This window comes from Enoplosus armatus, chromosome 9 (assembly GCF_043641665.1).
Source record: "Enoplosus armatus isolate fEnoArm2 chromosome 9, fEnoArm2.hap1, whole genome shotgun sequence".
In the NCBI taxonomy this organism is placed as follows: Eukaryota; Metazoa; Chordata; class Actinopteri; order Centrarchiformes; family Enoplosidae; genus Enoplosus; species Enoplosus armatus.
This window is the reverse complement of record NC_092188.1, coordinates 11,350,311-11,470,997: the sequence shown is the minus strand read 5'-3', so window position 1 is coordinate 11,470,997 and position 120,687 is coordinate 11,350,311. Positions and strand designations below refer to the sequence as shown.

Below are 120,687 nucleotides of genomic sequence, written 5' to 3'. Positions count from 1 at the left end.
TCAGTCTGGACCGACCAACAGATTGACATCATCTTACCTAAAGCCATGCTGCTAACATGGCTGGCACTTAAAGGCAAATCTTCAACATTTAGGAAGAAATCCTCAAATGATTGTTTCTGAAATTCCTTCCTTTTTCGTCTTTGTAACCTTTGAATCTTTTTTTATTTTTTGTTTATGTTATGAATTAAAGTGTAGTTGGGGCATTACCATGCAACAGGTGTTCTGGGGTCACCTAGAAATGACGGGCAGGTAGACAGTAGCTTGTTAGTGGGCTCAAACAGTGAGCACACTGCAACTGGGAGTCCTCTGTGACCCTGCAGCAAGAAGCTCACAAGAAATTCAGGCCTGGGTCAAAGGTCAGGTCAGGGAGCAAGAAGTAAATAATGAATATAGAGTATTTTTATGTGTCTTAAAACTAAAGGGGATCTTTAAATTTGTTCCTGACCATAAAAACACAAGCATCCACATTCATTTGAATATATGCATAAACACAAATTATCTTTAAAGAAATACATTGTGATGGAGGACCCTGGTTGGGGCGCAGACCATGAACAACAACATCCTCAGTTCGAGTCCAGCCTGGGCTCTTGGTTGCATTTTATTCCCCATCTCATCTCTCTCCAACCCCTCATTTTCTGTTGTCTCTCTACTATCAATTTTCAAAAAAGGCATAATATCCCCAAAAATAAATAAAAAAAAGAATAAAATTGTGATTACAATAGCTTTACATCAGCTTTATAGCTTTATATAACTGATACCTCAGTTGAACAACTCACATTTTATTGAAAAAAAAAAGTGAAAGAATGAAAAAAGTTGTCTTTTTACGTCAGGAAAAGTTTCATCTCTACAAGTTAATCTTTCATTTATATAATTTTTATTCCATACTGAAATTAAGTGAATACTGAAACCCACAGCTGCACAGGTAGCTAGTCAATGTAAATAACATAAGTTGATATATTATGAGATAATGGGATAAACCTGTGAAGCCAGTAAATATTTTAAATACATTATTGCAATCATTTGCACTGTGCGTGTGGTATTATTTCGCTTCCTGCTATGTTTATGTATACGAATGCCAAAAGCAAGAACTGGCATGGACCACCCTCAACCAAACTTATCCCTCATTATTCCCTCCATCCCTGTGGTGTCATGAACGGAGAGGGAGAGGCAGACGACAACAGAGACAGGCTGATCTGCTCCTCAGTTAGAGCAGGGAATGAGGGATGAGCCAGAGGAGGACAGTGAAGCGATAAAGAGGACAACAGTAGTGTTCAGAGCCTGTGTGTAAAAAAAAAAAAGAGAGAGAGAAGAGGGGAGAAAGCAAGATAAGAAGAGGTAAGTGGTTTACAGTGCTGTGTATACTGTATGTAGGAGGAGTGGAGCAGGAGCAGCAAGACTAGAGGAGGCATTGACTGGCTTGGAGAGACAATAAAAATAGTGCTGACATGGTACAGTTAATGTGTGTGTGTGTTTGTCAGCACGTAAGAGGGAAGTGGGAGAGGGAGAGTGGAGATGAAACCCTTCCCGGAGCAGTGATAAAAAAACAAGGAATGATGGGACAACACAGAACAGAAATCAAAGTGAAGGAAGGGGAGAGCACAGGTTGCTTCGATTACGATTCCAGATGTTAAATCGCACCTATTTAGTTAACTGCTGATGGGATCGATGGGGGGAAAATTGAGGGAAGGGAAGATGGAGGGAGGAAAGAATGGGATGAAAAGTGGCAGAGGAGGACTGGAGACGGTGGGGGCAGTGGGGAGAATGGTGAGAGGAAATATGGTTGCCATGCAAAAGCAAGAGCGGTGCAGAGCAGAGGTAAAGAAGGAGGGAGAAAAGAGGGATGGAGGGTTGCGATGATGGATGTGCTGCTCTCGTTTCGTGCCCCCTAACGAAGACTCTAATTAGTGTTTGTGTAATTCCACACTGTCTCCTCCGCCTGCTCATCTTAATTAACTACATTCATCTTCCCCTCCCTCCATCCATCCCTTTCTCTCGCCCTCCCTCCCTCTGCCCTCCTAAAATAACATACTGACTGTCTGAACCCCACCTGGACCAGACCTGCTTTTACTTACTCACTATCTCTCCTTCCCTCCCTTCTGCCCTGACACCCACTTTTATTCCCCCTTCCTCTCCATCCTTTTACCATATGCATTCTTCTGCCACCTGACATCCCTTTCTTTCCCTATGTTTTATTCCCGCCTCACCTTGAAAAAACTTTCTTCTTTTTTCTTTTTTTGCTCTGTCTCTCTTGCAGCTGACTGCGTTAGTGCTTGGCCGGCTTAAAAGCCTGCCCACCCCTGTGAGTCTCCAGAGCCGTGTATTGTGACGGCCCATTTAGTCATTCCAGTCATTAATTTCATCAATATGCTCAAGAAGTAGCAGAAACCACCAGAAATACATGGCTACTCCAAGTTAGTCATACATTAAAGTCAAGTGACCCCCCCCCCACCACCACCACCCACCCACCAAAACAACAAGCCAATAAATTCAGCAGTAACTCTAAAACAAATTGAGGATGACACGAGGCAAACAAAACAAGGAATCAGGGGAAAAGGAGCCACACAAATGATTTCACTGAATCTGGCTGTACTTCAGCTATATGAGGGCCAATTGGGTTTAGGGGACAGTTACACAAGTGTTTGAATGGCAGTGGAGGAGGAGGAGAGACGGAGGGGGCTGCGTGAAGTGCATTTACAGATGGAGATGACAGGGCTGTTGATGACTGGTCTGTATTGTGTTATTGCAGCGAGCGGCGGATGGATCGGAGTACCTGCCATCATTTAGCCCCACAGTCTGAAATGGCTTTCCTGCTTTCAGCCTTTCAGCAGTCAGTCAGTGTGACAAAGGACTGCTGGGAGTCAGAGCCCCCCATCTTAACACATACACGAACACACACACACACATGCGCTCGCAACACATGCATACGCAGTCGTAAATATTCTGCACACATGGGTACCCATGCACACAAACTCAATCAGACGAGCTGCAGAAGAGGGCCCTTAGCACTCACTGTTGCACAAATCAGGTGCCATTCAAAGTCAGTACAAGAGGAAAAAAACATTTCATTTGTATTTATGTCTTGTGTTCTATATACTGTGTGTGTGTGTGTGTGTGTGTGTGTGTGTGTGTGTGTGTGTGTGTGTGTGTTAACATGTTTGTGTGTACGGATGCTCTGGACACAGCAGTAAGCTCCTGTTTGCTGAGAGCAGCAGAAATGGTTTTTCATCCTCTTTGGTATGGACACCAAAGACCCACTTACACCCATAACGCACCATCACAACCCAGAATGCATTTCACCCTTTTAATTTGCTGGCTGCCTGTGCTGGCCCAGATAGCCATCATACTGCCCATATGGAGAAAAGACACACACACACACAAATGCTCAACCAACACCCACACACTATATTGATAGCAATTACAAGCCAATCAGTCCCACCTCCTGCTGGGGGTCAGAGGTTAATCTACCAGGGTTTCACCTGACAGCACTTCCTCACAGCAGCAAAGCAGAGGGAAGAGAGGGAGGCCGAGAGCAACGGGCAAGTAGAGATAGAGCGAGGAAGGAGGAAGCCAGGAGCAATAGGGCGACAGAGATAGCAGTGGAGACAGAAATAAGGGAATTGAGATAGAATGACAAAGAGGAAGCTACAGGGGAAAGAGAAGGAAATGGAGAGAGAGGGAAAGAAAGAAGAGAGACAGTGATCAACAGAGATACAGTTGAAGAGGACAGCGACTGTCTACCAATCATGATGGTCCAAATGGGCAAAAATCTCCCCTCTGTCCTTTCAACTTCCTGCACAGATATGATGTCACCATCAGGAGCTCCAAGGAGCCGTCCTTGAGGGTGGAAGGTGCCTTTAGGCATTGATCTCAGATCAGCTTAGCCACCGGAATACCTAACCTTTAACAATAAAAGGAAAATGCAAATCTGACCTTAGATGATAGTGTAAGTTAAACCTCTTCCCACTCTCCTAATCTCGGTGCCCACTGGGCTCGGCGTCACCTGTGCTGCTGCTGCTGCTGCTGCTGCTGTGGCTGATGAAATGTAGATGTTGGGAAAGGCGGGTGGCAGCTGGCTTTCTCAACCTGCACCTGTTCCTTTTCCATGTGTGTGCATGTGTGTCTGTCTGTGTATCCGAAGGGGAGGGGGTGTTCTCGTGTATCTGCGTACCTGCTGTCTTCGGTGTTTCTGTGCTGTCTGCAGAAGTACACTCACGGGGGCTAATACAGTACCGAGACTTGTGATATATGAGGCGTCAGGAACATTTGTCTAAGTAGCCCCAAAGCCCAACCACTCTTATACACAGGCTTGCAGCAGCGCACATACACGCAATTTCTTGTAAGACACAGACGCACTGCATTGCTCTAACTATTTACTTAAGTGGCCTAAACTTTTTATATTCTTGCCAGGTGTGTAATTTCTACAAAATAAAACCCCCCTGAATAAACGAGTATAGAAACATAACAAAGACAATACAGGTGTATTGAAAGATCGAATTTACTTTCCTTTATGTCTACCCTGATGGGAATGGTCTCTTCTAGGGTGACAATGCCGACATCCACAGGGCATACGGGGTCACTGAATTTTTTTAGAGTATAAAAATGATGTGAAGGAAATGTAACGGCCGGCACAATCATCACATTTCAACCCAGTTGAACACCTAAGGGAGATTTTGGACCGACTTCGTGATGGCAGCACCCACAGACACATCATCGTAATCTCATGTCCGCTTAGTCTCACATCTTCAGTTTAATTGTCACTCATTTAGGTTATGTTTAGTTACAGGATTGAGTTGATAAGAATTTTTGACATACTGTAGACCCCCCACCCCCTCGTTGGCCAACCAGTATAGTAACCAGTGTTTGAGTCAGTTGTTTCTCTCTTTTTTCACTATTCCAAGTAGCATTTCTGTACCTCTGGTGGCTCATGGTTGCCCAACACCAAACTAAGACACTTCATGTGTACATATGTATTGCATATGGCGTGATTTATGACATTTCTCTTTTATAAATACAAGATGGAGAGGACTCTTTTCTTCTGTGAAACAATAACAAAAATGTTATTACTGTAGTGTTAAATTAAAAGCATGACCTATGAACTATGAAATTATGTCATAATTAGTAGGTGAATAATCACCTCAGTAAACAAATTAACTGTATGTGCTACTCATTAATTTAGTCATTAATTTCTTTTAGAAAATGCTGTCATGGAACTTATGTCCAATATTTTTAATTATGTGCTAAAATATAAAGATCTCAATTACTTTTAAAAGGATGTATAAACCAATTTTTGTCATTTTTATTATTGCAGCCCTCCTTCTTTCTCATTTTCTTTCCTCTTCAGCCACTGTAAACTCATCTCTCCCTTCACTGATGCGCTCTATCTGATTTATGTCAAGATCTTTGGTTAAAAAATGCAGAGTAAGTGAATACAGATCTTTGTGTGTGAGTGTGATAGTGGGGGGGGGGGGGGGGGGGGCAAGATTTGCAGTTGTGAGTCGTTCTCTGTGTGTGATGTGAGTCAGATATTTCTATCAATGCTATTGTTAAAATGATACACCTTTCAGGCTTAGCTGGAGATTACGATTCCCTGCAGGGCGGCACAGCCTGAATTAATTAAAAAAATACATTCATTTATCCAAAAAGAGACATAAAACATCGTCTCGACACTTTAATAGCAAATGACGGCGGCAGAGAGATAGTGTTGACTCATCACCTTGAGTGTGGATTTGTGTGTGTGAATGTCACAAAGCGTCTCCTTTAACCATCTAAACTTTTCCATACTTTTTTCATTACCTTTTCTAAACAAATCGCTCGTCATTTCCTCAGAAAATCTATCAACAGAGATTCCCTGCATTAAAAATAATGTCTGAAATGGGAAACTCAGCAGATTCCAGTTTTTTGGATCAGTGCCTGTCTCCTCTCTTTTAAATTTGGGATCATCCTCTCGCAGCTACCGACACTGAATTCTGATGTGGAAGTTAAATAAATAAAATCATTTCTCCATGGTAATTTTCGTCAAACCTGCCAAATGCAGCCTAAATATTTGACATGGAAGGAGAGAAGATCAGTGAGAAGTGAGATCAAAGGAGGGTGGGGGGGGGGTATGCATACGTGCAAGAGTGTGCGCGCGTGGGTGTGTGTGTGTGAGCGTGTGTTGGGATGGTGCAAGTAGTGATGAAACGTATTCTGCAGTGTGATATTTTCAACACCACCAAATTCCGCTCCATCTCCTCCACACATGGGAGTAATCTAAACTCAAAGCAACGTTGGTGTGTGTGTGTGTGTGTGTTAGTCTCCAGCCACTAGCAACTATTCTTCATATTCCTGTCACCTACTCTTCTTCTCTCTCATCTTCCTCTGTCTCCAAAACAACACACACACAAACACACACATACACACACACAAAACGATTGTATTTGTCTTTATCAGTCCCTCCATTTTCCTCGCCCCTCCTTGTGTTCGGTCTCCTTCGTTCAATATTTCATGCTGTTGAAAGCGTATCTATTCTGAGCTCTCTCTCTCTTTCTCTCTCTTTCTCTCTGTCTACACACGCCCTCTCCTTCCTCTCTTCCTCCATCCCTGCCGTCTTCTCAAAAAAAAAACCCTCTCTCTACACATCACTCTTGCTGTCCTCTCCCTCTTTCTGTACCTCTATAAATCTCCCTCTCCCCCTTACTCTCTATATCTCATTGCACTCCTAATGTTCTGTGCCCCATCTAACTCTTTCTCCAACTCTGACTTACATTCTCTTCCACCCTTTCATTTCCTTTTCCTCCCCCTCCCCTCTCCCCTCTCCTCCGTCCCCTCTGCTGGCTCAGTTTGCGTGACTGTTCAAAAGTATCAGCTCCTCTTCTCCTTCCCTTAACCCCTCACTCCTTCTCTCTCCTCATTCCCCCTTGGATTCCTCTCCAACCAAAACACAGAGAAAGCCCTGTTCTCTCTTTTTGCACCTCTTTCGCTTTTTTTGCATCCCCTCCCCGCCTCCCCCTCCCCTCGCTGTTCTCCTTCTCCCATCCAATCTTAGTGGCACCTCTCCTCCTCATCCTCCTCCCTCTCTTTTTTTCCCTCCTCCGACGCTCTGTCGTACTCAGCTCCATCTCCACCGCCCCCCCCAGTCTCCTCCTTGCTCTTAGCCTGTTCCAGTGTTGTTTTAGGCACAGCAGTGAAAGGTAAACAGAGAGATTGAAAATTCGTGTCAGTCAGTCGGGTGAGAGAGGGACAGAGAGGGAGGGAGAGCAGCAGAGGTGGTGAGGGAGCGAGAGGAGGCGGGGGGAGTGTCAGTACAATTTACTAACACAACAGTGAACAGCGAAGCAGGCCAAGACACAGTGCGAGCGGGAGGTGGAGTGAGAAAGAGACTCCCAGCTCAAGAATGCCATTGAAATGCAGCACACATACAAGTGTACAGAAAATATAAAGTGTTTACTGTATATTCACATGATGTTCATGTACATACAAGGGTCCTGCCGGATTCATATGTGCATTGTTTGCTTCCAGGTGGCCCCAGAGAGGGATGTGATATTAGGGGCCTAATATCCAATTATCAGTGCTATAAGAAAGCTCCGATTAGATTTCGAGGTTACAGAAAGGAGCACTTGACAGATGTGTTGCTGGCCGGCTCTGGGTTGGAAATGTCATAAGAGCCCCGGTGTCACCGCATGCAGTCAGCCCCGAGGTCGTTTCTCATAATAACCCCAATAGAAAAGTAATCCAATAGCACTGCAACCCACGCCTGGAAAATCCAACCTGGATGATTAGAATTGACAGGGGCGTTTGCTGAAACAGAACATGTCAGCATCTGTTTGAAAGAAACCAAATGTAAAAGCGAGCAAAATGGCATTTTTGTTATTCAAAAAAGAATGAAATCCCTGCTTCCGTCTGTGTTCGATTTCCAACTTTGTCTTCTTGCACCTGATTTACAGTTTCCCTTCAAATGTAGCCATATGGTATATTTACAACCAAACCCCTGCAGCCTCCATACAGTCATACAGAGATTTAAAGGGTCAGTTCACTTTGAAGGCAAAAACACAACAATCCTCACTTAATTCTAGGGGTTTCTAGCCATGCAGATAGTTTTGGATTTATATATACAGGTTTTGTCTGTCAATAATAATAATAAAGACATTTTTAAAAATCAACAGAAACATTTCCTAAAACAGTGTCCCTGTTGTTCTGGACAATCCACAGAACAGTTTTTATATGTGTGATAACATATTTTCACTTTCTAGCTTATTCTGGAGCTTTTAACCATATTCCATGGCCTTCTCCAGCAAATGGAACTTGCTCATGCGTCCTCACATGATCGAAGCACAGAACTTTGGTTGCATAATAACAAGTAGTGTATGGGTAGCGGTCTAGTTTTCATGTGGCAGAAGGTCACATGATGACATCTGAGCAAGATCTGTTCGCTTTAGAAGGCAGTCGAAGATGGGATACAGTTGAAATCCCTATAAAAAGTTACCAAGTGAACCTTGAGTTTCAGAGATATGTGTTCCCAAGGTCAGGAAGGAACCTTCTCGCTCTCTGGTGATTCTGGCAAGGGATTTAGATCAATACGAATCTCATGTTTGTACAGTAGTTATGAACAGTCAGAAGACGTTAGCTTGGCTTAGCTTAAAGACTGGAAGCAGGGGAAACAGCTTGCCTGGCTCTGTCTAATGTAACACAATCCAACTACCAGCAGTGCTAAAGCTCATTAATTAACATGCTATATGTCATTTGTTTGATCTGTACAAAAGCCTAAAGTATAAACAACAAGTTTCAGTTTTACAGTTATGCTTCATGACGTCCTCACAAGGCAACCAGTGGAGCAGGAAGTCACTGTGCCCAGCGAAGAAACAATCTGGTAAATAACCTCCCGTCAAAAAACACCAAGAGAGCCAGGCTAGCTGTTTCCCCCTGTTTCCAGTCTTTATGCTAAGCTAAGCTAACTGGCTGTAGCTTCATATTTAATGGACAAACATGAGAGCGGTATCAATCTTCTCATCTAACTCTCAGCAAGAAAGCTGATGAGAGTAATTTCAGAGATCAGAGATAGAAGGTCTGCGTGGATACCTCAAGAGCTTGATAAAATATGTATTTCTGTAGTTTGGGGGAAACAACCCTTTAAGGGCAGAAAGAGGGAGAGTGAATGTATGTTTGTATGTACATGCATCTATCTGGGCATGTATATTTAATTGGAGCAGGTGTTCGACTCTGCTGCTGTGATACTACACAATGCAGCGTTGTGGTAAACAGAGACACAACATGGAGAGACAGAGGAGAAATGATAGACAGAGGAGCAAGGAGAGGAGGCAAAGGAGGAGAGCTCATTAAAAAGTTGCATGCCTGCTGTAACGGAGAGAGATGGAGAGAGAGGCAGAGGCAGAGGAGACAGGTAGACCACCAGAGACAAAGCTAACAAAAGACAGAGGCAAAATAGCAGAGCCAGGTTTCAGGGATCGCAGAGTGGAGAAAGTTTGCATTGGAAATGGGAGAATAAGGTGAGGATGAGAGGAAGAAGAGTGAGAGAGACAGACAGGGGGGATTAAATGGACAGCTCATGAGAGTGGTGGAAGGACTGGAGAAGACAGAGGGATTCCCCAATGGCACCTCATCTCTCTCTCTTTCTTGCTCTCCTTCTCCCTATTTCCCTCCTTTTTTCTCCCAATAAATCATTCTGACTTCTCCTTAACCAACTCATTCCCAGCAGGCGGCAAGAAAACTGTAACAATCTTTCCCCTATCTGCTATCTCTCTCTTTTTCTCACTCCCTCCTCCTGTCTCTGTCCCTGTCTGGCCTGTTCATATCTCTCTCTCTCTCTCTCACTTTCACAAACACACCTTAGATGCACAGTTTGTGGCAGTGGAGGTGACAGGAGGGGGCAAATTATTGAACATTTTACCATATCTCTGCAGGACAGAGCGACAGGAACACACGAGCCACATCACACATGCATGAACAGAACTCTAAATGTATTATAACTTAATTGCTTTAATACATTTTGGACCTAAAATGTAATGTATGCAAGTCACTTAAAACGTATATAAAGTCAAATCAATATAATATCATTGTAGGCAAGCCTAATATACAGTACAATATACAGTTTGCATATTTTCTTTATGGTGGATAGAGATTACGTGAGAGGACATGCGCGTGTGTGCGCGCGCGCGAGCATGCATGTTAATGTGCTGCAGTTATAAGAGGATTGGACATGATAATAGTGCTGTATTAGACTGACTTACAGTGTCTGGGGATCCAAGCAAGGAGGGGTGGTAGAGGAGAATATATGTGTGTGCGTGAGCCTATGGGTGTTTTTTAGGCTTTGTAATAAAAATGCAAAAGTGTGTGTGTGTGTGTGTGTGGGGGGGGGGGGGGGGGGTGTTACGTTGAAAAATAGACTGCAGATGGTGGCTGCAGACGTATCTGGCAGAGGGGGGACTCAAAGCTTTCTACTTTTACACCGGCGGTGGAGGTCGAATAGTTGACAAAAAAAAAAAAAAAAAAACTTCAAGTCGCAGTGATGCCTGATGTGCTGCGACTCGGCCACAATATTGGAGGAATGCGCTTTTGTCGCTCGCAGGGGGTGGAGTTAGAAAGTGAACGAGTGCTGCCTACCAAACAGAGAGAGGAGAAGGAGGAGAGAAAGAGAAAGGAGAGGGACGGGCGGGCAGGCTGCTCGCCGTAAACGATGGTTGTCGGATAGAGTCTTGAAGAGCTAATGAAACTGGCTGCTTGAATTGTTCGCAGCGATTACAGAGCTCAGCAGCCCCGCGTGCGTTTGCATGTCGCGGAGCCTTGGAAGGAAAGAAAAAGAGAAACTGCAGCAGCACGCAGATAAGAAGAACAGTTTTTTAAAAGAAGAGGACTTGCTCAATATCTATTATTTTACCACCTTTAATTTTCCTTCAGTAAGCCTTTTGACGTCAGCTGCACACAACTCTTTCCCAGCGGACAGGAGCGTTTCATGCCCGGAGGAAGACCGACCTCCCGCTCGGACCCAGTACCGGCCTCCCACACTCCTCTGGCGGGCTCAGAAGCAGCAGTTCCCGGTGAGAAGAGAGGACCAGGCGCAGCTCAGTCATTAAAGGGACCCGCTCATAAGGACTTCCAGAAACCCCCTTGTGTGAAGCCCCAGGATTTGTTGGGCAGGGAGGGAGGGGGGTTCGCAGTGTCTGCTTTATGGGGGACGGCGGGGGGAGGCTCAGTCACTTCACACCACAATAGACTTTTGAGTTTTACAACAGTTATTAACCAGAGCAAGTCTTACAGTCTTTGAACGTATCAGTTTGTATGCATGCATGAAGCTTTTGTTTCCCCCCTCTCCCGTCTGTTAGGCATTTGCTGGGATGTTTGAGTCGCGTTGTTTGGTGGGGTGAAGGGACCGAGAGAGTGGCCGGAGAGACCAAAGGGACGGAGGCCGGGAGAGGAGCCGAGAGCATGGCTCTGGTAGCGCTGTCTCTCTTGGTGCTAACGAGTCTCACCTGGGCGGACCTGCTCCAGGTGTCAGCCAACAGGCATTCCGTTTACTGGAACAGCTCCAATATACAGTAAGACCCCCTCCTTTATCGGTCTGTGTGCTTGTGTGCCATTTCTTTTGATATCTCTGTTCTCCACCTGTTAAAGGGAAGGAAACTGTCCTGATTTGCACTCCCTGGGCTGTCACACCATCACACTTTCACATCAGTGGTTTCTTGCTGCTTCTGAGCTTTGCTTTATTGGGTCTCTCTAAAGCTTTATCAGGGTTGTAGCATCCTTCCTCGTCCATATCTTTCTCTCTTTTTAAGTAGAAGAAATGATTCAGACCCACAAAGGCTATTTACACTGGCCTCTCATGTTTCTCTGTATGGTAAAGCTATTTTTGAGCCTCAAACGGCCCTGTCAGACCCCTGCTGTGAAGTCAAGGTTGCTCCAAACCATCTTTTCAACACCTTTGCTTGCACAACTAGTCGGACATATTTAGCTTCTGTCCCTCAGTCCAGCGTCCGTCTGTGCACATTACTGTTTATTCAATGACTTCCCTCTTTCCCTCCTCTCTCTCCTCTACCTTCAGCCGTGCATGGTCGAGGAGTAAAAAGAAAAGGAAGAGAATCACATGTGATTGCTCTCCTCCTCGCTCCGTCATGTGGCTCTCCTCTCTCAGTCTTTCTATGTCTTCTCCTCTATCTGGTTCAATTAGGAGCACTTCTTCATCCTGACCCCATTGTGTTGTAGCAGTGTCACTATTCAATCTCTCCTTCTCGCTCCCTCTCCAACTTGCTCTCTCCTTCTATCCCTCTCTAACCCCCTTTCTTGTTTACACTCAGTCCGTTGGCCTTTTTGTTGTCCTCCTAATCCCTCACTCCTCACCCCTATCTCAATTCAAGGGAAAAAGATTTTTTTCTCTTTTAGAAAGCTGCCTTTTTTACTACTGTCCTCGTGAGTGCATGGCTCTGCTGCTGGTTAAGGACGTAGCACCAGTCTGCAGCAGCACACTGTAGGCTTATCTCTCTTCCTACAATTCACAGTAACATCTTGTAAGTTTATGTCATATTAGCTGTGTCTCAACAAGTCCTGATCTTTAAATCCGTGTTTTAATTTGTTGAATTCACAGGCACTTTTTCTCCTGCCCAAAATATGTAGATAAAATGTTGTAAATTTGCAACTGAATGCCGGATTTGACATGAAGTATAGGCTGATTTCGTTTTAGTGAGCAATGCATCAAATTGTGTGATTTATTGTATTTTCATTTTCTCAATAACTTCAGAAAATAATGCAACAATCAACCTAAATTTAAGGTCTCAGAGGTGCACAAGAGCGCATGTCGCACACTAACACACACCTTCCTTTTCGCTCTCCATCTTGCAGTGAATCATGTCTATGTGTAAGCTATGGAACATCTCAGTTTGTGGTATTTACCTCTTCAGCAGAATTTACTGGGCCCCTAAGATGAGCAGTCAGATATACAGCGACTCACATTTTATATCTGCGTTTATTAAAGACGTAAACAACATGAAAAGTCAGAAAATACACTGTTGTTTTTGCAGGCGGAGGATCAATGATTCTGTCCGCCGACAATGATTTTAGTTTACAGCGTGAAATAAAGCTATGAGAGGCGAAGTGAATTTATGCCTCGCAACAGAATTACTATACATGAAGTGCTGCGTAAAGTAATAGGAGCGGAAAACACAAGGTTATTGGTTGTGGTACGATACTGTAAACAATATTAGTTTTCCCGAATGTGAGAAAATAATTTCCGCACATTTTAGACAAACTAATATTGCGTGCATTGCTGCTGATGCATTTTAGCTGATATTTTTCTGCAACTCTCAACATGGAGGATGCTCAGTTTTCAATGTCTACACTTTTTTTTGCTCTGTAATAATTTGATAATGCATGCTAATGAAATTCCACCTTCGGTTTCCATATCAGAGACAGAAGTTGATTTAGATAAAAATGTGGAAAAAACGCTTAAAGGCGTAAAAGAAAAGAAGTGAACCCGGGACCCAACATGAGCAGTTTTAACCTTTTGTAAACTGTATACTTAAGTAATTTGTCTCCTGCTTCTTGCTGTATACTCAGACTGTTTGCTGTTAAGTAAAAAAAAAAAGCTGCTGTTGATTTTTCAGACAAAGCAGTGGGAGGACTAACGCAGTCTGGACCAACCTAACCTTTAACCTGACTGTCCAGGACCTGAGCACTGCAGAGCCACGCAGTCGCTCCTCTCTCTCTCTTTCTGCACACGTTCACTGCCAATACAGTTTTCATCCCAGCGGCAGAATATTCTTAGCCCCTGCAGTGTGAGTCTTAGTGTGTGTGTGTCTTTTATAAAAGACTGTGGTTAATTAAAGAACACTGCATCTCAGTGGACCTGCTTCATCCCTGATCTTCACCATCTCTCTCTCTTCCTCTTTCTTAGTGCACATGTACACAATGACAATGTTTGAGCAGTGAGTGTGGATAACTTTTTCAATTCAGCCTACTTATTGAATTAGCAGACAAAGGGCACAAAAGACAGATAAACTGCAGGATAACCTGTCTAATCTACTCTCTCATACACTTCTACACAATTTTCCACAGCACAGATTCCAGTTTGCAGCATTTATTTTAATCCCTGCACTCAACACCTCAACACCAACATTTGTAGGGTTGGCTGGCGTGTCTCAAGCCGTTGGCAATCGGCCTCTCTGGAGTTTCTCTAACTCACAGTGCAATGTGGAGGTTTAGAAGGCCAATAATAAGCTGTAGTATAGCTGTCAGTTTGAGTGGTAAACACATTGTAAAGCCTCAGGACCCTGCAGTTTCTCAGCCAGCTTCTGACCCAGAGCCACTCATCAACCACAAGAGACAGACTGAGACCGTTACCAAGAATTAAGTACTTCACACACACATGCACACACAAACATGTGCATGCACGCTTAGAATTGAACATGTGCACATGCTAGCATGATCACATATATCTGTCTTTATGTGAGTGCACACAAACACAAACACACACACACACACACGTCCCCGCTGTGTACTTTTTTTAAATTTTGAGACGATGGATCATTTCCTGCGTTTGCGTCTTGCACAAAGGCTGTTGCCACTGCCAATCAGTCACTTGTCACTGATATCCCTGGGCATGAATGTGTGTGTAATGGTGTGCATTTTTGTGTGTGTGAGAACTAATGCATGTGTGTGTTTGCCCTGTTACAGATGTCTCTGTTCATTGATGGGTGACCAAAACAAAAACAAATCCATCAGTCCGTTAAATCACACATTATCTTCCACCACCTGGCAATTAACCACCGCTGTGAGTGTGTGTGCACACGAGTGTGTGCGTGCGTATACATGTGTATGTGTGTAATCTAATAACGCAGCAGTTAACTGGTTTGCATAATAGATATCTGGTGATATCTCTTAATTTATCAGTTGTATATTTCGGAAGCGATTAGGTGGCAAATAAACAAACACATCTCTAGATGTGTAGTAGCTTTGTGTGTGTTTTTTCCGTGTGTGTGTGAGTCTATCAATGACACTGTCACCTCAGCGCATGCCACTGGAATGAAGCCAGCTATCGCAAGCAGAATTTGCCCCTCATATAAATGCACATGAGTATGTGTGGTAATCGATGCCGAGGTGGAACTTGTTTTATATTCATCCAGCTCGTCGGAGTGTAGCGCAGACACGTCACGCAGGGCGGGAGAGAAATAATGCAAGAATATGAGAAGAGACAGACAGTGAGAGAGAAATACTATGGGACTGGTTAGAGGAGAGAGGAAGTCCAGAAAAATACAGATGGATTTTGTGTTGAATTATAATACAGCTGGGGGTAGGAGGGTCATCATAATAATGATAATAATGCTTGGCCAGCACACTGATCCACACACTGTGTTCTCACATTAGACACCATAACGCAGGCCTGGTGTATGTGTGTGTGTGCATGAGAGAGAGGGGGAAACGCAGACAAGAGGATTAAGCAGGCCAATCAACCATCCCCTTGACAGCAACACAAACCTATCTGTCTCCCAGCCCCACTTAGGACAACAACATTTACATTTATGAATATGTGCACAAAGAAGAGTATTACTCACTCACTATCACAAGGCGTACGGCCCCGCCTGTGTGTGTGTGTGTGTTTGTGTGTACAGCCCATCCATCATAGACGTTTGCGCTGCCGTTACATGTGTCGGCTACCGCTGTGATGTGTGTTTGCGCACATGCACACACACACACACACACACAAAAAAAAAAACCTCACACACACAAGCTCAGTGATCATCATAACAGTTATATAGACACAGTGATCAGACTGTTCATTAGTAACGAATAATAAGGCCACATAGTGTACAGGTGAATGGATTCTGGTTTGCATAGCGACGTGTGGGTGTGAGAGTGTGTGTGTGGTGTGCAGACACTCGCACAGAGACGTCATTAATTAAAAGCAATAGGGAACACCTGTGTGATGGATGGCTACTGTTTGCATAATAAGATCCAGTGGTCTTCTCTCTCTCTCTCTCTATGTGCCTGCGTAGGAGTAAATACATTTTTCTGATTGGACGGGTATTGTCTGGTAGGTGAGCCGAGCATTAAGGGACATGTACAAGAAAGGAGGAAAAGGAATGAATAATTTTCTTGTCCTCTATCTTTTTTCTTTCTCTTTGGGGATGAGCTAGATTTCAGGAGTGTGTTCCCACCTCTCTGTTCTTCTCTCATCCTCCAATTGCCTGATGGGAAAGCACTCTTGGGGTGGTGGTATTTTGGGAGCTCTGTGGTTTAATGTGAATGTTGTGAGACTCACTTTCTCTGTCAAATTAACTTGGACTAAATCTTTCCAGTGCTAGAAAATATGTTGCCTTTCTTTGAGGTCTGGTTTTCCTTCACCTCACCTCACCCACACTTTCCTTTTCTTTCCTTCTCGCCACTCTTCTCCTCTCCTCTTACGCACTTTGAGATTTTGACCAAAGCCACCTCAAACACACCTCCTTGCAGATCCTGTAAATCTAAACACACACATAAAACATGTGCATTGATCTTGAGAAAAAGACAAGCCTGAAATATCGAGCCCACCCTGTTTTTCTACATCTCTCGATTGGCTCTTTCATTTCCTCAAACGCTGTCTCGCTTACATGATCGACTAATCGGAAGCATTGCTGTGAAAATGAAGTTTTGATGTTCAGCGTTCGTGCTTGCAAACGCTAACTGGTCACTGTAATGGTTCGGATTCAAAGGAAGTAGGTTCATAGGGATTTTAGGGATGGAATTCAGCTAAGACCAAGCTCGTATGTGAGTCAGACCAAGTTGAGCAATTCTGATCCAGGCTGACTGGGTCTTGTAGGTATAAATGCCTGGCTAAGATTGGTATTGATTTAAGTGCCTGCTGATTCTGTGCTGGTGGCTCAGTGGTTAGCACAGGTGCTTTGTAGGCTGTATTTATCAAGCCTTTCACAGTCATTGCTAGAAATCGCACTGAATGGTTGTCTAGAACTAAAGTACGAGTTAGAGGTGGGATTAAGGCGTTTGGTTAGTGGAAACAGGAAGGAAATTACGTTCTTGTTTTATAAAGACGAAAATCACCAGTTTACAATCGTAATCATAATCATCATGGTGATTATTAAGTTAAGCTTCTGAAGTTTCAATGTGGATTTAACACATTCACGTCAATGGCCAGATGATGTAGATACAGTAAGTCCATGCAGGAAAAATAAAATGAAATACAGAAAATAGCATCACTGCTTGCGTTTCCCACAGGTTGAGAATTTATTTTTGGTAGTCAACCTCAAGGGAGGTGGAGGTGTAGCAAGGTGGGCTGCAATGAACTCACAAGCTAAGAACTGCACATGAATGCTGTGTTGTAGCAGACGTTTCAGTCAATGCACACCAACTTTAACAGGAAGCAGCGATTACAGAAATACAAGAACATCTGTTTGGCTAGGTGGAAATCTATTTGGATGGGATACCCAAATAAATGTTATGTATGGGAGGTGTTGACTTGTATGACAACCTACTTATGCACAAGTAAAGGCTAAAACATGTTTTCTTGGATTTCTGATTGTGACACACAAATTATAATGGCCTACGCCATTTAACACTGCACTGCAAAATGCCTTTATGTCTATAAAAACTCCTTTTCAATGTGAATGATGTGCACTGGTTAAAATAATAATGTAGGTGATGTTTTGACACTGCTGTCAGCCTGTGTTTATGGTCTGTGTGTCATTTGGCTGAAACATCAAGGACAATGCATGCAGAACCAATATGTGTTGATAATGTGATATGGATTTACTTGGAATGTGTCCTTATCAATGCGTGGACCAGTGATTTATGTGATTTATGTGATGACACTGACAAATCCCAGAAAGCCACAAATTTATGCAAAATGTTTGTTTTTTCAAAATGCGTGGTATTGGAGCTTTGAGGTTCAGACAGTGCATTCATAGTTGTCATGTCCCATGTAAATTGCTGTATTTCTTTGTTTTCAGTAAAGCATGAATGGCATGTTTGGATGGAGCATTATATCCCAGACAAAATCAGTCACAGTAAATTTGAATAAATGATTCCAGTCAGTATATTTTACATATTTCATAAGTATTTAATATTTCTACATCTACCGAAATGTGCATGCATGTTTATCATTTGCCACCCGTGGGAACTAATAGCTTAGAGCTGCTCTTCAGCTCAACTCAATCCTGGAGCAGACAGGATGACTTTTCTCAGTTAAAAAAGCTGATGAAATGGTTTTATCTCCACCATCTTCCCAAATATGCACCACTCTCAGACTTTTGGGCCAGCTAGGACTGGTTTCCTAATCAGAGATTCTTGATAAATATGTTTCCAGGTTTGACTCTTGTGTTTCCTATGTGCACGGGTGTTTCAGTTCACACCGGCTTCCAACAACATGCCATCAGTTAGATTGGACAGTTTAAATTACCCAAAGGTGTGACTGAGAGTGTGAGTGATTGCTCCCCTTGCTGTTCTTTGTGTTAAGGCCACTATACACTCTCTCAGAAGTGCTGTTTGGAGAGTCTAAAAATGATGAAACGCTCCTTTCAGGTGTTCGGACAAGGCGGGCCCGAGTCACCCAATTACTGTAACTTTCCAAAACCGACGAACTTGACAGCCACACCTGCGTTCTGGCCAGGTGTGCACAGGTGTGAAAATGGGGTGAGCTCTAAATGTGGTGCGAATTCTTTTCTCCACTCCAACCAATGTCCAAGCTCGCTGCTTAACTGCACCAGTCACTTCCATGTTGGCACCAGCAGTTGCAATATTTAATTTTCTGTAGCCTTTTAATCTATTTTTTCACTTACAATCCCCTGTCTCTGTAATCTAGCTTCTCCCTCGCCGCCCTGTACTAAAAATGTCAAACTTTATTTTTTTGACGTGATTTATGAGGTATCACCTTTTTTGAGAGAGTACGTTTTAGGTGTTTGATAAACAGGCTACCTGTCCACCGTACACTCAAAGACTATGACAGAGCAGTTACGAACGATTGCACACTATCAGATGCACATCCCGTTGGAGCATACCATTGTTTCTTGCAGTGGCTAAAGAACAGAGATTCGTTATACATTGCAGTTAATTGACCTGTCATTGCACGAAGACACATGGTTCTAGTCAAAAATGTAAATATTGGCTTCTCCAGTTGGGATTTCAAGATGTTTGGTGGTCTGTGTTCATTGTTCTGCATAGCCTGGAGGTAATGCCGGGACAGTGTCTGTATGAATAATGTGAAGAGAGTGGAAAGGACATGTAGAGCTCACAAATTAGATTAGATAGATAGAAAACAGTGACAGTAAAGTGACACTAAAAAGATCTTTTCAGGGCAGTTTGGATCTTAATGATAAATTCTCTGAAATCACACTGCAATAACAAGAGGGGCTGTGTCAGAGTCACGCAGTGTTTGTGCTGATTTAAGTTAAAACGCTGCCATCTGAGGCGGATGAATTACTTTTTCTTCTTGACAGCCAAATTACTGAATGACCGTCTTCCCTTGTTATCTGTAGATTTTAGGCAAAAATGTGGGGCGAAACAAGAATTTATCTTTCCCGCCCATGTGTTAAATTTGAACAAATTGTCCACAGAGAACGAATCCCACAGCGATGGGCTGGAGGCAGTACACACTCAGACACACACACTCGATGTTGTTGTTGATATTAACATTATTCTCCGAGCTGATGCCTAAGCTCCAGCAGTGTAATCAGGTGCTAATAACAAGGCTGTGATGTTTACAAGCTGTTTCAAAGCGCTTTATGTATCTTTGTGTGTATGTGTGTGTGTGAGTATTCTCTATGTGATGTCTACTCTACTCCTCGCCAGCGCTCTTGGGGCTTTGGGGGGGGGGGGGGGGGGTACTAATAATGTAGACTGTCAGCTCTTGCACACACACACACACACACACCAGATGCTCATATGGTGTGTTTGTGATGTGGCTAATGGTAGCAGCGTAGTAGCAGTCTGAGGCCATATGCTGAGCCTGATCACAACAGAGCAAAGTGGTCCAGCGTTAATAAACTCTACCGACATGACAATTAGGAATCCTCCACATAAAGACAATACAGTCGCATCGTGAAAAAAATGCAGCTGTTTTCATCAAACCCACACGCACCAGGAATCAACCGTCGCCGGCCAGGACAGGACAGAGGAGCAGCAGGACGGAGAGCCACTGCATTGGCAGGAGAAGTGTCTATTGTCACTGCTCGCTGGGCAGAAATGATGCATATTGTTGAGCTTTGATTAGGAATATTGTTATCGGTTCGTCAAGACGTAAACAACTTAATATCTGAATTGTGAGCGTACAGGAAATAACGAGGTTTTGTTCAGTGTTATTCTGAAGGTAGCTTCACTGGAAACAATTATGGCTAGATATGAGAAAGTCTTGATTATAAAGGTTTGATTTAGCCGGGGGGGCAAGAAGGGTCCTCACTTCAACAAACTGCAGAGGACACAGAATTATGCTTATTCCATCCACAGAGAGAGCGCGGCAGAGAGCGAGAGAGTCTTTAATTGAGGTTTTATCCATTTAAGCTGTCACTAAGAGGCCAACTCTGAAACCTTTTAACCACTCTCCTCTCAGTAATGACACAAATCAGAGAGGAAATGTGTTTGCGTCTGAGCGTCGGTGTGAATGTGTGTGGGTGCACGTGTGTGTCCGCGCGTGTAAGCGTTTGTGAAGCAGGAGGGTAATTATGCGGAAATTGGGAAATGGCTAAGTGAATTATGACCTTGTTTCAGCAGAAGGCTTTAATCAGTCCCAGCCAGGCCAGAGAGGGAGGCAAAAAATGTTGGCTACACAAGCACTCTGCTCCTGATGGCAACAGCAACCAGTCAGTAAAACTGTCGACCAGTCTGATGTGTCAGTGGAAACCAGTTAGTCAACCGGTAATTCATACAGGAACATGTTCAAAAACCATTGGTGGAAAGGTCATGTTCGATCACGAGGCTGAAATCGTTTTTTTAGTCTTTGAGTAATTCCAAGTCCTAGTATATTGACTTTAAGTGTAATCGTATTGTAACAAAAAGATTATTAGGTCTGCAACTAACCATTTTTTACATTATCAGTGAATCTACAGATTGTTTTCTTAATCGATTAATTGTGTGATGTATGAAATGTCAGAAAATAGTGAAAATTGCCAACGTCTCAAAAATATTCTTCAGCCTACAATGATATAAAACAGAGAAAAGCAGTGCATGTCTGTTGTTCGAATTAATAATTCCACTCATTCAGTTATTTATTTATATTTTTGTTTTACATATATATGATGTGTAAATCGTACAGTATTTGCACTGAACATCACTTGGATTGTTTTCCATATTGTGACAGAAGATCAGAGTCTGAAAAATATTCGTTTTAATTCTATGATTTTCAGCCATATCGTCCAGTCCTGTTTGCATGAGTTATTCAGTGTGTCTGCATCTGCTGACAGTGGTCCTCAGATTGTCCTGTTTCTAAAGTGCATCTACCCGTACAGTTGAAACAGTAAATAAAACTTAAATTGAATTAAAATTTCTGTCCAAAGTGGCCCTGTAGACTGATGCACGTTTACTCACATGAGGTCTGCCCGATGGGGAGAGGACTCGCAAATCATTGGCTTAGTTATAAGATAGGAGAAGTTTTGTCTTTATAGTCCCTGCTGGGGTTTTTATCCTTGTGCGTTTACATAAGTGCACGCATTTATGTTAATGTTAGTGCACAAATTATCCCGCAACCCCAGTAAGTCTAGTCTTAAACAGCTAAACGGATTCATCTTGGAGTGAGTGGAGGAAAAGTGGAGCGTGAATGGAATGAGGTGAAAACAAAGGTAAAATATGCAGCCCAGTGGACACATGAAAAATGCAACTCATCATGTGATGATGTCGACTGATTGCAGGTGGTTGAATAGGACAAAGCTGAAAATACTGAGTAGTTCGGCCAAACACGTGCACGCTGTTGTGATCGATCCCAGTGCAACATGTCATTTTGGTCTCAAATTGGCAGTGTTGCCTCCCTCTAATGTCCATGTGTTTGTGTGTGTGTACATGACTGCTTATGTGTGGATGAAGAGTGTGTTCGCTTGTTCATGTATGAATAGCTCTTGCTGTTCAGATGTGTGTATGGGCAGCAGCACTGCTGTGGGTCAGTGTGTCTCCAAGTGCCACTGTTGGTTCTGGTCTGGCTGTCTATTTCTGTCAGTGTCGGATCGATGGCGTCCCACAGACACTGTACTCCTCTCCTGGATCATTCAGCCTGTTCCTCCCCTCTCTCTCGCCGAGCTGCTCTGCCCTCCCCTTCCTCGCTCTGCCTCTCCGGCTCTCCCGTTGGCTCGGCTTCACGGCATCACTTCTTCTTCTCCTCCTCATTGTCCTCCTCGGCATCACCGTACTACTCTCAAGGCTCTCTTCAGATCAGACAATGAGCTCTCAGTGTGTGTGTGTGTGTGTGTGTGTGTGTGTGTGGGTACGAGTAGTGTGTATTATTCTTTATGAGGGATTCCTGTTCCTGGATTCATATCTTGGCCAGTTTGTGTGGTGTGCTGAATGCAGCTCTTCTATGTTTTTTTAATGGATTTGTATGTCTTTGTGTAGCCTGTGTGTGCGAGTAAGGTCTGAAACAATTATACATCAGTGTGCAGATAATTAATTCACAATGATTTTAATGATCAATTAATCATTTTAAGCTAAATGCCTAATTGCCATTGGTTAATGCTTCTCTAATGTGAGGACTTGCTGGAGTATGTTGGGGTTTTGAGACGTCATCTTGGGCTGTGGGAAACTGAGAAGGACTTTTTCACCAAACAATTGATTAATTCCTTGAAAGAATAAAAATAGATTAAGACATTATGAAAATATTCATCAGTTGCAGCTGTACTGTGAGTAGAAGTGGAGGATATGGATAAAAGCTTCTATCATGGTATATAAAGTAAGTTGAAACAATAAGTTGATCTATCGATCAGTCATTTGACAAAAAATGAGTCAACAACTAATTGTAAATAAGTGATATATTGTTTATCAAGCAAAAATGCTGAACAAAGGCTTCTCAAATTTGAGAATTTGCTAATATCTGTGTTTAATATAATTCAAAATGGATGACTGGACAGGCTAAATAACTATTTTAAGGCATCGCTCTGGGCTCTAGGAAATTATAACTTGAATTATTGAGAGATTTATTGCTAATGAAAAAGATCATGATTTGCAGCCCTAAAATGTTATTTTGAATTGCATTATCGATATAAATATCAACATAGTACATGTTTTTGGAAATTCTATTGAAAGAAACAAAAATGCCTGCACAAAGTTGATCACTTAAACTCACTTTATTAAAGATGATTCAGTCATCAGACCCTCATGAGGTAAAGTTCAAGTCTAAACACAGTTATATAGTTAATAAAGTTTAAGGGATCAACAGTGTGCAGGATCTTTTGGTTCAACAGGGATGCATCCGTCGATACAATTATCTAGTGTGGAAGAACTTTGTAGTAATTGTTACCTGCTGGAAAGTCTGTTGAGAAATCATTTATAGATGAAATAACCAAATGAGTCTTTTTTTTTTGCCTTATCTACTGAATTAAATACCTGACAAACCCAGACTTCATCACAGCTATGCAAAAATCCAATACTTCCATAAAGCAGTCCAAGCCATTGATTTGCAACATTGCCTGCAATGGCAATTTACAAATGACTATTGACTCTCAGTATATACTGTCTAGTCATCCAACATTATCTGTGAGGTGCAGTATATGTGTGTGTGTGTGTGTGTGTGTGTGTGTGTGTGTGTGTGTGTGTGTGTGTGTGCATGATGTCATGTATATTCACATGATTTTGACCTTTGGTGTGCAATTTAGTTTGATCTTTTCATGTGCACATGCATTTCGATGAGGGACAGCTGCGTCTTTGTACATGTGTGTACGCTGAACAGAGTCTGTGGTTGTCAATGGAGAGAGATAGAATGAGGATGCTGGCTGGCCCCAGTGCTAACACCCACGCCGTCTGTAGGCTCTGCTCTCCGTTCCTACGCTTTGAGGCACAGGAATGTGCTAGCACTGCTGTAGTAAAAACCGCATATGAATGAGTGTTTACTACTCTCAGCCAACTTCTCTCTCCTGCTCGACTATCATGTTTTTAATGAAAGCGTTAAGTCCAGGGCGGCTGCTGGTGGTGGATACGTACACTTTATTTCACTTGTATTATAGGGAGGGAGAAGGAGGATAGAGGGGGGTGGATGATAGAGGGTGTGTGGAGGATGTGGGGGTTGCATGGTTGTTGTAATGAATGTACTGCAGTTAAAAAGAATTCTGTGTCACTTCCCGGGAGAGAGAGAAATAAAGGTGGTGGAGGGGAAGAGGGAGATGTGGGAGGAGATGTTGCGAAATAGGATGTGTTGTGTTGATGGAGCAGAGTTCTTCGCAGCCAGGCAAACTCTCCTCCCATCCTAGTAGGTGCGTTTATGTGTGTGTTTCAGTGTGTGTGTGCGTGTGTGTGTGGGGGGGGCATGTGAATGCCCCACAGCCTACAAGCATACCACCCGGACACATTACCCACATGTATTAGACCCATACATATGCATATTCTTCACTCTCACACCTCCTCTACCTCTCTTTTCATTTTCTCCCTCTGTTTTCCCACTTACATACATGCGCACACACAATCAGGGAAAACTCGTTTCACAGGGACAATCTCTGTCATTACCTCCCGCAGATTCCTCAAGGGAGTACATTGTTATTTTCTTTCAGCCCTGATCAAATAAAGTGGAGCAAAGAAAGAACACGCACACACACTCCTCCACACACAAACATATAGGAAAACACACACCATAAAAACCTATGTTTGCTAAACTGTGATTGAATAAAACAGAATGATGACACCCATCTGCCCACTCACTGTGTGTGTTGTAAATTGTCACTCACACCACACACGCGCGAGTGTTTTTCCCCCTTGAGGTGAATAGTAAATCCCAGCATATGTATTGCATCACGCATTGCAATTTTCTACAGTATCAGTTCAGATAATCAAAGGCTCCCTGACACTCTCCTCTTGGATCGGAGAGGGCTGCAGAGAGGAGTGGATAGGCAGAGAGAACAGTTTAACTCTGCATCAGCCATATCTGTTGGCCTCTGTTGCTGCTGGAGAGAGAAAAAAGCAAGAGAGAGCGAGAGAGAGCACACAAGAAAGACCAGACAGAGAAAAAAAATCATTGATGGGGGCGAAGGGGAAGGAGGGGAGGGCACTGAAGAATAGAGAAAGCCGGGCTCTGCAGAACAGTACTGCCAAAACCGAGGTCAATTGTGATGAAAATGGCCGTTCACATGACCACAATAGCAGCTGAGTGACAGCACTAAAGCAGCATGGACGGGCTTATCCTGATCACTCAGGGCCTTGACTGGGGAAATCACAATGCCCTGGAGATCTGTCCTTTTTGGGCTTGGAGGATCACAGAGCGCCCACGGTCCCAAGCTTTGGCCCTGAAACGTCCCTGACATTACCATATCAATGCTGCCCCGGCTATTCCGCCAAGGAGCAGGGTGGCTAGCGATAGTGCCTCCCGGTTAGCATTGCCCTGCGCCTTCACAAGGCTATTCAGTGGGGAGTCAATGCTAACTCAATGCTAAGTGTGAATGGGAAGAAGTGTAAGCTCACTCCTGTAGTGTGAACCCATGTCTGGCGGTGCATTGAGACTTGTGTTTGTATGTATATGAGTCTCTCTCTGTGTCTCTCTCCTGCTGTATCTCTCTGCCCCACTTTATTTTTCACATTTTAAGTTGTTCTCATGTATATCTGTCCATAGGGCTGGATTGGCATCAAGTGCTTGCTCTTCATTTATTCTTTGATCACAGTTTCTATTTTATTTAAGCCAAGCTCCTCTACAGCTGCTTGACAACATTTAACATTTGAGTTTGTTTGAGATGTTTGGCTTCTTTTATTAGATGAAAAAAGTTTTTTTTACAGAAAAAGAAGAACCCTCAAAATAATTTAGTGAGAAAAGGATATTGATATACAATTCCATGAAAACTGGGCAAACATTTACTGATAAAAATCCAGAATAGCAATTGACCTTTTGGTAAGATTATTTTCTCACCTGCTGTATTTTGAAACTCAACATCAAGTGCTCAGAAAAATGGAAGATCGAACATCTACAATTCCATGACTTGGTAACTGCTAGTAAGTTTCAAATTAGTGATTTAATAAATTGGGTTGCACCAGTAAAATGTTTGCAATGTTGTAGCCAGTTAAGACTCAAGTAATGGGTAAGTTGGGTTTTTGGTAAACTCTGTAGGTTTGTCCAATCAAAAGCAATCAACACTGTAAACAGGAAGTTATTGTAGCATCACGAGTTGTGACATAACTTACATAAATAACAGTTTTAGGAGGCCAAATAATATATTGAACTTAACTAGCAATCCTTTGAAAAATGGAGCCTTTCTTTTATATATAGATGCATGTAGATATGTGTGTTTCAGAGTTAGTAGTATATATACAGTTTAAAATAAGTGGGATGAATCCAATTACGTCATTTATTTTTTGGCAAATGTAATTTAAAATCTTCCCAGTTTAAATATATATTTAACCACATTTTGATCAAATGCCAAGTCAGATATGTTGACCATATTCCATTACCTTTTTGCCCTTCAATTTAAACAGGTCATACTATTAGCGAGCTAATGTTAGCTTTGTCATTTGATTCAGTTAACTATGTAACAGTTACACCTGGCAGATAGAATATGTACATTTTTATATATTTTATATATTTATATATGTGAATATGTACACTCTACATAAGAACTAGTTTATGTGGTACATCCTGTTTGTAATTAGTGATGCGTAAAGTTTGAACTTAGCGTAATCTGCTCCTGCTGATCAAGATGATGTATTTATGAAAGCTACAGAAGTAGCTCCTACTGCTAAGCTACAACAGCTTCTCTCAAATAGAAAACGACTAAAACAGCAGAGTTGAGGGTGTGTAAGAGAAGAGAGTATGGTGTGAGAACAGGTTACAACCTCCCTGTGTTGTGAGGATATTATATCACATGACACTCGCAGTAGATGGCCTTTGATATCATTACAATGCAATTAGAGATATTAGCCAGTAAGAGTACAAGCCACAATGCAGTGTTAACCTCATTATTACGCAATGGGGAGGAAATGGATGATCTGGAGAAGAACGGCTGATTTTTAAATGATGCAGAAGGGACGCAGAATGAGATATATAGAGACAGAGAGGAAGGAAGGAAGAAAGGAAGGAAGTAGAAAATCGATGGCTAAAAGTAAAGGATGGGAAAGTAAAAGGGCAATGAAGAGAGGAAGATGAGGAAGACAGGTGAGATATTAGCTGTGGACTTCTTGCTTTGTCATTGGAAATCAGAGCCGCAGGGCAGGACACTGTTTGATTTTGTTGTTCTTATTTTAATCTGTCAGTCAGCTCACACACACACACACACACACACACACACACACACACACACACACACACACACACACTCGCAGATAGCCTCCAGTCTGTCACTGAGTATCGGCAGAGAGCTGAGAGGTTATCATGCGTCGTCAGGTGCCAGACCGACTCTTGGTAGCAGGTTTGTCATTTGTAATTAGAGAGTAAAAGAGAGCTGGCTTGTTTTTTCTCACCTCTCTCTCTCCTATTCTCTGGCTGAAGGCTGTCTCTGGGTATCGACAGACAAGTGATGGGGCATACACACACACACACAAATACATGCACTGACACACGTTTGATGGGCCAAGTTTGATTCCATTAAGTGGAGTTTGTCAGTTAGTCAGTGAAGTGTTGGGGTGAATGCTGATGGCCAGACAGTCAATCCCACAGAGCTAAACAGGATCTGAAGCAGCCTGTTCAGACACTCACAACACTGAGGGTGACTGAGCAGTGGCAGGCCTAACTATGATTATTGTATGTCAGTCACATACACACACACACACACACACTATCTGGTGTTGTAGGGCTATGTGGTCACGGTCCATGCAGCTCTGAGTTCTGGTCACGGTTAAAAAGGCTTCCTTCTGGAGGGGAGGGGGGAGGGGGGAGTGGAGTCTTAAGACGGAGAAGGAGATGGGGAGGGGTGGAATAAGAGGAACAGGAGATAATAGGAGAGGGCTAACAGTGGGGGTGGAGGGCTGGGATGGACCAAAGAGGGAGTGAAAAGGGGAAGATAGAGGCTGAAGGTGGGTTTTCGGAGTATGAAAGCCTGCGTGCCTCCATTCCTGCGCCATTGATGTATTCTAATGCTAAGTGTGTAAGGCTGGGCCGGGACTGGTCTCTGGGAGAGACGAGCCTTTGATAGGCACAACCAAGCTCTGGGACAGATCCCTCGCATGCCATTCATATGCATATATCTCTCTGTGTGTGTATATGTGTGTGTGTGTGTGTGTGTGTGTGTGTGTGTGTGCATGTACACGCTTGTACACTGCCATTTAAGTAACTGTTTTTTAGCCGTTTACGCCAGTGGTAGATCGGTCTAATTTCCATATCAATGTGAGCATGTTTTAGGCTGTTTTGAGCATCGCACACCCTAATCCTAAATTACCCCCTAGGACCATGCTGGTGGATGTTTTTATGATCTGGCATCGTATGATTCGGTGTGTGTGTGTGTGTGTGTGTGTGTGTGTGAATCTTCCATGGAGGGAGCATTTGAACATGCAGTGTTTCGTGTGTGGCCGTGGTGTAACGGTCCACATCTGATCATGTAATTGGCCATCTGCAGAAGAGGGCAAAGTGCAGAATCTCAAAGAGGACTACATCTCACCAGCCTGTTCAGGAGGTGTGTGTGTGTGTGTGTGTGTGTGTGTGCAACACGATGCATGTGTGCCCTATAAGCTATGCGTGTGTGTGTGTGTGTGTGTGTGTGTGTGTGTGTGTGAGAGATGCCGTGTTGTTGTGTGGATCGCTTTGTTTGCCGTGTGTTCCGGTTCCCCAACCGATTATAGCATGAAATTCCACACACATTGTATAGCAATGGGGAGTCTCACATGTGGACAGACACACACAAACAAGGGCACACACACAATGACACACCAAAGCGAGAAGTCAAAGAGGCCTGTTAATGACTGTCGGGGACAGAAAGGGAGCAGGACTGTGGTGGTGTCAAGGCTTTGTGACAGATGCTGGTTGTAAAATGCCTTGCTCACAGGTTTATTGTTATGAAAAAAAGTAACGATCAGATTCAGCAAGATTGATGCCATTCCTTCTTTCTTCCCCTCTTTTTCACACACACACACACACACACACACACACACACACACACACACACACACTCTCTGGGTCGTAGTCCCCCTCTGAGCCCTGGAGAGTCTCTCCCGTCAGTGACCCTCCTTCCACTCGAGCACTTTGGTCTGTTCCTCCCCTTCCTACTCGGATTTGTTCTTCTACCTCAACCTCCTCTCCTGGTTGTTCATCTTACTTCACCTCCTCTCACCCGCATACTTCACGGACTGCTGTGTATTTATCTGTGTGAGCGTGCCCCGCGTGTGTGAGCATATATATGTGTGTGTGTGTGTGTGAGTGTGTTTTTGCCAGAGATAGAGGAGAGGAGTGTGTCAAAGAGTGCTCGCCTTTATACTTTCATTGCCTCTCTTTCTGCTCAAGAATATGATGGATGTTTTAAAACAGAGCAAAGCCAGAATATCAGTGCCAGCCACTGATGTTGCTTTCACCTCCAAGTGTGTGTGTGTATGTGTGTGTGTGCTTAGAGGCACTGGAGGTTATTTGATCTCATTGTGTTGTTGGAGAGGAGGCTGCTCTCTTGCTTTATGACCGGCGCTGTAGGGAGATATTCAGCTTCACCTGCTTCTCCTCAACAATCCATCATCCCTCTCTCAGCAGACAAACGCACTCCACTCATCTTATTACTTCCCTCTCACACTCTCAGAAACATTTAAGACTTTCTCTCGCTAGCTCGCACTTACGTGCACTGTAATGTATGCACATATTCTCAGGCTCTCTCCGCAGTTCATCTCATAAGCCGAGAGAAACGAGCAAAACTGTCTATGCGTTTGTGTTTCACGGTGTATAAATGAGTGACAAAGCAAAGTGTGTGTGTGCGCGTGTTGTAATTCTGATAGTGTTTCTGCAAGTGATTATAAGCAGTGTGAAAGCAATGCGGCTCCTTCGTTAAGATGTTAAGTGTGTGGTAAACTGAACAGGGCCGAGGACTCCGCTAATGACTGTTTCTGCACACTTCATCAGATTGCTCGCCCGCAATATTGCCTCATATCACTCTCTGGCACCATTGACGCTTAATAGTGTGTGTACGTTTGATGGTGTTTGCGTGCGCGCGTGTGTACGTCTGATCACGACGTATATTACTTTGTAGAGCCATTACAGTTTAATAGGCATAGTGGAATGCACAGCGCGTTAATGCTCCGGGAACATGAAGTAATGACACAATAAAACAATTAAATATGGTGGAGGAGAATTACTTTTTGAACAAGCCGCACCTAGAAGCAATTTGGACTGAGACGGAATAAACAGAAAGTACAGATCAGGCTTATTAAGAGAAGAGGGGGAGTTCTACCTCTCTCTCTCTTCATTGGCTTTCAAATCTCTCGTCAGTGTGACTGTATATCTGCTGATTCATAGACTGACGAACCGAAGAGAAATTCTCCTTGAAATTAGGGAGAGGGGGTTTCTGAGCTATTAGGTGCTTGTTTACGTGAGTGTGTTGTAATAGGAGGTAATGTGTTGCCCTAAAACACATTACAGTTTTCAGATTTAAGGCTCCTTCAATTGTCGAGCGGTCTGTTGATTAGGGATGGGAATTGATTGTATTGATACCAATGCCATTGATTCTGCTTATCGGTCCGATTCTTTATCGATTCCCTCATTGGTTCATGATCAATTTTCTGTGTGGAAAAGAAGTACACCTACACAGGTTTTCAGCATCAACGCAACCGTTTTATTATCTTCGAGTCTGAACACAATGTAGAAAAAAGGCACGCATGTGACTTGCTAAACCTGCCTGCGTGGCACTAATGTTATTATAACAGGGTATTTACCCTTATTAAGGGATGTGCTGCTCGGTGCATAGAGTGTCAAATGCATGGCATTGCTGGAATTTAAGCCCATGTTGCGTAGAAAGGTGGTGTTTTGTTTGTTTCCACCCTGACATGGAATTATCGTTTTACAGACATTACAAGTAGCACTGTCATCTTGCTTTGTGAAATGAAGCCACGCTTTGGACCTTTGGACAATTTTGGAACCGGTTCTCGATTCCAATCCCGTCTGTTGATTATTTTTTAGAAAATTATTTAGTCTATAAGGTGTCTGAGTTCTTTTTTAATCAAAAGTCCAAAACCCAAAGATACAAGTTACAGCGATATTAAGTAGGAAGAAAGCAAATCTTTCTTTTCGGAAGCTGGAAGCAGCACATGTGTGGCATTTTTGCTTGATAAATGACATAAACAATTAATGGATATTTAATTGTAAACAGTTTTCTGTTAATTAATTAATTCACCAATCATTTCAGTTCTATTCAGACACATTTTCTCTTGATAAAAAATTCATAGTAATAGTTCAGCAGTGTTGCATAATATCTGATTTTTCAAAAATAAATCCACTGAACAATTCATTACTTATTTTCAACTGCTGTTTTTTTCTTGGGTCTTTCTCTGACATGGGTTTCCCTTGGGTGCTCTGGTTTCCACCAGCTGTCCAAAATAATGCCTGTTGAGTAAACCAGAAACGCGTAGTTGTGCCTGTAGTTGTGAATGTGGGCGTCCTGTTCAGGGTGTACCCCGGCTCCCAGCCAGTTCATACTGGGACAGACTCCAGCCCCGCCACCTTTCACTGGATAAATGTATTTTAAAAAATGGACAGATAGCTCAATAGTAGTTTTTCAGTGTTTCAGCTCGTTAAGATCATTGCATTGTAATCTACTACAAGAAGCCTTTGTACAAATCTTAACTTACTTATTAAGTTATTTTTCTTATTCTACATAAAGACGTCATAAGGAAACACCACTGTTATGATCTTTTCTCCCATTTTTCAGAACATGACGCCAAGGAGCATTTTAGGGAACAATGAAACTCAAACTGGAGGAAACAGGCGTCTACATGTAGAGATGCTGAACCAAACAAATTCATGTAACATGATTGTGGTGATATTGCTCCCTTATGTGTGTTAGTGTCTTCTGTTTGCTTGGTGGACAACAAAGTATTTTAATGAGTTTCAAAGAAGGAGTAAATTTGTAATTGAACTACTAATTTGGGCAAATGAGTAGCCTAAATAAAGTAAGTTAGTTTGAAGGTGTCTTTGTGTGTGTATCTCATGGAGCTCTAAGCAAGTCTTTATAAGGTGAAGTACCAGTTACCAACAAGGCAGCAGTTAGCAGTAACAAACAGTTGCCTTTTCTATGTCTGTGTATTTTTGAAAAAGCTATGACACACTAATGAGACACATCATTTCCAAGGTCAATCTAAATCACATCAGCTGCGTATGGAGTTAATTTAAAAAATCCACAAATAAGCGTTGTTAAAATCTGGTCAGCGGCGGGCAAACTAACAAACAGAAGGAGCCCAATCAGGATCAGACCTCCAACCGTATTCAGTGTGGGCAACAGCCATATGTGCATATCTGTGTTTAAATGTTGATCTGTTTATGTGTTGGTAAGTGTAGGAGTCAGTGTGACTGTAGATTCTCTGACTCACTGAGCAGCCTGAGAAACCACAGGGAAATTCTGAGGTGATTTGTCAATTTTTATGTAGGTGTTCATCTAAGAGTCTCCCTCTCTTCTTCTACTTCTTCTTCTTCTCTGTCTTTGTCCTCTCTCTCACATGTGTGTCTTTATGTAATCGTTCTGTTGAGAATTAGAGATCGAAAACCCATTTACAGAGGTTACCTACGTAAAGTCAGCCTATTTGTCTGCTGTGAAATCGAAACCTTGCCCTCTGCCACTCTCTCCCTTTTCTCTCTCTCTTTTTCCCCTCTCTCCAACTGTCTCTCCCTCAACCTCTCGCTCTCGGGGGGTCACAACTCCACAATGGAGGAGCGATAAGAGGAGAGATAAGGTGATTGGGAAGAAATGAGGGAATTTGTTAAAGATGGAGGGATGGACAGAGAGGTCGTTAGTGAGGAATAAAGAGGAGACAGAGTGTTGGGGTGAAGCCACATTTGATGAAGGATGAAGAGCAAGGCCATGTCCACATAAAGTATGTTTAAGTTGTTCCACACCAGACAGAAGGTTTCCACCTTAAACACAAAGCTTTTTGAAAATGCTCTCAAAAGGCAATACATTTGGTCTTGAAAAGGAGTGCCACCATTCACAGACACAGTCAAGGACTGGGCAATAATTCAATAAAATAGTTTCACCGTTCTCATATTGAGATATTACAGTTTACAGTTCTGATGTCAGCATGATAACATTTTATTTAATTTGTCAGTGGGAGATATTTATTGAAAATTGTGTCTGAAATCACTCTCTATAGTGCAGTATAATTACTGTCCGCCATTTTATTTGAGTATGCGCTATATAGAATTCAAAGTAGTGTTCATTGCATGTAAACTATTTTCTGCTTTCAATCCCACAGTGCAATGCGTCACATTTTATGCATGTTAAAGAAAAAATGTCTTGTGCGACACAACAGTCGGTGATTACACAAAAGGATGATTCATAATTGTCCAAAATCTAATTTTTACTACTTTACTATTGAGTGACTATTATATAGAGAGTAGTGAATGAATAAACAAGCACACAAGCCTAGATGTAGTTTAAGTAAATCACCCTACTTAGACTCTCAACACAATTAACTTGAGTTAATGGTGTTGTATTAATTGCAGTATTCATTTTATCCATATCACCCACCCCTACATCAGCCAGGCAGCTACATTAAGCAGCCAACTGTCTATTTCTTCTGAGTCTCTGTGATCGATCATTTTGTAAGCAAGCATAGCTGAGGATGCAAAACCGGTTTCGTCATTGACATATCTTTACGTTCCTGTTGTCAGATGATGCACAAATATAAGATAGTGAGATTTGATTGAGGTTCTGAATGAAGCTGCACATAAATCATCCAACACTAACCCATGCCTTGTTTAACAGATACCATTTATGACCCTCGATCAAATCAATGCTTAATATCATTATATTTATATTATCTTGAAAATCATGTGGAGTATAAAGCCATATTTGTCAAAATGGTCTACACTCCTCACCGGATGATGGAGGGGAAGCACAATTTAGGATGAAGGACAGATTAAGCTGTTTTTAAAATTGTTTCAGCTTGGTTGGCAAAGTTTCAGAAAAATAGCCCCAAAAATGTGAATGGAAGCCTGTTTGACACAAACTGTGCTTTCAAATATGTCTGCATTAGTTTGGTCATGGCTTAAGTGAACGAGAGAGAGAGAGAGAGATAGGAAAAGATGGGTTGGAGGGGGGAGAGAGTGTGTTATTAAATGATGCGTGGCAAGGATTTATGGTGAGAAATAGCATGATATGAGTGTGAGAAAAGAGAGGAATGATGGAAAACAGGATTAGATAGACGCCGCCGCGGGGAAGTGGTTTGGGCTGTAGCGAGGAGTCTGTGTGAGTGAGAAAAGTGACAGAGGGACTGTCTATGAAAGTGAGAGAGAGAAGAGGCATAAATGAGTCAAGGTAGGGAGTCAGAGTGGATAAGCTGGGCGAAGGAGGACGAAGGAGATGGTGTTGGGGTGAGGAGGAAGGCAACGAAGGGAGAGAAAAGCAGAGGAGGGAAACAGAAAGTCAGTGTAACTGTAACACAGTCTGACACAAAGCCCCGACCTAAGCTAATAGCCTGTCTATTAATATCTCCTGCTAATGACTGCCACTCCCTGTCACAGAATGGCAGAGAGCGTAATCCTTATTCATCAGTTTTTAACTTTTACTTCCTGAATAATGATCCTAATAAAATCTTTAAATATGGAGGAGAACAGAGCGACCTGCTGTGTGATAATCATTTTAAAATGACGTAGGAGCTGCAGAAGCTTGGGCCCAGTGAGAGGGTTGGATTTAAGGCGGGAAGGTTGCTGGTTTGAACATTGAGCCCAGGAGAGGATAGTGATTAAGTAACCAGCGTTAGACCCAAAACAGCGCTGTGTTAAAGGAATAGTTTGACAATCTGGGATTTTCTTGCTGAGAGTCAGATGAGAGGATTGATACCACTCTCATGTCTGTCAACTAAATATGAAGCTACAGCCAGTAGATGGTTAGCTTAGCTTAGCATAAAGACTGGAAACGGGAAAACCGCTAACCTGCCTGTGTCGGAAGGTAATAATATCTGCCTACCAGCACCTCTAAAGCTCATTAATTAACATGTTATATCTAATTTATTTAATCTGTACAAAAAACATAAGACATAAACGTTGTCACTTTTGGACAGACTCGGGCTACATGTTTCCCAGTTTACAGTCTTGGCACAGGTTCAGATGAGACGATGAAATACCATCAGTTAAAGTAATACAGTTACAATACAGTTCGTAACACTATGAAGAAGAATTTTCCAACTCTGGAAAGTTATCAAGACAACAATCATTTTATCTTTCGTCTCAATGATATAAAGAGTAGAATTACTGCATTCACTCCACAAAGTAATCTACCAAGAATGTGCGCTTGCAGATGATTGGCCAATGCATCTGTTTCCTGACGAAGTTGCACTGGATTGAGGAAAAAGTTCAACTTTTTGCCAGAGCCTTCAGCAGTCGCACCCCTGCATTGTGAAATGAATGGGGGTGGGGGTTGAATTATTTCATACAGTGGTAATGTTGGTGTAAACACAGCCTGATGCTCTCCTCTCATTTAGAAAACTCTTTTTATGCCCTTCAATAAGGCACTTAAAGAGTGATTCAAATGTGACTGGAGTTTTTTACTATTATTTTATATTTTTCATTCCTTCTCTTCTCTAACTTTATTTTAATACGGTTATTTTAACATGGTTAAAGACATTTTTAAGTACTTCTTGCCATACCTCTCAGCCTCATTAATTCCCATTCAATTACAAACAGAAAACCCCAGAGACATCTAATTCAGTCAGTGAAGGTAATCAGTCAGTGTGAATGAGAAGCCAATAATTGTGTTTTAAAGTGTTGCATCAGCACACTGGCACCGGGCTACACAGCTTAGCAAACAACAAGTGCAGGTTGGAGAGGAGCGACTAAATACAGCGCCGCAAAACACTGAAAACTAGTTTGTGTTTCATTATTTGTCTGATTCCCAGTCTTTCCTCTCTTAAAGAGACGTGGACATCAATTGATTTCTGGGTCACAGGCTGGAGGAAAGAAGACAAAGAGAAAGCGAGGTTGCCTAAATTCTGAATTCAGAATAAACAATCTCTTTTTTGTCTCTATAGATGTGTTATAGTCTGCCTTCTGGAAAAGCATGACTCAACACACAGACAACTCGAATGTTAAGACAAACCAAAGCAAGACGCTTCCAGCTCTTAATTAGGTCTAGGTTTTACAGCTTAAAACAGGCATCTCTGTATTGTAATATTTATACAGTGTTTGTTTTCAGAACATTAAAGCTATTCCAACGAAGGAAAGAGAGAATATGTTACATGACATTACATTCATTCATTTGGCAGATGCTTTTGTTCAAAGCGACTCTAATCTTTCCCCACAGACACCCCATATTCCACACAAATGGGAAGGTGCAATGTGTTGCTCAAAAACTTTGACATGTAGACAGAACAAGTGTACGATCAGAATCAGAATTGGTTTATTGCTAAGTAGGTTTTCACATACCGCACAGGGAATTTGCCTTGGTATTTTGTTGCATAACAGTCACAATAAACAGTAAGAAGAAGAGAAAAAGTACTGTAAAAGCCATCATTGCTCAAAACCTGCTGCTTGTCTTTCATTGGGTTCTTTTTAATTCCCAGTTCACGCCTCCTTCCTTACTTCACTTGCATCCTTTCCTTTCTCATTTGTTCTTCCCACTTACAAGGCAAGGAAGAGATGCAAAGCGAGGACAGACGAGGGATGTCTTTGCTCAGCCAAGCGTTGTTGTATACGACACACATTCCAATTAAAGACTTCCGCTTAGGATGCGGTTGTGTATCCTCTCATCAGGCTTCTCTGGAAAGCTTTGCCCTCTGAGAACCAGTTGAAATGTCCTTGAAAATAGAGGGTCTTGATCGATTTTCAGCACACAAGCTGAATGTTCGAGTGTGGTGGAGATGAAAAACCGAAACTCCTTCCTCTATCTTCTCTTGCAGTCCAGACTGCCTGCCTGTCCCCCTCCATTTCTTCAGCATTTCTCTCCCTGAAACATCTCCCAGTTGATCTAACCCTTGACACACACACAATAACAGGGTATGCAAAAGCCAAAACACACACACTGTAATGTTTTGCTGTCTCTCCAGTTGCCTCACTTTGCTCCTTGCACGGTGGTTATATAAAGACAGGACTAGACTGTTCTCACTGCACACTATACACACATGCAAAATACCATACATATAGTCACATTGTCACGTCATTGTTAAATGGTGCATTAAGTCCTCTGTAATATATATATATATATATACATATATATATATATATTAACGACATCATATAGGCACAGTTGCGTGGAAGACATGATGACGTGACATCACTGCTCCCTCTCTGCCTTAACGACCGCTCAGAGAGGGAGGCATGGAGGTAGAAAGGGAGGAGAGACTGAGGTAATGAATAAGTGAGGAGGAAAGTAAACAAGTTGAGAAAGAAGGAGGTGAGAAACAAGGGGGTAATAAAGGGAAGGCAGAGGCATGAAGGCTGACACTGCACATTCATACTCAGTGGGAGGTCCAAAGTGTTCTGTGTTTCTTACACTTCTGAAGTTTCTTTGTCTCATTTAGTCTTTCATAACGCAACACTGATGGGTGTGTACGCGTGTGTCCGTGTGTTTGTGTACGAGACACGTGTCTGGACTGTTACTGGCATATAGAAGACCTTTAGAGGCACCAGGGTGGCATAACACACACACACACACACACACACACACATGCCTGGTACATAATGTAATGAACAGCAAGCTGTTCCTTGATACAACTAGCATGACTCATTGTAATGGAACATTGCCTCAGACAAAGAGTCAGACACTGACACACACAAACAGCAAACAGCGCATTAGCCAAGCTTGAAGGTTTATGCCGCTGTAAACATCAGTACAGTCCTCACCCTCCCCTTCATTTTCTCCCTGACCTCTCTGGCCTCTCTCTCTGCCTCTTTCTCCCCCCCGACCACCCTCACTTCCTCCATCCATCTCTCGCTCCTTTGTTTCACACGTCACTCACTCTTCCTCCTCCTTTTTCGGCACTTTCCAGCATCTTATTCTCCCTGCAACACAGAAAAAATTTTAGCTTAGGGTCTGTTTTTGCAGTCTGCACACAAAAAGATATAACAACAGCGACGCAGTGGCATGTGCACACATCGACACACAACATAAACAAGGATTTAATTTGTGTGTTTATGCAAAGCCAGCATTTGCTATTCAAACCAGCCGACCACAACCAATTACAACCAATCCAATTACCTTCTACATGCAACACTTGATATCAAGAAAAGGTCTGCTTAGACCTCAGTGAACAATGCTGCGATTTAAACAAGCACATGCGGATGATTGTGTGTGCGTGTGTGTGTGAGCGTGTGCATGTCTGTGTGTTAGCTGACCTGCAGGTTATTCCCTGGTTGGCTCATCGTCATGTCTGATTGGCTGCCCGCCGGTTTCATCACATTGCACCAGAGACAGAAACAGACCTTATGGCCTCTCACCCACAGGTCTCTCTCTTTCTCTGTCTCTGTCTCTCTCTGTCTCTCTCTCTGTTTGTGTCTCAGTCCGACTGAGCTGAGCTCAGAGCCCAGTGTTGGCTGACTTTGGTTTTGTCTGGCAGGCCGAGCTGTGGGGAAGCACTTTGATTGAAGAGACAGAACAAAAGCTCACGCTGCCATCTTTGAAGCAGCTGTCCTGCGCATGACACTCTCTCTCACACACACACGTGCCAGACAAATCCACGTGGATACACTAACTGACACACACACACACACACACACTCTCGTAGGAATACAAATGTGAAGACAAGTCAGCCTGCAGGAGCAGCTGTGACACCTGTAAAGTGTGTATGTAACCTGTCTGCTGCTCACACATATTAGCAAACAAACGTCCCTTTCTCTTACCTACCCAACGCACACACACTCATACACGCATCCACACACACACACACACCATCTGCTTCTCATCTCTTTGTTGTTGTGGGCACTAAAGCTTTACCTTCATTTGCTCCCTTTTTAGAACATTGAGCAGTAGCTTTCTCTCCAATCTGCACAATTTTGACTGTACACAGGAATGGGTGATGTGGATAAAATTAGAGCTGCAACTACCGATTATTTTCAATATCGATTAATCTGCCAGTTATTTGCATGATTAATCAATTAATTAATTAAAAAAAAAATTGCCATCACAATATCCAAGAGCTCATGGTGATCCAGTGTCTTGTTTTGTCCCACCAACAGTCCAAAACCCCAAAATATAAAATTTACAGTAAGGTAAGAATTATATTTGAGAGCTAGAACCATCAAAATTTGGGCATTTTGTTTGAGAAATGGCAATTCATTGATCATCAAAATAGTTGCAGATTAGTTTTCTCTGGATTGACTAATCGATTGATCATCGCAGCCCTTAATGAAATAATGGAAAATGGAATTCTATATCAAAATAGCAATACATGTCATGATATATTACATAGATTTGAAAAAATGGGATGGCAGTAGCAATAGCCTAAATTATTATTATTTTTTTAAATAAGTACCTCGATATTAGTATGTAAGGTTATGATGTGGGTATCACAACACTCAAATAACCCGTCACTTAACTGTAATGTAGCCTTAAAGACCAGGAAAAGGTTAATGACTCTTGATTGATTTATTGACCAGCTCTAACTGTACACACATGCCCACCGATCTGCCCCAGTGTTGACCATCATCATTTCCTCTTCTGTTCTCGTCGTGTCTGAGACACGTAGCTGTTCCTCTGACCAAGAAAATAAAAAGAGAAAATGATGGAGCAGAAAAGGTGAGAAAGACTAGTTGACAGGAAAAAGTAGAGGAGAATAGATGGAGGTGGCCGAGGGAGAGAGGGAGAGCTAAATGCAGGTGTGACTCTGCCTCTGAGAGAAAAACCAGCGAGTGCTGGCTGGCTGCCGCTGCTGTTAGCTCAGTGGTAATGATAAACATTACAGCAAACTAATGGATGGACGAGTCGGCGGCCACGGCCTCTGATGTTGCTTTATCTTCTCTCTGAACACCCAATGGCAGATTGCTCACAACCTCCACGGCCTCGGACAGGAATGTGTGCTAAGCAAATCACCAGCCGCACGGACCGACAATAAAGCTCGGGTTTGAATTTCAATCAGCCCGTGACCGGGAGGAGGGATGGAAAGATGGAGGCAGGCAGGCAGAAGGATGGCGCTGATGAGAGGAGGAGAGATAGAAGGATGGAGGGAAGGAGGGGAGAGATGAAGGGGTCAGCTCAGTGAGATAAGGGAGGGCAGGGAATGAGAAATGGAGTATGAAAGTGAAAGCAGATGGAGATATTTTACATAGAGGCAGATAGATGGATGACAGGGGGTGCGACGAGGGGACAGGGCGGAGAGATAATTACTAAGATAGAGAGGGAAGTAAGCGACAGGAGAGAAAGAGGGGAAGGGATTACAACTTTACAGCACGGTGGATAGATTGGCAGTGGCAGACGGAGAGAGAGGGAGGACAGAGAGGTGCAGGAGACGAGAGGAACAGGTGATGTCAAACAGAGACGGAAAAGAATAAAAAAGAAAGTGTGTTTGAAGGGGAGTAAGGACAGTAAGTGAGGGAGAAAGTCCTTGCCAGAGGGGACGAAAACGTCAAACACTGTTGATTCATTTCTCTCATGTGTTTTTTTGTAATGTCAGCTGCACCCGTTTGTGTTCTTTCCACACTTGAACACATCTGTGAAGGCGTACACGCACGCGCTTACCAACTCATACAGCATCAGTGCTTTAGCCAGCTGCACACATACACACCACCATTCATAAAGGCACAACAACGGCCTCCCAAGACACAACAGCATCTTTTCATATTCTGGAAATTGGCTGAATCAAAGTGCTGTTAACTAGGCAGGGAGTCAGTCTGTCAAAAGATCCCCACAGCAGTTGAGGTGAGCAGGTGGCACATCTGGTTTCAAAAGAGATATTTTTAAATCTCAAACCAGAAGGCAGCAGTATACTAATGACAGTCCCTGAGTATTCCTGCGATCACATTTTGGCAGTATCCAGTACACTGGAGCTATACTGGAGCAAGCTGGAGGTGTATTGTATCCACGAGGAAGGAGGAGGGTGGTAAACTCTGAGGAATAGAGTTGTGTTGTGGGAGGAGATATTTTGGGTTTCCAGATTTCCGGAAGTAAAGGCCCTGTTCATTCTGTGCATAGGAAATTATTAGATGACTACAAGTTGGAGCACATTGCACATTGGGTGGGCTTGAAACTCTCCTGGTAGAATCATCAGTGCAGAAGTTGGAAAGTATCTGGTCCTTAAAAACTTGATAAGTCAAGTACGACTACCAATACCAAGTAATCAGGCTTAGGATGTAGCTGTGCGCGTTGCTAACAGGGAGCAGAAGCTAATGATTGTTGCATGTTCGGACAGAAGCAAATTTTAGAAGCAGCACAATTACATACAAAGTCAGTGTGAACACGTGATTAGATGTGAATTCACCTGAGGCTGTTTGAGGCAAATAAACACAAACGTGTATGACAGGATGCTACAATTAGCTTCTCTCTCTGTCCAGACACACCTTACTTTCTATTCAACAGTTTACTTTTAAATGCTGGATTTCAATTTTCGATTAATTTGGCAACTGTGCAGTATTTTGTTGCAACAACAAAGCGTTCCAACCGCACGCCTCCGACTTGCTTCTTCTCCATAGCAACAGCAGTTGAGACTCATGGGTACTGTAGTATTTAGAGCCTTTTGCCAAACCAAATTCATAAAAAAGCATGCTTCTCAGAAATGACCTTGAAATATGTGAAACTGTTGGTCATAATAACTTGGATATACTGCTATTAAATTATCCAGGAACTGACCATGGAGAAAAATGCTTCCGCAACCTGCAGTTCCTCCAACTTTGCACCTCTATACACGAAGAAGTAAATTATTACACCTGCAGGTAGAGCTTGGCAACAAAGATTGAATTTCCCCAACTTTTGCCCTCTACTGTGAAGGTGAAAACAACTACAAAGTACACGCATACATTTTGTCCAACTCTTACTCTTGTCCCATTCCGGTCGCTTTTTAGACCACAGTGTGAACTAACAAGAGAACGGTGCCCATTAGCAGATTGATTTTGGCGTCACCTGTGCTGACAAGCTTTAGGGGAAGTGGGATGGAGGGATGGCGAAGGAAGGGGCTGAAGGAGTAAAGAGATTAGATAAAGACGAAGCCCGTCTTGTAGCTGTCCTGTTTGCGTGTGCTCCTGTCTCTCTCTGCATGGATGATAGAATATGACGCTGACTTAGTGTCAGACTCCTTGCTGACACATACTGTAGTTAGAAAGAGATTAGAAAGATGTGAGAGAAAGGAGGGGGGCAGGAACGAGAGAGAGAGAGGATGAGGGAAGGAGAGGAGGAGATGGAGGAGGACAGATGTATAGATTTAGATACAGTGGTGAGCACCCAGTGGTAGTCTGTGTTTTCAGTAAAATCTCAGTGAATGAGAATTTACTCTCTTCCTGAGCATTCTTCCTCATCTTCACCTTCTTCCTCTTCGTCCATCACTTTCACTTCTTGCCCATCTCTTCTTCCTTTCCTCCTTTGTTCTACTGCTTTGTTAACAGTTTCCTTTATCTCTGCATACGCTGTCACTCTCTGCAAAACCAACTGGCTATAAGTTGGGCCTTTTCTGATTTACTGTCACTGTGACTTTGTCGCTCTCTCTCTCTCTCTCTCTCCCCCTCTCTATCTATCCATCTGTCTGTCTCTCGCTCTTTCTCTCTCTCCTTGTGAGTCTCATATTAAATTTTAATTCCCTGCAGTGGAGGGCCAGAGAGCCAGATAGTGTCAGAGCCTGACAGAGGCGTGGTAAAGAAAATATAGACAGAGTGACAGGTTGGAGTGGTGGCACGTGTGTGTGTGTTCGTGTGTGTGTTCGTGTGTGTGTTCGTGTGTGTGGAGAGAGAGGAACAAAGACATATGTTCAAGTTTCTCTTATGTGTTGACTATTTTCCACTGTTATTATGTGACAGCTGTTTGTAATGTTTTTAGATTAAGACTAGAAATTTGAAGTGAGCAAATTTACACAAATGTTAGATCTCTTCCTTTTCCTAAGTGTGTATTTGCATGTGTGTGTGTGTCTGTTTGAGTGCGCGCATGCCTTTGCCTGTTATTGCGTGTGCACTGTCAGCAAAAAGTTGGCACTGAAACTGATAAACCATTATGCACAACGTGGGAGTGCATGTTTATGTGCCATTTTGTGTGTACGTGTGTGTGCGAGCCAGCCTGTGTGTGTTAGGTTTAATGATCTTTTTTGATGGTCTGGTGTAGCGGATATTGAGATGGATGGTCCATATGCTCTTTATGGGCCATGCATATTTCATATTCCAGCAGCAAAGCAGAGCAGAGCAGGCATTGCTTATATGGCCAGGATGTTGCACTGGGACGTGGGCTGACTTTATGAGAGCTCATATACACATCCCACTGCTTTGTCCCCTTTGAGTAAATGCCCAAGTACGAATAAATACAACACATTTCATAACCCTTCCAGAAAGACACCTACATATCCATAAACCTTAATGTCGCACATGGAATATCAGATCTTAAATGGACCCATGTGGCTACCTGTTGTATGATTCACTGCCTTTGTCACTGGTGCATGTTTGCATGTCACTCAGGACAGTAGTAACAACCCGCAGTATCTTTATATGAATAAATGCTAGCTTTGCTACTTTCCATTCCCATTTATGAAACACAATAGTGATTCAGCCCGATACCTTTTTCATTTCCTGTTCTTTCTTAAGAAACACCCCTAGGCACACAAAAAAGCAATGTCTTTTATGCTTCCGGTAGAAGCAGCAGCAGCAGTTTGTTTTGGAATAAACAGATGAAAAGCTCAATAGTTAGAATGAAAGAAAAGAGCGAAACCTAAAGAAACTCAAACCTCATCAAAGACCGCTTTTCATATTTTGCTGCAATATTTCAGTGAAGGGACTTTTTTGAGGGAAGTGCAGGGCAAAAGTACCCACAGTAAGCAACAATCAGATAGACTGGAAGATATTGCCAATATAATAAAAAAATAAATAAAGTAGGGCTATGTGGATTATCACTTAAATTAAAGCAGTAAGTCACAGTGAGGCTGCAGCGTGAGCACAGACACATGCAGTACACCCACACACAAACACAGATGGAAAAAATTCCCTTTTTTGGCATAATGGAATTTCTTTGCCACCTTCCACTCACTCATTTCACATCCATATGTTCACAGAACTGCTTAGGATGTGGGCATCAAGTTCATGTATTTGGGAGTGGCTTGTGTACAGCTTGGAAATGTGTAAACCAAACATTATTAGAGATACACTATTCCTGATATCTGGGGATCTTGAAGGGCAGGAATGTTTCCTTTCCCTTTGAATAGTAATTGGATGGACAAACTCTACTTTCTGATATTTTATCTGCTATACATGTTCTCAGATCCAGTTGGAAAAGCCCCCACACAAGCACACATACACAAGGTCCACATGAAAGCACATTTTGCTGACTGTCACACGATGATTGACAGGTCGCCACCACATGGAGAGGTGTATTGATTTCACGAGAGAGTGAGAGAGAGAGTGAGAGAGCGAGGGAGAGGGCGGGTACGACAGATTGACAGGCCAGTAGAGGAAGACAGAAAGGGAGGGAGAGGTGTCGGAGGAGGAGGAGTGAGAGGACGTCAAAAAGATTGAACCTGAAATGAAAAATTGAACGAGAGACGGATGGAAGGACACTGATAAGGATGGAGAGACAGAGGAGGAGAGTAGGGCAGAGCGAGTGATAGTGGGGGAGAAAGGGAGGGAGAGGGGAGGGAAATGGGAGAGGGATGTTCCACTGATAGACTGTCGAGTCTGACAGAGTCTGCTCATGTTCAGTGGAGAGAGTCAGCCACATCATGAAATACTGACACCAACACGCCAAACACACACACATACACAAGCTTGTAAAATCAACAGGATTTAAAGCTTAATGTGCGTAAGTGTATGCAAACAGGTTTTCTTTAACTACACCTCAATTTACTTACATTTCTTTTAATCGCCATGCAAGGAACCAGCATGTGTTCTGATGTCGCCTGTCCTCAAGCTAGATGTGTTTCCTTGCAAATTATTCCATTTTCATGTTGTTTTATTGTACGACTCTCACAGGCTTTGCAGAGTTGTACTGACAGGTAATTTACTGGAGTGTGAGGGAGATATCACGCAGCAGGCTGGACTCTGGGCCCGGTGTTGGCTGACTCTGGTCAGGGCTGGTTAGGAGGAATAATTGAAGATAGCGGAGCAACGCTTTATACTGTTGTGTCTGTAAAAGCACTTCCCCAACACACACACGCACACACACACACACACACACACACACACACACACACACACACACACACACAGCTATTGAGTGTTACTCTGCACAAACTCCCAAGTTTCTGTTTCCAGTCTGAGTGCATCACCACTAGTCACTTGTAAGCCTATTGTGTGTGGAGTTCAAATTTGGCATCGGTAGACTTTTGGCTCATTCATCACCCAACAAAATCTTTTTGTTTCTGTTATCACTTTGGCCTGCGCACTGTGAAGGGTCTTAGCGCTGAAACATCTGTGCTGTGCTTGTCTTTTATGTGCTGCTTTGATAAAGAATAAAAATAGAAAACTCTCGAGATGAAGTGAGCCTGAACATTGTGTTTTTGAGTGCTTTTTCCACCTCCTTTCAGTGTTTTACTCCATTGATTCCACGCAGCAAAATTAATTTCCTAAATGGGTAATTGAGCATTTATTGCTTAGATTAGCATTGTGTCTCAATCTGCATGCCTTGTGGCCGAGTATATGTGAATACATTTAATTAATTCTCCACGTCACAGTGCATTAAAACAACACCCATAATGCTTGAAATGTTAGAGCTCAATTTCATCTTCTATCTGACAAGAATGCCCAGATGCATTTAAACACTTAAAGACTTCATGCTGGTGCCTGCTTGTACTACCGAGTCTACTATTTATCTCACTGGCCTTTTGTGTGTGTATGTGTGTTTATCCATCTGTCCCACCCTGAGAGTAACAGCGCTTCTGTTTGCCCCTGAATTCCACATGCTCGTTCTGTTTCTGGCCTTGTAGCATTGTGTTTTGTCTCTTTTTGAGGTTGAACATGTAATTTGTTTAGTTGTTAGCATAATTTTAGAATGGTGTTTTGTTTTTTTTGCAGTATAACTGAAGTAAAGGGGCCTAAACTTTAATGAAATATTCACTTCAGTCACCTTTTGAAGTCCCCTCTAGTACACACATGAAGTTGCACAGCCCTGCACATCTAGCTAGTTGTACAGTACATGACCAATCCAGATTTTGCCTGTAGCCCTTAGTAACAAACCCCTGCTCTCCCTCTCTGCTTTTAGCCTTAATTCTTTGTTCATTTTGGAGCCAAACTGAGATGTAACAAAAAACTCTCCTCCTGAAAACGGTGCGAAACTGAATTTGCCACAGTAATAGCTGATGATTTGTGATAATGTGGAATAGTAATAAGTGGTACTTAATTAGCCATTAGAGAGACAGAGGAGAGATGGTGGATAAAGAGGGGATAGATGGGTTTTTGCACAAAGCAATGAACCCCTGTAGCCCCCTTTTTTTTGCCACAATAGCTCCATAGCTAGGGCTTCTTCTGTCGTCATGGAGACTAATGTTGAAAGCCAGCTGTGGTTTTGTCTTGGAAGCCCATTAGGCTGGAGCTCAGTTGGCACTCCTCTCTGTCTCGCTTTTCTTTCTGGCTTCGCCTCCTCAGAGTTACAATGGCCAAAATATCCTCTCCGCGTTTAACTTGTCTGTGATATCGAACATGGGTCAAATAACGGTTGCAAATCGTTCTGAGCCTTTGTTTTACCCTGTTTCAAGTGCTTGATAGGGGATTTTTGTTTCTTACATTAGCCAAGTTGGCCAAAGCTTGGACAAAAAGCAAAGTGAGTTTTAAGTAGTTTCCTTTAGTAGCTGATACCTTTTATACAGTAGGCCCCACCCGCCTTGCAGTTCAAGTAGGTTAAAACAAGTGCAAGCAGATAAAGAATTATTTGCAAATACTATCTGACCCAGGTCTGCTTGATGGATGGCACTACTTCTCATTCCACATTGTCCTTCTGCCTGGCAAGCACTGTTTCTTGCCCCGGATCCCTTATTAAATTTGGCTCAGGAGAGGGATCTGAGTAATGTTGTTGTTGTTGTTGTTGTTGAAAACGGCTTATCCCAGCGCTGGAGCTCTTTTCCCCTCAGCCGTGATATTCAAGCCTCCAGACCCTGACCCAAACACATCAGTCAGCGGGACACGGGTGCCATGTGACTCGTCCAGGAAGTGGGCTGAAGCAGGCCGGGAGAATGATTGTTATGCAGCAGATTGATCAGGTTTCACAGGACACCGCCAAACTATCAATCCGTAGGACTGTATACACAGGCGAGTGTATGTGTGTTTTTGTGTGGTTTTTCTGCCCGGGCAGGGTCAGGACTAGTGTTGTGTGTTTGGGGCAGCGAATGTAAGAATCAATAGCTGGGTCAGAGGGTAATGTCTCACTGAGTGCTGAGTCTATACACAGCCATCACACAGGATCACTATCAATCATGGGAGAGCTTAGGGAACATACGCTCTTTCTCTTCTATGTGTGTGTCTTTGCCTCTGCTGGCCCAGTGTCTGATGGGATCACTATTGCTCATGTAAGGGCTTTGGGAACAGAGACACAGGGAGATGTAGGGAATGAAGGATTGATGGGAGCAAAGTGATAGAATAAGGGGGAGAGATCGGTTGGTATTGGCAGATACTTTGTGAATGACACTTGGGGTTTGAGAGATAGAAGAAGCCTTAAAGTGAAGAAACCCTCTAGAGCGTAAAATAGGCTGCTTGTGAACTGGACGATAAATTAAAGTTGAAAGCAAAATCAATAAAACACGCAAATTAAGGTAAAGACCAAGTCCCGGTCTTATTCACGGGTTAAACAACATTTTTCTTAATCAAAGTGTTCTGTCCTTCCTCCTTTCCGTTCTTGTCGTTCATCCTTTCATCCACCCACATCTCTGATCTCCTCTCCTCTCACTTCTTTTTCCTTTGTCTTCTTATTCTGCATGTGTTTCAGCCTCGGCTTCCACCATCTGTTGTATCGTGCAGTTGTTCATTTTAATTTCCTCACATCCATCCATCTGTGTCATGTGTGTTCGGACAAATCCCACAAAGTAAAGCATGTATGATTGATTGCCAATAGCATGCATGTGTAGGAGAACATGCTCGTCGTACATATAATGGGGTAGTTAGAGTGCGTCTGTCCAATGTGGCTCTGTGTGAAAGCGAGACACCTCAGTTCAAAGGGCTAATAATGCCTGCCATTAGGTTTCGTGCTGCTGGAACACTCTCTCACACCACATAGTCAATATCCACAAGCAGAGAGAGGAAGAGAGAGGGAGAGGATGATGGATGGAGGAAGGAGAGAAAGAGAGGAAAGAGTGCTTAAAGAGCTCGAGAGAAGTGAGACAAGAGCAGAAAAATGAAGCAAACGAGGGAGAAGATGTAAGAAAGGGGGCGGAAATAGAGAAAGATCCAGAGAAGGCTGCTCGTGTTATGGGATCATGTCAGTGCTGCGTGTGAGGCCGCTTGGCAAGGAACCCTGTTAGCTGTAATACTTTGATCAATTACCAATGATGAACCATCGCTCTGCAGGGCAGGACTGTGTGTGTGTGTGTGTGTGTGTGTGTGTGTGTGTGTGTCGGCCTTGAGAGAAGGCAGCATATTCCAGTCTGTTGGACACACTCTAGACAGGTATTGATTTCAATGGGGAGAATTTAGAACCTGCTCAACCACTACACCCTATCACACACACACACCTCACACACCTACAGGCATAGAGACAAACACACATGCATGCTCCTCCAGTGGTTCGGGGAGATGACGGGATGGAGAGGGAAATAATAAAAATAGACAGAAGATGAGAAAAGAGAAAGATTGTATCCTCATTCACCAGAAGTCACGCAGCAGTATCTTCAATGTCAGCCGATATTGAATTAGATGGCATCATCTCAGGGGCGTGTGTAAACACAAGCTCTTCTTTTAACGCTCTTGTCTGCAGGCAAAAGCCAAACGTAGATAGAAACAGAGAAAGAGGGAAGGAATTGAGGTAAGGAGACAAAAGAGAGACAATCAGAGCAGAGGGACTTGGAAGAGGAGGATACAGTAGGAAGGACTCCTGTCTGTGTTTGATGAGGGCCTCATTGATGCTACAGTTCTCTGGGAGTCTCCTTTCAGCGGGGGAGCCATTCAATTATACCTACCGCTCCGCTTGCTGATTGGAGTCCTCTCACAACAATGTTAGCATCTCCGTACCGAACTGAGATGGGATTAAGAATTCTGACCTCAGGAGGCAGAGTGGCTTTTAATTCCTGATTGGCAATCATTTGTAACACTGCTGGACAAGTTTTAATCCAGCCCGACCTTGTGCCCATCAGCAGTGTCTCCTTTGATTTCTTTAACCTTGATTTATCTTGGCATGCATGTTTTTTTTTGGCAATTCGCTGATGCTCATACAGTTACACACACTTGCACCCTCACAACCCAATCAGCCACCAGTGGTTTTCTGCTTTTGATCGTTGACTACACAGTAGTTGTAAAGAATGAAAAACTTAAGACACCTAGAATATCCCCCTTTCCACGTGTGCCCTGCAGATCAAGTCCTCAGATGATCCGTGCTAACATGTTAGCATTCACAAGTGACTGTTGGCAGCTAGCGTCATCTCTTGTGAGAAAGTAATTGAGAAGCTCCTGAAGAAAATTTGTCTTTTTGTGTTTATTAAGTCTTAATGATTTTTAATCAAAGTCTTTCTGGTAACATTACAGAACACCTGCTCACTATCTTACATTGGTGAATGAAACACCTCGAGAAAACACACGTTTCCAACTAACTAAGTGAAGACAACATATTTTCTTAAAAAATGTGTAATCTATAGCAACATAGTGTCATAATTATAGTGTTAGAGAAAAGGTACATAAATAAAAGGTAAATACGTGTATAATTGCCAATGTTCCTACCATAAAATTGTCACTTAAGCATCACAACAGTTCATCATATGGATAATAGATGATGTGTTTGTTGATATAGGCTACTTAATGAAGGTTGTTTGGATTGAAATGTAATATTAAATACATAAACCAGCAGCAAGTGAGGCAATGTGTAGAAGTTTTAAATTTTTATTCAAATGTCGCTGCTCCCTGATGCACCTGTCACACACTTTAGTGTTTTTTCAGTTATTTGACACAATTTCACAAAACAAAAACGCACTGTTTACTCATTTTGAATTGCTTTAAAAATAAACTTGAGTTCCTTTATAATGAAAAATCAAGCAATAGATCTTTTTCACAGCAGACATTTTGACTTATCATAGTAGGCAAAGCACAGCTGTTACTAATAACATTAACAATGGCTCTGTTTTATTCAAGTGTCCCAGTAAGCCGTGACAGCGTGACAGTGAGTTATATCTAGCTTTTCCTATTGTGACATATCAACATGTCTTCTGTAAAAATGGCCTATTAATGAAAATATGTGAATCCACAGATTATGTAATAAAACAATTTACTGCTGTTTATCACCAAAAGTTCAAACGTCTTATTTTAGGCAAATGGCAGTTAAGTTAAGTTTCCCATTGGCTGATTGAAATTTGCTATAAAGGGACCTTCTCCCACATTTGCCGACCTGTCATCACAAGAAGGTTTAATAAGCCAAGTGCAAAATGTGCCTTAAACAGGATATAAATTATTTATATATACCCTTGACAATTCTGATTGGTTTAGAAAATCTAAATATAGTTAATAATGCACGGGGCACACATGGATGATTTTGGTGTCCTCATTGCTTATATTGACCAATGTGCTGCTGTTGCAAAAACATGGTATGTATTCAGTGTAATACCATGCTATGGCTTTGTCATAGTTGAAGGGGAAAACTACACTCACTGGTTTAAATCTTTTGAGCTTCCAGTTCGCCTTAGTGCCCCCCCCCCCTTCTCTACAAAGTCCACCATCTTGCCAACAGAGAAGAGCAGAGTAAGCCGGTCCTCCAAGCTCTAGTTACAAAAAGGAATGCTTGCTCTTACTGTCAAAGTGTTTTATTGATGTACAGTGCTCCAACAGGCCAGCCAGATAATAGGCAGGCAGGGGGTAACTCTGTGGCATTATGTTGCCTATGACTGATTTATATAGGCAACATATTCTCTCTCCCTCTCTCACACTCTGATGTGATTTTACAGTAGTGACATTGATCCAGGCCCACTTTGATCTTGCTCTTAGCTGTTGCTCCTTCTCGCTCCCTCCCGCTATCACCCTCCGCTCCCTGGTGGCCAGACTCTGCAGCTTTTAACCCCGACTACCCCTCGTCTCATCCTATAAATCCTCCCATCTTTCTCTCCATCCCTCCATCGCTCCGACCCTCTGGTGGATCTGTGCATATACGTGTTCTTTTTGCCGCTGCTCTGCTCCGGAGAGTTGTGCTGCTGATGAAACGTCCCGCTCCATCTCTCGGCTCTCCCTGCCAGGTATCACTTACGCGAGAGGAAATTAGTGGTGATCCAACACGAAAGATAAGGGAGGCATCAGGAGAGAGCAGGGGAGAGCAACGCATCATGACATTTCATAAGCTACTCCACCTCTTACGTTCTGTATCACTGTGTCTCTTCATCTGTCTTTATTTGGACTTTTCATTACTATCCAATAAACGCCAATATATATCATAAAGGGGAATAAAAAAGCCTCCACATTTTGGGATAAAATGAGAGTCATGATTTTCTCAGTCAGAGCGGATTTTCGCTCACGATTTGTACAGAAACAGCTTTTAGAATTAAAATATTTATTGCATTCTCTTTTGTCTTGAAGCAGACTGAAGGAAGAATATGATCGCGACTGGTACGAGGCTGTCACATCGACTTTGCTCAAAGGAAAGGGCACCTTCCCAACAGACAGTTTATATCCAGCTGCTTCACTTAAATGATGAACATAAAAAACTTAAGTCACAGTGCGGCGAGTTCATGGATCTTTCGTTCCGTTGTTCTGAAATTTTCTTTCTATCACTGTCAAAGTGCCTATCTTATTAATAGAGTCGGTTCATTTAATTCTGTCGGTGCACACCAGCACATATACCATTGCAAACATTCGGGGTAGAACTATGTTGATAGCAAAATGCATGTACGCTGTGACCAGAAAAAATGCAATACAATGCCTGTGCAGTAAATATTACTATACTTTTTTATTTTTTTATATATAATTTTTTATTTTTTTGACATCTAGTACTTTGGTTGTTTTTGTTGACTGCATTGTCAGGTACATTTTTTGACTGTTCTTGTTGAATTGCAATATTATGTTTCTAATATTATTTTACAGTTACAGCTACAGTTTTAGAAACACCATACCATATAAAGCCTTACCATACAGTCCAATAAAACAACACTACAAACAGCTTCAAAAATGACCACAGAGCTGAATCAACACCCGTCAGACACATTGACAGGAACATTCAAAATGTACAATAGGGATAATCTCACTTTTTCTTCTTCGTCTTCTAGGAGTCACGTAGATTCTGGGTCAATACCAAGTACCAATCCAACACCAGGGATATCTTTTCAGTTTAAAATCTGTATCTCGCTGTGTGGAACTGATTTGGGCCATTCCTCTATCTAATCATTCTAACTGTATTGTTCTCGGGGGTCACATCGTGTTGTTATAATTTTGCAACAACAGTGACTAACACTTAGTGAACTGTATTCACGAAAAAAGGTCTACTAAAAGATCAGTATCAGTGCCAGTACTGATCCAGTATGTCAGAGGGCTACATCTCCGATTATAGTCAGTCCAAGACTCGATGTGCATTAATGTGTCATTGTATACTAATGAGTTAGCAGAGGTATGATTAAAAATCATAGTTTTAATGCCTGTAATCCTTTACGCCTACCCTAAAACATGCTCTCTTCAACACCTAATTCACTCTTGGCCGTGTCTATTTACTGATTATCCACGGCCTGAAACTAAAGCATAATGTGGGTTTAGACAGATCATTGCAACATTCAAGGATTCTGATGTCACACGGATATTGGATTTGCTGTTATTACACACTTAAGGTTAATCACTTGTTTTTATTCTATTTTATGTGTGTACGTGTGTGTATATCAGAGACGCACCCCCCTAAACATGTCACTCCATCAAATGTAAAAGTTTGGCAGGTGAAAGGTGAGATGCTTTGATGTCACACATTGAAATGCTTGTTTGCGCACGCACACCAAAGCAGGTATGTGTGCACACATACACAGGGAATCCTAAAGCCAGCTTTTATCCTGGAGTAGTGATTTACTTTCAGATTACTCAAGATGCTCCAAGTGGCCCTCCCCCTCATTTTTCTCTCTCTCTTTTCTGCCATTATCCCTTCATCTCAGCGAACTTGCTTTTCTTTGGTAGCGTAAAACTCCAACCGCCTCTTTTCTTCCTGTCTGCTCCGTTCTGGCTCTCTCTGCTCTTTTACTCAATTTGCATTCACGCCTCCCTGGTGGAATCAAACTCATCCCTCACTTGTGTTCTTTCTCTCTCCATGTCTCTCTCTCTCTCTTTTGCATTCACTATAAATATAGTTCCCTTGAAGCATTTTGTGCTTTTTTTCTACCACTAATACCACAAGAAGTAAATCTCTTCTGCAGGCTAGTAAATGATGTAATGAGAGAAAGAGAGGAGAGGAGAGGAGAGGAAGAGAGCAAAGGATGAATGTTGAACAATTAATCTTCCGTTCATGTTACTTTGAGAGAAAGGGGTGAGAGAAATGGAGAGCGTGGGGAGAAAGACAAATTCAGGAAAGGTTTGAAGGGAGCGGTAAGAAGTGATGGAGAGAGGGGGACATTTGGAACAGTGTTTCGATCTTCATTTAATAATTGAATAATAATCTCCCTGGAGACATGACCTAGAACTGGCAAAGAGGGAAAGAGGCAGCGTCAGGCTGAGGATGACACACTGCTGCCCCCTTGTGATTTTATGATGTCACCACTATAACGTTTGTGTGTGTGTGTGTGTGTGTGTGTGTGTGTGTGTGTGTGTGTGTGTGTGTGTGTGCACACATGCTCATCGGCGTGTGTATGATTTACAACTGCAACCTGTCTCTGTCACACAGATATGGGCCTGCGCCTGTGATGGGGAGAAAAAGAGGGCTTTTGGATGTCAGGAAAGAATCTATTTCACTTTGTCACACAAACTACACACACATACACTCCCAGACACAGATTCAGACCTTATCTTCCTGTCAAGCTGAGTCTTTTTTAGGGTTGACGCTGATATATGAGCTTTTGGGGTTGGGGTTGGGGGGGGGGGGGGGGGGACGTGGCCGGGACGTTGACGGCTGACGTGAGCGCAGCATTGCGCTCAGGTTGATGTACGAGCACTGGGGTTAGGGGACAACGCTGCGCTGACACCAGGAGAAGGAGCTGTGGCCCTGGGGCCTTCAGTCCATACTGAAGAGCCAGCTCCGCATTCTGTGAATGCGGCAGCCCTGCAGCCACAAATACACACACACACACACACACTCATATACACACACACACACACCTGCTTTGTGTTATTGATAACTCAATTACTCTCAAACAAAGATTTGTTTGACCCAGAGTGTCTGTTTCAGCATATCATACAATGATGTGCGATGTTATGTTGTCTTTGCAGTGGTGTATGTGACGTGTGTGTGAGTGTTGTGTAATGGCCCAAAAAACTGAGCATATCTAAAAATGTTGCATGCATATTTGGGAATAAGAACCAGTTAGCAACATTCATTGTGGTATTTCATGCTAACTTTAATAAAACACAACAAATAGTGCAGCTACATTATATAAGTGTGTGTGTGTGTGTGTGTGTGTGTGTGTGTGTGTGTGTGTATCTGTGCTATCAGCGAAGGCGCTATTCTGTGTGAGCATATTCAAATATTAGCAATACAGAAGTTGTGAAAAATATTGTGTGTAATATGTTTGTAGGACTAACATGAAATGACATTGGTTGTAAATACACTATGAAAAGAAGGACACTGTTCATCATGTTTTGCACATAAAAAAAAGTATATTTTATCCTGTGTGTTGTACATGTTAATTTGTTTATTTATTTTGTATGTGTGCTAAGCACTGTTAGCAACAATCAAGAACATTATGATGTGTTGACTCTAGTTAGTTTGAAATTGCCTGTAAAAGATGACAGATTCATGAAAATGCTATTTTAAATGTCTAAATGAAACACCTTTTTAATGATTAATGTTACAGAGGAGAATTTAAATGATATGGCATATGTGTGTTCTCGCAACTTTGTGATTATACTCATTCTGACTGTTTCTGCTTTCTCTCTGTGTGTCCAGTCTGCGTAGGGAGGGCTACACAATGCAGGTGAACGTCAACGACTACCTGGACATCTACTGCCCTCATTACAATGACAGCCAGCGCATGGTGGGCACCGGTGAGCAGTACGTCCTCTACATGGTCAGTTACCGTGGCTACAGGAACTGCGACCCCCAGATGGGCTTCAAGAGGTGGGAGTGTAACCGGCCCCACGCCCCCCACGCACCCATCAAGTTCTCGGAGAAGTTCCAACGGTACAGCGCCTTCTCGCTGGGCTACGAGTTCCACGTTGGACAGGAGTACTATTACATCTGTGAGTGGAAACCAATAACCAATATCACGTCAATACATGTCGCTATTAAGTGTGAATGTCCTCCAAATATGAAAACAAGACCATAAAGTATAGTAAAAGCTTGCTGTTCTTGCAGGAGGTGAGTGAGGGAGAGCAGACTACAGCAGAAAATACTCCCTATAAGATTAAACATGTTTTTTTTTTTTTATTGTTAAATGGATTTGATGATTACTCAGTTCAGATTAGCCAATATACATCCTCAGGTAATTTCAGGATAACAAATTGCTGTTTCACATCTAATCATATCACCCTGCAGTCAAGCAGGCTCATCCATTTTGTTGATAGCTAATCAAATTAACTCGCAACACCTTGCGCCAATATGGCACTGTATAAATAATGAACTTTTAGCTTGTCAGAAAACCATTTAAAAACAAATACTTCAGGCCAAGGATAAATGCCTCATGTATTAAATGGCTATATAATGAGTGTAGTACTCAGACTTCTCTAGAAAGTTGTTTTATTATGCAAGATAAAGGTGATAAATCAATTTAAAATAGTATTAATTTGGTGCAATTGGTGGTTATATTATTTAAATTTAAGACATTTGAATGTAAAGGGAAAGTTTGACAATTTGAATGTATGTTGTTTTGTTTTTTTTAATCCTGCACAGCTTTAAAAGGTCTTTTTCTCAGCAGACATTTTCACAGTGTGTCACAGTGTGACAGTGAGCCAGCTTGAACTATACCAGGACCCTGAAACTGAAGCAGCTTAATGGAATTCAACCATCATTAATTTTATTATTTACACCTGTGCTTTTCCTACTGTGACATGTCTAAATGTCTTTTCTTTTTTTTTATAAAATGTTGTATTATATTATAGCATATACTACTATATACTAAACATATAATACTATTACATATAATACTAAAATAAGTCAAATTTAGACTTAAATTAATGAAGATCAGTGACATATTTTCCCATGATACCAAAACGTTCACCTCACAGCAATAAGGTCACACGTCTAGTGTTTTTTAATGTTCATCCTGTATCTTTGTGGTCCTCTTCGGTGGTCGGCTTTTTCTCACACAGTCAGAACACATACAGGTCAGGTGAATTAGAGAACCCTGACACATGGATGTCAGTGAGTTATTTGTTCAGTTATGTTCATACAGTCAGTTTAATGTGCTTGTCTCCCCTCATGTGAGTGCTAAACACGGTTAAATGCGGCCACAGATTTTATTTTTCATTCGGCTGAACTGTGCTGTGGGTGCTCTACCACTTTTTATATAAAAAATCAATTTATATATATACCACTTTTTCCTCTGCCGATACGGATACCTAGATTCTAGGTATTGGTTTCACTGTGTGAAACTGATGTCCTCACAAGTGGAGATGTTCTTACACTCAAAATGAATTATAGGCTAGAGCAAATTTTATATATGTTGTTCTAGAAGGTTTAAAAATTGTGTTAAAGTTTTATGTTACGTGTAAAATTGTATATTAACTGTGTTTAATGTGGAACAGTCCCATCTGGCTGATATCCAATCTGTTTAATAAGGTCAGTATCAGCGCTGATACTGATACAGTGGTTTGGATTCGTGCATTACTTGATACGTTGTTCTGGATTATCAGTGGTGTAATGAATACCATCTTATCAGCACATGGACAGGCAAAACTTTTATCACATATGAAGCAGCAAAATCCAACATGGGTCAGTTTATGTTGAGGAAGACGCACGTGAGCATGATGTTGATCTATCGTGCATTTTATGTTTTTACAGCCACGCCCACCCATCACCACGGCCGCAGCTGTCTGAGACTACGAGTGTACGTCTGCTGCTCCACGGGTGAGTCTCTCACTTGGTGTGTGTGTGTGTGTGTGACCTGTAATGCAATGCTTGGACCTGTTTGCAGACTGTACCTGCACCCATCTGGCCGCTCTACCCATCTGGCAGCCAGCGGGCTCCCCACGAACCCACACACACTTATTACTCACACGCTCACACCGGCTGCATACAGATGCATACACAATCTAAATACAGTCTAAAACAGGCAGAGCTATTAATACTCCTGCTGAGTTTCCCCTGCAGCATTTTCACTCACAGCACAGAGCCCCCCCTTGATCCTCTTTTTCTTTCCTTCTCTCTCCTTTTCTGTCTCTCTCTTCTGTGTCTTCCTGCTCTCCCCTCCACAGCAGCAGAATGGAGCAGCTCCAGCTTTGAAGGCCGTCACCCCCGCCTCCTCTTTCTCTCCTCTCCTCAACTCTCTCTTTCCTCCTCTTTCACCCCCCCTCCTTCGCTCCCTGTCAGAATCCATTTATTGCTGTGTGCGGTCAGTGGGTGGCTATGTATATGTAGTGTTAACCTCTCTCACTCGCTCTTCTGCCTTCCTTCAATCTCTCGACCCTCTCTCTCTCACACACACACACACACACACACACACACACACACACACTCACACACACATACACACACAGACTTTGATCCCTGGCCTGTCCGGTCCTTTTAACTTCCACCGCCCTGTAGTATTAACCTCTCCTCCCTTTCACCCCCCGACTCCGTCGCTCTCCTTCCCTTTTCACACACTGCCTCTCTTCAGTTTGATCTGCCTCCCCTCATCTTCCCTCTTCTGTCTCTCGGTCTCACTCTTTCTCTGTCTCTCTCGCTCTTTCTCTCTCAGGGCTGCTGGTGATGTTGTGGCGGGTCAGTCTGCTCAGGGGGATTTTTTTAACCCCCACACCCTTGCTTTGCCACTCTCTTGCATGTTTCTCAAGATGTCAAGTTGGATGTAATTAAAATCGTTTGGGTTGGAGCAATGGTTTAACCCTCACTCTCTCCCTCCCTCTTCTTCTCTCTCTTTCAGCCTCTGACGGGGATGATGAGCCAGAGCCTACAGAACCAGACTACACGCTTAGACCAGGCCTAAAAATTGACGATATTGGTGAGTCACACACTCACTCGCTGAAACATACACACAGGAGGTTGAGTAAGTGTGGAACACATCTATCCGGCCCGTCTGGACTCATGTTTGTCATTCAGATCACATCAGTCTCAATTCATGGAAATCAGATTATTCACACTTTCAACCTGCCATATTGAAGTTAAAGAATAATTATTGTGCTTTTTTTCCTCATTTTCAACAAATCCTGTAAACTGACTAAAAGCAACAATGTGTCTCAATACATTTAGATTTCCACAACCTGTCTGTGCTGCTCAGCAACAAGCCCATTTGTTTTTGCTGAAGATATAAGTTATGAGATATATTTTTAAGAAAGATTCTGAACAGCTGGGCACTGTAGTTTTTAGCAAACATCACTCAAACAGGGGTAAATGTTTGTTTTCAGCGGCGGATTAATACACATTTGGTTCTCCTCTAGTAATACAGCTACAGGATGGTATGTGGGACTCAAAATAACCTGCAGCGCCCGTGTTCATTGTAATGAAGGAACATGTCACCCACACCTGGTGTGGCTCGTTTATGTTTTTTAATAGTTTTTCGACAATGATGAACGTCTATGACACAGAGGCCTGTGAAGGCTTTGGTTACACAGGCAATGCATGTTAGTGGGATAGATTCATTGTTGAAAGAAATAATTTAAAAAAAGGATACTATGCCTGCTATTTCCTTCATTTACATTACATTCATTTTCATGTATATGGACCTGATAAAAAAGGTTATATATTTGCTTCTTTAATCATATATGAATTCTCAAAAGAGCACTGTCCTTTACTGCCTTATCTTCGATTAATGATTCATTTTGGTCTCTTTTTAGGTGAATATTGTGTTTTCACATCGTCACGTGTTAATCAGGACTTAAACTATTTTTTCCAAACGCTTACTGTCAGGCTGCATTCACCCCAGAGTAGCTCCACCAATCAGATAGGGCAACCCAGGGCAGCACAAAGTCTCCAAAGCACTTGGTGCTGCTCTGTGAGCACATATTGATGGTGAACTAAATGAACAAATCAACATTTCTTTATTGACTCAAAGCTTCTCTCGTTTGGATTATAACAGCTGAACAATGAGAGGGCGCTGATTAGAGAGACTGTCACTCTTACTGCGAAGCTTTAAAAAGAGGGTCAACAAAAATAGGAAAAGTGAGGACGTAGTGTCCCTCCATCCCCAGTGGAAATTACACACTTTTTATGGTATTTGTCAACAAAATACAAAATATCACTATCCTTATCCTTTCAATGCTGACAGCAGATTGATTATTGATATTTGATGGCAGAGTGACCAGTTCGCTGGCCGTGCAGCATCAAAAGTGGCCTGCTAAAGTGAAATATGCCGTTTTCAAAAGAGACCTTTAGTACAGTTACATTAACTTCACAGCACCAGCTGGCTTGTCAAGCTGCTGATCCTGCTAAACAACTCTATGCATATTCATTTCACACTTGCCATTTTCACCCGGATAAGCAAAGAACACAGAGTTTCATAGTTAGTTACCATAAAAAAAAATTCATTCAGAAAAGGAAAGGCATGTTCAGATTTCCTGCAGTTAACTCCTAGATCTTGGCAATCGCTCCCCGTTTGCCCTCATGTTCCTCTACTCTCGTCAGTATTACGTAACCGGTGAAATCATGGGAATCATGTGAATCATGCTAAATCTGTTAGTACTGGGACTGAAATTTGGCAGCGATTTAAGAGAGAAGCTGAGCAGTAAATCAATAAGTGACAGACTTTCGGATAATCTCTCAGATGATCATATGGATGCTTCTCAGTGTTATGGCATCAACAGCGCAGCAGCACAATAACGACATGTAGGCCTACAGCGCAGCTTGCTTTGCTTAGCTAGCTGACACCCATTACACAACCAGACATGTGGGTATCAATCATCATCCTGTCTTGCTTTCACCGTCTTCTGCAAGGTAGCCTGTAAAATATAGTGCTGTACTGTTGTTAATCTGTGTGTGTGTGTGTGTGTGTGTGTGTGTGTGTGTGTGTGCGTGTGTGCTCACATGCGTGCAATAAATCAGTCTGTTCTCATAACTGTCGTAAGAAAAAACTCATCACTGGCTGCGGCGAATGGCTGCAGGTCATATGAGTTTGCTGAGATACCTCTCCCTCACTTCTTTTTCCTCCCTCCTTCGTTCTTTCATCTTGTTTCTCTCTCACTCCATCTCCTTTCTCCATGCCCTCCTCGTCCTCCCGCCCTTTAATTCCCATCCTCCATTTTTCCTCCCAGAGCACAAGTAGGAATGCAGTGAAGGGGAAAGCCACCAAAACTCAGTTTATTCACCTTTTGATGTGTGAAATTGAGTTTTTCCCTCTTTTAACCCCCCCCCCCAAAACGATATTAATCTCAGGGTTATAGTATGCATTCATGCTATCACAGTGATGTAAGCCATATTAAAATAGAGAAATAATTTAATTCCAAACTTATATAGTTTGTTTGTTATATTATATTGTTATATTGTTCTATTACTTCGTGTTTTCTTTTTTTTTACCTTACTGCACAGATTGGAGTCAGTTCAGCCATACTTTTGTTTGCCACTGAGCAATACATATACATTCTCATCACGTATGTGCGCCTTCCTTTCCTGCAAATATTTGTAAACACACATGCGAAAGATGCTCATTCCAGTGACAGAAAATATACACTTTTATTCAAAAGCACACAGAGTAAATACAAGTTACACTGATGAATATACAGAAAAGCAACAGTAATTAGCACAGAAGAATAGTTGTATTAGATGTACTTGAACATATAAGGAATGCGGACTACATGAAAATACTGTTAATATTTAGCGAACGGCTGACACAATAGCAGAGCACAAATTGCTGCAGCTCCTATGGGTCATTTTCACCTGTAGTGCTGTGTTGCCAATTAAATTAATAGGATAACCCAAGTGGTGCAAGAGGAAGTGAGAAAATCAGCAGGGAGCTGTGAAATGAACTGAAAACAAAGAAGCAGTTCAGTTTCCTATTCCCCTCCCTCGTTCTCACTCCTCCCGACTGCCAATTAGACTCATCAGATCATAGTTTTAATTACCGTTATTCAAAGTTCACATCAGCACATTCACACAAACACAAGGCGACACGCAAACTGCTCCATTCAAATCTGCCTGATTACCGTGTCTGAAAAATGTTTAACTAAGCTGAATGTTGCAGGCTCGTACTGTAAACCGCCCGTCTCTCTCTCCCCTTCACTGCTCACAGTTTATTTCCTGGGCGCTGCCCCTTTCAATCAGTGTCTACAGCCCAACTGTGGTTCCCTCCTGAATACGGCCTCTAGTATTAGATTTCATTTAGATCTCATTTACAACACAGATGGAATGGTGCTAGCAGCTCCCCATGCAGCCATGTGATTACTGATGGCTTTCAGTGGGAGGATACTCATTTACCCACCCTGTTGGCTCAGGTTACTGCATCTGACGATCAGGTCCGGCCATTAGTGGAGAAAATCAGAAGCTTTTTCTTTAATGGGCTTTATTGTAGCAATTACCACTCTCTTTAAGCGACAGTGTGTTTGGGTTGCTTTGCCAGCAACATCAGGTTGAGTATCAGTGAACAGAACACAGCACAACCTGAACGTCACCTCTGTTTATTACATTTGTCGAAACAGTATATTTTAATTCCATCCGTTCAAAATAACCCATATAAAGGTCTGGGAATCACATATATGTTGTAAAATGTAATGAACTAATTTTTGTCCATAGGTGAGTGTCTTTTTCATGAGATGTCTCTCCCTGATGCCTATTACAAAAATGTATGTATGTATATAAAAAAAATATATAAATGTATTTAAAATAGAAATTCTAAAATATGTTAGAAAAGAATAACAAACTATATACATTATATTACGTATATATTCTTATATTTCAGCTCAGACAGAAACCACAACAGTTGCATAAACAAAAACAAACAGACGTACGTCACATGCCCCCTGCACAAACATCGCGCCAAACCTGCGCGCCAATGATTATGTGTTTGTGACGATGAGAGACAGTGGGCAAGTGTGTGTGTGTGTGTGTGTGTGTAATGAGACGATTAGTGGAGCCACACTTCAGAACCAGTTTTGCGAGATGCTCGGCAGTCTGCTGTTTGTGTCTTCAAAACCACATTCCTCTGTCAGTCAGCGCCGGAGTAACTGTGTCCTGACCCCTCCACTGCATGCTCGGTTACAGAGCGGTCAAAGCATTTAACCTGAGCTCCGCTGCTGCATAGACCTCATTAGATTGGCCAGCAGAGCATACCAGAAGAGGCCATCTCTAAAACCAGGTGTCAGCCAGTCATTACTCTGCTGTCTGACCCACAGAGCAGCTGGAAATATTCTTGAGCTAGATACGGCGCTGGGTGGAAACTCTGAGAATACCCCCGCTCTGCTTCGGTGCCATCGAACCGTAAACACCATAGTTCCTTATCAGCATCAGCCATCCTGTGTATAGATGGAAAATGTGTGCTTCTGTCTGGTCTCCACTCTCATTAATCAAGTGACTACAGAGGGTGTGTCTGGCCGCACGTGTGTGTCTCATGAGTGCAGGCATGCAGCGAACTGTCTGGTGGCTTGTGTTATTGTACATCGACTAGACATCAACGCATCAAACGGCCGCTAACTATTTTTAGGACATCATCAGCTGTACATGCGGTGGGGTTGGGGGGTTTACAGTATATACAGTGTGTCTGTGTGTAGTAGTATGCAAGAGTGTGACTGGGAATGTGTCACTTTATTAGAACAATAAGAGCTCTCTGATAACAGCTGCAGCAGTCTGTTGTGTTGCCTTTGTAGCAGACTTACCATGTTTTAGTGGGAGTGTGACTGTGCTGGAAGCTGCCTTTTGTTCAGTCAGTCTGTTTCATTAAAACATTTGCTCATGTTTTAGTAAAAGCTGTGCTCTGTAAGCAGATTACAACGCAATTAGAAGCACAGATATACTTTATCTTCTTAGTGCTTCGAAAGTGTTGAAAAAAACCACTGCTAGTGTTGTAATGGATTGATATAAAGAGATCACTCTTTCTCATTTGTTCCCTTTTCTTTCTCTCTGTTTCTGTGTTTTTTTCCAGATGAATTTAACCCTTTTGTTCCCAAGCTGGAGAAGAGCGTCAGCGGAAGCAGCCCATCCAGGGATCGCCTTCTCCTCACCGTGACAATGCTCTTTCTGGCCGCTCTCTTCATCTCCTAGCAACGGCCATCCCATCAGCGTCACCATGCCAACTAGCCTTGGGAGGGTGTACATTACAGGGGTGGTGGGGCGAGGGGGGTAGTAAGGAAGAGAGAAGAGGGAAGGAGAAGAGAGTTAAGATACCACAAACAGAGCAAAAGGCAAGAGAAACAAGGAATGAGAGTTTTCAAGCATCACAGTGTGAGTGTGTGTGTGTGTGTGTGTGCGCGCGTGCGTGCGTGCGTGTGTGTGTGTGTGAGGGAGTGAGGTTTTGGTGGAGTTGAAAGACCTTCAGGCACTCTGTGACACAGACTGAACCATATGTTGCATTAAAGTCAGCCTGTGCATACAGATGCAGGTGTGGTAGACTGAGCGTGAGTGTCTGTCTGTCTGTCTGTCTGTCTGTGTGTGTGTGTGTGTGTGTGTCTGAACAGGCCACAGGTTGAGCTTGTTGAATCATGCACACCACACAAAGCATTTATACTACAGGAGAGGCGGGGCTGAAATCCTAATAAAAAGAAGAAAAAGCATCAAATCCACCCACTCAATTGAAAACCATTTGAAGACTTTCCCCTGGATCTGATTGGCTGAAACACTTCCTTAGGGCTAGTTGCCATAGTTTCTTGCAACAAGAATTAAACTGAACTCAAATGAACTGAATCAAATAGATTTCAGCAGAACTGAACTGAAATTGCCTTTTTTTGTTGTTGTTATTGTTGTTGTTGATCTTGATGCTGGGAACTTGTCCCAGTCCACGGAGGAAAAAAAGGAACCAGCTGACGAACTGCGCAGGTCCTGTGTAGGAGACTAGTCAAAGTAGCTGATAGTTCATGAACACACCCTGGGACTCCAGACGTCAGTGTTTTAGTTGTCATCTCCACTCTGCTGTGTCATCCTGTGTTCACCATCAGTCCTCCAGCATGTCTCTAACGAACGGGACTAGACGGGGTCAGGGGGAAACACAGAGCATTTAAACGATGAATCATTCACTTAAAAATAAATTGGGGGGGAAAAAGAGGAGGAATTTACTGTAGATGTGCCATTGACACCAACTGCAAGGGTTTGTTGATGTTATAAGTTGCTGTGTTACTTTTCTGTCCTGTCTTTGAAGCTTTCGGTTAGTCCTCCGTCATCTCCGAGGTTAACGAAGCACACGATGGCTACGGAGCAGCCATGGATACACTCAGCAATACTGCCCTCCTCTCAACAGGCTGTTTTGGAGGAGAGCAAGAGGAGCAGAGAGGAGGGACGAAGGAGGAAGGACAGTCACTCACACAAGCATCTCTGAACAGAGCCAGTCCTGGACAATAAGAAGCTCACCACTGATCAGTTGTCGGTGCAGCAGCCTGCTCTACCAGTCTCATCTCTGTGAACCCATTTGTCAGATGCCACATGTGAACAGTTTTCTGTTACTGTACGAGTGTTTGTGTGCTTGAGTAAGAAAAACATATCTCTGAGTGTGCCACGTGTGTGTGTGTTTGAGAGCAAGAGAGACTATTTTAAATGGTACTAACAGCCTGAAAATACATCCACATACTGTACATCTTATAAGTGTGAAAATGCTAAATAAAAAAAAAAAATCAAAACACAACTAAAGCAACAAGTAATACATACAAACCAAGTGCTTTGGTGGGGAGGTACGGCAATCCAAAACTCAAACAACTGTACCAGACGGTTGCTGCAGAATAGCGTTTCCATAGCAACTAGCACCTTATTCACCATGGTTACCCCACCCTGCCAACGACGGACTCTAGTAGGGCATGGCTTACCATAGTAGCTGATAACGATGATGAAGGTGATGATGATTATGAAGATGATGACGAAGGACTGCGAGCCAACCGTTGGCTGACCAGGTCCCGCAGCGGCTCACCAATCGGCACGTGAGGCGTTCAAGTACTCTTGTACGTGTCATAACGGACAAAGAATGGGATTCCAATGTGAAATTTGCCAAGGTGGAATGTGATGTAAGCATTTTTACAAACTTGAAGCTCAGTTTCCTTATGGTTGTTTTTATTATTATTTTGTTGAGTTTGCTGTGGTGTATTTTTGGTTATCTTGAGGGGGAAGACTGGGGGTTTAAAAGTTGGAAAATTGGGTGGGTTGAGCCATATGTAAACTAGGGTGGCACTCTGCGTGTCTGTAAAGGTCAGTATTGGCAAATCATCATGTATAGCTGTGGTTCCCAACCCTTTTGGCTTTTTGTGACCCCTTTAAGGGACGCTCCACCAATTATAGTATTAGAGTATTGTTCAGTTGTGAAAACAATTATGAATTGTCCAATCCAAACTAAACCTCATGATGATGTCATCAGGGCTGGTTTGGATTGGATTTGAGCCTTAACAGAAAACTACGTCACAGACTAAGGATGGATTAACAGTTACAGAGTTGCATTGTGGGTGTGTTGGATCCAGCGTTTTTGGAGTTAAGGACTGAAACTCTTTTCTTTATTTGTTTCTTGCAAGTCCACTAATTCTATTGAAGTGCAACACAAAAACACTGGAGTAACCCCTAAAACCAACGCTATGCCTGTTTGTAACCCCCGTACACTGAATGCAAATGTTTAGTCCACTCAGTGACAAGTTCAACCAAGGTATGATTATACTTCCTGATCAGGTAAAATGATCCAGTCCACCTGGTTTGGAACAACTGATATATACGATTTTACTCTAAAGAAGTTATTTTTTACATAATTGTGTGCTTGCTTAGCTCGGGAGTAATGTGGGGGGAGTGTGTCAGTTAGCTAGATTAGTTTCTCTTCAACTTTGACACATCCCTCAAGTAAAAACAGGACATTTTTAAATTCATACATCATAGCCATGGAAACCAACAAGGATCATGTAGTTTCGGGGCATCATTGAGTACATTACATTATGATTCAGTGTGTGAACCAACCCAGGTGTATATGTGGCTCTTGGCGGGAGGGCGAGGTAGGAAGAAGGGTTTTGGGTCCTGGTCTGGAGTGGGGGGGTTGAAGAGCTGTCCGAGAGGGTAAATCACTCTTCAAGAAGTTGCACTTAAGAACTTAGACACGAGAGCAAGAAAGTGTGTGTGTGTGTGTGTGTGTGTGTGTGTGTGTGTGTGTGTGTGTGTGTGTGTGTGTGTGTGTGCGCCCATGTGAATGTGTGTGTGTATCAGGGAGAGTACGAATCAAAGCTCATTTCTGTTAATCACTTCATGTCTGTGTGCAGGAGCTTTGGCATGAGATGCTGTCTGTCTTTGTGTGTACTGGTGTCGGTGTGTGTGTGTGTGTGTGTGTGGATGAATGGGCGTGTGGGTGAGCAACAGTCTCTTTGTTTCTGCTCTTTCCATGTGCGCATGAGCGAGCGAGAGTGTGACCGATTGTTGTCTGGCAAAACAAAAAAAAGCATTTAATAGTGTTGGAAACAACAATTACAATCATGTTTACCTTCGACTGGAATGACTTTAAATGAACTTGAAAATAAACTGTAAACTGAACAAACCATAACAGAGGTTATAACAATGATCATGATAACGAAATAATAAGCTTACAAATCTTACTTTTAACAAGATGTGTGTTCGGCTCTTTATTTTGCCTCCCTTTTCTAATCCCCCCCCCCCCCCCCCCCCCCCCCCCCCGCTCTCTATGTCTTTGAGGATCTGGAAAAAAGGGAACAAGCATGGAGCTAATCCAAGACAACAGATGGAGGGGTTGCAGGAAAGGTTTTACCTGGTTTATTCAGTTCTCTGTAGATAATGTTGTTTGGAAGCTCACAGATGTGATTTTCCATATCAAAGTTGGTGTGGCGACGCGCTCCCTCAGCAGTAATACCTTTACACGCTCCGATTAGGAGAGATAAGCGCTTCAATCACCAGCCCAACATTTGAATGACAATGGGACAGGCCAGCAGTGTGTATCTGTATGTCTGGACTGGCTGATGGAGGGATAAAGCCGCCGCTGATGTCAGAGCGCAGCCAGGCTCACTGTCTGTGATCTTATGCAACAGGTTCTTATCATACAGGAGGTATTCTCAACTGGACTGACAGGACAGCACGAGGAAGAAGACGGACAGATACAGGTCAGGTGGGTTGATACTGAAGCAAGAAGATGTATAATTTAAAAGGCAAAAGATGTTAGATGAAAGACAAGTATTTAGGCACAGCAAAGTCATGAAGTTGAGGTCTGGGTTTTGGAAGGAAAGTATTTAACTGAAATCTGATGTGAAACAAAGCGAGACTTTACGAAAAATCCATTTATTGAATATAACACTCAACCACTGCAAGCTGAAAGGTGACTGTGAAAGGTTTGTACTTCATGGAGCATGCCTGTTTCACTGGACTCCAACTGTGACCGGCTTTCAAATTGGAAAGAAAATGATCAAAGCATCCATAGAGACTTCTCAAACCAGTCCTGCAGTATAAACCACATCTCTGCTGACCATCTGTGTGTTTAGTATGTTCCAGTCTCAAAGTCTTTTTTAAGCAAATTGCAGGACATTCACTGGTTAAATCTTCTAAATTGTGACAGCGAACTGAATATCTTTTGTTTTCGGACTGTGGATCGAACAAAACAAGCAATGTCAACATGTCTGTCAACTTGAGCTTTAGGAAATTGTGACTGTGACTCTTCTGATATTTTATAAACCAAATGATTATTTCATGAACGGAGAAAATAATCAGCAGAATAATCAATAATTCAAATAATCATTAGTTGCAGCCCCACTTCACTTTTTGCAGCCACCTTTTCAGGTCTACAGGGAGTATTTGACGCTCAGTCACATAGTCCTAGCTTTGGCTCCAGCTAATTGATATGTAAGGGAGGGATGCGTTGGACGACATGGCTCAGTTGTTTGCTTCATTAACACTGCAATGAATTCGTATACAACAAACTAGTGCTGTTGTCATCCTGGTGATCTAATGTTTCAAAGAAAGCATCATCATCATTTCCACTTGGAACGAGACAAGTCATCATCCCACTGGAAGAGGATCCAGGCGGTGAATCAGACATCAGTGGCGTTTGAAAAATGAACTTGAGGGATGAATGTTATGACTGACACCACCCAACAAACCATATTCTGGCAACATTAAGTCTGTTTTTCCGAGAATCACCCTGACTCACTTCAGACTGACATCAAACTTCCAGACATTTTTGTCAATTTTTTTTTAAATAGTCAGAACACTCTATCCCTTATTCATTTCAAGCCATTATTCTTCACCATGCTTGTTGTTGTAATTGGGATAAAATCCAAACCATTAACTTAGTAACTAGCTTAGTTTAGTTCATATATCCTCATCTTGAAGCTGATGCAGCCACATCACAGTTTTACAGTAAAAGGTGAATCACCCAAGCTTGAAAAACAAAGCTGGGTCAATTTTTTGCTGCATAAATAGTGAATTAACTAATTTCTTGTAGGTATCATGAATATTTTTACGTCCATGCTGCAGTAGCCAAAGCTGACCACTTGGTGCCACTGTTCAGTCACAGCTTTGATGAGAAGAGATGCTGCTCCCTACTGCCCCTGCATTGTAATCCTTTATCTGAATTCATAAATCCATTACAGCAACAGTGGCCATTGTGTAACTGGAGTCGTTGGGATTAAACATGCTGATCTATTTTACCGGGTTATGATATAACCGTTTATTTGCAGCATGTTGAAGCAGGTGAGCTCCCCAAAGGTGGGAATGTGTCTGTGGAGGGCAAGGACGTTTGCTCTCACATAGCAGCCAGTGACAAATTATGCAACAACTATCCATCTGAAATAACCATTCAAACTCAAGGTCCTTCAGTAACTTGAAGGCTGTGTTTCTGTCTGCATTCATTTATCACAATGAGTCAGGCTGAATAGAAAAATGTCTGCCTCCTCTGGTTGTGTTTGTTTTACTGAGAAACCAATGTTATGCATGGGCAAACTTGTAAATATGAAGCTGTTTACAATAGGCTTGTTCTACCAATATCTAAATCACACACATACAATTTTCTACTCTTTTGTGAGGACCTCTGACATTACAATTCACTGTCTCCACGGCATAGCTAACCTTTAGTGTTATCTCAAACTAAAAGGATCATGAATTTTAACACCAATACAAAACTCAGGCTCTCACCCTATATTAACTTTAACCACAATGCCTCGCCTGCACATAAAATGTATGCCTTTTCTAATCTAAATCATAACCACAAGTGTTATAGGCCAAAAGCAGCCCCTCAAAGAGGTGAGGAACACTTTTTAGTCTTCACAAATATCTTCAGACCTAAGAATTTAAAGGAAAGCTATACTTTATTACAACTTGGTTTTTGTTTTTGTAGCTTAGGCAACTTGTCCTATTGGTTATGATAACATTGTACCGGTAAAAATGTCTCAGTCAGTGTGTTAAGTCAAAGTTGAACCAGGAAGTTGGGCTGAAAGTTGTGGCAAAATGTGAAGACTGGGTTGTAATTGTTTACAACCTGTATGGTCATCTGGCCACTCATGCTTGTTAACCCGTTGGACATATCTTGATGTGTTGCCACATTCTGAGATCTCAACAATTACTTTGGTGAGTATTGTGTTATCAAAACCAATACAACCAACGGCCTGAGCTGCAAAAATGAAACAAGTGATGATAAACTGTAGTTTTCATTTAACATATGGTCTTGATCATTTAGAAAACATCAGCCTCCCCACACCCATCCATCCACAACACCCAAAGACACACAAGACCACAACACGAAACAGATGATCGTCCTGTGTTGACACACACCGTGCTCGCCATGCTCCCTCAGTCGCGTCTGTGCAGGGATGAGTCCTGTGACTGGCGCAGCGACGAGGCAAGGGAAGCCCTCCTACTCTGCCTTATGGATCCTTCTTGAAAAACCTGCTCCTTGCCACGTGAACACGCTTCTCTGTCTGCACGTTAATTCAGTCAGTAAACCTTGAATAATGTGTGCTATTCAGTCCAGGGGCATTGCACTGAACAGAAGGAGTGACTGCGTCAACAAGTATACACACGTTGTTCGGTGCTGTATGTGGGGGGCTTGTAACATGTGTGTATTGGTGTGTGTTTCGAGTGGCGCGGCATCTTTCCTGAGCCACAGAAGGTGAAGCTAGCTGAGTCACTGATGTCACGTTGTGGCTCCTGGGGCCAGATTCAAAAAAACCTCACCCACCTGCTTAAACATCAAGTCTGTGTGGTGATTAAACTCAGGTGTGCTTCATCAAACTTTTGATGGAGGTAAACCCGTCCCCATATCACCAACACAACTGGGTCTTCCAAAGAAAAGCTGACATTCATCAACTAGTTTGGAGCTTTTCCATGTTTGGATTCAAGTCAAAAGCAAAGAAACTCGTTCTTGTTCTTTTTTTCTCTGCTCTGCAAAAAACTCACACATGTTTAAGGTCTTAGAAGAATCCCCACTTGGACTCCGGGCCCATAATTCTGGTTACAGCCCTGATCCCACCGGGTTTTAATGATGCAAATTTCATCACTGATGCTGATCATTCCATCTCTCAAACCTCACGGTAGAAGCTTTAAGGTTGAAGTAATAATCTGTGGCATTTTCATATAAATACATTTTAGCTTTTCTATTCCATATTAAATCAACTCATAATCTGTTCGTGGAACACTTTACATTTAATTTAATCTCTGACCTTTAGTGGGGAAATCTTCCTCTGAACAGGAAGTGATTTGTCTTTGTTTATTGAAGTAGCAGTTCTTTGGAGTAAATAAAGGAAAACTTATAAATTAGAGCTGAAGGTTAGCTTTACATAAAATTGTTTTTGCATTCTTTTTTCTTAAACCTTTCTGCAAACACTACTGGCCTTTTTTGATGTTACTTGATTTAGGATTTGTGGGGGCCATAAGCTTCTCGAGGGTTTGGAAACAGCTGGACTTTTAATTGCCATCAGCCCTAGAAAGGCAATCAGAGTTTTGTGCCTCATTGCATCCCTACCGATGTCATGTCATATCTCCACCTGACAAGCGCAAAACAGATGAGCTTCCCAAAGCCTCCCAGTTCTCTACGTCTTTAATTTGAAGGACTAAGGAAATTCAACAAGGCCTAAAGACCATGACACTAAATAAACAAGTAAAGTTAGTGGATTATCACTTTAAATTTCTGAGTTTTCTCATGACGCAAAATTATGTTTTGTACCCAGCAGTTTTGGTGTGAATAGTGGCTGAAAACAAACACACACACATACAGTGAAGTAATTTTATTTGCATTCACTCAGATACGAACACACTTCCTCCCTACAGACCAACAACCACATCACCCTGACTTCATACAAAGTGGATATTTTGAACCAACCATATCTAAGGCTTTGATGAGATGATATGACAGTGTTACATCTTGTGTCTTCTATCTCGCCCCATCTTCCTTATTTGTACATTTTCCTTCTCCCTGATTCCTCATCCCTCACATGGACGCAACGTGCTTGGCCCCATCACAACTTTACACTGCCCGCTTTGCCGTCTCTCCATTTTCTCATCCTCCCTCCGAACGGCTGCTCTGACGCTGTCAGTCGCCTCCAGATTTATGCTTTTGGTGTTAGTCACTGCCTGGCTTTCCCCTCGTCCTCTCATCACATGTCGCCCTCTTCTCTAAGTTTAGCACTAATCCTCTATTTCTGAGACAGCATCTGTACGGCCCTAACAGATGGGAGGGTTATATTTACTCTGTCTGTCGCACACATCCATACAATACACATGTACTTTAACACTGCACAAACATTCAAATACACACTGGAGATGAAAGACTCATTAATAAAATTCTTGAGTCTGGAGACTAAATATGGAAATTGAAAGTGTAATTAGGTCCTTAAACTCATCTCTGTTTGTTTTGTCAGGTCAAGAAGAACATGCAGTTTATATATGATGCACCATCACACATGTGACTGTGTTTTCACATGCTCCTGTATAATTGAAGTGTGTGTCGGCCCAAGGAGTAGTATATCATAGTATATGACGCCATTGTTAGAGAAGCGCGTGCAGTGTTCTTGTCTAAACGTGTACACTAATGTAAAATAGTGTTCAATATATCTTGGAACTGGCCTTAAGGTCAGACAAGGCATCAGATAGACATAATGGCTTTAGATCTAATTGATTAACCAGAGCGTTGGAGTTGTGTGGTTTAACTGTACCTCTAATCGGCCATGTCCTCTTTTCTTATCCTCTAATCACCAGATTATCTGCCGGATTTCCGGAGTGACGGCCTCTCGTCTTCATTCTGCAGTTTTTGTATTTCTGACAACAACAACAACTTGTTGTGTGGACACACGTGCGGTGGAGCCCACACTGCCTTATCTGTGACATATGACGTCTCTGTCTTTTCTTGTATGTCTTTCCTGAGATCGATAGTTAGTTCTGTTATCAAAGAATTGAAAACATCTATCATCTTTTTAAAGGCACAGTCTGTACATACAAATGTAAACATTAATGTAAACAAAAGAGTCAACCTCAGACCAAAATTCACTCACTCACAAACTGATTGACAGGTCTTTTAATTAAACAAAAAACTAACACTAGACAAAATCCTAATTAAATCTAAATTGTTATTTCTGACCAAAAATCCTTCACTAGTGGATGGAGTTCAGGCTTAACTTTAAGCCAACACGGATGATGAAGTCCTACAAGTGCTTTGGATCAAATCAGAACAGCTACTGAACTTGCATCATTAAGTCAAACTCTCCAATTATACATGCATGCAATTACCTGTAATGAGTACCTTCAAAAACTATAAATTATACCTCTAACTAACAAAAATAGAAGAAATACATGGCCACCAAAGGGAATAACAACCATTTCTGAGTCCCTGAGGTGTACAGTGTACTGAACTTTTCAAAGTTTTAATGATTTTTGTAAGATACTGACAAAAAGGAAATAACCCACACATGTTAAGTGGCACGTGTGGTGAGTGAGACATATGTGACGAGCTTGTCTGAATCATCTCTGTCGTCAAAGACGGGACATACATACATGTGTGCACTTATGCACATATACACAAGTTCACATATGCACACACAAACAGTGACAGACACGGCGACACACACACACACACACACACACACACAGGGCTGCCATCAGGTTGGACATATTGTGTTATTTGTTCACATGTGAGATCATGCACACGTATCATACAACCACCTGCAGCACCCAGTATGGCCACCGTTCCATAATTCATGCATATGTTCATTTATTCATGGCACCCATGAAAATAAAAATATGTTTACTTCACAACTTAAAGGTCACGTCAGGATGACAGAAGTGATCCTCTGATACATAACTTGGTGCAGATGCTCATCAGCATGGGAGTGTGACAAATCTGTGCTTGTTTGGTTCAACATAACAATTTCCATGCAGATTTCAGTGCGTTAAATTTAAATGTTGCTCAAATGTTTATTTTGCTCCACAGCAGTGTCACAGATAAATAGTAAAGTGTTTCAAAACCCAAAACACATCTTTTAAGTGTCAAATACTCCACCCCTGTAGATTCAAAAGGTGGCTTTAATACATTTTTAATTTCCTTATTTGCAGAGATGTGTAGCTGTGGTCAGCTTGGAGTCAGTTGTCACAGATTCCAATACGACAAGTGATCATGGAGGGCAAAGTATCTAAAATGTTAGTTTCTACAACCACTCCTGCAGCATAACTTACTCCTTGTTTTACCAAAACCAAAAGTATGTTGCTTCTATTGTTATTGTTGTCACTGCCGGAGCACTGCCACACAACATGGAAGCTGGGTATTTAGCCAGAAAAGTGGATTTGAGAAGGACATTTTCATGCTTTTATACCACTATGACCTTTGGAATCCACTGTAACCCAAGTTGACCACAGCTGCCATTTAGGAAACAACAAACTTTCTTTGACATTTTGGGAAATGCACTTATTCACAGATCAAATCAAAACCACTTTCATGCCTGTGCATAAACAATGGCGCTAGTCAATTAGCTTAGCATAAATACTGGATGCAGGGGGAAACGGCTAGCCTGGCAGTCCAATGTTCAAAAAGACCTCATGCCAATTGACATGTTATGTCTTGTTTGTTTAATACACAATTTGTCATTTCTACATTTCGGTTTGTGTATGGATTAAACAAACAAGACATAACCTGTTAGATAGTGAGCTTTGGAGGTGCTGAAAGGCGTATTTTTTACTTTGGAGAGAGCCAGACTAGCTATTTGCCTCTGCTTCCTGTCTTTATGCTGAGCTACGTTAATCCACCCCCAACTTCGAAAAATGTCAAACTTTTCTTTTAAAGCATCCACCTTTCAAGTCTTGAGGTCAGTGTTTAATACTCAAATTCAAACACATTTTCGGTGGAGTATCACTTTAAGCACTATGTTTTTCCTCAAAGAATTATCCACGTGTGCTTCTGAAAGAATGAACTAGTTTGTGTGCCATTAATTCATCTGGAAATGAAGAGCAAAATAAAAGGCTTAATGCTCTACTTTACTTGTTGTTTGACTAAGTTGAGCCTTGAAAATCCATGGGGTGCTCATAAGTGCACGCTAGACTGAAGTAGTGGATAATGGGCCATGGGGCATATGGTGTGTCGTCTAGCTGCTGTTTTGTCCCTAGATTTCCTCTTAATCTCTCATGTGTCTCATTTTGACTCCATCTACTCTTCTGTCCTGCACAAAAAGCAGGCGTCCTTTTGTTGTACTCCAAGAGTCCCATTTCCACTTTTATCCACACGAGTCCCTCAAATGCCCACTGACTCTGAAACAAACAGCTGAGCCGTCTGGCCAACACACACACACACACACATATACACACATACACACACACACACACACACACACACACACACACACACACACACACACACATAGCACAACTGAAGCTGTGAGCACGTTGCAACTTGCTGAGTACTGCTTTGGCCAAATAGAGGAATTAATGAGGAAAAAAATAACAGGCTGTCCTAGTGGGACACTGTCACAACGTGTGTGTGTGTGTGTGTGTGTGTGTGTGTGTGTGTGTGTGTTACAGAATCAGATTTCAAACGGCTGTTATATAGCGAGCCCTGTGGATTGTGACCTGACATATAATATAACACATCTACTGTATTGAACTGATATTGTTTAATTACTGCTGAATATTGGTTTTGATTTGCAGCAGCTCCATGCTCAGGTTCTCCTACATCGGCCTTATTCTTAAGTGATTAAATCACCTGAAACTTTGACTTTTGAATTGTCTGGTTGGAATTATGCTTATCTGATGAGGAATGGCATCATACTGTAAGTCTAATTGGAAAGTACATGTATGAGCGCATGCTAAATATGAGACTGAACAGAAAATCCCTCATGTAACATTTATATTTTTCCTTAGATGCTGAATATGCTGTCAAATTACGATTGTCAGGTGATTTTAAATGAACCCCAGGTCCCAGGAGTTAATTAAAAAGCCTTATCAGTTTCTGTAGCAAGGAGTGATTTCAGTGCACAAGCTCTGTTTCTTTCAAAGCGGTTCCACCATCGCACATACTACTCTATCACCCTCTTTCATTCATTCTTAATTCAATCCAGCAAGTTTAAAATTCATGGAGGAGCTTGTTTTTCAGTTCAGTTTTGAGAACACAGCGCTGACTATACTGTCACTTTGCCAGTCATTTGTCATTTTCTCCCTTCTCTTTGTCTGTCTTCTATTCTCCATTTGTCTCTCAGCGTCTCTTCAAATCTATATTTTACCGCGTCGTTTCTTGTTGTTCCAAATGTCTCGGCTGCAGTGATACTGGAAAATCAGGTCTAAACTCAAAGCTTTCTGGTTGACTCAGCACAAGCTCGTGCCTCTCTCTGTTTTCACACACTAACACACACTCAGACACTGATTACTAAACATCTCCGAGACTGTAACCTTCACCGTGACAATGTAGGTTATTGATGAGCAAAAAATAACATTCTGTCAACGTGTCGTTACACGTGAACATGCGCTTGCTTATGCGTGTTTGTTTTCATGCTTAATTACACGTGTATTTGTTAGCACATGGAAGCGCAGAGAGACAGAGGGAAACATCCTCCCTTGGCCTTGATGCTCTGAACAGACAGCGGCAGTGTCCTAAGCTTGTAAAATGAGTGTATCATCCCGTGTCCCCTGGAACACAAATAACCTCTCTCATTTAGACAAGACATGCACTAAACCTCCGCTCATCTTCTTATCTTGTGTAATTACAAATCAGCATTGGCTTAATGTTGCAGGAGCTTCATGTTCGGTTTCTCAAAGCTGTTGTTCTTGTGTCCTCTCATCTTATGGGGGTAAGTTACCTCAAATCAACCCTCCAATTCTACATTTAAAATCTCTTTAATATTTGAGGTTTATCTTGAGCTGTATCACACATAATCTGTGCCCTTTGTACGTTCTGAAATAAAGTTGTGTTGTAGAGGTCAAGATTTTGACAAGTGAGGATAAATGTTAGAAACCTAAAATGTACAACATTTCTAGGATTGAGCTATTTCTACATTTCTGCCAGTTACGTTTAAATGCATTTTCTTTGATGATCTGCATAAATCCGCTGTCATGTTTATGCAAGTTGCTTCTTCATAATGGGATTTCATTGAAGTGTATGGCTCATTATGTTCCAGTGGTTTCATAACTCAGCCTGCAGGCCTTCTAGCGGCCATGCCCTGATCTGCCCTGACCCTTGACCTTCACATCAATCAGATGCCAGAAATACGCCGTCTGTTTTGATAATGACAATGAGGAGCGGAGCATTATGACCATTGTATAACACAGTTATCGTTATTACTGTGATAAATCTCTGTCGGCACAGTCGATGTAAACTGTATAGCCACAGTGTGCATTCAGGTCACATCATTTCATAATATAGATCTTGTCAGTACTGTCTCATTAAAACACTGTGCCGCAATGTAGTGCCACTAACCCAGAGGTCGAACGTATTAGAGACATTATTTTCTGCAGAAATGTGTTAGTAATGAACTGCATATCATACTCCTTCAATGTATGGATATGTTATCTAATCTAATCTAATCTTCTTGCCCTTCACGATCTGTCAAACGCAACCCCGATTTTGATCTTTTGTTTCTGGGCAAGGCCTGAGGTCCCTCAATGCTCAGCCTGCTGAACGATTTAACCTAATGGTTGCTCATTAAATCTAAGTGAAATGTTCTCCGGATACATCACTGTAAATGTGACTTTTGACAGCGACGTCAGGTGCAATTCTCTGTTTTGAAATGATCCACTAGCAATATTGTGGTTTCCCTACACACTCCTTTCTAAAAGAAGCTCATGACTCACAACAGTCACTAAAGCACCCATTTAATTTATTAACTGTTATTGTGATTGTCACATTTTTTCCGCTGGAATTTTAAATGCAGTGTGCTTTACTAGTTCATCTTTCGCTGTGGATCAAAAGATGCACTTCTGCTGATGCTTCCTTTCTGTTCTGGGCTTTGGGGCGCTGTTTTCATGCTGGTCACAAATTAAACAGTCTTTATATACACATGAAGTGACAACAGTGCAAAAGCGGTATTGCATATTTTTCTGCCTGCACACATGCCATATTATAAGGGTTGTTATGATTGCACTACCACTGCAATCTCACAATCAAATAGCATAAATAATGCTTGTGTCTCCTCCTTAAATCATGACACATATAGACCTTTCAAAATCACATAAACCTTCACAGAAATACTTTAACTAGCAGATGCACATACTATGCTAGAATATGAGGTAATTCTTACAAACATTTCTTATCCACAACTGCTGACAGCATATGTAAAGACATCTCCTTTCATAACCATCCAAAAGGCAGCAGCTGAAGGACAGATATTCACTTCTAATCTGCAACCTCTGATTTGTTTGCCTCATCCAGTGTTAGTCTTGTCAAACCAGCACCAGACTCTAGCAGAAAAAAAGATAAAATACACAAAATGTCTGTTGGTGTTTCTGTGGATACCAAGCTTCTCTACGTCCACAAAACCAGTAGCCAGGGAATTTTTAGGTAAGAAGAGTTCAGATGGTGACATCCAGGGGTCACTCTGGACACAGGAGTTCCCTCGTGTTTCCACTTGAATCCTCAGACATTCCTGGTGCAAAAAACCTGTGTTGCTGGAGGTGGTTCAACAAGCCATCTTCTCCTTTGAACAGCAACCCCAAAACACCTGCTTAAAGCATAGCCTCCTTCAAATGTATTACACAAAGGCCTGTGGCTGCTATGAACAACATGGCGGTGGTCCAGATTTAGAAAATAAAAATGAGTACTTCAGTCATACAAACAGGATGATTATGTTGAATTGCCAGTTTATGCAATCATTTAAAGTTTTTAATCAGCTTATTACCTCTGTTTTGTCTGTAGTCATATTATTGAGCACATTAATGTAAACGAAGACATTAACCAAATACAGCCTTTTTAATCAGGTACGTTACGTAAATCACAGACAGACTGCAAAATAATGGAATCACATTTTATAGTGCTGCCACTTCAGATGGAACCGCACATCTGGTTACTGTGTCAGTTCTTGTCTTCGACTAAAAGCCTGATGATGTGCATCATTACACTCACAAAATATAGTGATAAATATTTCAGTGTTTCCAGAGATGTGATTTCAACTTACAGAAGGGTATGATCTGCCCTCCGGGATGTAGTCTGAAAGGATGTATATTTATGTTTTGGGCTCTGTATATTCAGACTTTCGGAATTGAGTACTGCACACTCAGGTGCCATTTTATGAGGTACAACAACACAGTCAAATACAATCGAATCCAACAACCCTGCAATGGATTATATGTTTGTGAGGCATATAATGGTTTTGTTGACGGCGGTGACAGAGTGGTGTGTGTTGATTCTCTCAAGCGGTGTGGCTCTGGAGAAGCAATGTTAGTCTGTCAGTCATCGGTCCACCACTTTGGTCCAGACTGAAATATCTCAACAACTATCAGATGGATTGAAATTGATTCTGGTTACAGACAATCATGGTTCCCACATTATAAATCTTAATGACTTTTGGTGATCCTTTTCTCGAGCACCATGAGGTTGACATTTTGGGCTTTTAATGAAATGTCTTGACAGCTATTGACTGGATTGTTACACACATGTGCCCCTCAGGATGAATTGTAACAACCTTCACTCCTCATCTAGCCCCATCATCAGACCAACGTTTCAACTTGTCCGATACTTTGGTTTATGAATAAACACCTGAAAAACTAATGACATTCCCATCAGCCTTAACTGTGCTTTGTGTTTAGTGCTACTATCAAATGTTGGCATGATAACACGCTTAACTAAGATGGTGAACATGGTAAAAATTATACCTGCTTAACATCAGCATGTTAGCATTGTTGTTGGTGAGCATGTTAGCATGCTGATGTTAGCATTTAGCTCAAAGCACTGCCGTGCCTATACCTCTGAAAGCCACTAGCATGTATCTAAATTGGGGTGGACAAATAACATTCGAAACACTAATAAAATTAGGAAGTTACAAACATATTAATGCAGCATAACAGTTGAATCGACACCTCTCTGACAGTGTTAACATCTTCCCAAATGTAGAATTTATTGTTGGGCTGTTGTATTGGATTGCATTAGAGCAAACAGGTGTATGTAATAAACTGTTAACTGAGTATACTGTCATCTGGTCCCATCTTAAATGAATGTGGGCAGCAGTAAGTGTGCTACATGACAGAGAATGTACGGCTTTTGAAAGGAGCTGATTTGATTTGCCATGATTGGTGCCTGCTCCCAACGCATCTATCCTTGTCAATCCATTTTATAAGTAAACCCGTGTCACACTGTTGATCATTAAATTACCAAAAAAAGTAAACTCACACAGTGCCTTCTTCTTGCTTTGCCTGCCATTGGTTCATGAAAATAGGTCCCTAAACTTTTAGTCTTAGTTTTATCTGGTGCACATGACAGTCATTTGAAAACATCTATCTAAAGAACAGGTTAATTATACAGAACTTCTTGAGGTGATTTGGTGCACTAGGGGAGATTTAATCCCATGTTCTCCATTAGGCCTTCACTAAGGACGAACATATTAGTTTGTGTAACATACTCCCATAGACAGACCCAGATAACACAGAGCCAAGACACACACACACTGACACACATAGTACAGCACATTAGAATGAATCGAAACACCTCATTAACACACATCCTGCAGGCTGTCCTTGATTCATTTTGGCATCAACATCATATTAACACACATTGTCTTTTGGGGGGCTCATACCATTCTAGTTTACAGGCTATAAATACACTCATGCCCTCCACTGTAGAGTTATACATGACAAGTCCAAAAATACCACTTGTTTCGGAGAACAGATTAAATGGTAAGAGTGATGGACAGACAAATACATAATGAAGACATGGCGTAGGGAGAGAGAGAGACGGGAGATAAAAGGTGGGGATTACTCATATCAACAGCAGTAAGTCAGTGGGGCAGGACAGAAGGGCGAAGGATGATGGATGGTGGAGAAATGTGAGGATAGAGAGAGAAAAGTAATAATCTGGGAACATCTGGACATAACGGCACAGAGGTGGTGTCTTACACTGACAAACATGTACTCATACAGCGCACACACTAACACACTATCTCTTTTCTCTCGTTCTACAGAGAATAAATCATTTTTATCACATGACCCAAAGAAAAGATCTGGTTTTAGTGGGCCTTTCTCCTCCTCGTAGTGCTCTACTGGCTATTGTTTACACTGTTGTTTTGTATGTAAGTGTTGTATGTAACTGCTTGTCTAATTCAACCTCAGTTGAACAGATTTCCTACATTTCCCAGAACCACTTTCACCATCCCACAGCAAACATGCCCGGACTTATCCAGCCATTGCTTATATGTAGGTGTAGACTGCAATGGTAATAGTGGAGGTGATAATGATAGTGATAGCAAGAGTTACCCGGTGGGAAAAAGTGATAGTTGTTGTGCCCATTACTCAAATCACAACATGTGTTTTGGCTGTATTGCATCATGGTCTTCTGAGGCTACTGTCTGTGAGGAACAAGATATTTTTGCTTCTCCCTCTCCACAGAGGGTTTTTTCCTCTTTGGCAGCAGTGAAAGTCGGAGAAAATGGTAAGTGGCCTTGTTCTTAAGTTCTGAGAGGGTAACATAAACAACTGATGTTACTGGGTTTTTGCTCTTTTTTTGTGTCTCCATTGCAGCTTCAATATATATTTTGTGGTCATTTCCACATTTGTTATTTTTTGATGGTAATAAAGATAAACCAATATACACAATATACCACTAGCTATACAGTATGAAGCCTGTTGTTTCACAGCAGACATCTTGACTTGTCACGGTAGAAAAAGCACCGGCGTTACTAATGACATTAACGATGGCCATTGCTCTATGGATGGGTTTCCTGTTAACAAACAATCCAGGAAGTGTGCACAGCAGACATAATGTCATCATAGTTTAATTATGTTATGTTATTATTATATTATTTTCAGTATTTAGAAATGAAGCAACTTACTGGAAACCAGCCAAAATACTGTTTAAAGATACATTTGAATGCAGCACTCCTTGCATTTCCAAAACCTTACCACACACCAGTCACCGTTAGCTAACTAACATGACTCATGTTCCAGTAAGCAATGGCAGCTAGTAGCCTAGCAATGAAAATGCTAACTGAAACTAGATAAAGTTAGCTTTATGTCAGTGAGAATGAGTGCTCCAAAACATCAACCAGCAGCCAATGGTTAAAAGCACAGAATATAGCCTGCTGTATGAACTTCCTACTGTTTGACTGCTCCACAGGTTAAGAGCACAGAACCTCCCTAATTCTGGATATTATAGTAATAATGCCAGCATGTATGAAAATCCTTCTGTTTCCTCAAAATATACGTCAATATATATAACAGACGTCAATATGTTGCATTAGTGCTATATATAAGACTTTATTAGCTGACTGCAGTGTAGTGTGTCCAGGCAAAGCTTCACTCATAACACACTGCGTCAATACAGGATGTGATCCATATTATCAGCCACACAGGATCCTGAAAAGATACCTCTGTTTCATTTTTTTCTCTGTAAAATTAAAAGTGTAAAATACATTTTCCATCCATCAGTCTGCGCCTCTGTAAGCACCTTCTAGTACTTTGCACTGGTACATAACATTTCAGGGACCAGATCAGTATTAATAGCTAAGTCAGCCTAATTATCTGCCAGCTAGTATTTAAAAGTTCTATTAGTTGAATAGACATCCAACGTATAGTATTTGATAAATATAGAATAGGGGCTGCACTAAATCCCCCAACTTGCGTCGGCCTCAAATATTTATTGAGGTTTCTTTTGCTGATCTTGAGCTTGTTTTACCATCGATATCACCAAAAGGAAAGTTGAAAGTTGAAAAGCTGCAGACATAGTGAACATGATGAGGCAGTCAGTCGTCACAGTTCATTTGACAATAACATGGTGTGAAAGGATCTGAGGAACTGATTAGTACAATCAGTTCCATCCTGTGTAACATCATATGCATATCACTTGTAATAATAGGCGATACTGTGTCATTTGTGTGTTCAAGCATGTGTGTTTGCATCCACTGCGATCGCTGACTCAAAAGACAAGGATTTTCAAACTGACCAAAGTGATCAGCAGGGTTTCCTTAATCATTAAGCCCAAACAAACTTTCTCTCTCTTTCTGTTTTGAATTCCTTTCTCGTTTTCTTTCTCCCACATTAATCTCAAATCTCTCCCTTTTCTCCTTTTTTCTTTACATCTTCTATGGTCCTGTCTCAGCTCTAACAAATGGTCGGTTAATGAGTTTGTTCGGTGATGGCCTTGAACGCCTGCTCTTCTCACATTGGTACACACACCCCCTCAACCCAAGCACACAAACACACACTGAACTAATTGTTTCCCTTCGGACAAAAAACAGAATTCTGCTCAGATCCATCACTGAGCAGAAACAGAGTTTTGACAGACACAGAGAGCTCTGTAGTACGAGGAAATGGCAGCGAAGCCAAACAACTGAAGAGATTGGGTGATTGATGAAAGCATGAAATGATGGGGAGGACAGGGGAGAGACGAGTAGAGCCTTTGATCTCCTCTGACCTAGAATCAAGAGCTGGGCCACACTGGGTCCTGCAGTGTCAGGCTTACAGTACATAGATGTAGTACAACTCTTTCCTCCCAAAAAGATTGTGTGATTTCTCTTTTCCTACCTTATTTATCATACCTGTAAAGGAAAAGTTTGACATTTTGGATATGACCTTTTTCGCTTTCTCTCCTGCAGAATCCCTGCCATGTATGTTTTTTTGCTTTTATCACCTCCTTTGTGCTTATAAAGTAAACTAAACACTGTCATCTCTGTACGCTAAACATGAAATTACTGCCAGCTACTTGTTAGCTTACCTAGTTAGTTCATTAGTGAGCTTTAGAGATGCTGGTATGCAGATTTTCTTTGACTTTTGGGCGGAGTCCTAAGTTTCCTAAGCTATGGCTGTTGATGGTAACTTCCTATTTAGCATACAGACATAAGAGCGGTATCAATCCTCTCAGCTTACTCTTGGCAAGAATCAAGAATCAATAGGCTTTATAAACTTTCTTTACATACTTAGATTTGCAGTGTTGCATCACAAAAGGCAGCAGAGTTTCATAATGGTGATGGTTTGATGAGAGGGGTATTTCTATGCTGCAAAAGCACTAAGTCATTCACTGTGGTCTTGGGTATTATGGCAAAAAGATACACTATAATAAAAGAAATTCTCATGTCTCAGTAAGATCTACTGCTTCACAGATTTACTGCATCTCACTGTTTTCTCAGCTCAGTCTGCTCGTCCCCTGAAACCAAAATAACATCTCCAATAACTAAGCTAACAAGAACAGACAAGCTACAATTTGCAGGTGTACCTGAGTGGTAATACTAAACGGGTATGATCGACTGGAGCGCTAGAAGGCAGAAGGTTTCAAGTTTCAGTGCCTGGAATAATGCTGACCATACTGTGGCATCATACAGGAGTGGACAGTCCAGCACGTTGATGGCTGAGTCAGACGAGGGAACACAGAGCAGGTGGTGAGGTAAACAGGAGTAGTGTTTCTGGGTGATGTAAACAGTGTAGTATCAGTGACCCGCCTTACCAGCAGGCATGATGTCACCTTGTTTAATGTGTGTGATAAGACAAAAGGCCCCTGGGAGCTAGTTTGTTCTTTCTTCTTTTCTTTCTCTTTGTTTCTGACTTTCTTCCTTCTTTGGTATTGTGGGAATAATGTTTAGACAGGCCGCACTGTTCAAATTCTGATTGCACTGTTTTTATATGGATTTTTTACATTTTTTGTTGGCCATATCAACATCTATTCGGTGTGAAAATGTTTGCTTTCTTTTTTCCTCCATGTTCTTCTTTTTCTGTATTTCTCTAGCTTTTCACTCTCTCTGTCTCACATTTTCACATCAATGCGTGTGTTTTCTTTGAGTCTATCAACCCCAAAGTCCACGAGCTGCCTCTCCTAAGACAGACTGGCATACCATCATGCATGCATACATAAACTCACATGCTTATATACACTAACAGATACCTTCCACACATTGCTGCACAAGGCAATAACTATGCACATGCCTGCACACACAAAGACAATGGTGGTCTGATGAAGGGACAATAGTGCCTGTGTAAGCCTTGTGAGCTTTGCTGTGCCTGTCTCTGTGGGAGTTTAATAGATTCCACTTCAGCCAGACACACAGAAAGAAAGGTTTCAGAGCTGAGTTTACAATTTACATCGTCTGGTCGGCCAAAACAACCCAACTTTCAAAGTCCGTTCTTGAGAAACAGAGGTGAACTTTGCACATACACTTGTCAGATAAAAGTTTTATTGAGTTATGATAACGAGTACAACCATACAGACTCTCCCTCTCTTGTTTTATATCTATTTCTCTGTGACTTTCTTATCTGTTCTGGAACAAGGTGCACACACACACCTGGGTAATAGTTCTCACAAATGCAGAGCTCGCCATGACCTAACGCACGTACGCTTACACATGTGACTCAGCATAGCAGTAGCACATACATCACGTAAACATGAGCATGCAGCGAGTGATTACTCACGTACATGCTCCCTTCTATTCATCAACCAGCCCTGCATTGCTATTTATTAGTATATTTTTACTATCTTTATCCTCAGGGGTGTTTGTGTTGTGTGTGTTGGCAGCTTGTACGATGTGAGGAAATCACCAATTCTACCTCTCATACAACCCATAATACCACCCAGCTGTGTCTGTCGTTGCCAAGGTAACCCAGACTGACTGGCCAGTCGGAAGCAGAACCTAATTACAATCTGCCACCCTCCACTCTTTCCCCTTTTTCCATCCCTACATCCGTCCTCTTCTCTCTGTATAAACCTCTCCTATCCTTTCATCTCTCCGCAACTCCGGCCTGACAGAAACAAGAAGAAGTGGCTTTTTGATGGATGCGTGAGACAGAGTGCTTACTGTCTCCTCTTTCTGTCTCTCAGGCATCTGTCAATTAAATTCAGTCTGTCTGAATCCGTCTGATCCTCCTGACCCGCAGAGACCAAGCAATCCGAACTAGGTTTGACTGTAATAACCAGTCCTCAATTTGTGGAGACTCTGGTGGACTGGAGCATTAAGGACACATGGATCAGGGCTGGATGTCTGGGAAAACTGCCCTCAATACAGTTTGTCCTCTGACCATGTTTCTGCTTAATTCACACAAGCAAATGCGCAGCCTTCATTTTCTCCGCTGTATTAACACTGTACTCATGGCAACGGACCAGTACCCTTTAAGCTGGAGTAGGTGTCCGTAATGTTGTGCATAAGTAGGGTTTAGCCTACTGTTAGCTGTCTGAAACTATGGACAGTGAGATGTAGGTCAGGGCAGTCTTTGGATGGACACTGCCAAGTTGGACATACTGTATTTGAACACACACCCTTGTCTTTTTCATCCAGTGTTTTCTTTATTGGGTCAGACAGACAATCTGAGTAATGTTGCTCTTGTTCAGACTGCTGTATGTCTAACATTAAGTCATTCTCTGCAGAAAAGTCAACACCAATCCTAATAAAACACTGACAGTGCCAACAAGCACGCAGATGAAGATCAACAAGAGTCAAACACCTCAACCCCAAAGCACTTGGAACCCCACCCAAACACTTAGAAATAGACCGCCCAGGCCCCAGGGACCAGTAATGTCCAGAACTGTGTGCATTGGGTGTATACCTAAAAAAACTATGATTTCTTCCTCACTCTTTTTAGTACTGGTGTAAAATCTTGTCACTTATTTTCCTTTTCTGATATAACATTTTCTTTTCTAGTGTATCTCCTGAACCACATCTACATGTCTCTACCTCTTTTACTCTCTCTGACAGTATCAGACTCCCCAGCCCCGCAGATCTGCGTAGTGACACGGAGCTGTTTCTGTTACCCTCCAAAATAAATTTGGCTTTATCAGGACAGAGATCACATTACCCCCCTTCACCCTCACCCTGCTCTCTCTCTTCTCCTCCCTCTTTCTCTCTCTTTTTTAAACCTCCCCATTTCCTTGTTTCTTTGGAAACATTTCCTCTTCTTACCTATTTCCACCATTTTATTTCTTTCTTAAAATTCCCCTTCACGCTCATTTCCTGCGCTCCCTGGCTCCCTTGTGGACTGGCTCACAGTAAAATGAATGGCATAATTAGAATCACACACTCTTAATTGGCTCTTTCCCAGCTCCATTCATAACAACTCTATTTAAAATCACACCTCTCTCAGGGTGCTTGCGTCTGTGTGTGTGTGTGTGTCACTGGAGGCAAAAGTGTGAAATTAAGCTTGCCAGAATGCAGTAAAAGCACAGTGAACTCTGGACATGATGTGTGTGTGTTTGTGTGCGTTCCCAGTGTATGTGTGTGCAGTCATTAGCCCATGTCCTCTAATGAGAGCCACGGGTGGTTTAACACCTCGGCCCTATAGACGGGGCCTGGCTATGCCAGCCTGATTGTAATTATGTCAGTCTGAACAGACCACAGTGCATTAACAGCCCTCTCTCTGCTACGTCCTGTTCTGTAATTAGAAATGTCAGAGCTGACCTAAAGTGTAACTTTGGACATTTCTCTGCCCTGCTTCAACAGAGACATACAAGACAAACGGCTGTAGAGGGAATTGAACTGGCAACCCTGTTGGCAGCCATTTGTAATCAGGGAATAATTTCCAGTGCGGTCATGATGGAGTGGAGGCCAGCAAAGAGGTGATGCAAAACTCTAGGGATTGGTCCCATGACCGTGTGTGTGTGTGTGTGTGTGTGTGTGTGTGTGTGTGTAACAGAAAGAGAGAGTGTGCACATGGGTACAGCCCTCAACCACAGTGAGCTAACCACAATGAAGGACTGCAATTAAGATTTTTCCGAGAATAGTGAGAAAACAGCAGAGACAACAGTCAACCTCTATACTGACCATACAGTTTATACAAACACACACATCACAGTGTGTGCTGGACGTGCCAAGCAACACTCCTTTCCTCTCTTTTTAAATGTAAAAAAATGCCACTTCAAATGTCTCTGCAAAATCTGCAATTGCAAAGGCCACTGACTTGCTTATCAACAAGCATACACACCTTGCAGAATTTGACAACCTTGAGAGAGCTTGACTTGAGAGTTTTTCAGAGCCGTGTGGGTTCACTGATTAATTTGGCATTCATATCATCCACCAAGCTTACTTTAATAAAATTTCAAGTTTGCTACATTTTATTTCTATCAATTTTTATGCACCCAAAATACACAGATTGGAGTGGAGGCTAGCAGGACAAATCAATTTCAAAAGTTGACATTTTATTGAAATCCATATCAGTGTTTCTTAGTGGATCACATGAATGCTAAATGCACCTGTGGCTCCCAAGGATTTGGAAATCCTCTTAAGTCAAGCAGGGTAACATTAAATGGTAATATTTTGCAGTGAAGAAAGATAATTTTCTTCCACACAAAGAGAGTCAGAATTGCACATTGCAAAGATAAAATGGTAAGGAGGCATCTTCACACAATCCAAGACCCACCAACAGGACAAATACACATCTTACATACATAAGCTTACATTGTACACACAACCTCAAAGACCCAAAAGCCTAAGAAAGAAAACATGACGACAAAAAGTTAAACAGAGTTTAAGTGTGTTTATGAAATGCACATACACATGATGAAAATGTAAATATACTTGCACACACTTGGAGCACATAAGCCTCAAGACAATCCATCTGAGGTGATGTTGATAAGGGCATGAGCTACTTTTTTGTTTGCAGTAATCATTTCCAAATCTGACATCTTTCTTTGACTGATTTAGGCCAATGCACTGACGTACTCTATAGTGTTTTCATACTAAAATACACTGTAGTGAGACATGCACATCCGAGTGATAGGCATAGCCACTGACGTTAACCCACTTAAGTATAATATCCAATAAGGGGATTAGATCCTTTATTCCATTGACGAAGAGGAGAAGAGTAAAGGGAGGAGGGGTCCCACATGCACTGAGACGACTAAAAAAATCAAACCTCTGCGATGATACAATTTCTCCTTCTGTATTGAAGTTAAACCAATAACAGATGTGACATTTTAGAAGTGAGGTGCTGTAGAGATTAGATGACAAATATTCAGAGTTCAGAGAGATGCGTAGTGCTTTGAAGCTCACAGCCCCTAACCGTAAGCCTGTTATAACCAGACTTACTGTGCCTCCTCTCCATACCTTATCCCCCGCATAGACGTGGACACAGTAATGGGATTGGTTTTAATCGTATAAGAGTAACAATAGAGACTTTGAGTAGCTAAGTAATCCTGTCCGGTACTGTTCTTTGACTGGTCTTTGTATAACCCCCTGACCTGCCCTTTAAGTGCATCCCAGTTAACCTGACCTCCAGCTGGAGGGCTGTATTAGATTACATGTTTTCAGTGTACAGACATTGTTGACCAGAAGAAAGAGGCTTCACAAAGGTTTTTTTTACCCTTAAAGTTTCTATAAATACGGGGAGTGCAAGTTCAACATGTTAGTATAAATAAGTAAAGGATATAGGAACCAGAATCATTCAATATCTCAAGTCTTAGGTCAGTGTTGCACCCAAATCTGGGACCTATCAGTTTCTGTGATTCCATGTGTGAAAACTACGCAAAGGTTTCGACAGGTTTGGCAAGCGAGCCTATGCAGATGGCAGTGATCAAAGCCAAATATGATCACAAAGTCTTCATTTTGCCTGCACGCACCCATCCCATTTTGATTTTGTTTGGAGTTCACTTCCAGTCTTACTGTCTTTGTCAAGTATGATCATGTATTCTGCTAAATTTATTACAATGCTTCACATTCATTTTTGAGGCTGCACTGATTGTGCATCATGCCACCGTGTCTAAGACGTGGTCATGAGCATATTCCCTCTCTGACAGCCCTATAAAAGCCCACATCAGAAAAGAACATTTTATTTGAATGAGTAGAGTCCCTGGTGAAAAGGCTCCTCCAAAAGAACCTCCCTTTCCTTGCAACTGAGTGATCTCAAAAACATCCTTCAGATCCCCGTGAGCCTCTTTCCTTGCAGGATCAATGTGTGTTTGTGCGTGTGTCTAGCTGAATCACGGTATTTTATTCCATTAGTCCATTCTGGTAGAGGACACCATCTGTTAGCTGTTAAGAGCTTGGGAGGAGACCACCGCCCCAACTGAACTCTCGCTCACTGCCTGTTTTAACTCTCCTAATGACCTCCAAAATCTGACCTGGCCTTCCCTCAACTCATCACCTGCTGTCATCAGAAAACTGGACACACAACCTGTCCAAACTTAGGTAACTTGGATAATTTCAGTGCATGTGACTCCATAAATCACTCAATTGAAGCATGCCTATGTGTGTGTGGATTACCCTCTGCTGATCAGGTTTGGCAGCACTGTGGAAAATCCTACATGACCATGTATCCATCTTCCAAGGATAAACCATCCAAACCTCCTAGCATGTGTGTGTGTTTCTTTGTGTGTGGTCTGGTTTAGCTCCTGTACACATGTGAGGACTGACAGACAGCTCACTGATCTAATGAGGACATATTGGTTTATAAGGACATTTTGGCGAGTCCTCATATGATTTTTGGTCACTATCTGAGATAAGGGCTTAAGTATGGATTATGGTTGTTGCCAGATTCACGTGGTTAGCATGTAGCTGTATTGCTTAAAGGCAAATTCCTTTGTTTTATGCTAACATTTTACTCACTCACCGCATTAATTTCTGAGATTTGAGGCAACGTCGCCAGAAGATTCCAACAGGGCAAAGAGGATCAAGTTATAAACAAAAGCCTAAATTCAAAATTCACCCAAAAAACATAAACAAAGGCAAGCATCTAAATCTTTGCCCATCTGTGCATTGGAAATGGCCATTAGAGTTTGCAGATCTCCTGCATTAACTTTGACCTTACGTTCTTACATAAGTCGTACACTTAGATTGGTTTTCTGTGCATTGTGGGATTGTAATGGAGCTTTTGGGTGTGTTAACTTTCACCTTGAAAAATATGTGGTTTAGATAACATGGCTAAATCGTCTGACCCAGCAGCCAAGACTTTAGAAATACTGAGGTCCAAGCAGAACTACATCCACCCAAGCCACCAACCAAACTGTTGATTATCAGTATTACAAAAAACATCACAGTTTAACTTAACAGTTAAATTATTCATTTAACTGTTAAGTTATATTTTTGTGAATTTAATCTCCCTACCGTATGGTTTCCCTGTAAAACCTTCAGTGAATTATTTTCCTGTAATACACTGTCAATGCAAAGCTCTCACTACTATAGAAAAAAACGTTATGTGTGTGCATGTGTATTTTCCTGTGTGTGGAAGCGTGATAGCTGGACTAGACATTGCTGCCGCCCACTTCTGTCATTTAGGAGACCCTGGTTTAGGAGATCACCATGGTGACCACTTTCTGCCAAGAGGTGCACACACAAACAAATACACATCTCCTGTTTGACTAGAGAGCGCATCAATTATTAATGGACTGCGCTCACTAAATTCATTTCCAGTCTCTCATTAGACACTCTCTTCAAGGATCACATCTGTGCTCCCATTCTGAGTGATTCCTCTTTGTACTCTCATCATTATCAGCGTTTACACAATGTGATCTCAGGGATCCTTTACAGAAGATGTGAAATTACAAAAACCTGGAACAGAAAACTGCATATAAAATCTAGCCCACGGAGGAGTGTAATAACTCTAGGTGTGTGGCTGAGTGGCTCAGTGTGGGTGGTTCTGGCTGTGGTATATTGGAAGTTGCTTTCTGTAATTGCCTCCACAGGTGAGCTTTTAGAGGCACATTAGCTTTATGCCACACTTCTGCTCAACATCAGGAGAAAACAAGAGGTGCAGAGATGATGATTTAGATAAAGACGGTGATTGACTTTGTGCGCATGTGTGTGCGTGTGCTCCCGGGTTGAGTGTGTTTACGTGTGGAAGGGAACAGGGACAGTCCCCTGACATGGCAAGTGCTAGACTGAGCGTTCTTGATAATTAAGCGACTGTGCGATTATGCAATGAGCGTGACCATGCCAATGATAGACAAAGAAAGAGCTGAGAGACATAACAGGAGGCAGAGAGAACAGTGTGACCAGGTTGGATAAATTACTGAGAAAAGAAAAGAAACACCACTGAGAGAAAAAAAAGGAGATGTATTGCAGAGAATTATTTAATGATAAAGATTAAAAGATGACGTTTTGCTGTTTGGCTGAAGCTGGATGGAAACTTGGATTTATGGTGTGTAGGTTGGGATTTATGCTACTAGGGAGCTGCAGTAAACTATATTTGGAGGAGGTCAGGCAATGTGTGTATGCATTTAGAGAATGCTAACGTATCCATGACACCACATACATGCACTTTGCCCTTGCACCTGTAACATTGTAACCTTAGCAGACTCTGTGTGTGTGTGTGTGTGTGTGTGTGTGTGTGTGTGTGTGTGTACACTACAGGACCTAAACTTGGTTAGCGGCAGGGTTTTAACTTCTTGCCTTCTCTAACTTGTTGATCCTTTGAGCCTATCCATAGACACATTTAGCATAGCATGCATGTTATGAGTCACTTCACCAAAAAAAATAAATCATATTGCCTAATCACTGGTATATTGATATATGTAACTAACATTTGCAATATAAGCTACATCGCCAAAAGTATGTGGATGTATCGTGGCTTTCCAAAGGATTTTAAAGCCTGTATGCAGAGATTGGCTTGAGGTTGAGGTCAGGACAGTCAAGTTCTTACACAGTAATTTACACCATTTCTTTATGGCCTTTGCTTTGTGCATAGAGGCATTGTCATGATGAGGGCCTTCCCCAAAATCTTGCCACAAAGTTGGAAACACACTATTGTTTAAACATGCTGTAACATTTAGATTTCTCTTAATATGAACTATACTGGCCAAGTCTGACCCATTAAAGGAGTAATTTTTTTAATCAGATTTTCAAATACGCAAAATTTTCTTTTTGCCGAGAGTTAAAAGAGAGGATTGATAACACTCTTAAAAGTTCACTGTGTGACCTCTAGTAGCGCTATGGAGCTGTTTTCTATGAGTGAGTCCCTGCTTTGTTTATCTTGTGCACGCACATGAGGATGCACATGCATGTGCGCACAATGGGTGATATTAAACACAGTCATACCAATGGTGTTACACTATTCCACTGATCTACAGGTGGTGGTAACATGCTAATATATGCTGCAATGTGCCAGAAAAGACAGTGAAGAAAAATACTTTTGTATGTGTGCTTACGATCTGGCACCTGTTCCCACCCTCACACCCTGTTATTGGCTGGGGGCTACACACTGACTGCCCAAAGGTTGACACCCACAAACGTCCCGAACACAGCTAAATAAGAAACTACAGGCAGAGGGCAGGGTCTCTGCAGATACAGACACTGCCACACTCTTGGGTCATAAGTGATGACTGAGAGAGTCTATACGTTGTTCTTTAAGAAAATCCTACTCCCTCTGCCTTTAAGAATGGGCCTGTGGAACAGAAGTCAATCAGATCATCTATGAAAGGATCATCGACAAACAACATGACTTTACAGTGTTTTTGAGACAAAATCCTGGTTTTATAAAATCCTGCAGCAGCTTTTTCGCAATTATGTATTCCTCAGGCGTCAAATCCTAATATTATCAATATGTATGGATATTATATGAATATACTCAGATCTGCATGACAAAGCTATCCTCTATTAAAGTGATGAAACATTAAGCTGTTCTCTCAGTGCTGCTTATTTTGAGTTCAGTTTGTCAAAATGACATGTCTTTTTAAATTTACTCTTATTTGACTATATGGATAAAGTACAGGAGGATCACAACTCTTCTCATTCACTTTATCTTCAAAGGCAAAGCAAATTGCTGATGAACTTACATCCTTCCTCAGTTGCAGTCTGATCAACTCTATTGTTGACTTTCTGAAAGAAGGGCATAATAGATGCATATCATTATAACAGAGCAATCTACTGCTGGGAGAGAAACAAGCAATCTCTTTCTTGCTCAAATGTTGATATGAACACATGTACCCACACACATGCACACATGTAGACACAATTATACACACATATACCCAACAGCCGAGCATGCACACGTGTACACACACACACACACACACACACAACCACCCACGCACACCCTTGGAAGAAGCCACTCACACTTCGCCCCCATAGAGTACATGTCAGTCCATCTGGGATCATTAACACTATGTTAATGAATATAGGGCTGGGGCCAGGAGCATGTGAGGAGAGGAGAGAGAGAGTGAGAGAGATACAGAAAGAGACGGAGAGAGAGAGAGAGAGAGAGGACAGAAGGTGGGAGGATGGAGGAGGATAATAGATTCTCCTAACAAACGCACTGCCCGAGGTACTTGAGGGGGGGAAAAAACATGGATAAGAAAAGATTGAAAGTGAAGGGAGGGGGGAGGCAGCAAGAAAAAAAATGGACCACACCAAGACGGGGGGGGGGGGGGGGGGGGGGGGGGGGGGGGTATTAACTGAAAGGGAGCAAGAGAGCATAAAAGAGAGTAAAGGGAAGGAGAGATGCTCAAGCGCTTGTCAATGTGAAGAGGAAACAAGAGAAAGTAAAGTAATCAGGGAGAGATGTAGCCAGTACATTCTGGCCAGGGGCTGATGAGGGCTCTGTGGAAATAACTGAACAGATGAACAGAAGAAAGGGAAGCAAGGAAAGACAGCAGAGACAACAGATGAGTCGAGAGAACAGACAGGGAGACAGACAACGAGATACAGTATAACAAATGATGGCAGAGGCAATGCAAGCTGAGTAGCGTGGTTAAATATTTCACTGGGGTTTGTTTGTGCCTTTGTGTGCTGGTGTGTGTGTGGGGGGGGGGAGTAAGAGTCCCTGGGAGACAGAAAGGAGGAAGGGGAGAGAGCGAACAAGTGGAGTGTGCCTGTTGACTGGGCGAGTTAATGATTCCTGTGGTCTGAATAGTGAGACAGTGTGTTAGTCCAGGAGGGAGGGAGGAGGCTCATTTACCCCCTACTGACACACACATGCAACATTGTTTTAGTTTGTTTGCATGCGCGTCGGCGGCTCGCTTTGATGCCCTGTTAGCTTATGTGTTGCACGTTTGGAAGTAGCTTAGCCTCCCTGGCGGCTTTCCAGAAGATGCTCAGAGCAGAAACACAACCTTATTACGAGCTTGTCATTGCAAGAATCCGTATTTGCCCCCCTACCGGGCTAAATCTAGACACATGGAGCGCTATTAAGAAGAAGTGTGCCTCCCTGTGTTTGAATTGGGGACCACCTGTATGCAGATGAATGGGTGTGAATGGGGGCCGGGAGACATGCCTTTGTGGTGCCAGAGAAGGAGCAGCTTGTCGGAGTGTGCCGCTATGAGCCAGAGGGCCGAGGGCCCGCAGGAGGCCGGGGATAAAGGGACAGAGGGCAGCAGGGTGACAAGCTGTCCATGTGTAGATGAAACAAAGCCAAGTGTTAACAAGCCTAAGCTAGCGGTAATGACAGAGGTTGGGTGAACAAAAGACAACCATTTGAAATGCAATCTGTGATCAACTAGAGTCAATACGGAGCATATTACAGTGATTTAGGCCCTTTAAGCCCCTTTATATCCTTTTCATTGTATCATAATGTTGATCTTCCCTATGACCTTTTTTTCCAAGGCCAGCTATGGTTATTCATTGTGGGAGATGTTAGGCAGGGGAGGCGCAAATCAGCAGCTGAGGCCGTGGCTCGAGGACTCAACAAGTGATGACATCATAAAGTCAGGATAAAAAAAGACGCAGAAATGTGATCAACAGGATAACATCTCGCCCTCTCTAACGCAGCAACAATAGAGACAGCAGCAGGGATCAGAGCACTCCTACTCATCTTCATAAACTCCAATAAAAACCTGTGCAGGCACATGCCACACACTCGCCTGAACAACTACTAAGCACCGAACCATCCGTCTTTGGTTCTTGTTGTGTTTCGATTCGGCTGACGCCCAGTGTTTCCATGTGTCTTTCATCTATAACACCCTACTTTTCAAAGTTTCACTCCACCTCATTTAGATTTATTCTCTCCTCTCCTGCTTCATATTTCTATATGTGTGTATGTGTGTGTGTGTGTGTGTGTGTGTGTGTGTGTGTGTGTGTCTCAGGAAACCCCTCCAAATCTTGAGACAGAGATCCCTGACCAGCTCTGATCCCTGCCTGGGGCCAACAGGATGAGAGCGGAGAGGAAGAAGTGGAAGAGAGAACTGAAAATGTGATAGTCTGAGGGCACTCTGTCTTCTTTGAAATGGCTGCCTCCCACATATCCTTGACCCCTCATAACAAAACATTGATTCTAGCTGGGTTGATACTTTTCTTCTTTCTCTGACACCATCTGTTTTGGTTTTATATTTCTCCACTCCCCAAAACTCTTCTACATATTCCCCTCCAGTAAAAACTGCATACGGTTGAGAGAGTAATCAGGCATTGCTAGGAACAGGTAGCACCGCATGCTCTCTATGTTTTCGTCTACTTAATTACGCTAAGTTACGTAATTGTGGGATTTCCATAGTATGTTGAACAACTCGTGGCAGATACTGATACGCCTGGAGACAAGTCCCTAGAAAATAAACAAGCCGGTTCCTGTTTGCTGAAAGGTTTATATGGCTGTCAGGTCTTCCCCAGACTTCCTTTAATCCACTTTTAGAACTGTCAAGCTTTCCATCGTCCCAGACACTTTTTCTGTGAGTTTTCTTTTTTTGGGCCATCACGTTTTCTCTGCTTTACTGTCATTCGCAGAAGCCCCGGTCTTCCCTGTCTGAGTCACCCGTGGTTTCTACCAGCTACAACACCATCATGACAGCCTGCAGAGAAGACTTAAATGTTTGTTTGCATATGTGTGTGTAGTATGTATACAGTATGTGCATGTGTGTGATGGGAGATCCCAGCCATCTGACTCTTGGCTGCAGCAGCAGAGAGGGGGTGTATCTGTGAGTTGTGAATTTCTAAATTTGTGTTTCTGTCTTGCTACACGGTTGGTTATGCGCTACGTGAACAGATCATGAGGAGATCCCATGTTTGAGCAGCGGAAGTCTGCTGGCAACGAGGGACTCTCTGAAAGCCACTCCTGGTGTTGGGTATGAGTGAGAACTGGGGGATCCTGTTGCTGGTCGTCTGAAGCCTGTGAATCACTGGCTAGTTTTGGAGCTGCTGGAACAGTATTTGCATTTCAGTCATTCCTTTGAGGAAATCAATACATATGTCTCAAGCAGTTTCTAATTTCAGTTGCGCTAAGTGAAAGAAGTTGGGCATTACAGGAATAGAAGCTATAGATGCAGAGTTTTTGCATAAGGAGAATCATGAACTGGAATTAAATTATGATGTCAGAAATAGTTAAATTTGACCACTTGTACCCATTATTCTTTATCACGCATGAGTTCACTTCCTCACTCCTCTTCCTCCTCCTTTTTCCCATCATTTTTGGGGAGACATTGTAGGATGGAAAAACACCCTCGGCCATGATTAACCCCCCACTGCCTACAGGATCTGCAGCCAGTGTGTGTGTGTGTGTGTGTGTGTGTGTGTGTGTGATCCTCTCAGAGTGCCAGGACGAGTGTGTGCTTGCCCAGCCAAGCCTAGGGACAGTCAGACACTCAGCTTGTCTGCACACACACACAACCACACACACACACACACACACACACACACACATATGCAATGCCCCCTCTTGTTTCCCAGCAGCAATGGAGCTCTGAACCAGCTAACCCAGGCTGGGCTCCATCCCTGCCCGAGGGAAGCCCCCACTATCCCGCTGACACCCTACGGTCTGGACTTTATCCACTCCATCTGGAGTTTGTTTTCTACAGTTACCTGTCTGGGGACACGGCTAAGCGGAGACCACAAGATTAGACTGACTGATAAGATGATAATAATTCTTTACTATCTCACAGAGCATAATCAGTACACCATCGTGCCTAGACAACAACAACCTGCATGGACACACACACCTCCCTGCAGACGGTTCAGAAATGATTGAAACACAACCAGTGGGACAACCAGAGCCAAAATCTCTCCATTAAACAATATATTAAAGTAATCTCTCTTGGCAGCATTAGTGCAGCGACATATTTACAGCTCAGTTTCAAAGTCCTCAACAACAAATAATGTAAAACAACCCAATTTAGCACAGCACAGAAAAAGCCGACAAAACTGCATTACATATTAACAACCCAGCATCTCACCATAATGAAATGAATTGCAACATACAGTACGTCACAAAGCAATGTACTTGTATTACAACACAATAACATTAAAAACACCTCCAACAACAGCACAAGGGCTGTAAGAATCCACTTAAATGATTAAGTCATTAAGCCATCAATAATAATGATCCAGTAATATCATAATATAACACAACAGGGGCCATCCTGCATAATGATGCTTAATAATCATTACTTCTGACACTTTAAGAACATTTTATACCTCTGTGTTTGTTTTTGTGTACAGGACTTTTGTAACTATAAGACTATTTTTACTGTGTGGTACTAGTTTTACTTAAGTAAATGATCTGAATACTTCTATCACCACTGCCATTGCTTTAGATGTCTTTATTGTATGGTACATATTCCCTTCTGTTCTCTTAATTGATTTTATTTCCTGTTAAATCTGATTGAAACTGCTGACTTTACTTGATTCTAATTAAGTCACTTAAATCTCGAGATAATCAGTTGCCCTGTGGAGTGTCCTGTTTTTTTCGTTACGTTTTAACTTTTTGTTGTTTATAGTTTGTCTTATCACCATGATATTCCAGTTTGATTTATATTTGTTTATTACGCTTCTACGGTTTTACTGTAGTCGTGGTGGGGTTGTTTTTGTGTTTCTCTGTGTTCCTGGTCTGAAGCGCGAGCAGCTGGAGGGAGCGTCTCCACTGGCTGCGGTGGGCGGGGCATTCAGATTACCTTACTCCTATTGGTTGCCGGCATATAGAGGGGTGGAGCCAATGCCCGACAAAACATACAAGATGCGCCTGTGTGAGCCAGTCAGGAGTTGCAACAGTGTTTGTTGACTTACACCTCTTGTATCTGTGTCTGGAGCGTAAAATCCACGGTTTGTTTTCGTGCGCGTATTTTATGAGTTTAAATCTGCAATAACAGAAGCTTATTTTAATTATCGCTTATTACTTGAACTTGGTTAGCTTCCTGTGCAGAAGAGGAGCTATGGATTTGGTGTGCCTGGTGTGTTTGGCGCTGAGCATCGGTGCTTGGTTTGCCTCTGCGGAGAGACACAGCGTCTACTGGAACAGCTCGAACCCAAAGTAAGTGCTGCTCTGTGCTTTTGTGCTGTGTGTGTGTGTGTGTGTGCCTGCAAAGTTACCTAATGTGTGAGTAGTTGTAAAGGGTCAATCAATCACTGCTGTCTGTGTGGCTGTGTGTGTTTCCTGATGTCTCCAGAGGCGAGTGAATGTCAGTTTCCACTTTCTTGAAATTTCACACTGTGTAAAGTAATTGCTCCGAGGCTGCTCGTGCTCTTAAACGGCTGCAACTAAGCTTGCTGTACTTTTCATTCATGTGACAATTCACGGTTCATGTGACGTTTTTAAGGTCAGGCTTGTTGGGTCTAACAGGATTGTGATCAGGGGCATTAGGCTACACCGCAGAAGATTGTGAGCGGGTGCCCAGACAGATGGACGGATTCACCACTATATTTAACCGCAGCACACAGACACAGACATACTCTAATAGTAGAAAATAGACTGACGAGTATGAACTTGGCCAGTGACGCTGTCTGTAAGGGTCTGCACCTGTGTGTGTGTGTGTGTGTGTGTGTGTGTGTGTGTGTGTGTGTGTGTGTGTATGTGTGTGTGTAGTGTCATGGAAAGTCTATAAATGAGAATGAATCAGTCGGTTAATTTCATAATCAGTTTTATAAAGATACATCAAGGCTCTCAGTATGTTAAAGTGGTTTTTCATTGGGGAAGATAGTGTGTGTGTGTGTGTGTGTGTGTGTGTGTGTGTGTGCGTGTGTGTGTGTGTGTGTGTGTGTCAGAGAGAGAAGCACATATTGCTGATTATTTTGTTTTGAGGTCAGAAATGTAATGCTATCCGGCCACTCAGTGGAATCGATGGAGCTTGACAGACGCGCAATATCGCAGCGCGATTTATTGAGCTTTTAGCGTGGAGCGAGTGATCCCGACGCTTGAAAGACAGTATTATTTTATGTATTTGAAACAGAAGGACGGTCCCTGCTTCTCTCTGCTGCAGAGGAGATAGGTCGATTAAAATCCGCAACAAGGGCAAAAGCCATTAGGCCTTTTAGTCGTGTCTTGATTACATTACTGGCTCTCTAATTGCCCTTTAAGAATGACAATAGACGCAGGGCTAAAAAAGAGCCCCGCAACAAGGAAAACAATTGTCCTGATAATTGGATAAGAGTCTAATGGAAAAACTCCTGTCGTCATGAGCAGTGCTTGTGTCATGGGTTAGTCCATGTGTGACTCAACGGACCTGAGTTTTACACCTGAGTCACCTCAGACAGAGGGGAGGGACTCTGGTTCAGGTGAGACAGAAAGGAAATGCACAGAAAGACGTGAAACCAGAGTCTTCTGTCAGGATAAAGGAGTTTTAGTTCAAATAAGACAAAAAGAAGGCAGGCAGAAAGAGAAAGAGAACAGGGTGGTCTAATAGTCAGATCTTATGTCCCTGGACTATTTGTGCTGTCAAATGATAGTTGTATAACCAGAACCAGGACTAGATCTTTCGCACAAACACTCAAGAGATACAGGGAAATAGAGTTTCTCAGAAAGTTAGCGACAGAAATTTGTATCAGGAGGATAATGGAAGCTAAAAGCCAAAATGAAACCATAATCGGATGACCTCCACATGTCACTCGCATTATAGTTTTTGCCACATTTTGCAGTCTAATCTCCATTACTCATCTATAATCCCTCATTCCCAGACTCCCCCTCTGCCTCCCTCCTGCCTCTCACTCTCACTTCTCTCTCTTTCCATCATCTCTCTTGTCTTCTTCTGGTTTCCAGCTTTGACTAAAAGCCCACCTGCTCCGAACCGTCCCCCAGTGTTCAATCAGTCACCTGTTCGGAGGATTACATTGATCCATCAGCGGGCTTTGACGGCAGCGGGCCGTGGATAATTGATGATAATTGATTCTTGGTCTGATTGTGAGCAGCAGTGATTTGTCTTAGGTGGAGGACAGTGACCAGATGGCAGCAGTCTGCCCATTCATGTTGGGGAGATGAAGTACACTGGCAGCAGCTTAGGTGTGTGTGTGTGTGTGTGTGTGTGTGTGTGTGTGTGTGTGTGTGTGTGTGTGTGTGTGTGTGTGTGTGTGTGTGTGTGTTTTTCTCTCATGTAGTATGAGTGCGTTGGATTTTCACCAACTTGTCAGTGCGACTTAATGATTATGGCTTGGTCTCATACTTCAAGTCCTGTAGGGATTTGAAACTGAGTGTGTTTAAGTGTGTGTGTGTGTGTGTACAGTTTTCCTTACACCACAGGTGGAGAGGCATGTTTGTCTCAGTCTGGTCCGGTCTTGTTTTTACACTACGTGTCTCTGCCTGTGTCAATTATATGATGGTGTGTGTGAGAGAGAGAGAGAGAGAGAGAGAGAGAGAGCTTGAACTTGTGCTGCCCTCAATCAGCTTTTAACAGGAAGTGATTTTTGTGTTTGTTGTGGACTGAGAGTACGTGGTTGTTCAGGTGTGTGTGTGTGTGTGTGTGTTTGCCTCAACGGCAGTGTAAAATAAGGAGTGGCCGTTACCGTAGGCGGCCTTACCGAGACATGATAAATGTGTGACTCACACTTACACACACTGGGGGGCAAGAGGGAGGACTTGGGTGTTAATATTAGCTACAGCCAGCATACCACCCCGCTGTTACTATACTCAACTCTGTCAGCTGTGTGTGTGTGTGTGTGTGTGTGTGTGTCTCACTGTACCTGTCTGTTCCTCTCCCCATCTTCACTCCTTTCCCTCTCTTTAACAGCTGGGTCTCCTCCCAGACCGGCCGTTGGCCCCCGAGCCCTCCATCTCTTTTTCTGTCTACTTACTGATCCAAGTGCATCCAAGATCTCTCTCTGCACAGATGTGGATGCTCTTAACACAGTGCTCCGCAGCCTCCTTTTAGGCCACTATCTCTGTGTTATTTGGCTGCATTCATCCGTCTAGAGTAGCCTGGGTTTATTTGCCATGCTCCCAGTTATCTGTGCAAATATCTTTATCAGGAGTTTGGGCGTAATGTAATATTCTGTTTATCTCCGTCTGTGTCTGGCACTGTCTGCCTTTGCTGTTATTGAAGCAGCCGGGCCTGCCTCGACTCGTACTTGTGGCCTGGAGGATGAGTTTGGGGTGAAGGGGGTTGATGTCACCGCCCCCCCCATCCTTTAAGTCGTACATTTTATACATTTTGTTCTCTGTCTCTCTTTCCACTCATTATTTTTACCCCTCCCCAGCCCATGTCCCGTCTGGTTGTTGGCCTCTAATCTCACCACAATGAGAACACACACACACACACACACTAACATAGATTACAGACGGCTTGTAATCTGACCATCTGACCCATAGACACAAAACCATCATCCTGCTGGCTTCATTCTATATATATATGTGTGCCTCTGAGATCCTGTGATGTAACCTCTGTCTGTTTCATTACGCCATGGCCTCTATAGTCTGCATGTGTGTGTGTTTGTGTATCTGGGTAGGTGGGTCACAATATATATATATATATATATATATATATATATATATATATATATATATATATATATATACATATAAATTACTCAATAAACCTGTAGTTGTCACAGTGGATCCCACCATAATCTCCCAGATGGGATCCATCCTACATCAGAACAATCAGTTACAAGCCCCACAGAACATCTCCATATGAATCCTGTCCATTTAATATCGGAAGGCTTTGTGTGTGTTCCCTGCTGATATAACAGTCCTCTTACCTAACACGTTTAGAAATGTACACACATACCATCATGTAGCACACAGTAGCAGCTGAGTATTTTAGTGACTACATAAACTACAGTATTTTCTTTATATCTGTGTTTCAGGTCTGTAGACATCCTCCTCCCCCGTCACTGTATCTATGTACCTCTGTTTTCTCTCTGCTCTTCCTCTCGCTTCCTTATCTGTGGTCCAGACTTCCTCCCCTCCCTCCACCAGTCTCCCCTCTTTCTCACAGACCTTCCTCTGTTTTTGCCCCAGTAGTTTTCCACCGGAGAAGGACAGAGCACCTCTCAGCCCGGGCTCTGCTAACACTAGAGAGGCCTGCTTTTGCCTGGCGTTATCATAGTATGCGTGGGCAAGCGTGTGTGTGTGTGTGTATATATGTGTACCCTGCTCATTCATAGCAGTCAGGCATAGCTTCGCATTGCTGTCCACTCATAGCCCACCATCGCCCTCTAAAGGGAAGAATTAGCAACCAATTTCTGACAGATGGACTTCTGCTCAAGTACTTCATGTTTTCTCAGTTAATTCAAAACTTTTTTTCAAATAAGAGAAGTTGGATATTTAATATAAAGTCTCTTAGAGGTTGCTGAACTTGTTTCCTCTCTCTCGCCTAGTCAGACAGACACAGGCACACAGATTAACTCTCCATGACCCCCAAACATATTAAACCAAGCATGATACCATTTGGCCTCCTTCTATTCATCGCAGACAGAAAGGGAGGCTACAAAAAGGGAGACCGGGTGAAAGGATTTTGGGGGGGCAAAGAGGAGGAGGAGTTGGGTGCAGGGTGAGAGAAGGGTGAACTGGAGAAAGGGATTTGTGTTGAGAAATTAGCCTGGATGAAGAGCGCTGGTATATTATGTCAGCGTTAAGAGACAGGACAGAATAGAAGATAGGCAGAGGGGGGATGGGCTGATTTTGGAAGAATAAAGGAGAGGCAGACGGAGGGAGGAGAGAGTGGACAGTGATGGATGAAGGGAGGGGAGAAGTTTGGAATTGAATAAGTGAGAAACGGCAGTGTTGACAATTTTAAAAGCTCTCATTTTACAAAGGGATTCTCAGTGTCTTAACTGCATGCATATAAAAATAGTGGAAACTAGAGAGTTGAGTGCTGGATATATACAATCCAAGCAGGGACATAATATTGTGTTGGTGCCTAGTAGAGGGAGAGTTCCCGTTGGATTTCTTATTAAGACAATGAGATAGAGGAAGAGTGAAGGTAGGTTACATTGGAAGCTAATATAGAAAGACCTTTCAGTGTGCATTAGATTGGCTATAATGGAGTATCCCGTTAGTGAGCAGCTAAACCCATTAGAACCACTGACAGCTCCACGGCCTGTGTGAAAGGAGGTGTGAATCTGCCGTACCGCAGCAAATTAATAGGGTATTAAGTGTGCACCTCAAAGTAAAAGTGTGAGAGAGTGCGACTGGAAATCTGATGAGTGTGCCTTGTGAGAACATAGTAAACCATCCAAACCGCAGCCCCTCCGTTGTGACATTCCTGTGTGTGCACACTTACTACTGATTACCTGCGCAGCACATGGTGGGGGGATGCATCTGTTTAGTGTTTCAGTGGTGCTGACTCGCTTACTGTGTGTAACAAACGTCTTCAGCGCTGACTCAGATGCCAGTGTGTGTGTGTGTGTGTGTGTGTGTGTGTGTGTGTGTGAGAACTTGCGACCCTGAACTCTCACCCCCTGACCCGGCTGCCAGTTTTGAAACACTCCCCAGAGTGAACGGTGAAAGGCAGAGTTCCTGTGTCAGTTGTTTGACCGAAACCAGCGAGAGCTCAAGGGGACAAATGGAGGGACAGCAGCAGGGTTGTCAGGGAGAAGGGGAAAAGGACAGAGGGATGGCAGGAAAAAAAGAAAAAGAGAAGAGTTGGTAGAGCAGTGCAAGGACAATGGCAAGACTTCAAAGCTTAAGTGAGTGTTGAATAAATCACCTACTGTCATAACTACCAGTGGTCAGTGGTATAGCTATTTTACTATTTTATACCCTTATAACATACACACCTTGCCCGCTGACGCAAAAGCTAGAGTAGCTGCATAGTGAGAAGTGACCTGTTTGCAGCAGAGAGGAAGAAAGACTACAGCCTCCTTCAACCCTCGCTGTTTACCCACACCTCAGTCACATGCAAGAAAACACACACACACACACACACACACACACACACACACACACACACACACACACACACACAAACACACAAGAGGCTCCAGTAGGCTCTGATAAACAGATGTGCTCATGAGCCTGGGGCATGAGACGCCCTGAATAAGGGTCTTCAGAGAATCCCTCTCCCATGAAAACACACACACCAAGAAGAATCTGTGTGGAAAGTAGGTCTGCAACAACCCGCACACCTGGCTCTCACTCTCACATACGACATAGCTATCACATTAATGCGACTCTCACTCTCCCGAGAACTGACAGTCAGAGGCGAGAGTAGAGATACGAGTGTCCGGGAGTGTAGAGCTTTGATGAGTGAAACGTGAAGTAGAGAGAGACCTAGTAGGACAGAGGGAGAGGACAAGAGGAAGACACGGGTTACAGGCAGTTTTCTCAGTGGACAACTGGACAACTGGAATGCAACTATGAAACCACAAAAATACAGTCACAGTCATAAGAGCACATGTATAACACCAGTCAGTAGTGGTAGTGAAAGCTCCACAGGGGGTAAGGTACAGGGGTTGAAGGGGCCCTGTAACCTTCAGGCATTCTGTCTTTGGGGAGGGAAAGGGTATAATTACACCCCATTCATTCCTCCTCCCCTCCTTTTCTAGAGAACACGTTGGCCCCAGACCCCTAACAGCTTTTAATTAGCCAGGCCAATGGAAGAGAGGAGGAGGAGAGCGGGGGAATGAGGAGGTGAAGAGAAGGATAAAAGGAGAGTTTTCTTAAAAGCATGAGTTGAGAATGAAATTAGCAACAGAATCCATCTGTTTTGTTGGCTTTTGACAAGCCTGTGTTTTCATGCGGAGGTCGATAAAGCTACTAACAAGGACGCAGTGTGGGAAAAAGGTGTATCCCATTCAATTTAAAACTATTCTTTACTTCAGAGGGGAGCAACTTGAGATCTCCAATTGTCTTGCTTTGTCCAACTCTGCTCTGTTTTCTTTGAGTCAGACCAGTAATAACAGAGAAACAAGATGAGAGCAGAGATTATTTGGCCAATTAGGCTGCTACAGTCTCTTTTCCTTTCACTGAAACACTTGCCCTCGCAAACGCACACAAACAAAGGCGTGCACACCTACACAGGAGTGTACACACTTACAAAGAACCTTTTCTGAGAGAGTGAGCAGTGATTGCAAGTGGAGGGTGGTGATCAGCCTGTTAGCCCTGGATAACAAGTGTAGAGCTGTGCTCAACTAACAAAGCATGTTTTGACAGGTAGGTTAGTGCTAACCCATACACACACATACAGAGGCAGGAAGGAGGGGTTAGAGGCCCACGTTTGGAGCCACTGTGTCTGTGACTTGGCCAGGGGGTCCTAACAGGAGCCACAACAACAGGACGGGGGGGTCAGAGCCACCACGTCCCACGCTTTGATGCTGGAGCACACACACACACACACACTTACAGCACACATAAACAATGGCAGACACACACAGGAACTGTTGTTCTTGTCACTTTCACTCTACACAACACACACAAACACAAGCAGTCTTTCAGTTTAAGCCCAAATTTGAGGATTAGAGCCTGTCACTCCCGAGGATGTAATCGGAGTAACACGCAAATATCAATCTTTCTTCACCTTCTAGCCTTTGGCTGATCTCACAGCAGTTGCAACATGCCAGCCAGCCGCACATCACATATTGCAGCGTAGCACGGCCTCACCTGCATCATGTTTACTTTCAAGGAAGGACTTATTATTATTATTATTATATGAAAGTGAAGACACCAGGTTAGAGTTCATTAACTTTTTACACATAAATACTTTTTCCCCTTTGGCCCAACAGATCTATTGTAGTAGCTACTTATTAACAATAAGTAAAAGTTCTACTAACGTGAAACAACAAACACAACTTCCTGAAAACTGCTTTTGTAATCTGACTGAACATCATCACCACAAATGTGCAGTGGGGCTGTACAGGCTTTATACTTGTTTTTCACCATCTCTCTATACTTCATTAGGACACCGGGGGGAAGAAGCATAGGAAGTGAGCAAAGAGGAGCCGGGAAGGCTTAAAAAGAGCCATAAAACTAAATGAAGGGTAAAGATGAAAAGGGAAAGAGAGCGACAGTCTGTCTCCACCCACTCCGTCTCTGTCTTTGATGAAATCAGAGAGAAATTGAGAGGCAGAGATGCAGATAGAGACAGCAAATTAGTGTGAGGAGATAGACAAACACCCAGAAAGTGGAAAACAGTTTTAAAAAAAACTTGACAGAGTCACTGAGTTGCACAGATACAAAAGTGGACCAGCAGAGAAGGTGAAAAGAGAGTTGGGGGCGGGGGGGGGGGGGGGGGGGGGGACTGAAACTCAAGGGAAGAGGTGTGTGTGTGTGTGTGTGTGTGTGGGATGGTGGAAGGGATTTATGAGGTTCTAGGTGTGTTTTGAAGTGAACAAGTCCGGCCTGATCCGGCTCTTTCTAATTCTGTCACAGTGACGGTTTGCACAAGTTTCTGAAACGCGTCAACAAAAAGCATCCTCACGTGGTGCCTGAATTCCACCCTAGTAGGTGTGTATTGTTGTGAGTAAGTCTGTTGCTGCGCGTGTCTGTGTGTGATTAGCCCTCGTTGTTGTTCTTAAAAAGCATGTTGTAAGAGCCAAGCTGTCAGGGTGTGTGTTGAACATGATGTTATTTCGTTTTTTGCTGCTTGAGGACATTTGTCAGTAACCTCCTCCTTTCTTTTCCTGTCTTTCCTGCAGCTTCCTGTGGGATGAGTACGCAGTGGAAGTACATATCAACGACTATCTGGACATCATCTGCCCCCACTACGCCCACGGCGAGGTGTCATCGCATGCAGCTGAGCGCTACGTGCTGTACATGGTGGAGAGGGAGGACTACGAGGTGTGTAAACCACACTCCTTCGACCAGCTCCGTTGGGAGTGCTCACGGCCGTTCGCTCCCCACGCTCCCGAGAAATTCTCTGAGAAATTCCAGCGTTTTACTCCCTTCACCCTGGGCAAGGAGTTCAGACAGGGAGAGAGCTATTATTATATCTGTAAGTATCAATAATAACAGTGCCATTTATATCTAATTATTGTGATCTCGAGAAGATTTCTTGTATTTAACTTTTCCTTCTTTCTGATTTTTCCACAGCCAAGCCAATGCATCACCATGGCCAGGAGTGTCTGAGGCTGAAAGTGGATGTCGTTGGGCACAAAGGCTCTGGAAAGAACCATTTAGATAAATCCAAGGCCGATGATACAGGAAAAAGCATGGATGGAGGAAAAGTGAAGTTTCCTGCTGCTGGAGGAGTTCACAACCCCTCTAACCGGCTCCCAGCAGGTGAGGATCCTTCTACAAAATACCAGACAGACGCAAAATAGTCACAGCAGTCCCATGTCTGAGAGGAGCTCAGCTGGGTGTGATGAAATCCAATACTCACTCTCTTTCTTTTTTTTTTCCTCAGATGACCCTGCTGCGATGGAGCCAAACGTCCAGAGGAGTACCGGGAGTTCAGGAACACAGCTGGTCTCCTTCCCACTCTTCTTTACCATGATCCCAGTCCTATTAGCCCTGATGCTACACTAAGGCTGAGAGAGACGCCAGAACAGAGACAATGCAAACCTGATGCTGGTCATTGGGACCATGAACACTCAGAGATTTTTTTTTATACAGATTTTTTTTATACAAGCATGGAGAGTGCTGTCAGTGTGTGTTTGCGTGTTTGTTTGCGTGAATGTGAAACGTGGATCGTTTCCAAAGAAGAGGACCTCAAAGATGTTTTTTTTTACTTCGTTATGAGGATGGAAGTTCTCATGTTTGACCATGTAACATACACACTGTTTTTTCGAGTCATAATGAACAAAACTGCAAGCAAACTGATCAAAGTACTTAATGGATTAATATCAAATATCAAAAATGACAAGAAGATTATATTGTCTTCATTATCCTGTGTTCTCCAGTTTTCATATCATTGGTACAGATTTGCTCTATGCTCCTCATCTCCAACTGTCAATGTTGTTTTTCTTCCTCTACATGTAGAGAAATGATTAATTCTGTGTGTTGGAAGTGTTGTCGGCTACTGCCAAAATGGTATGCATTGTGTAGGATTTTTGTCATGTTGTTGTGTAGCACTCAGCTCCCTGTTATATCTCCAATTCAAAGCACCACTGTCACATTCACACTGATACAGAAGCAGACTTTTTGATTCAGGCACACATCAGTTCAGTTATAGAACAACACAAGAAAACAGATCAGTCTAATCCAGATCAGTGGTTCTCAACATTTTTTCCCCCATTTTTCTGGCTCATGAGCCCTTAAAGTGATGCCTACTGCTGCTCATGCAGAGTAAACAGTACATTTGATATGTATTTCATAAGAACAATCTGAGGAAACACACCAGAATTTATTCAATTTAGTCCTCACCAGTCTATTATATGTTCTCACTGATCAAGAGCACAAAACAGATACATTTTAAAACTAACAGGGGTTTTAGGGAGCTGAGCTTCTTCAGTACTTATGGTTCATTTCTACTGTCTTGATAGTATCATGGTACACTGATGTGCAGATGTGATCCCACTTGCATGTTGTCAAACCTCAAGCTGAAGGGAGTTCCCAGAATACATTTTACAGTTGTTTGTTTTCTTGTTAAACAATGCTTGTGTCATTTTGTAAATGTTTATATGTACATTTGTATATACAGAAAGCTATAAGAAACTGTTTTAAGAAGTGAAAAATCTTTAGTGAAATAAAAAAACTTGTGATGTCATAAAGATTTGTCTTCTTTTTATCACCTCTAGTGACATTTATTTTTGCACTAACCTACTTTGGATCTTGAAATCCCACTGACGTCAGTGAGATTTTGATGGATGACACAATATTTTGGCAAAGCCATCCATCTCCTGTCCTATGAAAATCTCTCCAGCACCCTCAACATTTCCACCCCCAGGTCTTTCCCAACCTCTATTCTCATCCCCTCTTCTCTGCCCTCTCCGTCTTTCATCCCTGGTGACACGGCTTGCCCTGGCTTAGATTTGACAGTCTAAAAACCAAACACGAGAACCGAGAGGGGGGCAATGAAGGAGCGAGAGAACGGGATCGTGCAGCGAGAGAGTCCCACAAGCAAACTGACGACTGGGTGTGAAGGTGTCACTCTCGCCTCCTCGCTCACACTCTTTCACTCGTCTTTTTTTTACCCTTTTCTGCCCTTTCCTTTACTGCTCTGTACATCCTCTTTGGAGGGGAAAGCTGAACATCCGTCTACACAGTGGTATGTTGGAATGAAGAGGAGCACAGTACACAAACCTCAGAGCTGACTGAAAACTGCCAAAAGTCGCAATCCCCTGTAAAACCACGCAACATATACATTCAAAACCACAAGATAAAACTGAGTTGTTTGTTTTTCCATTCACGTCATATTTCATACTTCATACTACTGAATTCACTGCAGATGATCACACAGTCTTAGAAATCTTGTTGCAATGTAGCACCTATGTATGTGTAAAGCTCTGTACAGTAAGTTAATGCAGGGCAGCGTTTCACTGTGCCTGATGGAACAGACCAAACATAGCAGTATTCACTGTAATGCTTCAGTTCAAGATGAAGTCATACAGTAATGTACAAAGATCAATGAAATGCAGTCAGATTGCTTCTGCGAGATGTACAGGTGCTGGAGAAGTATTCAAACCCTTTACCTGGGTAAAACACAAAGACAATGTCCTGCATTTGATTTACTTGAGTAAAAGTATTAGCAGTACTCAAGTATCTAAAGAAGAAGTACCCGTTACGGTACAGATCAGAGTGTCAGGTTACTGATGCATATGGTACATCTACATGCATCACAAATGAAAATAAACCAACTGGAGATAATGAAATAACAAAAATCCTTAAAATCCCAGTAATGAAAATTCCCCAAACTGGAGATGCAGAAACCCTCCTATCTCCAGTTTATGAGGATTTTCACTGCTTTCAGATCAGTTGGACACAGGCTGAGTATAAATTCTCTATACATTAGAGAATATTTTCATAGTTTTATGTTAATGTTATATTTAAAATCTTAATTTGTAAAAAGCATAACATTTCCCTCTGCAATGCAGTGGAGTGAAAGTATGAAACAAAAGAAAATATAATTACTTTCGTCTCTGACAATGGAAAACTGTAAAACGTTACAGAGGCTGATAATGAAATAAAGTGTACTTTCTAAATATATTTGAATGTTTTAAATGTCGGAAAATATGGATGATTCATTATCTTAACATCAAGGCTAGACAAGGAACTTTTATTGTATGACATTTAAAGGAACATGAGGAGCTTCAAAACCACTGTCACAAAAGAATTACGATTTAATAACAGGACGGTCAAATATAAACCAGATATATAAAATTGTTCCAGCTTCTTTATAGAAATGACATTAAAAATAATGGCAGAAGAAATCAAGTGAAAGAAAATGAAATGTCAAACAGATGCAAACTTTAAAAAGAAAAGAAAAGGAAGGAGGAGACGGGAGAAAATTATATATCAAAGACTGTTGTTAAAGGTCAGGTTTGAGAGATTTTTGAAAAGTGCAGAGTGGAAAAGTGTCTGTGGAAAGAGCTTCACAGCAATGAGGCTGCGCTGCTGAACGGCTCCTCCACCCCTCTAATGCTCCGTCGTGACAGCGGGACGCAGGAGGTTAATGAGGACTTTTTAGGTGATTAAATTCACCTGAACTTTGCTAAATGGGAAGGCAGCGGTAGTTTAAGGTTTTAATTCACAACTTAAAATATAAATCCTCATCTTAAATGCTAGACATAATATCCATGAAACAACAGTCTGCAGCCTCAGTAGTCACTGACTAGTTGAGAAATGATGCACATGGGATGAAATAAATCACAATACACTGGTGCACCCCAGGAGAGAGAGTAAAATCATTGCGCTGTGAAGTTTGAAAACCCATAGTATGCCTGTAACACCAGCTGGCTAACTGGAGGAGTGGTGAAATAAAGGAGATTCTTCCAGTCAGTCAGCTGCCAAGTTGTTTTTATCACATTTGGTCACTTGGGCACCCAGTTAACTGGTGGAGTAGCAACAGCACATTCCTCCTGACAAGCTGTGGGGATGTAAACCAGTGGCTCCCGGCTTTTTTTTGGCTTACTACCCCTTAAAACAAAGCTTTGTCTGCTTGTGGCCCCTCATCACGGGGTGCACATGGTGGCCAATTCAACCAAAGAGTGATTTTTCTCTTCTCACATTGTTTCATGTGAAAATATCCAGTAATTCACAAGAAAAAAACTAGAATAAAGTCTGAAAAAATAAATTCAGTTCTGTGTAGCAGAAATATGTTTCTGCTGTGATTTCCTAATTTGTTAAAGGGGCCAGCATTTTAGTATTGCACTTCTTAAGTTTCGGGATCTCGCAAAAGGCAGATTCAAACAAGAATGGGCATAATCAAATAATGCATCTTTCATTAGAAACCCTCTGCCTCCTGAACGCCCACTTCTTTCAAATTCCACACCTCAAGTTTGCAACACAGGCTTTCTGTTGTAGAGTCAGGGTTGCTTTATTTTATCCAACTTTGAAAAGCCCCAATCTGACCCCCAGTTTGGGAACTACTGATATAAACTAATATGGAAGTTATCCATGCATGCACATTCATTCATTACATGTAAACACGTTTATACCACAATATACTATAACCTGAACTTATTTTACTACTTTTGAGAAGCTCAAACAGGCAAACATCCAACTGTTCATCTTGCCTCTAATGTTCTGTTTTTATTATGTGATGCTTATTTGTCTTATATTTGAGTTTTGGGATGAATAAAGTTTAATTGAACTGCATGAGCTCTCCCAGTGCAGCGCCCCTCTGACTCAAGTCAAGGCCCATCAGCCAGCTCACTGGATCTTCCAAATTCTTTCGACGTGATGACGTAAGGCGCGACGTCCGCCATCGTTTCAGCACCCTATTGGAGCAAATCCACCCCACCCGTTTCATCCCGTAGCCAATCAGAGTGCAGAAACGCTGAGTACACTGACTGCAAACACGGAAACTGCCACCGTAGTTATATCCCATCTTTGATTTCATGCAATTTAAGCATCCGTGATTAAAAGCGCGACGTTGCACGTAAAATACACAACCGGGTCGTCTATCAGGTTTCTTTCTCCCGTTCTATGGATTTGTTGCAGCTTCTGTCATGGGCCTGCATCGTGTTCACAGTCGGGATGTTCTCGACTGGACTGTAAGTTGTATTGCTCATTAATATCATGCTGCATGGCGATTTTTCACTCATATTTCTCTCAGTTGCTTCATGAGGTTGGTAAACATGAGGGCAGTAAGATGAATTTTGGAGACGATGGAGAGTCTCGCTCGTCTGATCCCAAATCAGCCACAGTGATGGTGATCCTGCATCTGTGTTGACCCTCTCTGTGTCTTCTCTCTTTATCTATGTGTGTGTGTGTGTGTGTGTGTGTTTGTTTCTAGGAGCGACCTGAAGACGATGCGAGAGTCCAAAAGTGCTGACAATATCCAGTTTCTCCCTTTCCTCACCACATGTCTTAAGTGAGTGAGTGTATTTGTACAATCCTTGACACTATGACCAGTTCAGTAGCACTGTTATCTAATGCTCGTCTTGTTTCCATAGTAACCTGGGCTGGTTGTATTATGGGATCCTGAGGAAAGATCAGACGATTTTCCTGGTCAACATAATTGGAGCTCTACTCCAGATCCTCTACATCATCGTTTACTTCCACTACACAAAACAAAAGGTCAGCGGAGCCTCAAGTGTCTGAGACGGCTGAGTCTGGGTCCAACTTTATTCAAGTGTGTTGTGTGCACACGTGTCTCTCAGCATCTGTGCGTGTGTGTGTTACAGAGGCTGGTGATGTCCCAGACCCTTGCAGCAGGGACGGTGCTGACCTGCGGTTGGTTCTACTTCACCATGTTTCTTCCTGAGGGAGACACTCGGCTCAGCCAGCTAGGCCTCACCTGCAGCGTGGTCACCGTCAGCATGTACCTGTCCCCGCTCACCGACCTGGTACAGCTGACCCGCACTACAGACAAACGCAACATACATACGGCGTGTAGAAAGTCAAATGAACTTATTTCTCTCACTGGCTTTCAAATATGAGGATTTGATGATTTTATGTCTTTATATCACAGTTAATCACTTGTTTCTGTAGAACAAAACTAGCAATTTTAAAATTTGACCATGGGTTCTCGGAAATGTTTAATGATTAATCAGTTAATCGTACATCTACATATTAGTTGCAACCCTAATATACATCAAATTGTTTATGTTCATGGTATGGCAATCGCGAGCAAGATTAAGTCTTTTGATTTCAATGTAATTGTTCCCTAATTAGCTTTATATCTTATTTTAAGATTTGGTTAGTTTAGATATTTTTCATCACAATAACTCTGTTATTTATTCATCAAGCTAATTCTTTTGAAAGAGGATAAGCAATGAGCTTAGTGAGCTATAGCTCAGCTCAATGTGTAAACGGCCATTCATAGCTGCTTTTCCACCCATTAAAAAGTTCAGCTCTAACATTGTTGCTTTAACATGTGACGTGTTGTTCATGCACAGAACTACTAAAGATAGAATTGGTAAATCTGCAGTAATTAATGTACAATGGGGAAAAGGTTACTTTTGATCATTTATTAATGCAAGAGTTCATTTTACCTGTAAAAACACAGATCCTCTTTTTAGGCAGAGCTGTTGTTTCTAAGCACTGAGTGCGTTGGTTAAGCTGTTGATTAAGCTGTTTTCTACATGTTCATATATTCAGCACATACAACTGTAAACAGCACATTTAGTCTTCTCTTCTCACCATCTGCCTCACTGAACTGTACACACAGCAGGCAGCATCTGTTCAGTTCAGCGTCTATGTATCTCCAGTGTCTCCTGTCAACTCTGCACGTGCATGCTATTTGCTAATGAAGGAATAAATCCCCTGTCCTCTCTCTTTCCTTTTGTCTCTTTGTGCCATCTTGTTGCTCTGTCCACTATCCTGTTTGTCTCCTTCCCTCCATCTGCTTCACAGCTCCGAATGACCCCTGGTCAGTTTCCTGCCTTTCTTTGCCTCATCTGTGTCTTCCTGTTATTCTCGGTCTTTGTCTGTTTGTGCTTCATCTTGGTTACGTTCTGTTTTCTCCTTACAGTTTACGTGATTTTGTGTTGGCACTTATCAGCATTATTCCAAAAATACACTTAATGAATCTGGAGTCATCCTCATGAAGGCTGTCCTCACCTTTCACATTACACACAGTAATTTGATCCATTGTCAATATGAAAACATTGATGAAGGCAGCTTTAAAGTTAATTTGTTAACTGAGTGTTGCTGTCCTGTTCTGTCTCCTCCCTTTTAGGTAGAAATAGTGCGCAGTGGTAATGTGCAGTGCTTGTCCTTCCCTCTGACTGTAGCCACCTTCTTCACTTCAACCTCCTGGGTCCTGTACGGCCACCAGCTGAACGACTACTATATCGTGGTAAGACTGATTCACACCTTTAAACACAGCTTTCAACATTTCTTGATTATAATGAACGCTAGTATCCATGATGCTTTTCCCCCTTCCTGTTTGTGTTCATTCCAGGTCCCAAATACACCTGGAATCTTCACCAGCCTCATCAGATTTTATCTGTTTTGGAGATTTGCGTCTGTCAATCAAAGCTCACCTTCCTATAAGCCCATGCATATATGAGGATATTAGGGAGGGGGGCAGTTATGAAATTGGAAAGAGATGACAGATCTGTTGACTCCATGGAGGGCAGCAGCAAAGCTCTCCCTTCACTCGTCTTGTACTTTTAATCTTACAGAGAGACATTGGACGACACCACTGTTGAAGTGGAGATGATGTCTTGTGTTTGCTGGTTTAGTAATTTCGGGGGTGTATATCTGTTACTCAGTTAGATGGGAAAATGATGATGTCTTCAATTCAGCTCAACATTTTTTTTTTTTTGTCTGCATCTACTTGTTAAACCTGTGACCTGTGTCTCGTCTCCATGTCCTTCAAGTGCCTTCTGTTAGATCATGTTTGCCATTAAATACCAATGGCATCTGCTGGTCTACCAGCATGTTGGGAGACTGTCTGTTCACAATCCAGTGAAGTGGACTGAATCTTCTTCACCTCATAACGAGCCAAAGATTTTGTGGAGATGTAACTTGCTGGCTGCTATTTTAATATTACATATGGTTACTCTTGTCCCTGGCACTCATGGTATATAGTTTAATACCCCACCCACACCCCCCGCCATGATGATTTCCTTAGAGTTGGTACTCATGCCTCTGTATCACCATGCAGACAGAATATTGAGTCATATCAGTGGCAGTAAATTATATTTGTTCAGAACTGTTTTCTATATATTTTGCGTCTTTTTGATACAGAATTTGTATGTTGGCTTATAGATCAAATATGACCTACTTAGATTGTTGAGGCTATTTTTTATAAGCCCTTGTATATGAGATTAAATAAAATAAGACAATGAATTAACACCATAGGATTTGTTTACAAGGATGAATAATGTTTATTTTTCTGGTGGCTGGTTGTCATGGGTAATGGAGTCTTGCTTGTCTCCTCATTATTATCGGTGATAAGGACATATGTTATGCAAATTAAACAGCTGAGTGTCAGTGCTGATTAATTCACTTCTAAAGAATGTTAGATCTTTAAAGGTGGCGTGTAAATAAATTTTTACCTTAACCATCAATGATTTTTATTTGCCGATTGCTTGTTAAGTTGTGAACATGGACATGAAAGATTTTCTTTCACACAGCAAAGTGAGAAAGCTGCACTTGACCCTTTTGAAGTAGGAAGATTTGTGCTGTATTTTGGAGGTTTTGTTTTGGGCGCAGTAATGAGCTAGCTTACATGCAGATGTGTGTGTGTGTGTGTGTGTGTGTGTGTGTGTGTGTGTGTGTGTGTGTGTGTGTGTGAGTGTGTGAGAGAGAGAGAGTGTGTGTGTGTGTGTGTGTGTGTGTGTGTGTGTGTGAGAAAGATTGGTTGTGTAAGAAGAGACAAAAGCCTGTTTGATGGTGCAGCCGTGTGAATGAGCTTGTTTGTGTGAGTGTGTTGATACAGAGAGGGCAGTGGTGGGAAAGGCCACGCCAGAGGTTCTCATCCCGTGTGTGTGTGTGTGTGTGTATTACATTGGCCTCTCTTCCTGAGCTCAAAGAGCCTGCCCCTGACAGAGAACACACGGACACAACACAGTATTGTGCTTGAATTGAGTGTTGTAGATGTAGAAAAGCTAAGCTGAGGGGACTGGAGGTGGGAGATAAATGGGCTACAGTTGAAAGAGGGAACAAGAAAGACTTCTTTTTTTTTCATTTTTAAGCAGGAGATGAGGAAGCAGAAGGGAAGAACGTATAAATGAGACAGAGGTGGGAAACAGCAAAACCGGGACGAGAATGAAATAATTCCAAGGAGAAATGTATGTTTGGCGTGTTTTGTGTTCTTACTGTACATACCTATTTTTGAGTTTGTGTTTTGTACTGTCTCTGTATCTGTTGAGTTTTTATGTATTTTAAAGGCACATCTAGAGACACCGTACAGCATTTAGGTTATAAATGCAGTGGGGTGTGCCATTGATTTATGCTACATACTTGTCCCTATACAAATAAACATTAAATAAACAAAATAGTTCTGTTGAACTAAAAGTTTAATTTAAAAAAAAGTCATGTACCATGTTCACCATCTTAATTTAGTGTGTTAGCATGCTAATTAGCACTTATCACAAAGTACAGCTTAGGCTGATGGGAATGCCATTAGTTTATCAAATATTTGGTCATAAACAAAAGTATTGGACGTATAAAACATTTTACTTGATCATGGTGCTAGATAAAATGTCAGGGGATCACCAAAGTGAATACAGTCCAACCTGAGGGAGACATGAATCGTCATGGCAATCCATACAACAGTTGTCAACGCATTCTCTCCAAACCACAAATGTGAACCTCATGGTGGCGCTAGAGGAAGAGTCAGCGGATCACCTAAGTCAGTAGAATACATCATCTGGGAACCATTAACAATCTTTCTGCACCAATAGATGTTAAGATTTCACTGGATGAGGGAAACGCTGGGTAATCACATAAGTCAGTAGGATTCATCCTCTGAGGACCATGAATGTGTACAAAATTTCATGGCAATCTATCAAGTAGTTGATGAGATATTTCAGTCTGGACCTTTGTGATGTAACTAACAGACAGATGTTGCCATCCCTTAGAGCCAGCGCTAACGTGGCTAAAAATGTGAGCAGGAGATGAGGAAGCAGAAGGGAAGGGAAAAGACAAAAATAAAACTTGAGGGAATTCTATGGATTTGGCTTAGTTATAAGCCAATTTAAAAAAGTGTATTGTTAAAAAACAAACTGCGACTGGATAGTGCAGACAGGTGAGTCAGACTCATCAGGTCTACTCTTGACCAGAAATATGAGGCAGCATGTTCTGATAAACAACTGAGATACAGAGATAAAGTGGAGGCCTTGTGAATAGAAATTAGTCATTTCAGAGGAAAAGGGAGGTGGGGGTGTCAGTGATAAGAAAAATGAGTAAATGATGAGTCCAGGAGAAGATAGGGGAGGATTGGGTGTTGTCCATTCTTCTAGTTAAAAAGAGACGGACATCAATAAGGTTGGAGGGACAATGCATGGAGTCAGATAGACGGGCCGGACACACCCCTCATTACAAGCTGTGGCTTTATTGTTAAGAGACAACGTGTTAAGTGTTAGGCAGGAAATCAAAGCACGGTCCTCAGGTTGATGTGTGCACGTCTTTGGTTGACAGCCAAATAGTTCCATGTTTTGTACACAAGTGTGTGTGTCGGGGGGGGTGTAAATCAGCTGAACAATGAGAGCAACTCACAAACAGGATCCCTCTGTTTCCTGTAGTAGAGACTGTCTCCTTAAAAACATCACACACACACACACAAGCTGACTTGTACTTTTTGCATACATCCTTTTAAACATAGGCTTATACACATTGTATGTAGAGTATGTTGTCTCTTACACAGACACTCCCACAATCTCTCCCCCACAAACACCATGTGTGCGTTCAGATGTCTATTTTTGTCATTATGGGCGAATTCTCATCTATGGGTTTTGTTTCCCCCCCCGTAATTACACACAACAAAGTCCCTGCTAACATGCAGTCTGCAGCCAGACAGTGTGCATACTCAGCATATAAACACACACACACACACATGGCACACTGGGGGGCAGTCAGCAGCTTGTGCACTTTCTACCATCAGTAAAAGAACACCTGTCCCAGCTGCTGTTTTGAAGAGAAGAAGAGGGAAAGAAGGAATGTGCTTCTCTTAGTTTTCCTGTCAGCCCCTCACCCTTCCCTGCCGTCTCCGTCACCCTCCTTCCCTTGACTTGTTTATCTAATTATGCCCCATGGTCAGCTATTGTTCCTCCTCTTTTCACACACTGTCATCTCATTTCTCTCTGTCTCCTGGTTGTGCTTTTCTTTACCTCTTCCCAAATCATATCTCTTACTCAAATCTTGTTACTCCTCTTGCTCCATATATCAGTCTCCTCCTCCACCTTTCATTCCGCTGGTGGTCCTGCAGTCCTGCTCCTACATTTATGAAATAGTCACACAGTTAGTTGTTTTGTACACTCACTCATAGATCATCTGCAGTGATAATCAGGTCTGTCTCGTGAAACTGTCAGCCAGTCTAAGATTTATTTAGATTTTATAAGCAGAGGAGAGAGAGAGCATGCAAGCTTTCTCATCTAAGAAAAAAATCACTTCAAGTTCTTTTGATATGCAGCAGATTTCACATAAAAGTCCCCAATTAACATTCATACTGAAGCTTTCATAGGTTTTTATTGGTGTACATGTATATGCATGCACTAAAGATGCAAATGCAGTTGGCACTGTAGGTATTTATGGGGAGCCATGTGCAGGGAGCAGCAAGCTGGTTTTCTATTCCCAGTTTCACCAGCTTCTCCACCTTTGTTTTGATTTTATAATCAGCATTTTCCTCCTCAGAGTCTGGTGGCTGCACAGCTGAGGGGGCTCACACAAGTTACACACAAAGACCACCTTTCTCATACACACACAATCACATATGCAAAAACAAATGTGACTCCTCAGCTTTTTCACTGTTACCAGTTGTGGTGCTGAAAGACCTTTGCTCCGTACCTCTGCCACGAAAATAGATTTACAGGCAGCCCTCGAGTTTGCCCTAAGGGTTATAGTGTGTTTCAGTATGTCCTGTCTCGGCCTCCTTCCTCCTCCTTCCTCTTCTTCCTCCTCCCTCTGCTTCTGTCGCCCTTCAGAATGGGAACAATGAGTGAAGTGATATGTGGACAGCTAGTCATTAAGCTGTCAGAGGATGGCCTATGGACCAAAACACTGTCAGCACGGATGAACATACACATTTCACCTTTGATATAAATCATAGATTCAATAACTGTACCAACAATGCAAAGTTTAATTTAAATAACTTCAATAAAGTTCATCTGTCAATGTGTTT

General features: G+C 42.4%; 3 protein-coding genes across 3 annotated transcripts; all 3 read left to right on the top strand.

Moving 5' to 3' along the window:
- Window positions 1-11,418: 11,418 nt before the first annotated feature.
- Window positions 11,419-63,875, top strand: efna3b (ephrin-A3b). The gene is made up of 5 exons (XM_070912095.1): window positions 11,419-11,528; window positions 55,482-55,774; window positions 57,534-57,599; window positions 58,615-58,692; window positions 63,757-63,875. Exons 1-5 carry the CDS (start codon window positions 11,419-11,421, stop codon window positions 63,873-63,875), a joined length of 666 nt encoding a protein of 221 aa, XP_070768196.1.
- A 35,341-nt stretch (window positions 63,876-99,216) lies between these two features.
- On the top strand, window positions 99,217-109,992 carry efna1b (ephrin-A1b). The gene is made up of 4 exons (XM_070911466.1): window positions 99,217-99,458; window positions 107,990-108,285; window positions 108,384-108,572; window positions 108,697-109,992. The coding sequence occupies exons 1-4, from the start codon at window positions 99,361-99,363 to the stop codon at window positions 108,816-108,818; spliced, it is 705 nt and encodes a 234-aa protein (XP_070767567.1). The 5' UTR covers window positions 99,217-99,360; the 3' UTR covers window positions 108,819-109,992.
- A 3,386-nt stretch (window positions 109,993-113,378) lies between these two features.
- On the top strand, window positions 113,379-116,881 carry slc50a1 (solute carrier family 50 member 1). The gene is made up of 6 exons (XM_070911467.1): window positions 113,379-113,446; window positions 113,689-113,766; window positions 113,849-113,972; window positions 114,080-114,241; window positions 115,576-115,695; window positions 115,801-116,881. The coding sequence occupies exons 1-6, from the start codon at window positions 113,379-113,381 to the stop codon at window positions 115,906-115,908; spliced, it is 660 nt and encodes a 219-aa protein (XP_070767568.1). The 3' UTR covers window positions 115,909-116,881.
- The last annotated feature ends 3,806 nt before the right edge of the window (window positions 116,882-120,687 follow it).

What these genes read in the sequence shown, in the direction of transcription:
- efna1b (XM_070911466.1), top strand. Translation starts at nt 99,361, where the DNA reads ATGGATTTGGTGTGCCTGGTGTGTTTGGCGCTGAGCATCGGTGCTTGG. An exon ending in TGGAACAGCTCGAACCCAAA is followed by an intron (nt 99,459 to 107,989) that starts GTAAGTGCTGCT and finishes TCTTTCCTGCAG; the next exon opens with CTTCCTGTGGGATGAGTACG. An exon ending in AGAGAGCTATTATTATATCT is followed by an intron (nt 108,286 to 108,383) that starts GTAAGTATCAAT and finishes ATTTTTCCACAG; the next exon opens with CCAAGCCAATGCATCACCAT.
- slc50a1 (XM_070911467.1), top strand. Translation starts at nt 113,379, where the DNA reads ATGGATTTGTTGCAGCTTCTGTCATGGGCCTGCATCGTGTTCACAGTC. An exon ending in GGGATGTTCTCGACTGGACT is followed by an intron (nt 113,447 to 113,688) that starts GTAAGTTGTATT and finishes GTTTGTTTCTAG; the next exon opens with GAGCGACCTGAAGACGATGC. An exon ending in TGAACGACTACTATATCGTG is followed by an intron (nt 115,696 to 115,800) that starts GTAAGACTGATT and finishes TGTTCATTCCAG; the next exon opens with GTCCCAAATACACCTGGAAT.
- efna3b (XM_070912095.1), top strand. Translation starts at nt 11,419, where the DNA reads ATGGCTCTGGTAGCGCTGTCTCTCTTGGTGCTAACGAGTCTCACCTGG. An exon ending in TGGAACAGCTCCAATATACA is followed by an intron (nt 11,529 to 55,481) that starts GTAAGACCCCCT and finishes CTGTGTGTCCAG; the next exon opens with TCTGCGTAGGGAGGGCTACA. An exon ending in ACAGGAGTACTATTACATCT is followed by an intron (nt 55,775 to 57,533) that starts GTGAGTGGAAAC and finishes ATGTTTTTACAG; the next exon opens with CCACGCCCACCCATCACCAC.